Genomic DNA, 144,179 nt, shown 5'->3' on the forward strand with positions numbered 1-144,179 from the left:
GATCTATCTAACAAGGCTAAGGTGCCGTATTCCACTCCTAAATTTCTGTTTGCACAGGTCGGTAATGGGCTTCCTCCTGCCCTGAGCATTTTATTTTATTTATTTTAGTTTTACATACTGCAACCTCGGCGAAGCAAGCGTGGGGTGCAGTACAAAACAAGGAGACACAGAAAGTAAATATATAACGTTATAAACAGGCGTCCAAGGATTCCTCTAATGAGAGTGACTGAATGCTGCCTGGTAACAAATTCCAAGCTTCAATGGTATGAGGAGAAAAAAAAACTACTTAAAAATGTTAGCGCATGCGACAAACGGAGAAATGTTCGGACGTCGTGGATCCTTGTAGTTGAAGGTTTGCAAAATGCGAGATTATTAGGTAGAGAAGAAAAGTGAGAAGAAGTGACTAAAATGTACATGAATTTCAGGCAATCAATATGAAGACCTGCAGCAACTGTATTGATTGTAGAAGAAAAGCAGACGGTGAAAAATCCATGTCGAATCTCTTGCAAACAAAACGCACAGCTTTCTTCTGTGCAGATTCTACTTTGTTGATGTATGTCACATTGTCAAAAGGATTCCAAAAACACAAGCGAATTCGAGAATGGGGCGAATTAGAGTTTTATATGTCAGGAGCTTATTTTCTTGAGCAGCAGAGCGCAAGATGCGATGTGAGTATCCTAGGCTTTTAAGGGCCTTATTACAGATGACATCAATGCGTTTTGACCAAGGCATGGCGTGTGTTAGCAGCGGACCGAAATACCTGTATTCGTACACTCGGCGTAAGTCGACCGTATTATAGGAATACGTAAAGAATGAAGGGCACGGACGTCGTACAAATGACACGCAGACATCGGATCCATTGCACACTGATGGAAGTTTGTGAGGATGACAACATGCAAGAGGCACAGCGCGAGGAACTGGCAGTTAATCAAGCTGCAGTGATAGCGTAGATTTGCTGGCCACTCTGATTGCAGTGACCATATCTGATTACAAACAAATTAATAGTTTTCAGCATAACGGTAACTTTGTAAACGCGTCAAGACCTACTTCTGCTTTATTCTAAGCGATCTCAGCCATGGATGCGTCGGGGTCCCCTTTTAGAACAGTGGAAGTGGCGGGAGACCCCTTGAAACCGGGATGGGAGTCATGGAATTGGGATAAAGTCATGACTAACCTGGCCTCTAAAAAACACGCGCTTGATAAGCCAGCGTGCCACGGCTGCAGAGGGCGTGGGGAAGAGCAAGACACCGGCGGCGGTGTGCATGCTGCTAGGAAGGGTTTGACGATTCCCAACGCCGCGACGCTCGCTCATCGGATACATAAGAGGCTTTGCATAGCAGCCAGAGCTTGAGTTTTACCGATGCCGGCACCAACGAACGCCGCAGACGCTCTCTCTCTCTTTCCCTCTGACTCTCACACGCTCTCCGTTTCCGAACTCCTATCTCGTTTCTGTCGCTTTAAGAAACTGAAGTCGGCATTCAACATATGTGCTTAAATTTTAAACCTGAAAAACTGTCTCTAGTCAGACCAAAGCTGTCGCGCTGTTTTTTTTTTTTTTATTTTAGGGAGGGCATGAGGGGGGGGGGGGGGGGGGGGCGTGGGTTTCGCGGACATAGAAAATCGTTTTTTTTTTTTTTTGTAGTACTTGTCGTTATTCCCCTAACAAAAAAAGACGAGAGAATAACATCAGACACATAGCACCTTCGTAGCAGGTGCCAATATGCGTTTTTAGGTTCGTCCCTCGCGCAAGTGAGAAAAATCTTACTCCTGGAAAGAACTAAAGCAAAGCAAAGCTACTGACATAACGCACACACACACGCACACACACGCACACACACGCACGCACATACACATACATACATACACGCGCGCGTGCGCGCTCACAAAATGGTAATGGGACCTAGGGCTGTTGGCCCAGCAAAAAAATCAAAGCAAAGCTGAATAGTCTTTTTTTTTTTTTTTTGAGAATCCGACATGCTTCAAGAGTTCGAATGCAGTGAGCTTGCAGGTTAAGCAAGCGTAATGTACATTTGTCACTAGAACTTAACGCTGATAAAAATTTCAGCGATGTTCAGGTCCCTCCGCAGAACTCAGCGCTGTGCTGGATAGCGATATAACGAGAGCAAGGAGATTTGCTGCCCACAATATAAGTCCGGACTTAAGCTTTTAATAAGTAAATTTGACTTTCGCTAATTCGAAACTAGAATTTATTCGGAACTGCTTTTGGGGTCAGTCCAAAACCCGCGTAAGTCATATTCAAGTTGATTCATACACTACTTTCACATCGCCTGATTCGTAGAGGATCCCAAAGAGGGATGTCCGCCACAATAAGCGATCACCATTGATATCGTATACACGCAACGGCTTTGGGGATTTCAATGACGCCGTGCCGCCAGGCGTCGCGCGGGCTAGCGCGCCATTTTCGCAGTCGTTGATCGCAGGCCCGAAGCACCCGCTTGCAGTCTTAAGCTCGCCATATGGGGTACAAACACCGTTAATAGTTACCGCGACCACTTTCGTTCGGAGGTTTCTGTGCTGAGCAAGTAGGCAGGGTTTTGTGCCGCGTCGCCCAGTGCGGCTTTTGATTGTCAGCAACGGTGAACTGTGCTGTTTTCGGGTGTAGCAGTCACTAAAAAAAAAAAGAAAGAAAGAAAGAAAGAAAGGAAAAAGAAAAAAAGGGGAGGGGGGTTAGGAGACGAGCACGCTGCTCAAGTCGGCTTTTTTTGTTTTGTTTTGTTTTCATTCCCAAAGTTGTTAACAACCAGTGCAAGAAATTTGAGGAGCGACTCTGATAATCCAGTGTTGTGGCCGCTAGTCCGATGGCGGCCACGTAGCTTTTCACAACGTTCAGCCAGCGCATCTTCGGCCGGCCGATTGGGCGTTTGCCGCCTATCTTAAAGTTGAAGGCAGTTGCTGCCTTCGACTTCGCGCATACGCACTGCGTCGCATATTTACGCCAAAGAGCAAAACAGTTGCGTTAGCGCGCGCGCTAGGCGTAAAACCAGTGCTCGTTGCCGATGACGTAAAGTGAAATCCCCCTATACACCGAGAAATGACCTGAATGTTATTTTTGTTCCGGAGCTTCTTCGACATCCAGCCCGCCGAGCCTTGCTGCATAATTATGTTCAGAGTACTGACTGACTTGTCGCTAGCCTTTTTCTTTTTCAGAAATGTCTTTCAATTGACTGGACAGCCAAATCCATTTAGTTCACTTCCATCCGCACAATCCTTCTTCCTCTGCACCAAAACTTCGCATACTTATCTCCCAGTTTTTATTATTATTATTATTATTATTTTTTGCAAGACCTCGTTTGCAAAGCATGCGAAGGGGGATATCGATACTGCATTGCACAGTGAAAGAGGCTGCGGAGATCATTACCATATGATGCAGCAGTTAAGTTGTCTGTACTCCTGATAGTATGCACGCATAAACCATTTCTCAGAAGTGCAAAGTCCATAGGTGCTGCACACTTGTCTTAACCCAGGTGGGAGGTCGGGCTGTAAACAAACAAAATTGTTGCGACTGGATAGATTTCTTGGCTTGTTTTGGGACTTACTCGATGACCCCATTTCTGTGCTGACTTCGCCTATAGGCTTCGTCTTTCATTTCGTACTGGCATGCTCTTCCCGTTACACTCATGACTGTCTTTCGGCACTCGTATGCCGAATAAAAGACGCAGAAGATTTAAGTGGAACTCAGTTTAAATTCATAACGTAGTTAAACCACTTAAAATGCTATAGATATATATACCCCCAAATCAAAGCAGGTAAGAGCTGTCATGTTCTTTTTTTTTTCTTTTTTTTTTTACATGAAGGAATATGCCACGTTTCTTTTTGTCCAGATTACTACCCGCGACGTAGCTTCTCCTCCATAATGTTTTAGGGAGGAATTGGCGCTCAGAAAGTTAGTGGTTAAGCCTAAAAGTTTTTTGGGTACTCTTCCTGCAAGTGGGAGCCGCTGCAGTCTGTCATAATGTGTACACTCTGGCCTAGGCCATCGCCATACTAGACCGCTAGCAGGATTGCTGCAACTTCTGCCTCCGTGATCGTCGTGTGTTTCAAGGATGCGCTTACAACCTCGTTGTGGGATGAGTTCACAGCAACTGCAGTCACCCTCGTGATCTCGCTATATGTTGCTGCGTCGACATTTTCTGTGTGGGGCTGCGTGCGGCAGTTTGCTTGATGTATTTTATTCTGGCTGATCGTCTGCCGGACTCGGCTCCGCTCGACATGTTTTTAGGAATCGGGCCGACGTGGACCTTCGAGCGATATGTTGTTGGGAGTTTTGTCGTGCTCTGGATGATTTGGACGTCTGCCGGGTAACCTACCCGCTTCGGAATCTGCCTCCGCTGTCTGTGCTAATTAGGCGTGCGCGTTGCGAGAGGAACACGACCTCCTGAATCTCCTCAAATGAGTTGTGCACTTAAGAGCCTCTAGTTTGGCGTTTGTATAGGTAGGAAGGCCAAGTGCATGTCTGTATGCAGTACAAAGGATGAAATTTACTTTGTTGAGTTCTTGTCGAATTAATGTTAGGTATGGTAGGCCATATGAAATGCGGCTTACCGCGAGTGCTTGGATGAGGCGTAGTGTGTCCTCCTCCCGCATGCCTGTCCGGTTGCGTGCCTCTTCTGATCATTTTCGCGACTTGCTGCGTTGCGGTGAATAGCAACTTGATGGAATAGGTAGCTTTTCTGTTGCTCTGGAGCCATAAGCCGAGGATGCGGATTTGTCGGACTTATCGGACGGGGACGCCGTGTAGGAGAACCTGAATATCTCCTGGTGAACTGTAGCCACGTGGACAGTCAAGTCCACACTGAGCGGCCACCTTCTCGATGCAGGTGGCAGCTTGCTGCAGAGTTTCTTCCTTGGCCGCCAGAGAGTCTTTGGTAGTCCATATAGTTATATCATCGGCATATACAGTGTGAATCCAATGTTTGAAACTGTTTGAAGGCTTCGGGCCACACCAATCATGGCTATATTGAAAAGGAGGGGGGAGATTATCGAGCCCTAGCTGAGGCGTACCTTTGTGCGGCAGGTCCTGGGTGTCCGAGCGCGTGTGTCGCCCATGCCGATTGTAGCCGTTCGTTTCGACAGGAGTTGAAAATGCGTTCCCCGCAATTAAGATTGCTCAGTTCTCTTAGGGTGGCATTGTGATACACGTTGTCAAATGCGCCTTTGAGACCAAGTGCCATCACAATGTGCTCCCCTCCGCTGGGAATGTGCGCCAGGACTTCCTAGGAAGGCGTCTTGGGTTGATAGCCCGGATCGGAAGCCGATCATGGAAGAAGGGAAGAGGTTTTTGTCTTGAGTATAGTTTTGAAGACGAATTTGAATCACCCGCTCGTATATATAGCTTGCCCAGACAGGACGTGAGCGAGATCGGGCGGAGCGCCTCGACTGTGGGCAGCTACCCTGGCTTCGAAATGACGATATTTTCGAAGTGTTTCCACTCTTCAGGGATGACGTTTTTTTCCCTGAGCTCATTGTTATAATGTACAGCCTTTGTCAAAAGTATAGAGCCCAGGGGGTCTGCTTCTGAACCGTGCAGTGGCGCTGATTTAGCATTAGTGGAGCTGCTTCCAACTGAAGAGGGTAGGGCAAAAAATCTTTTTACCATTAAGAGATTCAGAACACTGTTAATGTATTACAAGCTGCACGATGTAGCTTAGAAGCAGAATCCCTGGGCTCTACACTTTTGACGAAGGCTGTACTTAGGTCCTTAATTTGGTCCTTGCTGAGGTTGCGTATTCTGGCTTTCGTGATTTTGTCCGCGCCAGCCGCCGTATTACGAACGCATGATAGCGCCGCAGCGTATACTTCTTCCATCGTTATTGGGCGTCCTAAAGCTCGATTCGGGGTGCCCTGATAGTTAATCTGGCTGGGTGTTGTAGTCGCAGCTCCTATATATCTGTCGCAAAGCGCTGTGAGAAGATCTGCATCGTTGCCCGGGAACAGGTGGAAAATTCGCTTGAGAGAGCGGGTCGCCTCTGACTTAGACTTGGTCGGATGTATTAGGATTTCGGAAAATTGCCCAGGTTCGAGACGTGACCAGAGTGCCTCGCAGGGACTCACAGAACTGTTGCCAGTTCTGGTGCGAGAGTTGCACGGCGTATGTTTGTGCCTCTTCAGTTGTCGGTTCAACTTTTGGTTTTTCCAACGGTGAACGAACTTCGCGCGCTGATCCCATAATCTCGTTTGTGCGCTGTACCAATTCGGTTGCAGGGCTGTGTGCCTGGTGAAGGGTCGCACTCTAGTGCTGGATAGATTCTATGGGTCCCGAGGGGAATTCTGAGTTGCGAAATTTTGGCCAGTCTGTTATTCTGGCTGGTCATATGCTTCTCCGGATTTTGGACGAAGTGATAGAGGTGCTTAGTAGGATGCAGTGGTCGCTCCCCAGTGTTTCAGATAGGTTGATCCACTTTGAGTGGCCTACATTCTTTACCAGGGGGCGGTCAGGACAGCAGTCTCTGGTCACACTATTCCCCTCTCGTGTCGGAAAGGCAGAGTTGGTTAGGAGCTCCAGTCCGAGCGTGTGTATTGCTTTCACTATAGACTGGCCTCTTGCAGTGTTATCGCGATACCCCCCTCTCTGTGGAGCGCGTTAAAATCTCTCACGATCACGAGCTGATTACGCTCCGTTTTGTGAGAAGCAGCCAATACTAGACCCGTGAAGTCACCTTTCCTAGGCTTGGTTGGCTTGTCGACAAAGGTGCTTGCTCGGCCGCGCTTGTTGGGCATAACCTCGACCGTCAGGTGTTCGGCGTCTGTTACTGGCAGAGTGTGTTCAACGACAGTAATCTCTTTTGCCACTAATATTGCGACCGATGGCATCAGGGGTCGACTAATCGTGTAGTATCCTGCAAGCGTCGGGGCTTTGTCGGCTCCCACTTCCTGCAGACATATAAGGTCTGGACGGATTGGAGTGGTGGCAATTAACAGTTTGAGGAGACCGTCTTTGCGCTTCTAACCTCTACAATTCCATTGCCAGATTTCTGACTGAGCTACTGCGACTACGTGTTTGTGAGGGTCCCTGCCCATGTTCTGCCGGCGAGGCTCGTTTACGGCATTGAGTTTGAAGTGCCTGAATGGTGGTTGTATGTTGGTTTAGTGAAGTCTCGTGTCGCGCGAGTGTGAATGAATTCTAGTTTTGTTCGTTAGTGTTTGGAGAATTGTGGACATCGAGACTTGCAGCCAATGCGTAATCTGTTTTTCGGTGTCGCGGAGCATCTGAACGGTTACACGTTCTGTTTGTTCTGGGGGGATGGCTCTTTATCTTTAGGTGGGGGCGGAGGCGCCTGGTTCTGTTGAAGGACTTGTTCCAGTTTGGCCATTATAACTGTAATTTTAGTGTTTTGTTCGGCTATTTTGGCGCTTTGGGACGCAATTGTAGCCTGCATCTGTTGGAAACGGAGGTCATGTGAAGGAGCGTGAGGACCCTGTGCTCTCTCAGCTCAGCTCACCTGCTTTTGGCCTTGTGGAGCTTGTTTTCCCCCATGCTTGGCTGGAGGGGCTGGCAGCGAGACTGGTGTCTTCGCTCGGGATATGGAGCTGCATGGATCGGCTCCGCGAGCGGTTGTTCCTCCGACCCGGATCCTCGTCGTCCGATGAGAACCATCTGTTGTTGTAGATCTTGGGACCATGTCCTTCTACGACTGATGAGATGTCTTGTCGCCGTGGTCTGTGGCGGGTTTTGGTGTTTTAGCAGGCTTGAGACGTTTCGGGCCCTCTCGGGATTCCGTCTCGTGCTGGCCGCCAAATAGTGGGCTGGCATTGATGTGTGAGGTGGATCCTGGACCCGGCACACTCGAACGTTTGGTGTCGGACAGACGTTCTGGCGATGGCCGGGTTGCATGCATATCTGGCAGGACTTCCTGGCTGGTCTGTACGTGAAACACGGGTATTCGCAACCCGTGTATTCGCAACCGTACACGGATCGGGGGAGTTGGGTACTTCGAGTGTCAGAAGTGCTGTCGTCGAAGAGCCGAGAATTCTGTCGTCTAAGAGCTTGATGCGATTGTCTCTGACGCGCACCCCTGCCATGAGGGTGTCGTGTGTCTCGTAAGGGTCCAGTCCGTGAATGATCCCTCTCTGAGTGTGGTTGTGGGAAAGGGGACGTGCACGCGCACGGGGTGAGGTCTCTCGTCCATAGGGAGGTGGGTAAATCGACAGAGCTCTGCCGCTGTGTCTTCGTGCGGAGTGCTAATCACAGGGATGTGAGACCCGGCATGAGGTCGGAGGATGTACTTGTCTTTCACCTTGGTCGGGTCGCGGCAGGAACGAACGAGCGCTGCCGAATTGATCCCAGCTGGGTAGTTCTTGAGGGCAAGTCCACGTGTTGGTCGGATGACGACTTTGATATTTTTCGGAAGGGGTTGAAGTTTGGCACGGCGGGTGCCCGCTTGACTGGTTTCTTTCGGTGGCTGTCCTGACGTGCTCGGTGGGTTGCCGCCCACGGAGGCAGAGAAATCGGAGGTACATGAATTTTGGTCTTGCCTGGATCGTCTGCGGAGCTTCTGTGCCCGTCGCTTGTTGATTGCGTGCTCCCAGCCTGGACCATCGTTAGGAAGTGAGCTCGCATTCTCCATGAATAATGAAGACAGAAGTTCCTGGCTCTGTGGGAAATTATCACTAGAATCCATTTCGGAGTCGTCGCGTAACGGTTTGGACGAGTGTGCATCCGGAGGGGAGTCAGAAAGCGGTGTAGCACCGCCCGATGCTGACTGAGTGGCCATTTGATGGTTCTGTGGCCTCACAGGAAATTGTACCGACGGAGATCAAACCAACACGAAGCTCAGAAACGATGGATAGAAGGCGAGCGAAAGACACTCATGCGCTGCGCCGTCCATCCTGTATGCAGGTGCCACGCCGAACCGGTCGGGTCGGTAGGGAGGCAGTCGGGGCAGCCGGCTCAATGGCAGGCGATGATGGGGAGAACGACTCGCAGCTTTCGGTGTTGAGCGGGAGCCCATCCGCATACGTCTGCTCCGGTCGGCGGTCGCGGAGCGAGCCCCGTGCGCGCCGGTCGCAACTCTCTCGGGGCTTTTCGGCGGTTGATCGCGTGCACGCGCGCGGTTGTATTTTTCGCCGGGGAGGCCACCGCCGTCACCCAGAATCGTCCGGTCATTGCACGGACTGACCGCTGCGGGCCGTGAGCGCGAAGCCATGCCAGGTGACCAGAACACTGCTCACCTGGCATGGCTATGTATACTGTGAAAGTGATTACTCTGATGCCATCAGCTGCATGCAAAACAAGACAATTAAAGCTAAGGATTCGTTCGCTGCGAACTCTAACCCTCATAAAACAAGTCTGGCTGTTTCCATAACCCGATGAAAAAATTCTCCCATTAAAATCCTTGTTCCTTCACACATCACACTGCAATACATGCACTCGCCACCCTATTAAATACGCATCATCAGTGAAGCACCCGGGATTACTTTTTGACAGAGACCTGTGGGACCCGCATTTGTCATACTTACGTAAAAACATGTGCACGGTTTCATGTTTATTAAGGTGAAAGCCTTTATACATGTTAGCAGGATCCGTCCGTTCGCGAGGTGTGCCCGCGAGATTCCGCTGGATTCCACAGGATATCGGCGAGACTCTGATTTAAACTTTAATAAAAAAAATCCTCCCCTGCCCGGAATCCTCTGCGATTTAACCAACTACGCAACGGAAAAAATCTCACTTCTCCTTGTCTAGCGTTCCTGCCGTCTCCAAGGCAACGTAGGGGCGCAACGACGACATCTTCAAACCGGTCTCCAGGAGGGCGCGTGGCGCACGCCATCTGCCGCCAGCTATGGAGACCAAGCGCCGCATCGAGCGCGCGCCATCACCGCTGAGTGAAGCTGCTCACCTCGAATCCGGCACGGAAGAAGCACTCTGTGATCAGCGGGGTTCTGGCAAATAAACAATACAGCAGAATCAGCCCGAATGGCTTTCGCCTTATCGCTCGTAAAGAGTACAAGTGCCTCATTGTGTATAATGTGCGATATTTCATGCCAATCTCCATGCGAAAAATTATCTTCCATGCTTTAGCTTACCGTGTGCTCCGCTATTGGTTGACGGCTTATAGACTGTATTTCAGGTGGACTTCTAGAATTAATTAAATTTTGAATTTCTTATTGTCAACTACGGCATATGAATTGTGTGTAAACGAAGCTACAGAAGTATTTAAGCTGATGAATTTACCTAACTTAATCTCCCTGATGGTCGAAACTACAGTAATCAAGCACTTTTGGAATGACGGTGTGCCCCATCCTACTGCTTAAGGCCCAAATGACCCTTTATAATCGCTAAAAGGGCCACCAATTATAAAAGAACGCGTAATTTCCTGCTGTATCGGCGTCCATCTTAGATTCCAACACAAAATATGCGATTATGCAAGCAATCGGAAATTCGAAAGTTCAAAATAATTTTTGTTTTACTGTTTCTGTTAATAGCTGTGTGAAGTTTCCTGTAACCTGACTGCCAGGCACTGTCAGTCAAGCCCTCTGAGGCTTTGGCAGGCCTATCTGTATTTTGTATTCTTTATTGCGCAATAAATATTGTATTGTATGTATTGTCAAGGTCACTTGAAGACTTCAAATTCTCAACCATTCCGTTTGTCTGCGGATGATATAGGAAGACATTGTACGGTGAACATGGCACTCCTGAAGAAGGGCGCCCACGGAATCAGACAAAAAAGTTATTGAGGACACTTAAGGACTTAAGTTCCCCCTTTAAGGGTATGACGCGATAGCATAGGCTACCATCCCACATATAAAGCCCCGTTTTAACTAAGCCGCATGACCGCGCATGCGCAATGGTGCAATGGTCTGCAATGGTCCTGGCAGACTGATTTTAATATCATCCTCCCATATGAAAGGAGAGGCCCGAGTTGGCCGCTCCTGCCAAATGTATCGTCAGGCAACCCTACGTCCAGTCAGTGCGCGGCCATGTAAGCTGCTAGCTACCGCCTGTCAGAGCTAAGCTCGTCATTTTTCGCTCACAACGCCAAAGCCGACGGACGGCAGCCGACGCTGGCCGCCGGCTGCCGACGCCGGATTTAACACTACCTCGTTAAAACACGCCACCTCGACCGTTGTTCTCAAACATAAAACCATGTAACGTCACGGGCAGTGGCAGCTGGTAAAGCAGCAGTTTCGTATATCGGATAAAATGGTCGATTGCAACAATGATCCACCTAATGACGGCGGAAAAGCAGAGAAGAAGCCCATAAAAGTCGATTCCAAACGTTCGAATGGCCGAGCTGGACACGTTAGAGGGTGCAGAGGAGATGGAGGGTGCGGTGGTGGGCTCTTGCGGCGCTGAAATCGCGCTGAAATCATGTGCAAGTTTTTTCAGCTGTATGTGGTTGGCTTGTGGTTGGAATAAGTATTAACCAGCTACTTACTACCTACCACGGCTGCCAGGAGGCTTGTTCTCTGTTAGGTTGCATGTTTGAGCGTTTATTGGTCGGCAAGTTGGGTCGTCAGAAGACCACGCAACGTGGCCGAGAGCGCTGGCTGTAGGTTGGATCAACAACCTCTTAAAGTGGCAAAAAAAAAAAAAAACTCTAAAGCTGTAACGAATACGTTGAACTGCAATGACACACACGCACGCACGCACGTACGCACGCACGCACAATCAAATATTTGGAACTGACTAGCCTAGCAACTCACCTCATGCAGGTAAGTGATGGACAATAAGTCCCAGGTCGCCGAAGCCGATAGGGACTTGCACGAAAGCGTCGCGCGTCTATCAAACGCAGCCACAAGGGGCAGCAATGCGCACCTGCCCCAATCCTCGACGTCATCTGTAAAATTTCATAAGGATGTGAGACGCCCGACACGTCAATAAGACTCTCGAATGGAGCCTCCACCGAATCTCCACGTGGTTACCGCAATGCTGTACATGATTTATTAAAATACCTCTACGAATTGCGGACCTTGTGTTGCGTGTAAACCACTCCTCTGTATCTCACTTTGAAGACCCGCTATTCGCTTTAGAATTTCTGGAAGTGTCGTATAGACAGTCGGCAAATTTTCAGTGCATAGTGTTCTCAAGGAACTTATTTTCTCTCTTTGTTTGTAAACATGCCAAGCAGCGCACTCATTCCCACAACTTCACTGCAAGCGTCCGAAACTGTAACACTCACTTTTGTTTTGTGAGTTTAGCATTTCGAAAATTTCGGGTACCAAATTCTAGCCGACGCGTACGTTCACATGTCTCATAGCCTACTCAGCTCAATCGAATGCACGAGGAAATTGAATTCTGTCGTCAATTTTGGACTTCCGGGGATTGGTTGCGTCCGCGTTGCACAGTGTGCACGCAGGCCATGCCAATCGATCTCACTACTCATTCTTCTGTCAAGTGTGGCGTCAACGCCTTCCTTTCTCGAGCTCTTCGTTGGAGTAGCGAGAGGGAGCCCACAGTACGCTGTCTGCACAGATGGAGCAGGGGTGAAGCAGCGGCAATATACTTTATTTTGTACCTCTGAAACTGCACAGTAGCGCTTCTCGGATCAGCTCGCGGACCTGCGAAGCATCTCTCTCTGCGTAGAAAAAGGGGGCATCTTAAATTAACGGGGGGCTCAGGAGGCGTTGGCGTGGACGCGCATGTGCCGGTTCAGGTTGCCCGACTGCGAGAAGCGGAGCAGGCAGAGCCGGCACTGGTACGGCTTCTCGCCCGAGTGGGTTCGCAGGTGCTTGGTCAGCGTCGAGCTGTCCGAGAAGGCCTTCTTGCAGAGGCAGCAGCGGTACGGTCGCTCGCCTGAGTGCGTCCGCATGTGCGTCGTCACCGAAGAGCTCTGAGAGAAGCGGCGCTCGCACACGGGGCACCGGAATGGCTTTTCTCCGGAATGCGTACGCAAGTGCGCCGTCAGATTGGCTGCTTGCGAGAAGCACTTGCTGCACTGCAGGCAGCGGTAGGGCCGCTCGCCCGAGTGGGTGCGCAGGTGCGTCTTGAGCGTGCTGGGCCGTGCGTACGCCTTGCCGCAGATGCCGCACAGGTTGACGCGTCCATCGGCGGCGCTTCCTCGCGCGCCTTGGCCTCCGGCGACCTGGGACCCAGGGGCCGCTTGGTGGGGGGGCGGCGGCGGTGGAGGTGGCGGCGGCGGCGCTGCCATGTCCGCCGGATAGCCAGGGCTCGCGTACAGCTCCTCTTGCGGATGGTGGTGGTAGGGAGGCGGCCCCCACTGTGCGTAGCTGGGTTCCCAGCCAGCCACGCCCATGGTCATGTTCATGGACAGGTTCACGCTCATCGAGGTGGGGAACACGTGCGGCGGCGGCGGCGGGGCCTCGGCCGGCCCGGCCCCGTAGGGCCCGGTGCCCGCCGCCGGTGAGCTGGGGTGTACCACCGCGTGCTTGAGGGACAGCAGCACGTCCGCGATGGTGTCCCCCCTGTGAGAGAGAAGAATTGTCAGCGCAGCCACCGCGAGCGATTACACGCCTTGATATGATGGAAACTTGCCGTGCCACCAGCTTTGGTGCACCCTGGAAGTTTGCTATTTCATCAAGGGTTTGAGCCACCAGCAAGATGCCGACCATTTCCTATAATGCATATCATGTCATGTGTCATTGTTCAGCTGTCTCAACCTCCATGCAGTGAGCAACCAACAGAGGCCGACATAAGCCATTCTGATTTTTTTTTTCTTTTCCACCAGCTACAAAAAATAAAGGGGTGCACATAAGTCTGCTTCCGTGCAGAAATGCGAAAGCATTGCGAGTTCCGTGCCTAGTTCCGTTATGAATTTTACTTTTCGTTGCTCAGTTGCTTAGTTGCTGTTTTTATTGGTCAAATTATGACAAGGTCAAAATTCTGGGGTTCAGCAGGTAGAGGGAGCAAATTTTCGAAGTGGCCCACCTAAACTTACAAGTCACCATTGAGGTGGCCTTTCTTGAATTAGGTTAGAGACCGATTTCGGTGAAATTCGCATGAAGTCAAATTTCGGGAATTAGGGAGGCCAAAATTCGTGGGTGGCCCACCTAAGTTTGAACGTCACCACTGAATTGGCCTTACTCGAATTATGTTAGACATCATTTTTGTTCCGATTTTGACGAGTATGAAATTTAGGGGTGGCCCATCCAAATTAGATGTCACCATCGAGTTGGCGGGGCTCTGATTTAGTTGGATAACAGATTTGGTGCTGTTATTAATTACTCAAGTAATCGTTTATTGACAGTTTGTGCGGACACGCATTGATGAAAGGTCTGTCCACGCCACTCATGCGCCAACAAATGCTTTCGCATTAAAAGTGCACTCACCGCGTTCTGGGGACGGCGCCAGGATATTCGTAGTGGGTTGGCGCGGAGAAAGAACTGAAATGGGCAGGAAGGAGTGAAATTTCGGGAAGGCATGAGGTTTTCGAGCCATTGCTCCTTCAAAAAAATAAAATAAAATAACGTAATAGCAACGAAATAAAATTCAACGACCACAGTCACATATTCGCTTCCCACTGTGAAGTTTCAGAACAAAGCAAGTATTTGAGCTAACGAAGCCACGCTATAAAACAATTGATGCAAGACCAGCAGGAAGACGCAAGGTTGTAATAAAAGATAATTCCACACATTAAGAGGGAAACATGGTCTAACACTTAGCCTTCAACGGGCGGCTTTATTATTGAGCGCCAAAACCGAGTACATTTTGGTCGCTTAGTTGCATGCACAATTTTCGCGTAGAAACATAGCCACATAATAGTCCACAGAAGCAACAAGAATCCAGAACAGAAACGCCGTTCGCGCAGAGCTATTAAGGCTGCCAACGCCCTTGGAAGCCATGGTTCACACGCACTCACAACTTCCACAAGCAACGAGACGGCAGGCAACTTTTCATCACAAGTAACCCGTATTTTCTTCCTGCATTTGAAGCGTGTATATGGCGCGCTTCTTCATATAATAGGCCCAGGAACGTTTCGTCCTGCTTCAGTCCAAGGTCAGTGGATGGATGCTTTCTGTCTCAAGGTTCGCACATGGTACGCATGCAGCTGATAACTTGCGCGAACCCTCCTTTCCAGAAGTTGGTCGCAACACTAAGAAAGGTAAGTGTGTGGGTGCGGCGCGTTCCTATACTCTTTCGAAAAGCATCTCATCGAGTTTATCGAATTTTTATTCGACTCGCCTCCACAGCTGCACGACGCACAGTTCCTCACTTTTGTATTAATAAATGCGACGGTGTTGTTGCGGACATACCTCTAAGCGTTTATCGTGGCACATTCGTTCGCCAGCATCTCGAGGAAATATTCTTGCACCGTGATTGGTCGGTAACCCAGAAACCAGAGATACACAGTAAAACGAAGGAAAAAAAAAAAAAGGCAGACGAAGCTAAATATTATATATATTAAAAAATGATCTACCCTTTCAAAGGGCGTGCTCGTTATGACGTCAAAGTCAGCGCCTAAAATACCAGGCATTCGATCCGGCAGCGGCTGTATTGTGTGACGCCTGGTTCAGAACTCTCGATCCGACATCAACGCGCTAGCAAGTGTCCTGCGACAGTGCTCTTGACCAGGGGTCCTCAAATTGTTTGTCTTCAGGAACCCCAACAACCCAAAAGCCATCTCACGAGCAAGCAAGACTAAACAACCATCAGCCTTACTAGGCGACTTCTATAATATTAAACTGGCTTCCTAGAGCATACTTATGGTGACTTCAAAACTGCGCACAGAGATTATCGTTTTCCACACTACTGCAGCGGCACATTAATGTAGAGCACGCGAGCCTTTATGAATGGAATGTGCGCTTCAGTGTTGATAGTTATTTTTCGTTTCTCCATTCCACGTGCTGAACACTTGACGTTCGCCGTCCTGGTTCTGGCAGCTCGCTTTCCTGCTAAACTTCTTTAAGGGCTCCCGGTATGCAGAGCTATGCCTGAAGTGAGCAAGACGGATGTAAATAACGTTACTGGCAACGTTGCATGTAAAGTGGTGGCGAAGGCTGCAGCCCAAAAGAGGCTTAACGCGACTGCAGCATAGCCACGAACTGGAAGGCAAAACATTCAAATAAAGAAACTATAAGACTACAAGTTAGAATGCTACGCACGAATAGAAAAAGAAAAAAAAAAGTATTTTAATACCTTGTTTTCTGGAAGAGGCAAGTTAATTTATTAAAACACCGTTGTAATTTTAAACTTTACAAACATTTCATTCCACCTCCTATTTATGACAGTCTGTATCATTGGCAGTGAGAGTTTGCAGGCCTCGTCGCCTCGTTGTGGGGCTTGCGAAGCAGGTAGCGATGCCGTGTCCACCGTATCGCTGCCTTCTCGCTGTCTGTTCCGGTGGTCCCGGGAAGTGTACGAACTTAGCTCACTTGTGTCAAAATGTGCCGGTTGCGAAGGTTTCGTCTTGCACGCAAGTTGCTTCTCAGTCATTGCCATTTGGTAAGATGTTTTCGTCTTTAATAATTAAAAACTGAAGAAAGCAGCAAAAAATGACACTGATGATTACGATACTCTGTAATGCAAAATTTGAGTGCAGTTGTTTAAGTGATAGAAAACCTGGCGTCTTCGTCGTGAGCGGTGTGAGAGAGAAAGTAATGTACACCTTTACTGGGAAAAGAAAACGATAGATCGAACTGATTTCACAATTAAGGAATTTTTAAATGATCGATAGGTTAATTAATGTATCGGTTTGAAGTTTCCTCCGTACCACCTGTAGCTCTCCGGATAGTGCGCTGTGCGGGGGCAGGTATATGTTATTCCGAGTCTGTAACGTGGGGTGTAATCGGGATATGACATGAGAGGCTCCTATGAATACTTTAATTAACTCCCGATACTCAGTCCCCACCGGCTACGGAGCAACTGACCCCGGCGGCGGCCAGATGCATGTAACGCAGCGGTAGGTCGTAATAATGGACAGGCTCCATTGGAAACGAACCCTGACAACCCTGACAAACGAACCCAGGCTGTTGGTTAGAACCCCAGCTAGTGAGGATAATCCAGCCGTGCTCTTTGAGGAACTAGTGCATGAAATGGGATATCATAGGGCTTAGAGAGGTTACGAGGCCAAATAAGGCATATACTGTACTGAATGGCGGCCATTTATTTATTTATTTATTTATTTATTTATTTATTTATTTATTTATTTATTTATTTATTTATTTATTTATTTATTTATTTATTTATTTCGCAAAGGTCTTCTGTGAGACATTGCATGAGGGAATGAGCGTTATATGGGCGAACAAGTATAACGAAAATCACCATGAAATGTGGGGTCGATGGTCGATGATTGTGGCGACTTCGGTGGGCAGGCCATTCCAGACTTGTGCTATGCGCAGGAAGTAACTGCTGAAAAGTAGTAGTATGCGCCAGTGGGATGTACACTGCATTAATGTGGCTGGAGTGGGCCATTCGGTCGACTTCTTTTATTGTGTATATATGTATTGTGTTATCGAAGTTCACTGGGGAGACGAGAAATAGAAGTAGGGTTCCTTGTCAATAAGCATCTAGCTGGAAACATAGATGAATTCTATGGTATTAATGAGGAGGTGGCAGGTATCGTAATCGTGCTGAGCGTAACTGGCCACCCTGTATACCCAACACCTGGAGACATCAGCGGTGCTTGAAAAAGTGTAGACCAATCAGTTTAGAATCCGTTACCTCCAAGGTATTTACTAAGGCAATCGCCAATAGAATCAAGGCAACATTTGACTTCAATCAACAAAATTAAGGATCAAGCAGGTTTTTGGAAAGGGTACTCTACCATCAAGCATATCTATACTATCAACCAGGTAATAAAAAAACGCTCGGAATATAACAAGCCGCTATACAGTGATAGCATTCATCGATTACGAAAAATCATTTGACTCAGTCGAAACCATGGCAGCATTGCAGACATTGAGGAATCAGGGTATAATTGAGCCGTATGTGAAAGTACTGGAAGATAGCTATAGGTGTTGCACCCTGCCAGGGTGGCGCAGTGGTTAGGGCGCTCGACTAATGTTCCCAAGGCTGAGGGATCGAATCCCGCCCTCAGCGGCCGCTTTTCGCTGGAGGCGAAAAGCGTCTATGTGAAGGAGTCCTCCACTACGGTGTGCCTCATAGCCAGAGTCGCTTTGGGACGTTAAACCTGTGGGATTCGGGCTTGCTGCGGCTGCCCTTTGCGCGGCCGCCGCCCGCTTCCCAGTTGTTCTCCCCGTTCCCTTTCTCCCGCCTGAGGCGGCGGAGAGGGGCTCGAACGACTTGTCACTGTCGTTCGGGCCACAGCTCCGCCCTGGCGTCCCAGTGGCTGTTCTCATTGGCGCCTTTTGGCGGGAACACGGCACCGCTTCGACAGCCGCGCTCGCGCGACTGTCCGAGCGGAGCCCAGCGGGAGACCCCTCCGAGACATCACAAGGTGCGTACGCAACTGTTCTTGTCTGCCGGCCTTTGTCCGCGCAGACCAGTGTGTACTCGAGTTCGTCCGCTCCGGGTCTGACCTGAGAGCGCAACTCGAGCCTGTCGATCGTGATCCAACGATCCGAGACAGGCGTACCTTGCGGTGGTTGCCCACACTCTCTCAAAGGAACCCTTTGGTCACTGCGAGAGAGATCACAGCACGCCCTTGCGTGCTTGTGGCGCGCACTCCGTGTCACTTGTGCGCGCAGGGGAGCCTAGCTCCTCGCGCGCTCCCTTGACACGGTGACTGCGTATGTGTGTGTATGTGCGTTTGTAAATATGCGTATGTGCGTTTGTAAATATGTGTGTGTGTGTGTGTGTGTGTGTGTGTGTGTGTGTGTGTGTGTGTGTGTGTGTGTGTGTGTGTGTGTGTGTGTGTGTGTGTGTGTGTGTGTGTGTGTGTGTGTGTGTGTGTGTGTGTGTGTGTGTGTGTGTGTGTGTGTGTGTGTGTGTGTGTGTGTGTGTGTGTGTGTGTGTGTGTGTGTGTGTGTGTGTGTGTGTGTGTGTGTGTGTGTGTGTGTGTGTGTGTGTGTGTGTGTGTGTGTGTGTGTGTGTGTGTGTGTGTGTGTGTGTGTGTGCGTGTGTGTGCGTGTGTGTGTGTGTGTGTGTGTGTGTGTGTGTGTGTGTGTGTGTGTGTGTGTGTGTGTGTGTGTGTGTGTGTGTGTGTGTGTGTGTGTGTGTGTGTGTGTGTGTGCCGCTGGAGGATGGCGTTTCAATAAACGTCTCCTTTGTGAACTTGGAGGTTGGTGTCCTTGCAGCGAAGTGCTCTCCTCCCGGTGAAGGTTGAGTGCGCGCTGCAGTGTTTCAGTGCGCGCGCGGTGACGGCTGATCGGGGCTTCGGCTCGCGCGACGCTCGAACCCGCGGTGGTTGGTGGCCTATGTCCACGTAGAAACCACAAACCCCACAAACCAACCAAGCTATAGTTGCTGCACACAAAGTTCTGCGTAAAGAAAGTAACAAAATTCCCATAATGAAAGGGGTTAGGCAAGGATACACGATCTCTCCAGTACTGTTCACAGCTTGCTTAGAAGAATTATTCAAAGACTTGGAATGGGAGCAGTTACAGATAAGACTGTCCTCTTTTTTGTTCAGGAGTCTCAACAGCTGCATAACTTTTAAATATCTGCACTCTTACTGTGTATACTTTCCCGGCCGCCTTAGAACACTATGCCTGTTGTTTGTACTCTTTTTTTTTCACCCCTGTCAGAGCCTGAGAAAGGCTCACAGTATTGTGAAATAAAATAAATAAATAAAATAAAAATAAATAAGAGATACCTCCGTAATCTGCGATTCGCTGATGACATTGCCTTGCTAAGTAACTCGGGGGATGAAATGCAAAGAATGATTGATGACCTAGACAGAAACAGCAGAAAGGTATACGCCTAAAAATTATTATTCGGAAGACTAATGTAATGTTCAACAGCCTCACGAAGGAACAGCAGTTTACAAAAGAAGCGAAGCACTAGAAGTGGTAGGCGAATATGTCTACTTAGGACGGGTATAGTAACCGTAGATCCGGACCATGAAAGGGAAATAACAGGGAGAATAAGGTTGGGATGGAGCGAATTTGGCAAGTACTCGCAGATTATGACGAGCAGCAGCTTACCGGTATCGCTGAAGAGGAAAGTAGACAGCTGTTGCGTCTTACCTATATTCGCCTATGGGGCTGAAACGGGGAGGCTAACGAATAGGGTTCTACTTAAGTTGAGGACAACGCAGAGAGCTATCGAACGGAAAATGGTGGGTCTGACGTTAAGAGATAGGAAGCGTGCAGAGTGGGACAAAGAAATAACTAGAGTTAATGACATTCTAGTGGAAGAGAGAGAGAGAGAGAGAGAGAACAACTTTTATTTAAAATGCCTGCAGAATCGGTTAGGCTCCCTCCAAGCAGGGAGGACAAGCTTTTACCGCGACGCGGCCACTACGTCAGTCTCGTGCGTTGTGCTCCTTGAGGTCTTGTTACGTCCCTCGCTACTTCCGCGGGTTCGAGAGGGCCGCCGCCCCCTTCTTGGGGGTGCTGCCCCCCCTCTCCTCGGTTTCGCTCGGTCGCTGCCTCTCTAGAGCCGCCGAGACCTGCTGGATGGCCTTGAGTTGTGTCTCTTGATCACAGCTCCTCGTTGCAGCCTCTAGCTGCGGCGGGATCATCGTCTTCTCGCTGGCTTCACGCGGATTTACGCTACAGTCACAAAGGATGTGAGCCGCGGTGGCTCTCTCCTTCGCGCACAGTCTACACATGTCGCTCGCGTGCACACTCGGACACATGTGCTTAGCTAGCACCGGGGTGAGCAGGGACCCCGTCTGTAACTGTCTGTATAACACTGCCTCCTTCCGGGTAAGCCCCGGGTGAGGTGGCGGCATAGTCTGTCTGTTCAGTCTGTACCATTTCACTATTTCGTTGAAGGTGGTCATCTTGTCCTTGGCACTGCGCCGCGACCAAGACTCCGAGTCGGCCGTGCTTGCAGCCGCGCGGTTGGTTAGTCCTCGCGCGGCCGAGTTGGCCGTCTCGTTGTGGTTCACGTTTCCGCGTTCCGACACGTCACTGCCCATGTGGGCCGGAAACCACTTGATCACCACAGGACTTTTGCGTCCGATGTCTTCGGCCTTGCGCAGTATGCGCGCGGCCTCACTACATACCCTACCCTTGGCGTAGTTCTTCACTGCCGTTCTAGAGTCACACAACACTGTAGTGCATCCGGGGTCGGAAACGGCCAAGGCGATGGCCACCTCCTCCGCCCGGTGCGCTTCTCGAGTCCGGACGCTCACCGCGGTCTTCGTTACACCCGTCGATGCCCCGACAACCACCGCCGCGTATGCGTCGGTGTTCCCTCGATACTCCGCCGCGTCCACGTAGGCGGCGCCTTCTTCTCTGGCGTGGAAGTCTACGAGAGCCCTGGCCCTCGCCAACCTCCGCTCCCTGTTGTGCTCGGGGTTCACGTTCTTCGAGATCGGGAAGACCCTGAGCTTTCTGTTGATGCTATCTGGTATAGGTACGTCTTTCTGCTGCTTGCCTTCCCTCGGTTCGAGGCCAAGGTCCCGCAGTATCTGTCTTCCGGTTCTCGTTTCAGAGAGACGCTCGAGTTGCGCCGTTCTCTGTGCTTCGGCTATTTCGTCCAGCGTGTTGTGGACTCCCAGCGCCATGAATTTTTCGGTGCTCGAGCCCCCGAGGAGACCGAGTGCCGCCTTATACGCCTTGCGTATGGTGGCGTCTATCTTGTTACGTTCACTCGGCCTCCAGTTGTGGAAGGCGGCCACGTACATAATGTGGCTAACTGCGAAGGATTGAACGAGCCTAGTCAGGCTCTCCTCCTTCATCCCCGCTTTTCTGTTGGACACCCTCTTGATGAGTCTCATTGCCGCAGCCGCTTTGCCCGCGAGCTTGTTGACCGTTTCACCGTTGGCTCGGTTTCGCTGGATCAGCCCGAGTACTCGAATCTTCTCGACCTCTGGTATTACTTGTCCTCCCGCCGTCTTGACCGTGATCTTGGGACGCTCGTACTTGACTTCCATATTCTTTCTTTTCCTGCCCGATCCTTTCGGGGGAATCACCAGCAGTTCTGACTTGGCCGGAGAGCAAACGAGTCCAGACCCGTCCAGCTGCTCTGCAAGTCCAGCCCGAGTACGGCTCTGTTGTCCTTGGTGCCCGTCGTATCGTCGATGATCTCGTTCTTCAGTAAGATCATGGCGTCTTGCGTCCCGAGTTTGTTCCGAAACCCGATGATGGAATTTGGGTAAAACTCCGATTCTTCCAGGTAACGCTGCCACCTGTTCATGAGAACGTGCTCGAGGACCTTTCCCACGCACGAAGTGAGCGAGATCGGCCTGAGGTTCTCTATGTTGGGCGGCCTGCCAGGCTTGGGGATGAGGATCGTCTTGGCTGCTTTCCATTGCTTGGGTAGCCTTCCTTCTTGCCAGCACTTGTTGTAGAAGTTCGTGAGCGTTTCGATGGCCGCTTCGTTGAGGTTCTTGAGCGCTCTGTTGGTCACTCGATCGGGACCCGCGGCAGACCTTCCATTGAGATCCTGCAGGGCAACTCTGACTTCCCAGGTCTGGATGTCGCGATCTAGCGTCTCGTTCTCTTTGCCTTGGTAATCCGGGTGTCTTTCCGTGGGGGTGGTCGGCAGGTACTTGGCGTCCAAGCGCCGCTTGACCTCGTCTTCCCCGTGTTCGCAGATTGCCTTGTGTAGGATCCTGGCCAGGTTGTTGTGTTGGTGGCCCTTGGTCTTGGTTTCGTTGAGAAGATTCCGCAGCATGTTCCACGTCTTGCCCTTGTGCATCTGTCCGTCGGCTTCGTTGCAGGCCTTGTTCCACTGTTGGGTGCATAGCACCCTGCAGTGGACCTCGATCTGCCTGTTGAGCTCGGCGATCTTCTTCCTTAGACTTCGGTTGGTTCGTCGCTTCTGCCACCTCGCCTTTATGGACTGCTTGGCTTCTATCAGGTGGGCCAGCCGACTGTCCATCTTGTTTATCCGTTCGTCCGTCTCTAGCTCTTTGGTGGCTCCTTCCGTCGTCTCAACGACGTTGGCCGCCCATTGCTCGATGTCCGTAATGTCCACTTGCACCGCGGATAGCGCCTTTCGAAAGGCGTCCCAGTCCGTAATGCGATGCTTCCTTATGCCGGTGTTGCCTTGGCCTTCGAGAGGTACGACGACCTCCACGATGTAGTGATCGCTGCCCAGCTCTTGGCCCGTGTTTCCCCATTTCGTTTCTCTTGATCCTCTGTCAGTTTTGACGAAGGTAAAGTCCGGAGTTGTGTCTCTCGTAACAGATGTGCCGATCCTGGTGGGAAAGGCCGGATCCGTGATTAGGTTCAGTCCGACGTCGGTGGCGTCTTGCATCAGCTCTCTCCCCTTGACCGTCGTTCTGTGGTAGCCCCAGTCTTGGCTCGGAGCGTTAAAGTCTCCGCACACTACGAGCGTATTGCTCCCCGCGACTGAAGTTGCCTTGTGGAGCAGTGCCTTGAATTTCTGTTGTCCGTGGGACGGATTGCTGTAGACGTTCACCAGGAAAGTGCTCTCCTTCCTCTTCTTGCCCGTGATTACTTCCACCGTGCAGTGTTCGATGGCGCTTCTGCCGATCATTTCGTGTTCCACGAAGGTGATCCCTTTCCTAACAAAGGTGCAGACCCCTCTGCCCTTGCCCTTGGACGTGTCCCTTTTGCTCGGCGGGTTGTCGTGCGACCGGTAGCCCGGCAGTCTCGGCGTCTCTTCGCTGTGTGTTTCTTGAATCATTATGACGTCTGGTTTCCTCGTTAGTTGCTGCAAGTGTTGCTGCAGCACCGCCCTCTTGCCGGTAAAGCCGTTGCAGTTCCAGTGCCAGACCAAGAGGTCTCTCACTGGTGGTGTGGATGTGGCTGTACGTGCTGTCCCGTCCATGATTGCTGCAGTTTGGCGATGATCTGTGCTTCCATACCTTGTATTTGTGCATGTATCTGCGTCTGCAGCTGTGCTTGCGTTTGCGCCATCATGTTCTGGATCGTGCTCTGTATGTTCGTTGTCATCTGCTGAACCGTTTGCGTGAGCGCAGTAAGGCTTTCGGTGGTTACCTTGCTGATCGCCTCGAGACGGTCGAGTCTGTCATCCTGTTTTTCGATTCTCTCTATTGTCTTTCGTTCCTTGGCGCCCTCTATGGCTCTCCTCTTGGGAGCCGGTCCCGCCGCTTTCGTGGCTCTCGGGTCCACCTCGACCTCTGGTTCGTCCTCGGTTATCTCTTCTTGTTTCCTCTCTTGTGCGGGCTTCGGCAGCAGCTGCTGCTTTTGCTGCATCGCAATTAATGTCGTTAGCTTCGCGTTGATTCCCTTGATGGTTGCGTCCTGTTCGGCGATTCTCTGCTTTAGCTTCTCGTTCTCGTCTCTTAGGGCTTTTATTACCACCCCGTTCTCTTCTTGGAACTTCTTCGTGGCGTTTTGCGCCGGTGGTTGTCTCTTCTCTGCCATGTTTGCCTTGACTGTTTCGGCCCAGGCGACTCTTTCCCCCGATTGCGACGGTCTGTGGCGGCTGGCGCTCCTGCCTCCCTTGCTGTTGTCCCTCTTGCGGCTGCTGTCGCGCTGCCTCGAATCTCCGCGGGGTCTCTCGGCAGACGGCTCTCGCAGCGGCGGAAATCTTTTCGGATCCAGTTGTTGCTGCTTGGCTTCCATCTTGCGTTCCCATTGCCGTTTTTTGAGCACATACGGCATCTTGTACTTGTTCTTGCATTCCCTCTCGCCCGTTGGATGCTGTCCCCCGCAGAGCCTGCACTTGGGCTTGCATTCGCGTTTGTGATCCTCGCTGGGGTTCGCGATTCCGCAGCCGAAGCATACTTTGGTGTTGGGATTCGGGCATACGTCTCTTCTATGGCCGATCTTGCCGCATTGCCTGCACACGTCAAAGTGCTTGCGGTAAAGCCCGCACCTGACTAATATCGAGCCATACTTGACGTAGTTCGGTACTTTCTCTCCTGCGAAGAGTACTATCACCGTGGTTGTATTGCCGATTCTGTGCGCCTCCACCGCTAGGGGGTTGCACGGGTTCACGATGTTTTCGGCTATCTCCTCCGGGGTGTCGTCTACGGCTATGCCTCGGATGACTCCCTTGACCGTGCCGTCCGGCGCCGTTCGGTAGGCGCTGACTTCGTATGTCCTGTCTCCTACGTTAAGGGTTTTGACCTTAGAGTACAGCGTGGCACGCCTCTCGTCCGGGGTGCTGACCACGATGATGTTTTGCTGCGCGTTCGTGCAGATGGTGTCTGCTTTGGCTTCTTCCTTCGTTACTCGAGCAGCCGTCATGACGGCCGACATAATTATTGAAACCTCAGTTCTCGCTACGTTGAGACCTCCCCGTGGTCTCATGACTATCTTAGTGTCTTCCTTCGGCATGTCCATCGGCATCCTCGCCGCTTTCGTTACCGAGGCTGCAACTCTCTTAGCAAAGCTGGCCCTAGTCTTGGGTCTAGACTGGCGAGTAATGGCGGCGGACTCACCGTTTTCCTTGCCGGCCATGATCTGCTTGACGCGCTTGCCGGAGGCCGACCAGCCTTCGACTTGCTGACCACGATGATGTTTTGCTGCGCGTTCGTGCAGATGGTGTCTGCTTTGGCTTCTTCCTTCGTTACTCGAGCAGCCGTCATGACGGCCGACATAATTATTGAAACCTCAGTTCTCGCTACGTTGAGACCTCCCCGTGGTCTCATGACTATCTTAGTGTCTTCCTTCGGCATGTCCATCGGCATCCTCGCCGCTTTCGTTACCGAGGCTGCAACTCTCTTAGCAAAGCTGGCCCTAGTCTTGGGTCTAGACTGGCGAGTAATGGCGGCGGACTCACCGTTTTCCTTGCCGGCCATGATCTGCTTGACGCGCTTGCCGGAGGCCGACCAGCCTTCGACTTCTTCCGGTGTAATGTCCTCTCCTTGAACTTCAATGCACGTACGCCCGCCGAGACTGCCGATGCTCGGTGCTGACGTCATGTTGTCTTCCATCGACGTGGCCACTTCCATTTCGGACGCCATCTTGGTCGTACTCGTCGCCGGGTTAGGCCTAGCGGCTGGGCCCGTCGCCACCGGTGGCCGTACTCGTGGTAGGCCGACGTTAGGCTTAGAGAAAAGTCCGCACCGCACCAGAGAAACGTCCTCGTAAATCGGGAGAATCACGTACCGCTTGGTCAAAACTGGTACCGGTCGATGCCCCGCACCTTCGCGCACACTTTGGTACCAAATATATTGCGGTAACTGTAAATTAACACTGCGTTAATTGGCATAATAGCAGGGGCCGATGAGAAGCACGTCCCCTCCCGTCGGCGACTGCAGCGCCATCCCCTCTAATGGAAAACAAGAAAAAAAATGAGCATGGGCTGGGCATCCAGTGCAAAGAGAGGATAACCGAGCTGGGCGGATGAGGTTAAAGAAGTTCGCAAGGGTCAAGTGGATGCAGCTAGTACAGGACAAGGTTAAGTGGAGGAATACGGAAGAGGCCTTCGCTCTGCAGTGGGTTTAGTCCGGCTGATGATGATGATATGAGAGGCTCTCCGTAGGGCTCGAGTTCTAACGCGAACGAGATGCATGTTTCCGTTCTTTAACGGTGCACTCCCACAGTACGCAGTGCTTCAGGTTGAGTATAGCGTCACTTTAGCGGTCAATAGAAGAAATTTTATGAATAAACCACGATCCCCAAAGCTTCCGTTTGAGCAGCGGCAGCTAGTGGCAAATGGGAGAAGTTTTATGAAAACGAATGACCACACAGTTAAACGAGCTGTTTCTCGATGGTTGATCCAATGTGTTGTGTTTTTGAACTAGAATAGCGATAGTTCGAATCCAATCGTTCCGTCATCCACACACCCTGAATTGGAATAACGTCAATCTTGACCAGACCTACGCCAGATCACTGCGACTGAGCCGCCTTAGCCGAGAATGCTCTTATGTGAAGGAAATCCTGAAACGTCAATTGTTTTTCGCATTACTTTTGTCAGTGACCACTGTACGCATATTTCAGTCTCTGTGGAGCTCTGCCCTTGTCTGCCATAAAGTGCGCGAAGGTGGGTGTGATAGAGCGGAAATTTAAATATCTGGAAAATGCTTATACGTACTGCGCTTCTACTTTGCTATATATATTTAGGATTCACATCCCTTGCTGCGCACTATGTGGCGGTCCCAACTTTCCTCTATCTCGTTTATATATATATATATATATATATATATATATATATATATATATATATATATATATATATATATTTAGTGGAAATAGGTGATGGCACCTGATTATTAAAGATTAAAGGTAGAAATGAATCACCAGAAATTTCGAAACATACCGGTGGATTTAAGATCGGTACCCGATCGAAAATGTTTCGATCTGGGACCGATCTTCTTTCTTCTTCAAGAACGAATTCCGTACAGAAGGTTACACACGCCTTCCACTTTTTCATCCTCAGAGTTGCCTTAAAAAAGACACACACACACACACACACACACACACACACACACACACACACACACACACACACACACACACACACACACACACACACACACACACACACACACACACACACACACACACACACACACACACACACACACACACACACACACACACACACACACACGCACGCACGCACGCACGCACACGCGCACACACAGACACACAGACATCCAAACACACACACACACACACACACACATATATATATATATATATATATATATATATATATATATATATATATATATATATATATATATATATATATGTATATATATGTGTGTATATATAGGCAAGAGTGGGAGCGCACCATCAAGCGCGGCGACAGAGTGCCCGATGAAGGTAGTGTCGTTTGTGAGCGACACTTCGAACCCAGCTGTTTTATTGAGAAGACTGGGATTCAGGGAAAGGTTAATTGAGATTCCACGGGATGTTACCTCACGAAGGATGCCGTCCAGACAGTGTTTCCTGACGTTCCAAAATACTTGCCGCAACCCCTGCCTCAAAAGAGAAATGAGCGCAACTTATTGTGCGAGCAAAAACAGTCAGCAGGGAGACCTGCAGAGAAAAAGAAGCGCATTGATCCCAAAGCACCAGTGAGATTGAAGAATACAGTGAGGGTGGATCGTACGTCTGATGCGAGTCTGCTCTAGGAATGCAGAAAGCTGCAGCCACCACCACCGCGTGGACAAATGTCGATCTTTCTGATGATGAGCAAGTAACATTCGCACATGCCACTCAAGCGAGGACGGATCTCCGGAAGCAATATACGTAAGTCGGCGAGTTCTGCTCCATCGTAGTTATACAGATGAAGCTGCCATGAATGCTGCAGTGTACATTCGAGCAAAGAATGTGAAGGAGATAGCAGCTGTCAAGTAAACAGAAGAGATAATCTTCTTCAGGACAATGCGAAGTCAGTTTGTGTCCTGGCTGCGGATTGAAGCCCATGCATGACAAAGACCTTTCCCTCCTCCCATGGGCGTTACTTTGCGACGAACTGTACCATTATTTCTGAGGCAGCACGCATGCATAGCCTGCAAATACTTGTGAAAGTTAACTCAGAACACCCTGTCAAGGAGAGAAGGATCAAGTCTGGCGGGTGTAAAGAATAAAAAGACTTCCAAATCTCGAGCAGGTTGTCGTATGAAAGACGTACAATTGGTGACAAAGTTGGTAAAAGGTCTATGAAATGAAAATGAACACCTTTCAAGGACAGAATTTGAAAGAGGGGTTAGTGGCCTTCCTCTCAAGCAGCAGCTGGCTGTTAAAACATGTTTTGAGGCTGCAAAACGCAATTCAAGGAAAGGGGTGGCATATTCGAGTGGCTACTCGGCTTCCTAAGCACCAAAGAATGCACATCAGCAGTTTGCCTGAAGCGCGATGCGATTTGCAGGGCAAGGGATTCCATCTTGCGTGCTTTAATTGTGCATGCATCTGAAAAGTTCCAGTTCTACTTACGTGTTATAACTTAAGAAGTTAAGATGAAATTATACCGTGAACGAAAACGCCGGCGACAGCGCTCTGTTTCTCGCACATATGGTCCTCTGAGCCTAGAATGTGCGCCTAATATAGTCCTTCATGCAAGCGCAATTTTTTAAACAAAATCTCCAGAAGACGTTATTACAATACGGCACCGCGGTAGTATTCAGTGAGGATAATAGGGTATAAAAAGCGGCTTCGTTTCTCCATCGGCTCCGGGACATGCGCGCAAACCTTCGGTTACGACAAAAAAAAAAAAAAAATCGTTTCCGTGGTTATTCCAATAACTGGGGCGCGAATCAATGCTACGACTAAACTGAAATAAAAAAAAACTAAAAAAAACTAATTGATATATAGGAAGGGAAAAGCGCGGTAACTGTCTCACTTGTTTGCTGTGGACACCTCAACCGCGCCGTAAGGGAAGGGAGGAAGGTGGGAGTGAAAGTGGAAATAGAGAAAGAGGAGCCGCAGTGGAGGGCTACGGAGTAATTTCGACCACCTGGGGATCGTTAACGTGCGCTGACATTGCACAGCACGCGGACGCCTCTTAAAAAATAAAACTAAAAAATAAAATTAAAAAAAAAAAACTGAAGAGCGGCATCGCACTTACAAGGCGCCAGGCAATGCTCAGCGAATGCATTTCGAAGTGCACGAGCGCGCGCGTCGTCTGCTCCGCCAGCAGTGGCGCGCTCCGGCACGGCCGGTCTCGAGGGCGCACTCTCCCTCGAGACCGGCCGTGGCTCCGGTTCACCGCAGCGCCACCGCGGCGATCATTCAGCGGCAGCCCCCGCCGCGGCCGGCGGTCGAGACTAACGTTAGTCGAGACTAGCAATATTTATATGGGCCCTAATGTGGGTGCTCACCAGCACCAAGCACATATGTCGGGTCGAATCCCTATTGCAAATCTGAGATCCTACGAAACGCTAAGCGAGCTAAACTGCTTTACAAAATGCTTGAAGTTACATTATAAAACTCTCTTACAAGACAAGTCAAGCAGGCATTTATGCAGTGCTTTCACAATCGCTCGCAATTGCAAATAATCGAAGATACCCTAATTTTATCTTATATTGGACTGTGCATACTGCTGTTATTTTGGTTAGATAAACCAATATATAGCTAGTCAATAAATATATACTACAATAATATAATTTGTTCAGAGGAAGGTGTCCACAGAAGGGAGGAAGGTTCAGGTGTCCACAGCAACACTTGTTGCTGTGGACACCTGAACCGCGCCTTAGGGAAGGGAGGAAGGTGGGAGGGAAAGTGGAAAGAGAAAGACGAGCCGTAGCGGAGGGCTACGGAGTAATTTCGATCACCTGGGGATCTTTAACGTGCGCTGACATCGCACAGCACACGGACGCCTCTTCGTTTCGCCGCCATCGAAACGCACCGCTGAGGTCGGGATCGAACATACTACAATCCCCAAAGAGAAAAATTCGCAACTCTAATGAACGACAGGGGACGCGGGACGCTGCGAAGTCTGGCCACACTGCGCAAAATGGCGGCAGTATAAAGTTCTGCGCGCAACTCGTCCCTTTAAAATGTATTGCTGTTCCTTGCTTGTGACGAAATTTGTGGTGTTTTGTGAAGAGTGGTCGCATTTGTGACGGTTTACGCTTCATTCTCACATGCCCAAAGTGCCCCAGGTACTATCAGACCGAAGTTCAGGCGCCGGCGTCGCTGGAGATCCTCAAGAAATAGTGATCAGCTGACGAACGTGGTTATGAAATCTACCGTGGAGGAAAGCGACGTGTTACTGCGTCGTCGATGCTTCTACGGAAGCACGTTGGCACTGCACTGTGTTTACATATTACTACAGGTAAGGACCTCAACGATTTCGCAATTATTCAGCGTGAATGGAAAGGCGCCACGCCATGCTCATCTTACGAGCCTCCGGTCGTCGAGCTTGTTGCCGCTGTTTGATAGCGATTAGCAGTAGAACCTTTTTTTTTTTTCTTTCCAGTCTGCGATATGTTTCGGTTTCCAAGAATAATATGAAGCTATTAGTGACGAGAAGGGTCATCATGATTATTTTAAACGAATGTGGTTTTTGATTAGATTTGGCTTGTGTACGATAGTGCAGTTTAAATTAACAGCGCATTTCACTGAATTAGTACAACAATTCTTTCGTGGTTGATGGTGCCGCGTGCATTGCCAGGTGTCAATTTGAGCACGCTGGTGTTTTGCGTTTGCGTATTATGTCGCTACGCCGACTGTCTGTGTGACGTGCATGTGTGCATTTGCTTTCCTCGAGAGCGCGAGCGTGATAAGTGATGCCTTCGAAAAGCTTGCGTGCTGCGTCGCCTCTTTCGCGTGTGTATTTACATCTAGGCTACCGGATATTATAAACTCGTTCTCTAGCGAGGCCGTCGGGAATTTTCGCTCCCTCAGGCAGTCTGTGATCGAGAAGCTTGTTAGTACAAGTTCCGTATTGTGTCGTATTCACACGCTGCTCGGCCCGCCTGGCTTGCGTCTACCTGTCGACGATGTACTTCCAACCCAGTTGCAGGGTTTAAAAAAAAAAGTTGCTAAGAAAGTTGTTAAAAGGGCAGGCAGGAAAGTAAACCATAAAACTGTGCTTTCTGTTGGCCTACATGGTTCGTCACCCTCAATTTCGTCTTGCTCCTTTGATGCTTGAACCAGTAAAGTGATTCAACAACTGAAGTGAAAGTGAAATTATTATGGCACCTTTGGCTCCCCTACTGTGCCCTCTACACAGTAGTTACCAGTTGTTGCAAGGCACACGCCCTGGATGTGTGTGCCTTTCTCATTCGGATGCCTAAATCGGTGAGCCTAAATCATTCGGACCATAACATGTGTTACATGGTATGTCACCCATTACTTTGCCACTGGCCTGGTTTCAAGTTAAGGGAGCATGGCACCGCTGGTGTAAGATGGGTGGCAAGAGTTTTTTTTTTTTCTTTCTTTCTTTATGGCACCAGCTTCTGAGTTAGGAACTTTTCTGGTTACATGATATATAACCTGTTCTCTATAGGCTGCAAGTACTACTAGGAAGATATTTGAGGAGAGAAAAAAGTTCTGCTTGAGGAAGAATATGCTTCTAAGCATTTTCAGTGCTAATAACTCGAGCATAGTATAAGAAGAGCGACTTGTCCTTCCTTTAATGTGGTAGACCTTTTTACTAGACTGTGGAACAGCATATGCTTGTTATTTTAATCCGTTGTTTTAAACATGTTTCTTAAGATGTTACATATCTTTGGCAAAAGAATTGAGCAATTTTTTTTCTCAAATTTTAGTTGCCGACTCCTTTGTGAAGTTCATACTCAGTTTTATTTGTACTCAGTTTGCAGAGGCTTTCATCACCATATTTTTATGTTTATACAATTTCTATGAACCATAGTGCTCGTTTCATTTACTGCTAGTATTTTTCATTGTTCTAATTGTGTTTTTTAACAATGCAGCTGAAAAGGCCTCCCGTCCACATCAACCTATTGCGCTGAAAAGGACCGGCGGATGTCTGTGTGGAACATGCGGCGCAGAGGGCGACAGGAAAACAATCGAGTCAATGATACTGAACATTCTCTTGAGTGACTCAGATATCAAAAGGATTGCATCACTGCAATTATCACATATACCATCTTTAACAGGCAACATAGCTTGCTTCTTAGCCACTTAGTGTATGCCAAATAATACCCCCAAAGACTAGAACACCTTATGATTTGTGGAAAAGGGTGTTCTTTACCTTGTAGAAGTTTAGAGCTTAGAGATAGCATGGTGCTGTATGGCATGACTAAGAAATAAAACTTCATGCTTTGTCAATTTTTACAAACTATGCCTCTACAGTCTGTGCAAACAAATTTCATGCAAAATTCTTATCAGACATTTATCCATTGCTTACTCGAATCTTAAAAGTGAACCTCTCTGTACTCTAGCCACGATTGCTTGAATGCCGAAAGAAAATTTTGTAATACGCACTGAGTTGTCTGAGTCGTAATACACAAGATAGGCATCACGTCACTCCAGTTTCCTATTACTAGGTGCTTTGTGCCCATGAAGCTGGTAAATTAAATTCAATTATGGAGCACTTGAATAGTAGGTGGGTGACACAACTCGCCTGAACGCCATCTAAAATATTCGGCTTTGTCTTTTCCAGTGATGATTATTGTATATTGTGAATTTATGCTATGATGATGCCGCATTCTAGGCACCTAAAGACTTGTTTGTAAAAGTGTACTGAGCAAAAAACATCACAGTTCCTTCACAAAGGCTGTCGGGCATTCCTAGTCGACGCTGGGAGGAGGTGAAAATATTTATTTGAGCACCGGATCTGCAGCAAAGTAGTTCACAACTGTTAGACTGCCAAACTAGTCTCCCTGGAGCTCAGTATTGTGCTTACCTATGATTGTAAATACTTCACAACTTTGTACATTAAAGCCCCACTCCACATAAAGTTTAAATCTGTAGGACATACAGTGACAATTTTTCAGTTAATCATTTTCTGGTACCTCACGTACCCCACACATTGTAGCTTATGGTCTTAAGCTTGGTTTCTTAACTTAAATATGATTTATGAAAACGAGCAGGCTTCATGCGTCTTTATACAAGTCCATCAGTTTATTGCCAACCTCTTCTGCACTTCATATATCGTTCAGATAATTGGCTCAATTCCTTCAAACCTTCTGTTGTTGGCTTTGATAAGCCCAGCAAAGGTTCGCTTGATTGAAGTTCTTACACTGTAATTCGTCCTCTTGCCATTTCTTTGTGCTTGGATTTTCACGAGTGTTGCATGGCTACTGTTGATGGAGATTGGTGTTCATTTATAAAACAATACTGTGGTGAGTGCAATAATATTTTTCCAGTTAATATGTTATTGTTGTGCAGTAGTGATTCTGCAGGTCTGCACTCACATACAGATGCATGTCTCCAGTACCCGCCTACGCAACTTCCTCTGCTATGGGCAACCCCCCCCCCCCCCCTCCCAATTTCGGGAAGGCGTTCAGCCACCCATGTCGCTGCATGGACTAACATGGTTGCCATTCAAGGATACGTAACAGCATTTTGTAACAAGGGTGTCTTTGTAACAATACAACAGAGTGCCATGGGAAATGCGCATTCTCCTTACCTTCTCTGATGAGGCGACGGAGTGCCTGAGGAAGCAGTTGATACATCACTCTGGCATAGCACAAAGCATGGGAACTAGAATCTCCCATCCTCTCCTGCTCCGAGACCTCAACCGCCTTGGGCATAGAGGCTTTGCAGCCCTTTCTATGTTGTTCTTGGCAGAATACAATTATAAATGACACATGGAAGCGCATCAGTGGAAAGAATCAGTGGGCCTGGGATTCGCATGTTCAGGAGTTAATAAACTCTCATCAGTGACAAGTGCAATTTCTTGTTGCCTGTACTTTTCTTTCTTCTAAAATAAAACTTCCGATATATAATCCATTATTCGTCTCGCGTATGAATTATTGTTCTTTAGTTTGGCTCATAACTACTAAAACAAACATAGAGAAAATTTATCTCCTTCAAAAGAAAACTATTCGTCATAAAGCAAATCTTGGTTACTTTGCCCATACTCGACAAGCTCTCCAGACATATAATGTAGTAAGGATTCAAAATATGTATAAATTTCGAGTTCTGTTGCTATATTATTTTCCTTCCAGCTTCAGAACTATGATTAAAGACGCCACCCTGCTGAAAGAAGATAGACATCTAGTGAACACATGTAACGCAGACAAGTGGCTGGTACCATTTTTTTGCACGGACGATAGGCTGCAGACATTAGAATATACTCTTCCCTCAGTTTTAAATAAATTAAAAGACATAAATCAGTCCATTAAGTTACACTGCGTCAGTGTTTTGTAATTATGTAACCCGATGGTATCTTCCACAGTTATAAAGTTCTCTCTTATTTTCATTCATGGCCTCTGTTATAATTTCGCACTTAAAGCGTTGTTGAAGTATGCACTATCTGCGGTCTTTTTTTCTGTTTCTTTTAGTGATTCTGTGAATACATATATCCTGCTAGTTTGTTTTGCTTGCAGAAATGTTATTTAGATGCTGTTTGGATATACCTATGTTTCCATTGCATTACTTAAATTAGTGATCCGGTTGCTGCATTTAAGACATGAAAAAAAAATGTATTTGCTTCTTGTTATCTATGTATATTATTTTATTGTATACTGGCCTGCCTTATAACGGTTGCGTGGGTCTCGTCAAGCTGTTTACTCGCAGATTTTCGCCCAGGCAGCCGACCAGAACATTCTGGGAAATAAAATTGGAATTGAATTTGACTAGCAACACGTGTGTCGGACAGGGTGCAGGAGGCAAGTGGGAAGACAGCCTCCCGATGGGAAAGGGTTCTATACCTGTCCGGAGAAAGTGCTGATGTTTTTGTTTTTGATGTAGTTCATATAGTGGGGCCCTGGGTAGGGCCAGACTAGCAATACGAATTGATTTGTTGGCCCGGCCACTGGAAATTACTACCCTTATTTCTTTGTTAACCAAGTGATTGAAGAAAGGGTACTTCACTCCATTCTGAGCTTGGACTCCATGCTTAGTCATGTAACATGGTTAGGTTGTAACCATTTAGGTGCTTAGGCCCTAACCAGTTAAGTAGCAGAAATTAGTTGTTCTTGCTCATTCATTTTTGGTCTTTCCAGTTTTACTCTGAATATATATTATGCTCTAAATATATGCTCTGCTACCATCATCTTCAAGCATGCCTCCTGGTCTTCCATGTCGAACTACACGACTGATATGTATTCTGGTGTTTATTGAAGATAGCAACTTTGACACTGAATGGCACTGTGCTCCTTGCTGAAAGTGAGAACAGGGCCACTTTATGTGTTTGTCATAGCTGTTCAAAGATCAGAACGCAGAAGAACAGTGCGACTGTCATGGAGAAAACTAGTTTATCATTCCCTGGCTTGTAATAAAAAGATTTCATGTATAATGTCTCAGTGTGCGTTCTCATGAGAAAACAACACAGTTCCTGCTCACTGCAAGCTGATCGCAGCAATGACAGAGTTGTAGCAGGAAAACACTGCTCTTAAAATTAAACATTGATAGATAATGCTCATGTGTCAACCCCAAGTGAAAGCAAGAAGTGTGGCTTCAGTGATAGTGGAAACACTAAGTTCCAGCCAAAGGCTGTGCTGATTATGTTGTCTATATGTGGTAAAGAGTTTTGCCTTTCATATAAGCTGCATGGTAGAGCAAGTAATAATGTGTACTTATGCTTTATGGTACATAGCTGCCATATCTCATGTTCTTTCTTTGCCTGATACTCATTTACAGTTTTACTCAACTCGAACAATGCCACGCTTGCTGCTGTTGCCTAACTAGCTTCAAAAGATTTAAACCGGAAAAGTGAGAATAGTGCAGAAAGCAATATGTTTCATGTGAACCATATGTCGGAAGCAGGCACAGTCATGTACAGTATGTCGCTACTATTTAGACATTGATGCAATAGTGCTTTGTTAACACAAGTGTGCATGTTTACTGAAAGCAGTTTGTGACGTTTCAGAGCTAACTTGTTGTCGAGACTGTGTGGCTTATTTAGCACTTAGCAGGATATACCAGCGGAATGTGCGGCTGGGTGTAAATGTTGAAAATGCTTTGCTGTAAAGAGAACAAGCAATCTGATATCAGGTGCAGGAGGCACACGGCAATTACTGCTTGTGCCAGATGATGTGGCTTTAACCTTGGATTTAGCAGTGCGAAAATAGAGCATTAGAAAAGTGACAGATGGAAGCGTTGGACATCTAGTATCAAAGAAAAACAAGGTTTGAGGGGAAGCCTCAGTTCGCAAGCAAATATTTCAACAAGAGGACTTATCTTCGTCCAGGTGAAGACCGATCCTGCTTGCTTGTAAACTGAGGCTCATGCTCAACCCTTGTTTGGTGTTCTTTGAGACTGTGTATACATCTTCCCCCCACTCTGGTGAGTGCTTATGCACACTTGTAATACTCTTGTGCACTGCATATGCAGAAAAACGTTCAATAAGTTGTGGAATTAAGTAAATACTAGCTGCTGTTGAGAAAGCCATCTCCTTTAGTAGTGTGTCATCAAACATGAAAAACTAATGAGTGCATTGGCTTGCTCGTACAGCCTATGAAGCTCCTCTTGACAGCTGTTTTATGAGACATCCTTTAGAGCAGCCGCAAATCGTTTCTTGCAATTAATTGCTAGGTGTCCAAGAAAGCACACGCTACGTATATGCAAGGAAGGTTGTGTAGATCAGTTTTGTATGGCCAATCTGCATTCACTTTCACTTATTCACGGGGGTTATTTATGCTGCAGTTGACGAGGTGATGTGTGGATATATCTGCAAAATCATTCATTTATTTTATTGATATCCTTTTCTTAATTTGCAATGTTTACTTCACTTTTACTTCAGCATAATGTCACATGTATGGAAATCCTAGAACTAAACTTGATTGTGGCAAGATGTATGAAGGGCCATCAGGAACTTGAGTTCAAAAGAAGAGCTCATCTAAGTTGCATTTTGAGCACAGATAAGCTGTTGATTTGAATATCATTTTGAGTTAATTCAACAACCCCTTGATTGTTTGATTAATATAGTAATTAAGCTAATTCTGGATCCATGTGTGTATGTACATGCATGTATAACTACATTCACTGCTCCTTTGTTAATTGGCGATGTGTGATATGCATGCGGGCACTTGACCAAATTAGCGCCCTGAAGCGGGCTTTGTCCCTGGCGAATTACCGTTTATTTGAGAATACATTAAAAAAAAAGAGCTGGCGCGGCTTGATCGGTTCGCCGCACGTTGTCGTCACAGACCTGTCGCCGACAAAATTATACCGATTCGGGAATCTTAACCAAGTGTGATATAAGCTGCGAAGCGGAAAGTGAGCGGCCGCATATAGGCAAACGATCACGAAACGGGCCCAGTTCTCGTAACGTGCGCCGTCCAAGATCGAGCACAGTGTCACGCGCTGCATGGCCTGCAGATCTCGAGACGCCTGCTTGACTCTGCGAAGCATTCAGCCGATCTTCGTAGACAGGGCTGGGCAAGATACTTCGAAAAAGTATCTTCGATACTGATACTCGATACCCTGATAAATTGTATTTTCGATACCGATACAAGATACAGGATCGAAATCGAGTTTCGATACAGATACTCGGCACTGTACCGTCGATACTTTGATACATGACTGAAGTTCTAACATAATAAAGGTGGTAATACGATTAGTGGCATTGGGAAATTTTACCGTGCTTTCTGGAATCTTGAGAGCATTCCTATGTTTTTCTGAAAGGGCTTAGCAATTAAATACACCAGCACGGAGTTATTGTTTGGGCAGCTGCCTTTGTCCGATTTTCACATTGAATTTAACCCATGGTTACAGTTAAGCAATTGCTTCCACAAGCAGTCTAGCAAAATATTTCTAATGCTCTTCATGTGGACTGAACTGTGAGCACTTGGCTATCCATTCAAATACAAAGGTGCAACCTGCGTGCATTTGTAGAACTGAGCAGTTATATTGCCATTAGTGCGATAATGAACTTTTCAAGATCTGCATATGGTTAAAAGCTAAAAGGAAAACAAGGAAAATAAAATGGCTGAGCCTTTTTTAGTCCGGAAAGAGTGCACTATGGGCGTGCTAAAAGCGACGAAAATGACAAAAGCATCTTTATATACGCACACGAGCATAACGCAGTGTTGTATTAGATGAAGATGCCTTTTAAAAGCGTGTAAGAGTGAACCATAGCCGCGTTGACTCAAGTATCCTGAAGGTAGCTAGGAAACTCGAGGTTCACTAGCGTCACTGGAAAGCTATGGTTGGTTGTAGATAAAAGATAGAAGTATCTTTTTTTAACAGAAAGTGACTAATATGGTGTTAGTCAATTCACATATTTCAAAAATAAAGTTTTTGTTTTTTAAAATAGGGATATCTTTACAAGTATTATTCAAAGTTTGCTCAAATGTTTTCGAAAAAAAAAAATTGGTTGACTTGAACAGTGCTGAAAAATTGCATTCATAGTTTTAATGTCGTGAAGTTCGATAAAATTTTGCACGGAATATTTTTTCCAGAAAAAAAGATCTAATGGAAGCCTGTTTCCTGGGCAGTTACAAAGGATGGATTTGTTTTCCGTAAAACGCCGTAACTACAAGAACGTGGAAACTTGTGGACTTGTACTCTTGCCGCCAATTGCAGAGCTGGCACATGGAGCCCAGGGGTTTCGGTTCGTGCATAAGTCACTTCCTCGTAACTGGTCATTCAGTCTTGTTTCGAACCGCCACTCGGAACGGTCCTTCCGTGGGGCGCGGAAGGTAAGCGCTCGCGCCGCTTCATTTTTAATGAAAAGGAATCCGGAAATGTGGTTGACGCTGAGGTACCGGGGCATTTGTAGTGAACTCAGGCGGTACTATAAGCCGAGCTGTCTCCGGACCTTTACTACCGTCTGAGCGAGCGCCGTCAACCCAAAATCTCACAGCGGTTTCAATATTTGAAGTTTTCTTTAGTATCGAGTATCTTCAAAATACAAGATACTTTAAAAATGTATTTTCGATACCGATACATTCGTTTTCAGCACACGATACCTAATACCGATACACATAATGTATCTAAAGATAGTATCGAAGATACAGGTATCTTCGATACTGCCCATGGCTGGTCGTAGACATTTGGGGATGACTTTCTTAGCAGAACGAGGTTAAAAAGCGCCATGATGCTGTCACAATTAAGAGTTGTTCATACGTGCGCTGATATCTACTTATGTATGCGACGCGAGAAGTCGAACGTCGAACTGCGTAGTACGGTTTGGTTACTGATACCTATCCGTAGGTGTTCAGTGCCTGTAGAAGGCAGTTGATACCAGAAAAGAAATCGTACAACAAAAACTGATGAGGCTATATATAAATTGTCGACGGCACTTTCAGTGCGTTCCGCGGATATTGGAAATGCATCGATTCTCTGGCGCCGATCGCTAGAGCACGAAGGAAATACATGAAACTATGTGCCATTGTGCTGACACGCACTGCGGAACGCTGCTGAATGATTTTCCGTTGATTTTTTTTTTTTTTTCGCGGTGCTACGAGCGCTGTGCTAGCGGGTTTCCATAGCGCGAGCGAAGGGAGTCTGCTACTGGACCTCTTTGGCGCGTTGCATGGTTTTGCCGCCAGGTGCCGCATGGCTTGCTGGAATCGCGAATAGACGAGGTTTACTTCCACTTAAATAGAAAACACTGGCATTCTTTTGAATGGCGGTTTAGCATTGCGAAACTGGCACAGCGATGTGAATGTACGTAAAAGTTAATGGATGTGGAAGTTATTCCTTAGCCTTCCACTGCGATACCTATTTCTTTCTTTCACTCCCACCTTCTTCCTTTCCCATATGGCGCGGCTAAGGTGTCCAGCGAGAAGTGTGACAGTATATTGCGCCTCTCCTTTCCTATAATTTACGCAGAGTTTGCATGGCGATGTACGAGACGTCGTTGTTTAGCCTGCTCGAATTTTCTGCAGACTTGAAGCACCGAGTCGACGGTAGAGCAATCCGCGCAGAAGAGGATGTTGAACGCGTCACCGCGATACCCTTGAGGATATGCCATACCTTTTCACTTTAAGGCATGAAGTTTTTCGCCTTGCGACACAACGCGAGCACGTCTTGAAAGTTCGGTTTTGGCTGCGAGAGCGCGCGCAATGGGCTTGCCGAGCAAGTCCTGAAGCTTTTGCTTTCAAATTTCCCAGTCATCAGCTCTTGTTCGTGATTTTGGAACCATATGCGAACTGTTCCCGCCAAATAGAAAATGAGGTTAGCCAGCATGATGGTCGCGTCCCAGTGGTTGTTCCTGCTAGCGCTCGTACTCATCCAACCAATCGTCAACGTCTGGCTTGTCTTCGCTATTCGCCATGCGAGGTTGGCGGATTTTCGTGAGTATGACTGGCTGAGCAGATGTTGCCGCGGTAGTAGGGGCTGCCTCGGAGGTCATAGTGGCCGTTGTTGACGTTGTGGACCCAGGTATAGGTGGCGGCCACTGCGCAAATCCGCCTTTTGGAAGTATAAATGGGCTTATCTGTGTTCACGGGGATCTTTAGTCATCTCCAGCAAGATGATACGTTGCAGGGTTAGTCCAAGAAACACAACAGATGATGACTTGCGTGAATGTACCTTGGCACCTCAGCACCAACCGTTGCTACCAGTTCGTATTCTGTCTCTGTTGCTTATCGTCGTCTTCTGCCTTCTGCAATGCCATGCATAAATGAAACTATATATATATATATATATATATATATATATATATATATAGGGGGAAATGAGGGTGCTCGTTATAATATATGAAGGAAAGAAGCCAACAGTCGCTGAGGCTAAGGAAAGCGTTGGGGATGGTACTTTGTCCTTTTTTTAATTTTCACTTGGATTATTTCAGAAATTACTAATGTAATCGGTTTAGGGGAAAGATAAACACAAAGTAGAAGAAAAAACAATGTGCCGATGGTGGGAACCGAACCCGCGACCTCCGAATATCGCGTCCGGTGCTCTACCAACTGAGCTACAGTTGAGGGTGGCGCTGGTGAACACTCTCAAGGTTCGTATACAGACAACATAAATACCCAAGAAAGTAGCAGGCGGGACAGCGGCCGATGTAGCTCAGTTGGTAGAGCACCGGACGCGATATTCGGAGGTCGTGGGTTCGGTTCCCACCATCGGCACGGTGTTTTTTCTTCTACTTTGTGTTTAATTATCTTTCCCCTAAACCGATTACATTAGTAATTTCTGTAATAATCCAAGTTAAAATAAAAAAAGAGGAAGTACCATCCCCAACGCTTTCCTTAGCCTCAGCGACTGTTGGCTTCTTTCCTTCATATATATATATATATATATATATATATATATATATATATATATATATATATATATATATATATATATATATATATATATATATATATATATATATATATATATATATATATATATATATATATATATATATGTATATATATATATATATATATGTATATTGTGGAAGAAGGCCAGGTGGAGACGGCAAGGCAAGAGATGCCGTGTCTGGCGTTTATTCCGATGGACAGAACCCAAGCGCGTGCCGGAGCCGGCGCCGCGGGACGATGATAATGGTATGTTCAAGAGGAAGAAGAAGATCATGGTATGTACAAATGAAATAAGATCCGTGGAGGGCTCACAATATATAGTTTGCTTGTGACTAATGGGCGAGGGAAATTCAAACAGGATGTCACACAACTTTCCCGATTATCTTATTTTAACAACAGTGTATATATATATATATATATATAAGTTCCGTTCTAGAAACCTTCTACGCTGGTCTTTTATTGTGGCGCTACCCTGCGATTCCCGATAGTGGTGACTGGGACTTGATTCTGAAAAGCTTAATTAAAGAGAAATCATTATTTCCAAGATTTGCGGTCGTGGTGGCCGATCCGCGTGCGTGTCCTCTCCACCGATAAGAAAGCAGCGCATCGAGACGTCATTACGGGCACAGACCAACATGCGAGCGCGAAGCTATTGCAATAACGCGAAGACAGGCTGCGTACGCGCGGCTGACGCTGCGCGCCTTCATCATCCGTTAGGATCGTAAAATGGATAGCCTATTATAAGCCTAAGAATGCAGGTCGATAACCCAAAAATCTTTCGGACCAGAGAAAAACATGGCGAGAGCTACACGCGCTCGGGCCCTATAGTGATCAGGACGGTTCATATGACAGTACCCCCCTGAAGGGGTATGAGAAGCTCTCACGCTGCCTGTTTTCATTGTAGTATTTTACTGAAAAGCGATAAAAGTGCAACACAAGAGCCAGCAGCGTTGCACATAATCAAACACCATGCCCGAGTTTCTGGCACGCAAGGGCATCGCATAAAGACATTTGGGGCGAGTGCCTTTTTCTACCCCTGCAACGCACTTTGAAAATTTACCATCTCCAGCTTCTAATGCTAGTATACTTGGTTATGCCGATTCTCAAATAAAGCTCCCTTATAAGCTCAAAAAAAAAAAAAGAGAAAACAAGGGTACCACTGGCCAGCTGTTGGCAAGAATGTCCGGGAAAGAGCGCTAGGTATTCTGTATTAGTTATGCGCACGTGCCCTCAATATTTAATAATTAATTTGTTTGCAGCGTATGGGTGGCTTCACGAACGAGGAAGATGACAGAAACTTTTGCGCTCTATATTGAAGCGATAGCTTTACTACGCGAGGTAAAGCCAAGGTCACCGTGTGCTTCCGATGACCTTCAAACAACTTCAAGGTGAAATAATTGGTTCACAGGAAAGGAAAGGCGCAGTCACAGTTGTGCTGTGGACACCGCGCTTTAAAGGAAGGGAGGAGAGTGAGAGAAACGTCAATTGACGTGGGAAGTAGTTAACGCGTGAGCAGCTGCTTGGCGATACGCATGTTCGCTGACGTCAATCTCGAGTATATATAGAGGCGCCTCTGCCGTAGACGCGCCATGTACTCGGAGTGCGCCATGTTCGAAACCAAGACGAACTTCTTTACGGATCAGAAGAGTCTCTTCATATCCATAACCAAAGAGAAACTTACCATGATTACCATGTGTAACCATGCTTTATCTGTCGCTTCACACTAGATTAACTGAAGCCAAACCACAACCATTTCTTCTTTTTTTTTTTGTGCTGATTCAAAATACTAATGTTTATTCATTCTATGATAAGAATTGTACTCATAATATCGCTTCTGTTCTATTTGGTTACAAATTTGGAGGTCAGGTCAGACTCCTGCCAACTGCGAACCTAACTTCGACCGCTCCTGTGATGTGCTGTGACATCGCACTGCACACGCACCACTTTTCTTTTCTTTTTTTTGCATTTCGCCTCTGTCGAAATGCGTCCGCTGCTACAGGAATTTGATTCAGCGACCTTGGGCCTGCGGCAGTACGCCTCAGTCGCAGGGAGGAAGGTTTTTGTTGCGAAAGCAACACTCCGACAGTCAAAACGAGACCTCGGGTGGCCGCAGCTACAGTGCGAAGAGGCGTATAGCTATGGTCTCTTCATAAAAAAAATCAGCCTGCCATGACATTTGAATTCGTTACCCCTATGCCACGGCAGGAGCTGCCAACTCGGGTCGCTCCTTTCACATGGAAGTGGGATATCAGAATCAGCCTGCCAGAACCGTTTGCATTCTCGTTACCCCTACGACACGCAGGCACGTCCATACGGCTTGGTTGAAGCGTGACTTTATATGTGGGCTGGTAGCTTACGCTCTCGCGTCTTAAAGGATGAGCTAAAGTCCCCAATAATATAGCACCTTACACTGAGAAGGCGTGATAGGGGAATAATGTAGCAGGCAAAAGAAGCTTCCGCCGTTGCTTTCGCCAGAGCTGAACCACAACAAATGTTTTATGCGTGCGGTGATGAGCGGCTTGGTCGCGTATCTTTTTGGCCGAGGTATGATTCCGTAGCTGTATTTGCGTGCATATAAGACGAGAACTTTGGCTGAAGAAGTTGTAAGCTAAAGAAAATGACCTGCGCTTTCTTCTCCCACAACAAAATAAAGCACAATATTAATTTCACTACCCAAAGCAGCTTTAAGACGTATCGGACATTACAAGAATTCGATACATAATTAGGCACATAACAGTCTACAAACATCAGAATCCAATTTACTTGGAGCTTTTAGTGTGCGCAAACAATATTTGTGACACAATAAATCATCAGAGGTCAATGACAGCAGAAAAGAGAAGAGGTTGTTTTTCGGCGTACAAACAACGGAAACAACGGAACGGAAGACCGGAGCCTTACGCACCGGAGCTAAGCTCATTTTGCAGTCTTAGTGCACTGCGCATATTTTAGAGCCAGGCTCACTCTTCGAAGACAAGGCGAATGCAGTCGTGTCTCGTTAATCTTGAAACTTTGTTTCCCCCACAAAACTATCCATAAAACTAGTCGTCCGAATTGTGTCCTTTTTTTTTTTTTTTTTTTCTCGAAGGTAAAAAAACCGCTAAGGATAATGTCTGCTTTAGAGCATAATGGAGGTCAGCGAAGTTGGCATTAGGAGCTACAAGCACATTATCCACCATTATGCTTTAAATGCGATGTAACTGAAAATAATGTGATGCAGTTGCATATAGTTGTTGATGGTGTTTCACGAATAAATTACTTGACTTTTAAAACTTTTCATCATCCACGAACCCCTGCTACACATCAGCATCCAGTCGGCTGGAAGTTGCTGAATGCGGCTTTCCACAAGGTGCTAGCTTCAGGCAGCTTTCTTCGCGTGATTTCATGCAGGAAAAAAATTGTAATACGGTGTAACGCACTTTGCAGTGTAAGATATGAAACGACAAGCTGAAGGGGCAATCACTCAGTCATTGGCGCTACGTTCATGTAGTGCTGTACACAAAATCCAGAAGAGGAAACCTATTTGAAGCAGTATAACGGTTTTGTTTTCGTGGCTGGTCTTAATGGGCGCTAATGATATATCTGCATAGTCTCCTTGTCCATTGTCCCGACAGTGGGTTACCATGTTAATCAAATCAAATCAAAACGTGATTTCCATCAGGTGCTACAGATGGAGGGCTACGGGAAAAAAGCTGCCACTTGGTGGCTTGACAAGTCTGCAGCCCCACATATAACGCAGCGTCTAGACAGCACCCAGAATAAACAAGCGGTAAACAGATCAAATCACTTGATCAATTTAGAATAAAAGATAAAGTCCCAAGCCAGATAAAACAAACACCGTCAGCACCAAAGAATGAGCAAGCGATAAGCATATCAAGACACTTATCTATCCGGAGGAAAAGAAAAAGTCCTGTGCTAGGTAAAACAAAATAGATGAAATCAGGTCGGTCAATCATGAAACAGGTCTGTTTAACAGTGGAACAACTATATAAATCAAAATTCAGTGACTGATAATAGTTTAAAAGAGATGACTAAGAATAGCACAAACGCTCCATACCAGAATTCAAGCGTGGTACAGCAACCTTCCAGTTTTCTCCACGTCTATAGTATTAGAACATTTCTCAGTTCTTTCTAAATGTGCCAAGGCATCCAGGTTATGAATATTATTTTTTACTTCATATTTAAACCGAGCACTCAAACGGTAGCGGTATAGCTTGTGAATTGCAATAACATAGACATTGTGAAAAAATTCTGCAGGGGTTGCATTATAACCGGCATTGTACACGTGGCGTAGATACCGTTTTTGCATATGGAATATTTTTTGTGCGTTAGAAAATGTAGTTGTGCCCCAGACAAGTTGGCAGTAGTTGACGTGTGAATGGAAAAGAGAATTATAGACCAATATTTTTTGTTTTAGCAGAAAGCATGTATCGGAGACGACCGACTACACTGGTTATTCGAGCAAGTTTGGCTAATACAAAATTCACATGAAATTCCCAGGATAGATTGGCAGTGAATATCACACCTAGACATTTGAAATGGTAAACAATGTCAACAGGATGAGAGTTTAAAATAATATCGGCATGAGGAGAAACAGGTTCATTTTTCGGCCGGAAGAGAACTGCTTTTGTTTTATTTTCGTTATCTTCACGTAATTGGATGAGGACCATTGCTGCAGTTGAACTACGGTGTCATTACAATCAACGATGATTTTATCGATGTTATTGCCAGAAAACAATATGCTAGTATCATCTGCGTATATAATAAATTTGGCATTCTGATTAATGTTAACAACGTCATTAATATACAGGTTAAATAGCAAGGGGCCCAATATGCTGCCTTGTGGAACACCACAAAGCAATGGCAGGACTCGTGATCGCGAGTTGTTTATTTGGGCTATTTTACATCGATGGGATAAATATGATTGTAATAACTGCAATACACACCCTCGTATACCGTAAAAGTCCAACTGCTTCAGCAGAACATCATGATTCACCAGGTCGAATTCCTTGGAAAAATCGACAAACAGGCAGACTACTATTGCCTTGCTTTCAAACTCCGTTAAAATATACTATTTCTGGTGAAGCAGAGCTAACTCTGTAGACATATTCTTCCTAAACCCATACTGGTGTTTCGTAATTAATTCGCAGTGATCAGCAAAATTTACAGGCCTGCAGTGTATTATTTTTTCAAGAGGCTTAGAAAATATAGGTAAGATAAACACCGGACGGTAATTGCCCAATTCATTTTGGTTTCCCTTTTTAAAAAGTACTGCTACTTTTATTAAATTAATAAAAATATTTATTAAAACAAGACGTAATTACATAGAAAAGGTTTGGACCCCAGAAAAACTGTCTATAATTCGAGGCGTCCGCATTAATAGGGGTCGTATTAATGAGATACGACTGTATTCCACTCTAATACTGACGACATGTAGACGTGCACGCTATTCGACCGCGTGACCGACATTAGGCTAACTGATCTCGAAACGTAACGCCATTGGGTCGGACATTAGGTTATGTCATGTTGTTCTGAGTGCTGCTTAGCGCTATATGTTCAGTTCTACTTAAGTTGAGGACAACCCAGAGGGCTATGGAACGAAAAATGGTAGGGGTAACATTAAGAGATAGGAAGCGTGCAGAGTGGGTCAGAGAAATAACTCGTTACCGACGTTCTGGTGGAAATTAAGAAGAAGAAATGGGCATGGGCAGGACATGTAGTGCGAAGAGAGGATAACCGATGGTCACTGAGGGTAACAAACTGGATTCCAAAGGAAGGAAAGCGTAGCAGGGGGCGGCAGAAAGTTAGGTGGGCGGATGAGGTTAAGAAGTTCGCAGGGGTCAAGTGGAGGCAGCTAGCACAGAACCGGGTTAATTGGAGAAATATAGGAGAGGCCTTCATCCTGCAGTAGGTATAGTCAGGCTAATGACGATGATGATGATAATTATTTCTTCGGAAGTGTGTGATGCAGTTCCTTACGAAAATGCCATATCTGAGCCAGATATAAGTATGCCAGGTAGCAAATAAAGCCTTACCTAGGCAGATCTGTCCCAGATGCGGATCAGACATGGCCATATATGCCGAGGGAGGGGCCCTTACTTGACTCAGGCCTCCTTTTATGAGGGTAACGCAGTTTAACTGTTAACGAAACTAAAAGTAATACCTATCATGTTCTCGTATATTACAGCCATGGATAAGAAGTTAAACATACTGCAATGTATAAATTAATGATGAGTTCAGTTCAGTTCAGGCATTCAGTCGTGTCCGACTCTTCGTGACCCTATGGACCATGTCACGCCACGCTTTCCGGTCTCTTACTATCTTCTTAACATCACATAACTTCATCTGCAGTGCCTCGAGGATGCCATCTAACCATCGCGTTCGCTGCCTACCCCTTCTCCGGCGACCCTCAACCTTTCCCAACATCAAATCTTTCTCCAGCGACTCCTCTCTTCTCATCAGATGACCAAAGTAGCTGAGCTTTAACTTTAGAATTTGACCCTCCAATGAGCAGTCAGGGTTTATGGTCGACAATATCGACTGATTTGATCTTCTGGCAGTCCAAGGAACTCTCAAGAGTCTTCGCCAGCACCACAATTCAAACGCGTCAATTCTTCGGCGGTCAGCCTTTTTCACAGTGAAAATGATGAAAATGATGATGATGACTGTGAAAATGATGAGGACTACCATAATTTTAGTTGGAGTACGTCGCAAATCAGCAACGCGTCTTCCTACGTACGGACCGATGACCCGAAAAGCGCACAATAGAAAGAATCGGGAAAAAATGAGAATTGAGCCCCTCTACGAGGGAAGGAACTGACATGGGTGTTCTATCTGCGCAATGTAATTCTTTGATTTTCTACGTAGAAAGAATGGGTGCTAATGCGGTTGTTTTATAGATTTTCATTCGCCCCACTTAAGGGGTAGAGACACCATATTACAAGGTTGTGCAAAGCTTGTCACGCGCTTCATTTGTGTTTGAAGACCATCACAGTCAGTGTTAGACTCAATGGAAGCGTAGAAAATATTTTAATTCCTTTTTAAAGTTTGTGGAAATACTCGCTCTTGCATTCCGGACCTATCGCTAGTGCATTGACAGCGACGTAGATTCATTGAAAAAACCATAATCAAGTATTTGTGACGTCATTGCACAGTTTTCTGACGTAAGAGACGATGCTGCTGATCAGCTCGTTTCGGCTGTTCTTTTGCACCCGTAACAGTTTTAACGCACGGACAGCACGGCAGCTCACTGTAGCCAGAATTATGCTCGATGGCAGTATGCATTCACTAAAATTTTCGAAGGCTGCAGCCGACGGCGCGGCAATGATCGGCGGACGGCGTTGTCGTCAGTCGCTGTAGCCGAGAGCGGAGTGGCTGGTGGCGCAGCAGTGAGACAGTGTAGCACTCTTTGGCTTTGTACCAGAAAAGACAAATGTTATCAGGACTACTTGCTATACTCGTGCAACAGTAGCATGCCTGCTCAAGTGCGGAGCCTTCAGCAACAGCAACGGCGCCTCCCGCGTGCGCGCCGGGCGACGAACTGCGCTGCTCTCTGCCTGCCCTACTCGTCGCCAGCGACTCAACGCAACTAATAAAGGTTCGTCTTCCGTCACCGCTTTACTATAAGAAGCTTATCTCATAATAAAATAAGCTCGATAAAACGTGTGTATGGCGACTATCCTCAATCGGCCTAATTTTATCCCCACAAGTAGCGCTGACGACTGTTCCGGGCCGCTTGCAGCATTGCTCGGCACACCGGGGTCACACCGGCGCTTCGTGGTGATTTTACGCGCGTCCTGCGATGTAAGCAATTGTAGACTTCAGTTCACTGTTGACAAAACTATACTCGATGACTATCTTCAATTGATAAAATTTGTGAATTTTTTTTTCTAAACGATCACCAGATTCGCACACATGAAGCGGCGCTCAAAACGGCGCACGAAAGGGGTGCCTCGACCAGTGCGATTCAAACTATATACTCGCGAGCATTTATGCGCGCTGCTTCATAGTCAAAGCCTCTCCTGCTTTTTATTTTTCCCATCCGCTCGCATAGTATAGGAATTTGGACAATTTTGTAGTAAAGTGAGCGGCCGACATCGACACTGCTACGAGCAACAAGTTGTCGGAGAACGAGTTGGCGAGAGCTGTTCGCTGGCGACAACGCGGCATGTTTCTGAATATTTCGCGTTGTTGGTGGTGGTGGTGAAAACGTTTATTGATTCTTGAGCCTTATTGTCTGTATTGATGGGTCGGCTCGATATCGCGTAGGGTGGTCGGGAGCTTGTGGCTCTCAGCGACTCTTAGAGTTCAGCCCACCAGCTCCTTTTGTGCGTCCGCGCTGGACACCGCGATCTCCCATCACTCTATGTCTGTTAGTTTGCCAACTGCGGGGTGGCTGGAACTCAGAGCAAATGTAGAGGATGTGATGAAAGCCTAAATTGGGTGCCCTGCAGAGGGTGCATACAGGGGAGAAAAGGCCGGAGTGGATATGGGCAAGACGTGCTGGAGATAGGAATTGGTACGGGCCTGGGGCTGGCGGTAGGTCACCTGCTCGAGCTTAGATAGTGATTGATGGGGAGGGGGGGAGGGGGGTACTGGAGTCGTTGCTCCCTGTAGTGGACAGTAATTTCGTTATATGTAACCAGGCGTTCGCGTGCACTGCCTGGGTCTTTAGCTGGCCCTGCTCGGTTGACGTGTGCTCGAGCTGTGTTGTGGGCAGCTTCATTCCCAGGGTTTCCCGCATCAGCAGGTACCCATAGGAATTCAGCTGATCTGGTCAGGGGTTGAATAGAATTGAAAATTTTGAAAGCAGGTCTGTGAATCCTGCCTTGTGCGAAATTGCGGATTGCTGTTTTTGAATCACTAAAGATTAGTGTGGCAGTAGTTGAGGAGATTGCCAGGGCAATTGCGGCTTCTTCTGCCTCTAACGAGATCGTCAAAGCAACGCTAACATGTTTACGGATGCAGCTGACTATAGTGAACTAGGTACAGTTGACCAACTTGTGACTGCGCCATGAGAGCATATGGCGGAGTCACACTGCAAACAGAGCAGACGACGCACCTGCTCTTTGACGTCACGCGTTTTTGGCCCACGTGACATTTCAATGTCATGTCTTTTGTTTCTTGATGTCAAATAAAAACCTGGCAACTACGAACCGAAACAGAAACTGCCCCATACTAATAACACGATAATAAAATATTTAACGCGATTTCGGGCTTCTAACACCGTGATCTATGCTTACAGAATCGCTACGCACTATTTACAATGCAAAAGTACAGCACAAAAATTTGGTGTCCCTACCCCTTTAAACCACCAGTAATTCAGGATTTTCAAAGGACCACATACCATAAAATAAGCAAAAAGAAATCAATAGAAACGGCCCCGTGATGTTGCTTAAGGGATACTATATATGACCAAACGTCATAAAATGAAGATATGCAATTTCCTTTTTTGACCTCACGACATATATTTGACGCAGCTGAAATCTCAAACCTTCAGTTGACACATGCAGTAGTCGTTATTCTTAAAGACTGCAGGAGGTGATTATCTGCTCTACTACGCAGTGATGTGGACAGGCGGCTATTCGCAAGTGCTAATGGAACTGTCAGAGCCACGATAGTCACTCAGCGAAACGCATGTCGTGGCAGAAGCATCCATTTGAGATGCAAGACTATATTCAACAGATTGAAAGCTCTTTTTCCGGCTACGAATGTGATCGCTGGCCCGATACATGACTTAAGGTGCGAAGGAGTACGATGAATAGGAAAACGTGGCGCCGATTACTCTCATCGCTTTGCTGTCTCTGTTCTCTACCTTGTCTCTTTCATGTGTGTTTCAACGAGAGTTTCGCAGACTTCACCTGCATTCTCCTTTGTGCACCAGTCATGTTGAGTTCAGTTCAGGCGTTCAGTCGTGTCCGACTCTTCGTGACCCTATGGACCATGTCACGCCACGGTTTCCGGTCTCTCACTATCTTCTTAACATCACATAGCTTCATCTGCAATGCCTCGAGAATGGCATCTAACCATCGCGTTCGCTGCCTACCCCTTCTCCGGCGACCCTCAACCTTTCCCAACATCAAATCTTTCTCCAGAGACTCCTCTCTTCTCATCAGATGACCAAAGTAGCTGAGCTTTAACTTTAGAATTTGACCCTCCAATGAGCAGTCAGGGTTTATGGTCGACAATATCGACTGATTTGATCTTCTGGCAGTCCAAGGAACTCTTAAGAGTCTTCGCCAGCACCACAATTCAAACGCGTCAATTCTTCGGCGGTCAGCCTTTTTCACAGTCCAACTCTCGCATCCATACATCACAACTGGAAAGACCATAGCACGGGTTATACGGATCTTGGTTGGCAGACTAATGTCTCTGCTCTTTACTAGGCGGTCAAGGCTAACCATTGCTCTCTTTCCCAGAAGCAGGCGTCTCCTAATTTCATGGCTGCAGTCTCCTTCCGAGGTAATCTTGGCGCCCAAGAACAGAAAATCTGTCACAGCTTCCACTTCTCCACCACCACCTCCAGCTTCCACCAGTCATGTTACTTGTTGCAATTGGTTCATCACGGTAACAAGTAATGCATGTTTCAGAGGCCTCGGTTTCTCTGCACAATTTGGAAATAACGTTTTTCCAGCCTGACATGTGCACGAACTTGATTTGTTTCCCACTGCTCATGGCGTCGATTATTTGCTTTTATTGTTGCAAGTTTGCGCCCGTCCCGTCACCCCGATCTTCTTTGTGTGTCTACGTTTACTCAATTTGATTTTAAGTGCAAAAGCGTACTGCTTGGATGCTTTTTCTCGGTGATTTAGCAATGAGAGACTGGATGTCAGTGCATGAAAGTGGAAATTATTCTGTAGCCCTCCGCCACAGTACTTCTTTCTCTTTTTCACTCCTTCCTTCTTCCCGCACGATGTGGCTGAGGTGTCCAGCGATAAGTGTGAAATATACGGCGCCTTTCATTTCCTATGCACCAATTTGCAACTTACGCAGAGGATGAAAGATGCCCATATGCTGTGCGATGTCAGCAGCGCACGTTAAACAACTCCAGATGGTCGAAATTTCCGGAGCACTCCATTACGACGCCTCTCAGCCTGAGTAACTTTTGGATGTTTTTGGGCAAAGAAAAGCGCAATATCTGCCTCACTACTTGGTGGACACTTGCACGAAGCGGAGAAGAAAGCGTTGAATGATTTTGCCAGGCTGTAAACCTACGGGTTAATGATTATGCCTTAAAAAAAAGAGCAAAAAAAGAAAAGGAAATTCACTCCTGGTGACTACATACACACACCACCTACCAAGATTACGGACCCGGAATACTACTTGTAAAGAGTGCCAGTTTTGCGCTGAGGAGGCGGGCTTATACCGTATGATGTGGACTTGCCATCATAAATAAAAGAAGCAAACGAACTGATAGCTCAGCCAACGACTGAGGGGTGAATGGCGGCTCTATTTAGCTCAAACTTATAGCATCAGTTGCAACTGCATGAGAGAGCCCACGCAGAAGTGACAGCCAATGGAGTCCCGGACTAGGGACCTCAACCAGGTCGACTTCTCTTTCAAAGTACATTTTCACCACGGCCATCACCTTCATCAGACACCCTTCGTGACCAGTGCTGTCGTGAGCGAACTCGCGCGCCGTCAAGCAAGAGCTCAATGATCCCATATTCGCGAACCAGAACACAACGCCGGTTTGACGTGGAAGCAGAGAAGCGCTCGACTTATCGACAGCGGTTACTCCCTGCAGCTGCACGGGAACGCGTGAAGGAAGCCAAACTCTTCGCTAACGCCAAAAATGCATATGAGCTCAGGGCTAAATCCGCACTTAACATGGCCAAAGCAGATTCAGAGTTCGGCTACCAGCCATATATGCCTCTTCGTAAATGTACTACGCTGTTCTAGCAAAGCCATTACGTGCGTGCGTGCGTGCGTGCGTGCGTGCGTGCGTGCGTGCGTGCGTGCGTGCGTGCGTGCGTGCGTGCCATGCATACAACCAGTGATGTGCTGAGTGCTCTGCTCTTGGCTTTCGCGCGGAGAACTGCGGGCGTTTTGCAGTTTACTGAAAGTAAAGAGACATTTCCGCGCCCGAGGGGTGACACCTCTTGACGATGCCGGCTGGCCCGGCTAAATTTAGCCTTGTTGGGGTTGGGTTCCGTGCCGCCCCCGCTCAATGTGCGCTGCTCAAAGGGCAGATCCGTGGACCCTGTTTTGCTCCACAGTGTGCGACTGCACCCGCAAAACCATCTCACTGTGCTACGCCCGCTAGCGTGCCCGGCGCAAAGCTAACCATTTCTTGGTGCCACACATAAGGACCCATGAGTGAGGTTGCGCATTCTGTCCGCACGCTGTTTGCCGGCTTACGTGTCCACTTCATTCGACTTCTACAGTCCGAGTGCCAATAAGTGTTGCCTTACACATGCAGCGTGAGGTGCATCTCTTAAACGGGCTCTCCTGGGGAAACCAGTGACGCTTACATGACATTCTATGAAGCGCGATCTTGTGGCCTGCGCATGCGCGATGTTATAGTGCGTGCGCAGAACGAAAGATCGCGCATCGGTGAATTCCTGGTATGGAGCCCCGAGGTACTGAACCCACACTGTCGTCGTCAGAGTGTGAGGGCACGCACCATGTGATAGATGCATAATATATTAAACAAAGAAATGGCATGCCACCGCGAACGTGATTCGAACCCACGGCGAAGCGTGCATGCATGTCGGCCTGCTTGGCCTCGGCCTTAAACAAGTAAGCTATCGTCGCAGCTTTCTTTTCATGTTTATTGCATGTGAAAGCTTCCGAAAATGTGAAACCCTAACAGGTCATGCCTCAAATTACCGAGCTGCATATTGCAAAACCCGCCGTAGCCGGACATCGCAAGCGTTTAACAGCCATTTTCTCGCGCTGTGCATCGCCGTCTTCCTCAGTTTCCATTCATGCACAGGTCAGTCACAATCAAGGCCACACAGGCACTTACATGGGCAAGCAAAAATTTGAATGCCTGCCTATTTCACACACAAAAAAAAAAAGTGTACAGCGCCCCTTGTCAAATGTTAGAGGAATTCCCCAAGGTGAAGCAGATTTGGTTCCAACGGTCGCTCGCGCGCAGTTTTTTTTTTTTTATATATATATATAGGGCTTGGACACTTGTGCGGGAGTGACGCGAACTCATTTACCTTTTGTATTTTGTAAATAATGTACAAAGCCCCCTATCCCGGCTACAGCGTACATCACAGCAGTGAGGTTTCGAAGAAGCATTTTATTAAACATGCAAACTGGACATCTTTTAAGGTAGGATGATTGCCTACATCGCACATAATCTTTGAGCAGGAAGTTATGCCGTTCATGGTCTTTTGAGATCTCTCTAACAAGGCTAAGGTGCCGTATTCCACTCCTAAATTTCTGTTTGCACAGGTCGGTAATGGGCTTCCTCCTACCCTGATCATTTTATTTTATTTATTTTATTTTTACATACTGCAACCTCGGCGAAGCAGGCGTGGGGTGTAGTACAAAACAAGGAGACACAGAAAGTAAATATATAACATTATAAACAGGCGTCTAAAGATTCCTCTAATGGGAGTGAACGAATGCTGCCTGGTAACAAATTCCAAGCTTCAATGGCTTGAGGGAAAAAAAAACTACTTAAAAATGTTAGTGCATGCGACAAACGGAGAAATGCTCGGACGTCGTGGATCCTTGTAGTTGAAGGTTTGGAAAATGCGAGATTATTAGGTAGAGAAGAAAAGTGAGGTGAACTGACTAAAATGTACATGAATTTCAGGCAATCAATATGAAGACCTGCAGCAGCTGTACTGATTGTAGAAGAAAAGCAGACGGTGAAAAATCCATGTCGAATCTCTTGCAAACAAAACGCACAGCTTTCTTGTGTGCAGATTCTACTTTGTTGATGTCACATTGTTTATAAGGATTCCAAAAACAGAAGCGAATTCGAGAATGGGGCGAATTAGTGTTTTATATGTCAGGAGCTCAGTTTCTTGAGCAGCAGCGCGCAAGATGCGATATCCTAGTCTTTTAGTGGTCTTATTTCAGATGACATCAATGCGTTTTGACGAAGACATCACGTGTGTTAGAAGAGGACCGAAATACCTGTATTCGTATACAATCGACGTAAGTCAAAGTCAAAGTTTATTTCCCATCTAACACTACAAATGGATAAATCGTAGAAAAAAGTTGCCTTTGGGCAGCTTGACGAGTCTACAATCCTAATTATTAGCAGGGAGGCAACACAAGAGTTTATACAATTTTAAAAAGTAGACCGTATAATAGGAATATGTAAAGAGTGAAGGGCACGGACGTCGTGCAAATGACACGCAGAGATTGGATCCATTGCACACTGATGGAAATTGGTGAAGATGACAACATGCAAAAGCACAGCGCGAGAAACTGGCAGTTAAACAAGCTGCAGTGATAGCGTATAGATTTGCTGGCCACTCTGATTACAGTGACCATATCTGATTACAAACAAACTAATAGTCTTCAGCATAATGGGAACTCTCTAAACGCGTCAAGACCTACTTCTGCTTTATTCTAAGCCAGTGGATCTCAGCCATGGATGTGTCGGGGTCCCCTTTTAGAACAGTGGAAGTGGCGGGAGACCCCTTGAAACCAGGATGGGAGTCATGGAATTGGGATAAAGTCAAGGCTAACCTGGCCTCTAAAAAACACGCGCTTGATAAGCCAGCGCGCCACGGCTGCAGAGGGGAAGAGCGAGACACCGGCGGCGGTGTGCATGCCGCTAGGAAGGGTTTGACTATTCCAAACACCGCGCCGCTCGCTCATCGGATACATAAGAGGCATAGCAGCCAGAGCTTGAGTTTTACCGATGCCGGCACCAACGAACGCCGCAGACGCTCTCTCTCTCTCTTTCCCTCTGACTCTCACACGCTCTCCGTTTCCGAACTCCTATCTCGTTTCTATCGCTTTAAGAAACTGAAGTCGGCATTCAACATATGTGCTTAAATTTTAAACCTGAAAAACTGTCCCTAGTCAAACCAGAGCTGTCGCGCTGGCTTTTTCTTTTTTCCTTTTTAGGGAGGGCATGAGGGGGGAGGGAGCGTGGGTTTCGCGGACACAGAAAATCGTTTTTTTTTTGTAGTTCTTGTCGTTATTCCCCTAACAAAAAAAGACGAGAGAATAACATCAGACACATCGCACTTTCGTAGCAGGTGCCAATATGCGTTTTTAGGTTCGTCCCTCGCGCAAGTGAGAAAAATCTTACTCCTGCAAAGAACTAAAGCAAAGCAAAGCTACTGACATCCCTTATAAAAATGGGAACATCCTTTGAGTTCAATGTGAACTCAAAAAAGTCAGAAGGAAGCAACTTCCTCTGAACTGAGAATTGGCTACTGATTTTGAATTCACAGTGAATTAACTTTCTCTGACCATCCTGTGAATTTCCTGTGAATTTCCTTTGAGCTCCCAGGGAACAGACCGTTGTCAGTTTGAGTTGAGTTCACAGGCAGTGGCCAATTATTGGTTCAAAGGAAGTTCGAAGGAATGATGACTATGGGATATTTGGTGGATGTTCGAAGGAAGTAGGTTCAGACTGAAACATTTGTTTGTATGAGCTTATATTTATTTGAATAGATGTACTTCCTCTGTTTAGGCCTTGCAATTAGGCCTGCTTTCGAAGACCCTGCGACAAAAAATTGGATCACTGTCCACAATCCCAGTGCAAACTTGCGCAACTGCCGGTGACCACCTTGGCTAGTACTCCATTCAGCAAGCAGGTGTAGGCTGCAAAAAGAAAAAAAAAAACATTAGAAGCATGACTGCAATGAACAAGCTAGAGTCCATCCAGCCTTCCTTAGCTTTTGTAAATTAAATATACAGAGCACGGACAGTGTGAGCGCCATGCAGGCACCACAGCATTATGCATTAAGGCAAGCATTATGGCCCTGACCATCACTGAAAAGTCAGCTGTTTGGACAATATTTCAGAATGCTCTTGCATCACATGCACAGGCTATGAGCTCGAGGACTTACAGATAACAGCATCCAATTTTGGGCAGCCCAGTGCCTTTTTTGGAGCTTGTTCGTTGCGTTGCGGGCATTGCAGACACGGCCATAGAGTGAGCTTTCTTCCAGTTCTTCGGGTGAGAACACAACCCGCACCAAGTTACACGCAAACTTTGTTGCTTGATTGCCCGCACTGAGTTTCATGCGGTCAATCAACTGCTGATTTACCATAATATTGCTGCCAATGTGCATCTGCAAGAACAAAAAGCAAATATTAGTACTATGACCAGTATTGTAACATACAACAATATTCCTTGATATGCAATAAGAAAATGAAGGGGCTTTACAAACAACAAAAAACTTAGACCAGCTTAAGAACATTCAAAGAAACCCTAAAATGCATAATTAAGGTCATTTCTTTGCAAGTAAAAATACACATTCAAGAAGCCGTACTTTAACATGTACAACAATGAAGGCATACGAAAACTATTGGATGTTTTTGACACCTTCCCGAGCAGTGTTTTGATCTAATTTAGAATCACGCCAAACATCTTTTAACATTTTTATTAGTGTAACCTGACAATTGTGTAATATGTATTTAAAGTAACTAGCCAAAAAGAGGGCACATAATGCCCCGGAAAGGATTGAGCGCTAATAGTGCATTGCTATAGCAGAAGAAAAAACAAGAAATAAGAGATTTTTTAACGACCTAATTTATGCTTGCATTTCAACAATAAAAAAAAAAAAAAAACAGATTTTAAGTCAGAAAATAAAGGGATTTACTCATCATTAACATTGCAAAGGCCATTAAAAGCCAGTTAAGACAGAGCACAGTGCCCACATTGTCACCTCCTGTTTAAAAATACTAACATCCTTTTCGTACATCAGAAGCTCAACCAATTAAAAAAACTGCCAATGAAGGTTTAGCAAAAGCATGCACTCCCTGCTCTGTATGTGCTACTTTGAGGCAACATTTAGTTTCCAGCTTGCACAGGTAGCTTTCATAATTTAATATTGCGAGTTCTGTGTCAGTGGATGAAAATTGACAACATTCCGATGAAACCCCCTGGGCTTCCATTCTTGGTCGTCCCTTGTAAAACATTTCCAGTTACCTCGCTATATGTTACTCGACTAGATTGCTGCTTATTGGGGGGCAGCTGATTTTTCACGTAATGAGTAATAAACTTCACTGCACTCATTTGACTTAGTTTCTGGTTCAAATATTTTTGTCTCGGATACCTCCTTTTTTATTACACTACCAATAGAAACCAGCAGTAAAAATAAAAACCAAAGGGACACTTAAGCTCCGCCTTTAAGGGTATGATGCGACCAGTTTAGGCTACCACCCAACATATAAAGCCCTGCTTTAACCAAGCTGTATCAACATGTCTACGTAGCCTAGGTGTAGCAAGCCTGACTCAGCATTGAAGAGCACTGGAATGTTGATTCGTATTTCACCTTCCCAACTCAAATGAACGACCGGAGTTAGCAGCTCCTCCTAACTTTTGGATATCATGTGGTCTCGTTAAGCCACACAAATCATCGAAGAATGTGTGTTCGGCCATGCCACTTGCCAGCGCCATGCTCTTGATGTTTCACTCACAACACAGACAACAAATTTTCATGTAATGGGGCCTTTAACGATATCGTAATTTTAAGCAATTTTAGCTAGAAATCTCGAAATAATAGTGCTCAAGGGGTTAAAGTGAAATTGAACTATTGTTGGATCAGCTTAAGAAGCCACAACTCCTTCTCAAAGGAGACCCTCCTGGCAATACCATGGTGGTTAATTGCCTCTGACTTGCCAGAGTGACATTGCAGGTGGCTGTCAGGTGCAAGTGGATTATATGCACATTAGCTTGAATACCATGATGACTGGCCCAAGTCGCTAAAATGACCGATTAGAGGAGCACCAGCTGCGTCATTCGAGTTGTAGTGCAAAAAGATGGCCTTCCGAGATCGATAACCTAAGAAATTGCTGAATATTAAACAAGCTAATGGAAATCTCTTTTCTGATGAAAAGGGCTTTGCTATAGCCCAAGCGAAGTATGCTCAACAGGAAGCGTAAACAAAAGTAACCTTGCACTTCCGATCACTACAGCTTTCACAAAAACTCTTCCAAATCAATATACACACGAATGAAGTAACAGTCACTAAAATGAAAGGAAGCAGTTGGGATTTTTTTTCATGGTTGTTTTGACGAATTTAAGAAAATAGTACTGTCTGTCTTTTGTCGTTTCTATCAAATTGACATTCATTTAAAAATATCATTATGCTACTAATTATGCAGTCTGTGAGCCCAGCCTCATAAACAGCATCCCAGCCAGGGCAGCCGCTTTTCAGTGGAGCCGAAACGCAAGGTGCCCGTGTGCTCTGTGTTGTCGGTGCACGTTAAAGCACCCCAGGTGGTCGAAATTTCCAGAGCCTTGCACTACAGTATCTCTCATAGCCTGAGTCGCTTTGGACATTAAACCCTAAGAGCCAACCAATCATAAAGAGCATTGCTTCTTGCCTATCTCTGAATTCAGTGACTGCGACTTCATTCACATGGATAATGAGCTCCTCGTTTCCCTATCCCTGCACACTTCTCAATGGAAGTGAATGACTTGTGGCAGTGCTATCATAAAGCTAGAACCAAGTTCTTGTGTGACCCTTAAAAAAGTTTCATCGAGAAAGGCAGTAATGAGCACAACCATGCAGACACTAGACTAAAGCAACTAACCTGAGCCTCGGTTGGCAGCACAACTGCTTGTGTTGTACACGCAGCATTATTAACGGATTCCGTCAGCTGATTGACCGGCTCAGCAACATCTGAAAAAAAAAAAAAAAAAAGGAAAGCTGGAACAAAACATACTATTTCATCACTAGCAGCAGCAGCCCATGTAACATTCACCACAGGAGAAAAGCCTTTTCTTTGCCCTTGACTGCATGACCAACCCTTTTCTGTCACCAAATGCGCCATTCAAAATTTAGCTGCTAGACACTGGCATCACTCACGCACTCAAGGCACCCTATCAGCGGTACATAATCTAGGGGATGCTGATAGCAATTGATGAAGCCAATGCTGACATCCCACTTCTGATCTCTTTGTTCGCTGTGGAAATGCCTGGATTGAATTAAGTGTGCTGCTATTGCTTAGAATGAATTCATGGGTGCGAATGATGATGCCGAGATAGCTGTGATAGCTTTAACAGAAGTTAGTCAGATCACATCCCTGAAACAGTTTGTCGGTAGCAAGGGCCTTGAAGAGGTCAGCATGCAATATACATGTGTGGCGGCAGCAATACGCCATACATTTGGACAAAGGCTGACACTCGAGTGTGTAGCTGATACTCGATAGCCCATGCTTCACCTATCTCGTGTCTGCCTTTCGTGTCGACATTTGCTAACATGGTGTAATGACCGAGTTAAGTTAGGCAGATTGCTGAGCCAGGTGCCGAGCTTGGACAAGCATAAATTTCCTGTTGTGAAAAAAAAAAAACACCACCTAAGTGACCAAAATGGCACAGGAAAATGAAGCGCATGCCATAAGGATTCCAAGGTCCAAGACAGGACGAGGCCACATATGATAATTTCATACAAATTTAGATTTTTTGCTGTCCCTCCTGCGCTCATTCTAGATGCACCTCATCATTTGCAGGAGACTCTGAGGTTAAAATCTGAGGGAATCAAGAGTTCCATTCAGATACGCCGTCCACAGTAATGCAAGAGCACCACAGACCTGCCGCAGCCATCTGGCTACAACTTATACCCCGTGAATGTGTTTGAACCTAATGCAGCTCTCCGGGTTCACTGGAGCGTTGCTGTCACCGACCACTCCAGAACAGAAAGGAACCCAATCCCGCGCCCGTTTTTCGGCCTCGGCTTGACCAGCACAAATCAGCACAGGTGCTCACCTTGAGTGGCATTTGTTTACCATGCATTTTCATGCAGCTATCACATACGACAACAGGCTCAATCTCAGATGCATGCCGATCCCAAGCAATGACATGTGACACGCAAGTCACTGTAACACAAACAAAGCATGCTTGCAGAGCAGGAGTGGCAGCAGTTCATCTGCTACATGCACTGCAAGAATGGTGGTTGGTGGCGTCATGCAGCAACGCCACGGTGTAGCTGAGCACTACTGTACACCACCTATAATGTGTCGCAAAGACAACTACAGGAGGAACACCAATCCTAATCCTCACTGTAGGGGGAACCTTATTGCAGCAACATAATCTTACTGGTGCTTTTACTAGGACGTGCTACAGACCAAGAGGTCTTATTCATTTAAGAGTTAGCACTTGAATTTGTTATGCTTTACGTAGCATCTGGTGACACAGCAAATAATTTCAGTCTCATGGCAATGGAGATCAGCATTCCAATGGCTTCAGAAAAAAGCGATCACATACCAAGCATCTGACGTGCTTCATCTCTTGCGGCCTTATATTTCTTCATCCTTTTTTTTTGCAGACCCCACTTCATCCTCAAGCTCCAGGACTCTCTTTTTTGCATCTGTTGGCTTAGACATTTTGTCACAGCTGCAGCTTTCCTGCAAAACGACATGTGGCAAGGTCTATTGTATTTGCACTCAAATGCATCATACAAAAATTATTCCGTATAACGCATTGTGCAGATATCTGGTTCCACACATGAGATTAGCAAAATAGTGACCAAATGAAGACCACTGACAAGAGAAACGTAGCATGGACACTGTTTAGGGTTCAAAGCAACACTTCTTAAGGAGGAACATTAGCCCTTGAGCAAACCTTGGCACATAAAAGGACATGGTAATGTTTAACTGCGAGCTGACACCATCCAGCATCACTACTGCTCAAGTGGGCAGAATGCCCACTTGAGCAGTAGTGGACAAAACAAAGGATGCATTTCCAGAAAAACAGTTTGAGCTCCCACGCATACCGTAAAACATAGCCACTCTGCTGTATGGTAGGTTCATGGTGTTTTATGTCCCAAAGCGACTTAAGCTATAGCGATGAGGGATGCCGTAGTGGTGGGCTCACCTGGGGTTTTTTAATGTGCAAATGACATCATACAGTACACAGTCAACTTGCATTTCACCTCCACTGAAATGCGGCCATGAATGCTGGGATTGTACCCATGTACAGTCGTGAGCTTTATGAAAGGGAGCATGCGATCCCGTGGCAGATAGCCTCATCCAGAAGTAGTGGCAAGGTGCAACGGCAGCATTGAAAATGAAGTGGAGAGAGCGGTGCCCTTCTACCTGTTGGCCGTACCCCATGCACTGGGAGCAACTTTTACATCGGCAGCTAAAAATCATTGCAGCATTATGCTGTTGGTAACTGATATCACTGCTTGCTTTGCTATGCTCTGACCTAGCAACCCAGCGTAGGCTGGTAACTCAGGCAAAAGCGGCAGCCCAGGCCACTGGAGTCTTAGAATGGAGACTCCACACACTGCCTCCCCACCACACACACTTTTTTTTTCCCTTTTTTTTAATAAAGTTTTCTCTCTCTGCGCGAAATCTGAGGAATGGCTGGTAGCGAAGAAAGGAAGCATGTTTGACGCTTCAATAAAAAGAAACAAACAAATGAATATGAAAGTAAATGAATGCGACAACACGTTAGGCGCTTTTATGTGCTTAAACTTCAGTCGCCTGCAGCTGTGAAAGCGTCCGTTTCGCTGCTACACTACCAATTGTCTCGGAACGAGCATCCTGGTAATCTTTAAAACTTGTTCTAAATCAGCTTCAATAATCAAGGAGCTGCCATTCTCCATGCCGCACCGTTCCGAGACGACGATGCGGGCAAGGTGTTTGTTTTTTTTTTTTTTTTTTTTTTTTTTTTTAGAGCCCAAATTCGGAAGCCTACTCCTGTTATCACGAAACACCGAGAATTGCCATTTGCTGTGTAAACAGGGAGAATCAGGTCCACGTAACGACAGCAGCCGCGTTTATTCTACTTCTTATTTCCGCAAATTCAGTTCATTATGCATTTTTGTTTTAATTTCACGCAATTCCCGGAATCAACTGTCTACCTCTTTCACCATGTGCACTACTGTCACCTGCCGGTTAACACAATGCGGTCGTAATGCGGGCATGTAAACGACTTCGCGACACGACTCACCGCGAGTAGCAAAGGAAGGTGTTTCACAGGTAAACATTATCAAGACATGAATACGAAAAGAGACAAGAGACGTTTGACTACTTACCCACTCCGAGAATGAACGTAGGAGAGTACGACCCCTCCTTCCACTGGGCATGTAATACTCCTTGGTTTGGAATAATCTTCCAGTATTTTGGATTATCCATCAGTTTCGCCTGCAGTTCTTTTGATTGTAGGTTTCTTACAGGGTAGCGGTCGCCCATTTAACCAAGACATGATCGGCCATTTGCACTACTCACGCTAAGAAAGCACGACGAATACAACGAACGCGAACAATCAACTTCCTACGGTCATGAAACACATAGTGAAGCATGCCGCCGGCTGTTTTCACGAAAACGATAGCGCTAGAGTCTCAAGCGCCATTGCAAACTTTTAAATGCATTTTTGCAAACTTCACAAACTTTCAAAATAAAACTTATAATTTATAAACAACCTTAAACGTTTGTTTTTTTAGTAGTAATATGTGATGCGTAACAAAACACAAAATAATTTAAGCAAATTATTGCCACAAACATTGGCAGCGCCCTTTTTTTTGCTGCGGAATTCTTATGGTGCATGTCAATCTTCATTGGTTTTACTCGCCGTGAGAACGTTGGTTTTACTGGCAGTATTCGTAACCTCGGCTGCGGGGGCTTCTGTGCGTGGTGGTACCGACGTACCGACGTAGCTGACGTATTACTGGTCTTTAAACTGTGATAGGAGGTAAACGAGCTTGACTTTCGTGAACAATGTGACATCCGGTACTAGGCACATCGTGAAGTGCATTTAACTGCAGGCTTTTGAAGCCGTTATCGATGGTGCTGCGGTAACCGCCTACCCGTCGAACGCACTGGAAATGCCACCACGGTAAAAGCGTACTTGCGCGACGTCAACGTCGTGCCGTACCGAAGTGCACTAAATCACGACGGAAGCAGGCCGCGCTTGCTAACAGCGTCGCCCTTGGCGTCGCTGCGAGCCAAGAGTTGCCAGGCTGAAATGCCGACGCAAATACTGACGAACCCTGCCAGCCCTGCGCCGAGCTTTGTTGCGTACCGTGTCAGAGTGCTGAAGCAGCGGTCACGGATGTATGTACATGCCGTCTCGCGCATGCATCGCCATTGAACCAGCGGGCTGCGAAAGCGATGAATTAGAACCACCTGGCATTCTTTAACATGTATGAAAATTCTTGAATGTATTATATTTTATCTTAAAAAATTCAGAGGGGCAGGAAATAGACCAAGTAATGCCACACACACAAAAATAAGCACAAGAAATGAATGAAAAGAAAGTTATCTTTACACTTAAGGACAAAGGAAGGAAGGTGGTGAATATTATTGGTCCTTGTGTGGTGACTAAGAAGAAACTTGCGCTAAAAATAAGATCTAGCGCGTGAAAAAAAAAAAAAGCCTGGATTTAATAAAAAATGAAAAAAAAAATTTAAATGATGTTTACTTGCACAACAAAGAAACGAATGCGATTTTGTATATTTTGATAAATGTATAGTTGGTTTATTCAAAAAAGTTCAGAAGTTAAAAAAGTGCAAGGGATACTAATGAAAGAAAAAAAAAAAGAAGTATAGCTGAAAAGAAAAATGAGCTTCGTATGTTTTCGCTTAAGAACAAAAAAAAGAAGGTATGATGCAGAAAGAGTAAAGAGAACTTACTTTCTCTTTACTTGAGGACAAACAAAGGAAGGTCATTATTGATATTGCCAAAGAGAGCCAGTTTAAAAATGAGCTTCCTTCTGTCAAAAGAAAAGAAAGTCTCAACAAGGTGAGCTCAAAGGAAACTTCCTTTAGTCAAAAGAAAGGAAAAGTCTATAGGAAGGCTGTTCAGGAAGCAAAAAGGAAAAACAAAGGAAGTAAAAAGGAAAATTCGATTTTCATAAGGGATAACACACACACACACACACACACACACACACACACACACACACACACACACACACACACACACACACACACACACACACACACACACACACACACACACACACACACACACACACACACACACACACACACACACACACACACACACACACACACACACACACACACACACGCGCGCTCACAAAATGGTAATGGGACCTAGGGCTGTTGGCCCAGCAAAGGAATCGAAGCAAAGCTGAATAGTCTATTTTTTTTTTGAGAATCCGACATGCTTCAAGAGTTCGAATGCATAGAGCTGGCAGGTTAAGCAAGCGTAATGTAATTTGTCACTAGAACTTAACGCTGATAAAAATTTCAGCGATGTTCAGGTCCCTCCGCAGAACTCAGCGCTGTGCTGGGTAGCGATATAACGAGAGCAAGGAGATTTGCTGCCCACAATATAAGTCCGGACTTAAGCTTTTAATAAGTAAATTTGACTTTCGCTAATTCGGAAACTAGAATTTATTCGGAACTGCTTTTGGGGTCAGTCCAAAACCCGCGTAAGTCACATTCAAGTTGATTCATACACTACTTTCACATCGCCTGATTCGTAGAGGATCCCAAAGAGCGCCAATTGGAGGGATGTCCGGGACAATGTCCAATGGAGGGATGTCCGGCAAGGAGACGAGAACGCTGCTCAAGTCGGCTTTTTTTTTTTGTTTGTTTTGTTTTCATTCCCAAAGTTGTTAACAACCAGTGCAAGAAATTTGAGGTGCTCAACACAAGACGAAAAGCGGAATGGTTTCGGCGTGTCAATCGCAAAGGCTTGGACCGCTTGGAATCCGTAATCGTACTGGTCGATGTCGCCACACAGCCTAACCTCTTCAAGATATCGGCCTTTCTCTTCTCTAAGCAGATCTCGCGCATACCCATCATCATCAGCAACGCCTTATCCCGGTTCGGGGTCGGCGGCCTTGTTCAGCTTTCTCCATCCTTGGCGATTCTGATAATCCAGTGTTGTGGCCGCTAGTCCGATGGCGGCCAGGTCGCTTTTCACAACGTTCAGCCAGCGCATCTTCGGGCGGCCGATTGGGCGTTTGCGGCCTATCTTAAAGTTGAAGGCAGTTGCTGCCTTCGACTTCGCGCATAACCACTGCGTCGCATATTTACGCCAAAGAGCAAAACAGTTGCGTTAGCGCGTGCGCTAGGCGTAAGACCAGTGCTCATTGCCGATGACGTAAAGTGAAATCCCCCTATACACCGAGAAATGACCTGAATGTTATTTTTGTTCCGGAGCTTCTTCGCCATCCAGCCCGCCGAGCCTTGCTGCATAATTATGTTTAGACTGACTTGTCGCTAGCCTTTTTCTTTTTCAGAAATGTCTTTCAATTGACTCGACAGCCAAATCCATTCAGTTCGCTTCCATCCGCACGATTCTTCCTCTGCACCAAAACTTCGCATACTTATCTTCCAGTTTTTATTATTATTATTTTTTTTTTTTTTGCAAGACCTCGTTTGCAAAGCATGCGAAGGGACGATATCGATACTGCATCGCACAATGAAAGAGGCTGAGGAAATCATTACCATATGATGCAGCAGTTAAGTTGTCTGTACTCCTGATAGTATGCACGCATAAACCATTTCTCAGAAGTGCAAAGTCCATAGGTGCTGCGCACTTGTCTAAAACCCAGGTGGGAGATCGGGCTGCAAACAAACAAAACTGTTGCGACTGGACAGATTTCTTGGCTTGTTTTGGGACTTACTCGATGACTCCATTTTTGTGCTGACTTCGCCTATAGGCTTCGTCGTTCATTTCGTACTGGCATGCTCTTTCCGTTACCCTCATGACCGTCTTTCGGCACTCGTGTGCCGAATAAAAGACGCAGAAGATTTAAGTGGAACTGAGTTTAAATTCATAACGTAGCTAAACTACTTAAAATAATGCTATAGATATATGTTCCCCCAGATCAAAGCAGGTAAAAGCTGTCATATTCTTTTTTTTTTTTTTACAACAAAGAATATGCCACGTTTCTTTTTGTCCAGATTACTACCCGCGACGTAGCTTCTCTTCACTGCTGGTTTCGAGATAAGCAACCGGGAGAACTTAGAGCCTCTGAAGCAGCACCGACACGCAGCTATGTTATGAGCAGCAGTCGCGAAGCTGGTAGCTCTGTCCCATGTTGGGGATGAAAGCCCGGTAATCGTGGCGCAATCGTGCACGTTTGCCACATGTGAAACTTATTGAGAAGATGAATAACCTAAGTATGAATTCTCAACTATAATGGGTACAAACTGATTTGTAAAACAGGTGTTAGTTTGTCGAAGTATTTGGTGGCCACAAAGCTGCTTCGCCATGTAGTCTGTAGTTATGCAAGGGTCAGTGTTGGGACCTGTTTCATTTTTATTGTTTGCGTAAAAGGACTCGTTCAACAGGAAACCCGGTATAAACGTTGTCCGCCTTGTTTTTGCGTGGCGGAAATCTGGATTGGTCTTGAGGGTCGACATCACACAGAATTGAAAGTGATTAAACCATGTAATGAATTGTGACTACAAGGTTACAACACGACTCAAACGTCGCTATGGCATGTAAGGATCGATATAGTATAAAGTAAATTAGCAGAGCTAATAAGAAAATTTGCGTCTCAACACTGGCCAGTCCGCCTTCCGACTACGCGGATCGCCCGGCTCCTGCATCGACGCTTCGTTCGCGCCCAGAGGCATCGAGGCGTTGTGCACCATCTCTCCGGGCCTTGGACCACTTCTCTATAACCATAGAGCCCACTGCTTAAAGAGGCGTGACCCAAACGTAGGTGCGTAATCGTAGACTGAGGCCGTTTTCGCTACGAGGTATATGCCGCCGCTACGTCCGGTGCTGATTAATTTACCAGACTCGTCCGGAACGCCCTCGCAGCCACGCGTCGCGCAGAGATGCGGGCAGGTCAGCCAACACCCGACAAGGAGCTGCTCGATCGGCTCGACAAAAGGGACAAGACAGAGTGCAGGGCGTGACGGACGGACAGGAGACTGAACAATCAGCTGGACGAGGTGGTAAAGCTAGAGTGTACTAGAAGCCAACAAGCTCTACCACCGGCAGTGGGCTTCTCCTTGCAGCACAGTGGAGAAGGATCGCAGCTCGCGGCGGATCTTCACCATCGTTCACATCCATCGGAAAAAAAGAAGAAAAAAACATATTTTTCTCGTTTTTTTTTTTTTCTTTCCCAAGGCATGGAAAGTAGGAAGAAAAACCATAAGTATCTTACCCTTATAAAAGCTTGAAAATTTGTACTCATCCTTATAATTGATAGAAGGCTGCCTCTAAACAGGAAGGAACACTATTGTTTAGTTTTTGTTGCACAATTTGGGAATGATTGAGAATCTTTGTCATAAATGTTTAATTGATCTACTGAAACACTTCAGTATGCCTAAATGCTAAATTTTTGTTTTTCTCTCTATACAGTTATTTCCGTGTGACGCGCGAAGTATGAAGAGATCTGGACTAATTTTTTTTCGCTGTTTCGTTTTGCATATGAAAATGTGATCACGTAACAGCATTTTGAGAGCAATCTCCTGTACACCTGATCAGTCTCGTCTAGCACAATACAACTCACACAAGAGAACAAACATTAAATTTTACAGACAAATGACAGCTCATATTCAAGTTTAGCATTTTAACAACCATAAATGTATTGTTCTTGTTTATAGAAAGAATTAAATGTCGGCCGAACACGGCGCTACTACAGGCAAACAAACTGTAGTTGGCAGCACCAATTACAAACGTGCCCATTTCACAGAACACTTATTTCGCTGCTGGACAATAATTACCGTCACATCCTTCCCGGTAGTAAGTTTAAAAAGAAGTATACGTTAGACAAATATTCAAAGCACCTCTTCATATTTAAATCTGTGAATGCCACTAGGTTAAATATGGCTTCACTGATTAAATTTCAGTGCATACAAAATGTACTGGAAGTAAACACGACTGAAACTCATCATGAACAGATTAGAACAATCTATAGGAGAAAGCAAGCACAATAACATCACCTACTCCTTGCCATGTCATTGATTCAATGAAAAATTGCGATTTACTTTAAGCTGTCGAAGAAAATGCACACAAAAGTGAACACAACTGACCTATCACATGTATTGACTAGAAGAAACTGAGAAGAACACAGCAAAAATAACTAGCAAATGTTTTTGTCACATTGTTTATTAGAGAAAAAAGTGATACATTTCAAAATACCATGGTTTCACAAAGGAAAAAAAGGAGCCGTTCACATCGAAGGACTAAAATATAGTTTGAAAATGCAGACATAAGTCCAAAAATTATTTTCGCAAGGTTGATTTGTAGGGCAACTTGGTTAACTTTGAATTGCTCATTAAAATTCATATAAAAAAAAACGCCACAAAGAAGAGTAAGCATAGTTGAATAAACGAAAGGAACATACAGAAATATGGCCTGTACATTTGGTCACATATTTGATGCAAGGAAAAATGCGGTGGAACCTCAAACAGTAAGAGAACTAACTGGAATATGTAAATATAAAACGACTAGAACATTCACCACTTGCTGTGGGACTGCCCAGCACTCAAACCAACACGAATCCGGCACCTGAGGATAGCTGGCCTTTCAGCAACCAATCCTGCCTCATATGTCACTTGGACGCAGGGGCCTCATCATCGCTCACTCCTGGACTTCATGAAATCAGCCAACCTTTTTCCATTCATTTAATCATTTATTCATCCTTCATCTCATATCCTACTGATGCCCTGAGGCAATAAATATCGATTAAAAAAAAAAACGTATACACAGACCTTATTGCCACATTACCGACCACAAAAAATAAATAAAATAAAAAAGAAAGGTATAAAATGAACTCCACAAAACATTCACTAGAAAAAATAACCACAAATAAAAACACATCATGCAAAAAAAAAAAGAACAAGAAAAATAGATACAGAAAAAAGGCCGGAACTTTGTTCGCTTGCACCACTCCGAATTCCCCCTTCTGTCAATTCTTCGCTGCTCATCAAACTAGAGACTTCAAGCTAGTTAGAGCTAATAACGCCAACTTCTTTACTCTATGCCCCTTGACCCTATACCTGCTCTTGGTGTGCGCACAGCCAAAGTTCACGAGTTTCTCTCATATGCGCCAGTAGAGGCCGCCGCACATATGTCGGCAGCATTCTATAACCATGAAAAGTGTCATTCCTGTCTTTTATAATCAAGTAAAAGTGGAGCAACATAAGTACGAGCAGCTAAAAGCAAAAAAAAAAAAATGTTTGCTGCATCAATGTAGTTATAAATCTTGATTAATATGCATATAATTGATATTTTTCAAACTTTTCCAATATTTCCGGGAAAACTTTTTTTTTTCCAGCCTTCAAAATTTAAGAAAATTTTACATCCCTACGCCTCAGGTGAACCCTCAGGTCCTGGTCACTCTCGCCTTCTCGAGCGGCCAAACGAACGAAAAGCTAGCTGAGCGTTTCGCCGACCCATTTGCGCCGCAGCTCCCTGCGAGCATCGTTGTCTTTACAGCGATGGTATGGAGCCCAAGTCCTGATGCAGAGTTCCTCCCTCCACCCCATGATGACCGCCCCCACAACGCGCTTTTCAAAGCGGCGGAACTGTACACACCGCGCAGTGCCCGCGAGCTAGATGGGGCGACCTACTGGACGCAGCATAACCTGGAAGCGGAGCAACGCCTGGTCCTCCTGTGGCTGCTCAGCCTAGTTTGGGAACGCAGGAGTAGCGGAGTAGCGCACGGCGGTCGTCTGCCCCAAGGAGGTAGCGGGTCGGTAACTGCCGGTAGCGGACAAACCAAGGAGGTTATAATAGAACTGCAGTTCTATTATATAACTTCCTTGGTTTGCCCGTGTTGTGCCCGGCCAAAGCCGCCCAGAAATTCAGCCGGACGCCAAACTTCTCCGTCGAACGCCTCCTTCATAAAATCTGGATACTTTTTTGCAAAGCACCGGTGCACTGGAGGCGAGCCGTGCCAAGCGGAGAGAAGCAACGTGTTTAAACATGAGCTGAGCATCCAGACAGATCGGCGCCGTGGCCCTGGCGGTGGACCCCTTCTCGCCCCGCGGCATATTTGAAGCAAGAGCGCAGCAAGCTCTCCCATTGGCCCTGCGAAAGTGCTGCCGTCGGATTGGACCATTTGAGCGTCAACGGATTCTCGGTTACGGAGACACAAGTGCTTCTGCTCGAGAGGGAGTTCGTCACTAGCGTCCATCGGGAGCAGTTCGCCCCGAGAGAGCGGACGCGGCGGAATCTTCCCGGCCGTCGCTGTGCGAGAACCGTCGAGTATGGCTATGTTAGCTTTCGGCCCCAGAGCCGATCTCGTTGTGTAAATTCCTGTACATAGTGTATACAGCTGTTCTTCATCTCACCAGCGCCGACTCGGATTCATCGCTACCACCCAGGGAGCTGACAGCCCTCGTTCACGAAACGGGTGACGAGCGCTACGCAACCAACTCCTTGGTACAACCCTGTTGACGGTGGGCTACTGTGTGATAACCCCAACGGCACACAACACCCGCTACCGAAGCCAGGTCGCTCGCCATGCCGCTCGCCCCCGGAGGAGGAGGAGAAAGAGATTTAATAACTCAAAATGAGTATTACATGGAGGTGCGATTGGATCAACCCTTAAGGGGTTGGTCCTCGCAAGCACTAGGTGGAGCCCCTAGTCCGGGACCCCATGGGCGTCGGCCGCTGCCCGGCCGCGCTCCGCTGAGGCCTTTTGGGCCTGTAGGTTCAGCAGCCAAGCAGGGTCGCCTCCCAGTCCTCCTGGGTGGGGTTGGGGTTGGCGGAGATAGCAGGGTTGGATGGGCAGGCCCACACCATGTGGTAGATGTCTGAAGACTTCTCCGCACAGTGCGGACAGCTGCCCGAGAAAGCAGGGTCAAAGTGTCTTAGAGCTGCCGGGCACAGCAAAAGTATTATTATAAAGACGGAGCAGAAGCCGCTCCTCTGCCTTTGAGAGGCCTTTACATGGGCGGGGATAAAGACTATGGCCAGATTGATAGTGCAGAACGATATCTTTGAAAGAGTAGGCAGGAGTGAATTGTAATTCCTGATTGTCGGAGTCGGAGGGGAATGCCCGGTGAGAGCGCGCGGGCGGCGGCGTCAGCAGCCTCATTTCCCTAAGTCCCATGTGGGCAGGAGCCCGAACAATATTCCGGCTAGCAGGGTCCTCGGTATATATGCAGTTTTGAGAAGGTGGTAGGCTAAGTACGGTACCCAGCCAACCTTGCTCGACGTTCCGACAGGCCCCTCGCGAATCGGAAATTATTGTTTTGGAACTATTTTACGTGGACGCCTCCCCCCCCCCCCCCCATGAGGGATGGTATGCAGCCGCAGTCGTTCACCAGCCTAAGGCAGTAAACGGGCTTACGTTTCGAGCCCGGAACATAACACACGCGGAGGGGGTCGCCATTGCGTTTACTGCATCTCATCCCACTTCCAAAACAATAATTTCTGATTCGCCCCTGGAGCTCAGCGGATGCCGGCCGATCGCATTGACGGCGCCAAACCTGGTGGAGCATATAGCGCTCCATCGCTTGCATGCGTGGACCGCGCAAGCGAACTTGTCCGATGAGCTTCAGACAGGCTTTCGCAGGAGACAGATTAAACTGCGGACGTTGTATCCGCACTCGAGCACGCTGTAGTGGGTGCGGCAGGTAGCACTGTTTTTGCTGCTCGACGTCCCGAGTGTGTTTGACAAAACCAACCGCGAGGTATGGAAGAGGCAGGCGTGACCGGGCGCACTTCGCCACGGACCTGGCTCGAGCTAACTGCGCGCTAAGCCATGACGAGGACGAAGCGGCCGCGTGAGGTGTGCTCGAGCTGGCTCTGGTCTGGGCGATTAAACATCCGCCGTTCTACGGTCCCCCTCTACGCATACGACTGCGCTCCGTCTGGTCTGTGTCAAGGCTACCTCAACGCGCGCACTATATTCGCGTGCGCGTGGGAGGGGCTCTTTTTCGGACCCGTCCAGTGGAACTAGGCGTACTGCAGGGGTCGGCGTTGTCCTCGTTCCTATTCAATGTTGCGATGTCGGCAGCGCCGGGATGTCTTCTCACAAGCAGCCGGCACCACGTGTACATCTCCATAGAGGCGGACGGCATCGCACTGTGGTTCCTGGGCCGCCAGCTGTGAGGCTTCTCAACGAGAGAGTGCCTCAAGGGCCTTATGCGCAATAAACGCTCGGTTGCGGTGCCTCGGTCTGGTGCTCTGCGCTGGCAAGTCCGCGGCCATGGCCTGCGGCGCCTGCAGGTGCGCCCGCCTGGCGCCGCTAACGCTGGATGGGGCGCCACTACCGTGGAAAAGCTCCGTGCTGTACCTGGACCTGACACGGACCAGCGCCTGTCCTCCAACCCAGCGGTGACCAGGGCATGCAAGCAGATTAAGGGGACCAGCGCCGTAGCGCTCAAGCTCATCCCCCAGGGCAAGGGGCTTTCCCAGCAGGCTGCGCTGCGCCTGTACAACGCATCAACCGTGTGGGCCATTCTCTATGCGCTGCCACTCATCACGGTGCGCAAATCATCGTGGAAGGCACTGGAGGTGCCGCATCGCAAAGTGCTGCGAACCTGCTTCCGTTTGCCCGGAAACTCGCAATGCGAAGCGACATTCGCCGAGGCGGGCGCGTGCTCACTGCAGCTACAGGCCACGCAACGCGCGTTGCCCACATCGACCGCCTCCACCGCGCACCAGCAATTCCCAAGCTCAAGGATGGGCATGGCACTGCAAGAATATGACCAGCTCGTCGGCATCGGGGGAAAACGCAGCACACCACTCTGTGCTATACAGCACCTAGCCGGAGCCATCATATGAGCAACTACGCGACCAACATGCTTGTTTACACCAACGGCTCCGTGGCGAGAGAAAGCTGCTCGCTTGCCGCCGCTGCCACTATATCGCCCTGCAACTGCACCGCCAGAAACTGTGGAATATCTGTGCTCTTCAAGCACGGCGGAACTATTGGGCCTTCGCCTGGGCCTGAGCCTGGTATAAATACATCTGCCATCGCCCAGGTTAAAAAATGCGTCTTGCAATGCCAAACTCAAAGTGCATAAAACAATTATTATTCCAACGTTGGAATAGACAAGCACTGTTTGGAAACCTCACAGTCAAACCCAGGTTAATAAATTGGGAAGGGTCCAGAAGCCTCAGCCAGGATTATTTTTCACTCGATAACGTATACAGCTCGTTCGGTCGAAAAGACGTAGCCGTCGCCCTACATTGTATCGAATCCCGGCCGTGGCGGCCGCTTTTCGATGGAGGCGAAAAACAAGGCGCCCTTGTGCTGTGCGATGTCAGCGAACGTTAAGGAACGGCAGGTGGCCAAATTTCCGGAGTCCTCCACTACGGCGTCTCTCATAGCCTGAGTCGCTTTGGGACGTTAAACACCGCAAACAAAACCAATCAGGAAAATGATCGGTAAAATACGCACGTAATTTATCGTATCAAAATTGGGACGCAGTCGTTCTTTGTGCAGCGTTCGATTCCAATTTAGCCTCCAGCTGCTGGTCAAGTTGGAGACCAGTTTGCAACAGGGATTCCAAACGACAATTGTAGGTGTCCACCAAAAAGTGCGACAGATACTGTAACTTCCTTTCTCTAAAAACCAAACTGTCTAAATATGTTTAACACTTTGCGAAACTCCGTGTCCGTCTCTCAACGCTAAATATTCGCGAAATGAAAAGGTGATGTTAAAAGCAGGCAAAACCTAAGCGTGCTCCTCATGTTTCTTGCCACATGAAAGGTAGAAATAGGTAACTGAACTGCTTGAGAGAGCTACAACCTTTATCTTTACAAACAAAAATAGCACGCTAAAACTTCTTTATGATGTCCCTAATGCAAACTTGAAATTAGATCTGAAACTGTATTGACAGCATCCCGAAAGATTATCGACTAGTAAAAGTCATCCTCATGCCATTCAACTTTAAACACCAAGAATTCTCACATTCGAATTTTCATGTCTCATTTGAACTAGCCTTCGTGCCCATGTATGCGCTGGATGCCAGTTAGCTGAACATTTTCACCTGAGGCTGGGAACGGTTTTTCATACAACTGCTCGTTTCGCGCTCTGTAACAAACCGCAAGGGCTAAATAGAATTGCAAATCATTAAATCTCTTAGAGGCAAAGTTCATTTATTGCTGATCTTGCGCAATCGCACACATGATCAGTGCTCTTCACAATAGCCACCAACGCCTTTGCACAACTCCGTAATTCAGATTTTCTGCATAGCAAAGTCCCATGCACCCTGGTGGCGATTCCCGTTGTAGAAGTTGGGTGCAGCGCCAAAGGCTACATGGTACAAATGCGTCTTCCCTCTGACGAGGATGGTGTATTTCTAAGGAATCGCTGAATCTCCCTATTGCGCCACAGCAACGCACAAGAGGGGTGTGCAGCAAAGGCGGGCGGCGTTATTCTGCACCCGATATCTTACCCCCAAACATGTTTGGCCGCTATGGTTTTCGCAATACAGAGGAACTGACCTTTAGAGCATTGCGTATGGTGAGTTGTAAGGCATACATACTAAAAGAGTCTGGAAACATTTGATAGCATACTTCACAGTTGTCATCTAGGAACAGGCCAAAAGCTAGCAGATATTCCTTGTCTTCCAACCTTCCATTTCCTTCTTCAATGCGCCGCTCAGGCGACGTCTTTCTACTACAATGCATTCCGTATCATTGTAATATGTCTCATTACCAAGAGACCAGGACGAATACGAACAGGTTCGTGCTTTCTTAAGATAAGTTTTAAGGCATGGCATCATATTGTTACCTCTTTCAGTAAAAAGTGGTAGCCTAGTGGTTTCCTTCCCCGAAGCCAGAACAGCTTGATGCAGCTCCCTGCTCTTTCCTCCGGTGCCGTCTCCATACACTCTCGCCTTCTTATTTTTCCCACGCTTTTGCCTGCCGGCTAGCAGGGACAGGTTCGTAAGGACAGCACTGGAAGCACCAGAATGTGAACTGGTGGTGGTGGTATGCTGTCGCCACTATGGTTGGTAGGGTTGGAGGTACGGGCCCTTTTGGCGTCCGAGGAGGAGGCACATGGGTGGATTTGCAGCCGCATAAATTCCCTCTGCCTCTTTACCACCACTCACCGCCTCACCCTCTTATTTTTCCCACGCGAGTTCCGCACCTATGAAGAATAATACGGCAGTCAGTTCGGCAAAGTCCGGTGCTCGTTGCATGAACTCAGTTTACTTGCTGGACGACAAAGCGGACAAAAAGCAGGGAAGGTTAGGGCCCTTGACAACAGCTGCTTCTCCCACGCAGCTAACTTCGTCTCAAAGGCGTTATAAGAATAAAGGAGGAATAAAAGAAGCGCCAACACTTCGAAAGGAAGTCGGGGGCCCTGGTAGACGGCCCTGGTCGAGAGGATAGGGGTAGACCATAATAGGGAGGCGATAACTACACCACGAATTCTGTGCGTGCCTACTTGCACCCCGCTATTTCCCTATTCCCCTAACTCTACTCCCCAAGGGATTTTTAGAGACAGGCAATTAGTGACGCTCAGTGCGCATGCGCAAAATGCTCCGTTGAAAGGGCAAAGTATAGTGTTCTAGGGCGAAGGGTGTAGTGTGACTTAGAAATATAGGGGAAGCCTATATAGTAACTCTAGTGAGGCTAGGTGTGGTATAATATATATATATATATATATATATATATAAGTTAAGACTGATTAGCTAACTTTTTGGTTAAAGAACACACTGAAAGGAGAAGAGGACGCGACCACATAGCTGCAGCGGGTCTGCTGTGCTCTTGCATTACTGCACGACATATCTGCGCAGAATCGTTGATTCTCAGCTCTACTACCTATGTGACCTATACATGGTGTTTCGGATTTCAACCTCGGGGATACCTGCAAACGTTTTGGACAAGGAGCATCCATGCAGAATAAGCGCCGGAGGTGTCCCAAATAAACTTTCCTAAAAGTTGTATGAAACAGTGTGGGACCTCTTTCTGTTTTTGACCTTGAAATGAGTCATTGGGGCATGCGCTTTGTTTATCGGTGTACCGTGGCCATCCTGGCGATTTTTGTCGTTGTTTTTTTTTTTTTTTTTTTTAATATCTATGCTTGCGTCACTTCACTTCACTTCACTTTAATACCTTAAAGACCCTCATTAGAGGGTATTACATAAGGGGTGGGGCGCACAGAAATGAAAAACAGAATAGGTAACATAAGCCCTGTATACATGGACTCGACAGAGTCGGGTCGAGTAAGCCTGTCGAGTAAAAAACCAGTTGTCGGGTTCATGTATACCCAGTCGGGTTGAGTAAAATAGCCGCGGAGCGGGTCGCGTTAACTCGCTTGAGGGGGGTAGGTTAACTCGCTTGACCCGCTTGTCTAAAAGCATGTAGACGCTGTCGAGTCAGCGAGTCGAGTTATGACGAACTCTGGGATTAAAAAGCAACCGGAGCGGCGAGGAGCGTCAGCGAAGTTGAATGTTTTTTAGCCCTCATCAACGATAAAAAAGAATAATCGAAGCTCTCAACAGTAAAAGGCAACGGAATCAAATACGAGTAAGAAACTTGCACAATAACTACAAATCTCGACGCTACGCGCCGCTGAGATGCTTACTCGCTAGAAAGCGAGTTCATGTAGACACCAATCGGGTCGAATAATGGTGACCTCACTTACTCGACGCTTACTCGACCCGGTGCTGTCGAGTCCTTGTATACAAGGCTATATATGTGTAAGTAAGTTATACAAATACAAGATTTTCACTGCGCAAGTACACGTGTGATTCGTTCAAAAAATAAAGATGGACATGTGATAGCAGCAAGTTCTCGGGGAAGGCCGTTCCAGTCGTTGGCAGTCCGGGGGAAGAATGATGAAGAAAATGTAGTGGTGCGGGCGCGAGGTCGGGACACTTGCTGCTGATGACCGGTGCGGAGGGAGATACGTGGTGGGGGTGCGCAGATGTAAGGTTCCTGTCGTAGCTCGGAGTAAAAAAACTTGTGAAACAAACATAAACTAGCAATGTAGCGGCGATGAGCAAGAGTAGGTAGGTTGGACTGATTTTAAGGATGATATGCTGATATCAAAAGAATACGATGAATGAATGAATCTAGTTGCTCGGTTTTGAACTGCTTCGATTGAATTACGCAGATATGCTTGTTTCGGAGACCAGATGGGAGATGCATATTCTAATTTTGATCTAACTAGTGATTTGTATGCGAGGAGCTTGACATGCTGAGGTGCAGAGCGTAGGTGACGCTTTAAAAATCCTAGTGTTCTGTTAGCGGATGATATGATGTTTGAGATATGCGTATTCCACGTAAGATCCTGACAAAGATGAACACCAAGGTATTTGTATGATTGGACAATGTCGAGAGTGATAATGAGTCGGAGTGATAATGAAGGCTCGCTGCCTGGCTCGGCAAACTGCCAGTTTGCAAACTGCCGGACACTAAACCGTGCACTGTATTTACAAGTGCCAGCACGAAAAACGGACAAGACAGGGATGAAGCGCGGACTACCGAGTACCGGCTACATACTTTCGGATCCATTCTTCCCAACACGCACGGCGCTCAGTATTAAAATGAACTACCACCACTAGCCCAGTTTGGTGCCTTAATAAGCGACCACGTAAAAGAAAATATTCCTCTAGAGTGGTAGGCTTCCCAATTCAGGCTCTCCGATTTCACGGAAGCGCTGCTGCTGTCATTGACCTTTACCAGCGGTTCTCGTCAGCCCACTGCGTCGTTAACCCCATTTCGCGACCTCCGCTTGAGCAGTGCTAAGCTGCGCAGCTGTGCATCCGAAGTGGCGCGACTGCCGTCGCGCGTGGCGACGGCCGGCCGACCCTTAACTGCTCACGCATTCCAAGCGGCAATCTGAATGTGCCGCGCGAGGAAAGCATGTTAGCGGGGAAGGCGTTCGTCTGCTACGTGCACCGTAAGCATGACGGCCGGCGGCGCCAGTGCATATCCCATAAAAAGAAGCTGCGTCTCAGAAGCTGTTTGCAGGCGGGGATGACAGCAGGAGCACAATTATCTATTATAGTGCGCAGGGGAGAGAGGCGCCACGATTGGACCATGTCGCCCCTGCCTTTCGCTGCAAACAGCTGCTGACCTTACCCCGAGCTGTATGTCTCCTTTCACCTTACCCTTTCATGCGTTGGTCCTGTCGTTTGTGTGCCTCCTCTGTTCGCCTCCGTCGAGCCGTATTCCATTGTGAATCGTGTACTAACTAGCCCAACTAGTTCTTTCCTCACGCGGCCTTGCTGAAAATGAACAAAGCCGTGCGTGTCTCGCCGATGCCGGAAAGATTACCGCGAACTTCTTCAGCTGCAGTCTGCGTTGCAGAGCCTTCGGTGGAGCCGAGTTCCCTCGTTCGGTTTTTCATTATTTCTTTTTATTAGAAGAGTCGGCACGCGCCATTTTCGCGCTCATGCGAAGACCTTCTGGCCTTGTTACGCACTGGTTTCACGCATATATCATCGCTCTTCATTTTTAGTTAGATGTATTTATCCATTTCCCTGCTTCTTTAGCAAATTCTTATCGAAACTACTGGCTAACATGTATTTATGTAAATAAAGCAGCCCCGGCTGAACCTGGAAAAGAAGGGCTGGTTGTTTATTACGACAAGAAACAAGTAATAAAGGAGCGCGAACAAATGAGGGGTGCTGCTTTTTTATTTTTAATTTTGTGCACACTTCCATGTTCACACCACTTGCGTTTTCACAGCATCGCTACGGCGCTCGCCCTACCCATCAAAGTTGTGAAGCGTGCAACCAAGAGCTTGAGTGCTTCAGTGCTTGCACGAACATTTTCAAGCTGCTTTTCAAGCGTGCTGCTTTTCAAGTTACGTTCACTCCGCGTCGCGTAAATTGATTAAAAAAAAAACACAATGAAAAGCGGACGTAAGTTAAAAGCTCAAAAATGCAAAAATGAACCGCTCCTGTTGGGTGGTTGACCAAGTCTTGTTCGATACAAAAGCAGCGAAAGGTTGCCGTAGCGACACGAATAGAAAAACAGTTTTGCTTCTGAGGCGTTCGACTGTAGAGAGTTTGAACAACTTGTTGAAACAACTTTCAGCAACACTTCTTGTTCGAAGTTGTTTGACGACGTGAAGCGGGAGTTGCCTAATGGCTTTACGCCAAATTCATTTCTCTTTTTAGCCGGCGTCACGTAGGACGTTCCACGTCCACCGCTATGGCTGAGGGTGGCGCTGGTGAACACTCTCAAGGTTCGTATTCAGACAACATTAATACCCAAGAAAGTAGCAGGTGGGACAGCGGCTGATGTACCTCAGTTGGAAGAGCACCGGACGCGATATTCGGAGGTCGTAGGTTCGATTCCCACCATCGGCACGTTGTTTTTCCTTCTACTTTGTGTTTAATTATCTTTCTCCTAAACAGATTACATAACTAATTTATGTAATTACCGAAGTAAAAATTAAAAAAAGACAAAGTACAACCCCAATGCTTTCCTTGGCCTCGACGACTGTTGGCTTCTTTCCTTCGTGTATTATAACGAGCCCCCTCATTTCCCCTTCATTTATCTGCCACTGGCTGCCACTGTTACAGAGCAAATAGTATTTTTTTTTTTCGCTTGCGCTACACTTTAAACGTTTCAGTTTCGAGGCTCTTCATGGGCACCAAAATGTGGCGCTTTGGTTGGGTGCTTACGCAAGACAGGACTTATCGATGGGTTCTCCCACACTTCCCATTGCGCGACACTCTTACAGCATGATGTGACGACGAACGCCCTGTCACATAAAATGGCGGTGCATTAACTCCGGAGCGACATGCGCGCCACAAGCGGCGGCGCGCACGCCCAGAGTGAGAAGGTTGAGCGAACTCTCTGCAGCGGCTGACTAGTCTGCTGCAGTACGATGGAGAGGTCATTTAGGGCCCAAATGAGCCCTGCACAGAGCACAGGAACGTCTTGTGTTGTTTGCTGCACCAGCACTTGAAGGAATTATCCTGGGACCAAGTTTAAGGATTTCCCAACCCACAATGGAAGCAGGAACGACGCCTGCGTTGCAACTAGCCTCGCCGCCGCTGTCGTAGTTAAATTTACTGAGATATAAATCCTCGCTTTCCCTAGCTTTTCTGTTTAAGGTTGCGAAACAATTGGCTATTTACGCCAATCTCTAAAGAACTTTCTCCGCGAGGCCTTTTTCCAAGTAAAAGGTCCCTATCTGATATAATGGACACTCTCAGGTGAATTTTGAAAACGAAATGCAGAATCACTGAAATGCAGAATCTGCGTAAATAACTGCAGTGGTCTCGCACGCAGTCGTTTTTTGGACAGTTCTTGGGTACCTCTGCATGAGCGACGCGAACTCGCTTACCTTTTGTATTTTGTAAATACACTGTAGAAAATTTTCGTTGCAAAATACAAAAATATCCTTGCAGCGGCCCTGCCGGAAATGTTTTGTTCTACTATGTTTTCTGCTTTTAATTTTTTTTTTGTGATTTCAACTTTTTTTATTTGTTTACAAATAATGAAATATTTCTGTAACTTGACAGAAATTATCTGTTATAATACGTTTTCTGTTTTTATCTGTCCCTTCACAGGTCTTTCTGTTGCAGCTAACAGGAAAATTTGTTATATATATTCCTATTTTTTCATTCTTGCTTCGCATGTTTTTATGCCTGCAAAAAAAAAAAAAAAAAAAAAGAAAAAAGAAATTGCAGAAAGCTATATTTTCTATGGCGAAAGCTTCAATAACCCCATTACGCGGACATCTCTCTCTCGGCGTTGACAAATTCGATGCTACCCATAAATATGGCCTTGTAACAGTCGTCTGCATGGAAAGGCGGAGTTGACGATATGTATAACATATACTACTGCAGCAAGGAGTCGCCTTTTTTGCTTTTGGCCCACTATATGCTAATAGACACTATTAACAGACCATAATCTGGCGCGCCATTGCATATTCTTTTTCATATCAAATTTGTTACGCGAGCGTTTTTCGGGCAGCGCTTTCGTGGCTGTCGTTTCCGATTTAGCATGCATCTAATTATTCAAGTAAGAATCAGTTCGCGATAGGAAATTGAACACATGACTTAAGTACCTCCAATTATTTTCCTTCAAACCAAGGTTTTGGCTAGAAAACAGGAAATTTGTTGTTTTATTTATTTATTTTTCGTGAGCGTATTTCGGTAAATGCCATCAGATATTATATGTGAGGGAACAGAAGTTTTCTTTAAACATGCTTGAATTTTCATCTACTTTTCTTACAGTGTAATGTACAAAGCTCCACATGTCCTTTCTTGCCATCGCTCTCCTCTGTATTTCTCCCTCCCTATCCTCTCCCTGTCCCTTTCCTTGCCGCCGGTCGCAGCTCGGGTGCTTAAAATATTAGATAGCAATTGCCGCGACTGGAAACATTGTTTTCCTCCGTTTTGTTTATTTTCTTTTTAATAAACCACCACCACCCATCCAGCAACAGAAACCAAGGCGCTTGTCAAACCACCCCTGGAACCATTTATGTCCCTGTCTAGGTTTGTTGTTGTTGGGTCCGGTACAGATAACATTAATACCCAAGAAAGTAGCAGACGTGGGACAGCGGCCGATGTAGCTCAATTGGAAGAGCACCGGACGCGATATTCGGAGGTCGTGGGTTCGGTTCCCACCATCGGCACGTTGTTTTTTCTTCTACTTTGTGTTTAATTATCTTTCCCCTAAACAGATTAATTTATGTGATTACCGAAGTACAAATTAAAAAAAAAAAGACAAAGTACAATCCCCAATGCTTTCCTTGGCCTCGCCGACTTCTTTCCTTCATGTATTATAGCGAGCACCCTCATTTCCCATTCATATATATATATATATATATATATATATATATATATATATATATATATATATATATATATATATATATATATTGCTGTGCGGTCGGGCAACGCAGGTGAATAAAAAGTTCTGAAACACCAGGGGGTCATGAGCACTTCATTCAGAGGAAAGATATTAGTAGACTAACAAGCGAAGCATCGCAGATTTAGGGAGGATCCTCTATCGCACGCACTTTTGTCCACGACTGTACTTTTTCACAGCTTTTCTTTTCTGAAGTAAAACTTTCTGATGAGCTAGTTGGTACACGATACCGAAAAAGTAGTGTGCGCTTAAAAGACGAACGCGGAAAAGTATGCGTAATAAAATTGGAAGTTGCGCTTCTGTCCTTTACCCTATACTTTCTTGTGTTCGTCTTGAGTCGTCCGGCGCCGTTCTGAGCTTGTATTTCCGAAAAAAAAATTTTTTTTTTTTTCAGTGTCCAGTCGGAAGTGGGCATGGGGGACAGCAGCGATGACGCTGCTCAAGACATTCTGCTTTTTCACGCATATTAGTCACTCTATATTATTCACTGCATTCTAAGTACACTAGTGATCTCTGTTTAGTGCTCGCATGCCCACACACTTTGGGGTGCATTGTTGCTGATTGTATTGATGTTGTGAAGTTGCTTTTTTTATCCGGCGATGTAGAGACTAACCCTGGCCGTAAAGATAAGACCTGTCTAATGTCGATATATTAGCTGCAATAAATTAACTTAAGGTGACTATGGAATCGCGCCTGACTGACATGATGGAATGTTTACACGAGGTAACGGTCAGTCAAAAAGAGCTTAAACCGTCAAAAAGCAGCAAATGAGACGGGGGAAAATAAGCTAGAGGTGATGCCGGTAAAATGTAGCTTAAAGATACAGTATCTGATGCATTAGATCGACTGGCATCTCATAGAAGCAAAGGCAACGGGTCTGCAGCTTTTCAGGATAGTACTATATCTAATGCTGTTCGCGATGAAAGTTCTCGCCTGGACGAATTTGAAGATAGGTCTCGAAGAGATACTTTACAATATCAATGATGCAGCGACTGAAACGCGGGCGGAGTCTGAGCAGAAGATACGCACCAGCTACTGACCTCTTTTTTGGCTGGAACTTGCCGATGATAGCATTTCAAGGAGCTTTCGTTTCAAATAAATACCGGCCTATCGCTGTGAAGTTCGCATCATTCAAGGTTAAAGAAAGCATTTGTGCTCAGAGATCAAAACTGAAAAATACTGGCGTAGGAATATTTTTGTACAGCAACTAGGCTCTCGCGCAAGAAGCTAACTGATTACGGGAAAACAAGTGGTCACAAACATAATTTGCGTTACAACAGGTTGTACGTGAACAAAGAATGTTGCGTATATTGTGTAGAAACTGACGCGGTGTGCGAAGCGGAATCACCAAACGCTCGTGCCTCCGACAGTGTTCAACCGCCCTCGCCTGCATCAACTCCACCATCTGGTCCGGCACAGCAAAATGTGGTCGTTCAGGCATTACCTAGTTCAGATTACTAGTTTCTTTTTGCCAACATGAAGAGCATTTTGAATAAACGTGATTTATTGTCCTCTTTAGCCGACACGTGTCTTGCTGATGTGATTGTCCTGGCCAAACGTGGTTGCCCGAGAGCTTTGATTCTCTGGAATTGTTCTCTTGTGAAAAAAAAAAAAAAAATTACAGCGTTTACAGATCTGATCGGTGCGGGCGCATAGGCGGTGGTATTTCGTCTGCCTTATCAGATGAAATTCTTTCCTATAACGTTTCCATGGATTCTTCACTGGAATTTATTTGCACTTGCATTCGTTTCAACCACAAGGACGTTGTCTTTTGCATATGCTATCGACCACCTAATTCTCAGCCTTATGACGTCATTCATTTGGTCCTTTCTATGTTTCCGAGGGCTCCTCTTTTTGTTTTTGGTGATTTTAATCTTCCTGCAATTTCATAGAATAGCCCCACTTTTTATGTCTCACCTGCTCATCAGAATGTTCCACATTTATTGACCTGTGCTCAATGTTTAGCCTTATTCAGTTCATAAAACAAGCCACCCGTGTTACCCAGACACCCGCCAACATACTCGATCTTGTGCTCCTCCTCTGCCGAAACCATTTCTTCAGTTAGCATTGAACCAGGATTAAGTGACCACAAAGGGATTAATCTATCTATGCAGTCACGCTCTCCACGGTGTTTAAAGCGGTATAAACTACTAAGAAACTAAACAAGGCTGATTTTCGAGCCATTAATGTAGAACTAAAGCGATTTGTCAATACTTTCTTCCCACATTTCCGGGGGAATTCAATTCACGAAAATTGGCGTATTTTTAGAGCGAAAGTGGGCGAACTCAGTGACAAATCCATCCCTGTTCATCGCGTTTTGTGTTCTAAACGAGTACCGTGGTTTAACATATCACTAAAATTTCTGATAAATAAGAAAAAAAGAAACGTATTTACCGGCGCCTAAAGCGTACAACCATTGCTGATTTTTGGTGCTCCTTTCTGTTGCGTCACAGTACAAGCAGGTCTGCAGCTAGTGCGCTAAGCACACTTTTTATCACAACACACTGCCCCACTTGCTTGCTTCCAAACCTCAAAAATTCTGGAATGTCATTAATATGCGAAAAAATATCCGACTTCATTCCCAAAATAACGTCCCAGTTCCATCATAAGATGTCGTGACGTTTTAAATGGTGCCTTTTTTGTCATCATACCAATGTTGTGCTGTCTACTTTGCTGGATATTATGGTTTCAGAAATGGTTCCGGTGGAGCCATTTACTATAACTGATGAAGGGAGCGTAAAGCTAATTCAGAAAGAGAAACTTTCGTTAGCTGCAGGTATCGATGGCATTAATTATAAATTCCTCGAGTACGTGTTTATATATTCATCTCTGATGTCCGAAATTTTTACACATTCCCTCCTCAGCGCATCGATACCTGACGACTGGAGCATCGGCACAGTGGTTCCCGTGCACAAGTCATTCATAATCCAAATAACTGCAGACCTATTGCTTTAACGTCAATTCCGTGTAAGCTCCTTGAACATATTATTTATTTACATCTTGTTGATTGCCTAGAATCCAATCCTTTTTTTTTTTTTTTCAGAACATGCTTTTCGTAAGTATCACTCCTGCGAAACTCAATTGCATTCGCGAATGATTTTATTTCTGTACTCTATCGTTCATCTCTTGTATATTTATCGGCTTTTGATATTGTGTCTCACCCACTGTTACTTTGCAAGCTATGTACACTAAATATTGATAGTGTTATACTAAAATAGATTGAGTGCTTCTTAAGCAATCGGTGCCAGTATGTAGGCTAACTGCTAACGAATATGACTCTTCCATTTCCCCTGTAACGTCTGCAGTTCCACAAAGATCAGTAGTAAGACCTCTTCTATTCATAATCTAATTAATGACTTTCCATTCTTAGTTACTTCCAAAATAAGACTTTTCGCTGATGATTTTACAAAAATTGCTAGCCTAAATGATGCATGTGCTCTTCAAAATGACTTGAAAAATATTGAAACTTGGTGTAACACCTGGCTTATGAAACTAAACGTTAACAAGTGTAAAGTGATGAGAATCACACGCATGACTAGACAAACAGCGTCGTATTCATACCAATTCTTAATAACACCTTACTCACCCAACTTAGCAAGTGTATCTTGGTGTTCAAATAACAGCTGATCTGTCTTGGAAAGCGCACATTGAAAGTATATCGCTAATAATGCTAACCACACGCTTCGTTTCATCCGTCGTAACTTTTCCGTGGCTCCTATCCCCTTAAAACTATTGGTGTATAAAACTCTAGTGCACTCGAAGATTGAGTGCTCTGCCCCGGTTTAGGATCTATACACTAACTCTCCCATTGCTTTACTTGACTCAATACGAAATCGCTCTGCAAGATTTATAATGTCCAATTACTCGCGTCAGTCCAGTGTTTCACAAATTAAAATAACACTTAATCTTCCAGATCTTTCCTTACGGCGTCGAATTTTTCGCCTGTGCACTGTTCATCAAAAACATATTACACTAACAATAGCGTAACGCAATTCCTCTTCACTCCTACAATGTATATATCGTCCCGTAGAGATCACCACCTAATCCTATAGGTTCATGTTCCACAGTGCCGGACTGACCAGTTCATAAATTCCTTCGTCCCCAAAACTGTCTCGCAATGGAACCACCTGCCGTCCTTCGTCGTCACCATTATGGATCATATCAAAATCGGAGATGCTGTTTCTAGGTACGTGCTGTAACCACTTGTTTTCCTTTTATGTTTTCTGTTTTTTTTTTTTTTTTTTTTTTTATCTGCTGTTTTTTTTTCCCACTCCTCTCTGTATCGCCTGACCGTCCCTGAGAGTAATAAAATGAAATGAAAGATGTTTTGGTTTCTAACCAATTTACCGAGGACGCTTGTAAGCTTGGTACCCTTAGCTAGGTTCCAACCTAAAATATCAGCCAAAAAGCGAACTATAGAATCCAGCAGCAGCGCGCATAATTCTGTTGAAAACTTTTCCTGGTGAATGCACCTGTCGGGCGCACGGTGCCACTCGAGGCTGTTCGCATGCAAGCTAGGGGTTCGCGATTGGACTGCCTCGGCACTCACGATGGCCCTGCATACCGATAGCTAGAGTTACTATAACTCTGCCGGTAGCCAAGGAGCCAGTCAATCATGAACCTTCAAGACATTTGTACAGCTCTGAGACTTTGGCTCCTGACTGGCAGACTCCAGCTTCTACATACGGAGCTAGACCTATCGCTTTCAACGCTTTTTCTTTCTTCTTTATATCCTTTGTACCGTGGGACATGTTTTGCTTGTACAATTTGCTTATAAAAGCAAATGTAGTAAGTAAATACAGTAATCAGTAAGCGCCAGCCGAACACGAAATCCGGCCTAACAGATCATGTTTGTTCATCTTGTTGCGCTTACTGTCGCGGCCTGTGCGAGATGAAATGTTTTCAGTTGGTATTATTTGACTGCTTAAATTTCTCATCATGATTCGGGTGGCGGCCGAGGTATTTCCGTTTTCCTTGCTTTGAGCCGTCTGCCTGATAATCTATTTAACGAGATCAAGGTATTGGTTACATTTTCTTCTGAGAACTGAAACGCTGGAGCAACTTGGCCGTCACGAATAATTTAGCATATAAAAAGCCGCTCAAGCAAAAAGTGCAAGCTAGTGGAGTGCATGAAAGCCGCCGAATTTAGGCATGCGTTTAAGAACACAGCAGCTGCAGGATAAATAAACAAACAAATAAATAAATAAGTAATATTCAGCTTTTGTGACTCAGACACATTCAGTTATCCGCGGTGCGGATTCTTGCGTAAAAGACTATTTTCGCAAGAAAACCAGTGCCTGGGAGCACGTATCCTAATTCGTCGTCGGCGACATGCCGTCGAGATTGAAGCGTCACTTCGTTGCTCGTAACAAGAGCGACAAGCTCGGCTCCGACTCGAGTAGGTGTACGCGCCCCGAGGCCGGCCGCTGGCGGAAGCCGCGACCGCCCCCTCCGGCGCCGAAGCCCCGCCCCGAAGTCACGTTCCCGAACCGCGGCAACGGCCTGGCTGATCGAAGCGGCTTGAATGGGGACCGTCGCCCTTCTCTCCCCTGCCTCGAAAAGGATTCCGCCTCTGTCGAGCCCGCCCGAAATAATGTCTTGAATGGATCAGCGAGGACAGAAAGAAAGGAGACAGGAAGAAAGGCTGCTGTAAACAAAAGATCAAAAAAGCGGTCAGTGGAAACCGGGGATGATTCACGTACACCGTGATCTGGAACCAGCGCTGTGTGGCCGACGCTCGCAAAAAAGAAGCGGCAAGAAAGTAAAAGCTAAAAGACAGCGCCCAATAACCTTCTAAGATCATGCTATGAGGCCATGAGACGCTATTGGGGGCAGCGAGTGGAAACTGTCAGCAGAGTGCAGCATGACGCAACACTCATACACTGGAACGCGCATGCTGAGAAGCCGCTGAAAACGTAGTTACTTCTGAACATTTCGCAGGTTTTCTGGACTCCGAGAGATCGTATACGTGGCGGAACTTACTAGTCCACAGAATAAGTGTGCTTCCTTTTTTTCTTTTTTTTTCTCCCGCCACTTTTCGATAATTAATGGATAATATGATAGCGGCTTCTGTGAAAGCGTTGTTCGGATTTCGTTCAGCGGGAATAACCGCACGCTTTCGGCGCATGCGCAGTGACATAGCTGCAGCCGGCCTCCTAAGCGAACTCTAGTACGTCCCTGCTATGCCATTTCCTACCGATCAAAGGCGCGACGAACTGTCTTGACTGAATTTTTTTCTTCCGTTGCCGCGAGCCACGGAAGCCAGCTAGTTGTCTATCGTGGTCTACGGCGACTTGAGCGAACTATATACAATATTCACAAGACAGCAAAGTAGAGAGCACTCGAGCGAGAACAGATCACGAAACTTCGCGCCTGGATAAAAAGATGAAATAGCAAATAACAGCTCCAATCTCAGCCAGGGTGAAAATGAAATTTGTATTTAGCGCTCCGACAACCCGGTATAAATGTCAGTGGAGCTCACATACAGCTCTCAAGCCGCACGACATGATGCTATATTTTTGAGGCCGCTCAGTCCAGTGCATTTGCTTCGCTGGCATATATGGACACTGGCTGCTTCTGAGTTGTTTAACTACACAGCGTTGATTGCGATGAGCCAATGAGAATGGATTCAAATGTCCGGCTTCGCACGGAAGCCACAATTCCAAGATTCTCCTGCTGCAAAGCGGTCTGGAAATTTTTTTTCAGTCCTGTCAAGGTCGAACCAAGCATTTTTTTAAAGGGGCAGCAACGAAGGCCGCGTCCTCCCGAAAATACAGCGTTGTTGGCGTTGCGAGCGAATAATCGCAAGCATGATGCTGACAGGTGGTGGTTGGCAGAAAACATGACCGGGCAATGATTAGTGAGCGGGTTGCGTGACGTCGTAGAGACCACGTGGCATCGAATTGGCAGGCGCTGCAAACTCTGGTGGCTCAATTGAGATTGGAGGATGAGATGAAAAATAAACTCACTGGTACCCTCGGATCCCTATAGTCAAATACGCTATCCCTATAGGCCACGCAGGTACCTTCGGAGGACATGTGCAAATAACGGAGGCACAAATTAAGTTATTGGTGAAGTTAAGCGGGACGACGATTCACAAGGGGAGACGCACAGGCGCCACTAAGAGCTTATATGTCGCTCATATATTCTTTTTATTGCGACAGCAATACTGACAGCCAAGACGAGACCTCGGGTGGCCACACCGTGAAGAGGCGTAGCTACGGTCTCCTCATAAAAAAAAAAACAGCCTGCCATGACATTTGAATTCACGTTACCCCTATGCCACGAGCAGGAGCTGCCAACTCGGGTCGCTCCTTTCATATGGGAGGGTGATATCAGAATCAGCCTGCCAGAACCGTCCGCATTCTCGTTACCCCTACGACACGCAGGCACGTCCATACGGCTTGGTTGAAGCGTGACTTTATATGTGGGCTGGTAGCTTACGCTCTCGCGTCATGCCCTTAAAGGATGAGCTTAAGTGTCCCCAATAATGTAGCAGCTTACACCGATAGGGCGTGATAGGGGAATAACGTAGCAGGCAAAAGAAGCTTCTGCCGTTGCTTTTTCAATTCAACTGGGATTAACCAGAGCTACACCACGACAATTTTTTTTTTTTTTAAACAGAGAAGCAAGCATGTTAATTATGGCCTGCCAGAAAGATAGGGAGAGCTGGTTTAGCAAAAACCCAAGCTGAAAAGAATGGTTATTTAAAACGCGCCTTGTAAACCATGTGCTCAAGAACCAGAATATTTCGACATTCAAGGAACCAGGCGCGGAACTGAGGTAACATTGAATTATGGGAACTGTACAAATGGATACGACTCCTACACTACCTCAGATATAGTATGCAATGTCGTTATCGAATCAAGCACTGTCGATAAGCTATTGCACACACTTTCGAGATAAGGACACACTTTGAGATTGTTGCGAATAACTTTGAATAAATGCGGCCAAGGAACACTGCGGCACTGCAGTCAGCGTACCAACAAGTGTCAAAGAAATAGAATATAAAAATGCATCTTTCATGCGTTCACATGGTCACTGCGCGGACACAAGAGTAATACAAGGTCATCATGGAGGGACATCATAAGGCGCCACAATTATTTGCTCCGTTGAGCCAACACATCGAGTATATAATCCTCGAATATTCACTAAGGTTGCAAGAAAGAGGAAGGCCAGTGAGCCATTGCTTTAGGTTGTGTGCATTTGGATTAGCACATGATACAATGATTTCTCAAAATCCTGAATTCAATGCAAAAACCCCATTGTTATAAACATTTAATTTTGTGAATGACGGATACCGTATAGGGGACAACAATGACCATGCCCTAGACGCAAGCAACAACGGGGAACGAATCATCTGAGCTTCTGTTCCACATGTTTGATTGCACCTTCCTCGCTCTCTTTTTTTCCTTGACCATTTAGTTGATGACAGATAATTTATGCAGGTGACTTCTGTTTTATTGTTAATACATTTAGCAATTGCATCAGGGCTTTAGCGCAATGAGTATATTTTTATTTTTATTTGTAATATAATTTTCGCCTGTGCTGGAGGAGCAGACGTCAAAGTCACCCGCGCTTGCATCAACAGGGAAATTAATCGACCTACTATGCAGACGTCAAAGTCGGAAACAAAGCATACCCCATCTTAGAGAAAGCCGAAGAGCGCGCGACAAAGCTCACGACTGTAGCCCTTACTTTTACTCCTGCCTTCACGGATAACACAAACAATGCGGATTTTTTTACACGGCTCCTTTTTGAGTTATCGTATAGTGTCTAATAAGCGTTAGTAAGTCGTCACAGAAGTATAACACACAAGGCAGTAAACAGGCAAGCTACACAGTTGTTTTTGAGCGTTGTCCTTTTGGCCGTGTGCTATTTCAAGTGAATGCGTATGAAGATCATAATCCACTTAGCCACTTTGTGGAAACCTCAGCGTAGCCGCATTTTTCTGCGGAGTGGCGCGCGCGTGAAATCTGCCAGGCACTCCGTTCGTCTTCGAACCAACCAATGCCAGGATGATTTTGCGAGTGCGTTTCCTGCAGCAGAAAGTTCGCTTCTCCGCTGCTCTTTCGCTGCTAGTAAAACAGCCCTCATGCAGGAGCAGGGAAGTAGTACAGAACAGCGCTTTATTGTCTGCTCGCTTCGACCGGCACAGACACCCGAGGGAAAGTATTGGCTCTCTAAGCTTGGCTATTTCACGGGAAGCTCCGAGCGCGTAGCACGATTAACATGGCTCACTGCTGTAAGGGCGACGCTGTCACACGGCACCGCAAGTACAGGGACAGCCGCGAGAGCACGTGCGCGAGGACCTTCGTGCCTTGGCGCATGTGCGGCCATGTTGGGGCGCACGCGCGAAGGCGCGGGTCGCACGCGGGCTGCTGTTCTGCAGAGCGCTCCAAGGAATAGATGTCCTAGCTCACCTGGGCGAGTGGCAGAGCAAGCCGGCCAGGGGGTCCGGCTCGGCGTTGACGAGGTCGGCCAAGTCCGACTGGGAGCACTTCCACGCCTCGTCGTCGTCCCAGAACTCCATAGGGAGGGCTTCCAGAATCCTCTAAGGATTCTGGAACCAGAACCTCGAGGTTCCGAATCCTTAGGGCGCAGGCACGTGCAGCGCTCGTGGCCGCGGGCGCGCGATTGCGCCGAGAAGCCCCGGCCGGGCGCAGGAGGCAGTGCTGGGGCTTCCTCCGGTCGCGGCGGGGCTTCGGCGCTCGCTGGGGTTTCCTTTTGGAGGGCCACGGCTGGGAGCACAAAGGGCGCTTGGGACACCGCCCGCAACCCGAGCCCCCGCCCCCGGCCCGACGCCGCCCGCGAGCGGACACCTCGGGCAGAGCGCCGGGGGCCGGTTTCTGCCGCTAACTGCCGATAGAGGCTGACCCGAGCAACACTGGCCGGGCTTCCTTTTACGGTGCCGAAGACCAACACGGCTGAGTTATTCTATGCAACAGGTGCCCACGACATCGTCTTCCCATGCCTCGCGACGGTCTTGGCTTCAAGCATCGCATCGAAGACCTCTCGTCGGGCCACATGCGGAGACGATGCTGGGCCCGATGTGCCAAGTCTCTAAGCTCGCGCAATCCACTGCCTACCGGCCTGCTTCGCGAGCTCTGCATACGCTTACCTTTGTTTCAGCCGGGGCCGTGATGCAGCCGCTGGCCGGACCGGCGCGGGTCTGGGCTCCGGGAGCCGCTACCTGGGCGTCAGCGAAATCCGATCCGCGGCCGGGCGCACGTGCGCCGCCGGCCGCCTGGCTCCAGTCCGCACCCCCGATCCCTCGATGGGCTTCGCGTGGGGGGCGCGCACCGCTCTGCAGCTGGCCACCGCCGGCAGCGACGCCAGGGACCAATGTCCCGCGGTGTCGCCGGAACCATTACCCGGACGAGGAAACGCGCCACGGGCTAATCGGGATTGCGTGAGTCCCCAAATGCAGCGTGACGTCGCCGCCGCCACCGCGGGAGCGACGCAGGAATGCCCGCACGCTTCCTGCAGCGCGCGGCGTAGGCGAGGGTGTCGGCTCATCTCTGCCACAGTAATGCCTGTGTGCGGACGGTGCTTCGACAACACTGAAATTCTAGGATTCACCGTGCTTTATTATTTGAAGCGAAATCTGCATGCCTGAATACATATTTATCCAGTGTTCCTTAACCAGAGCACACCTATATGCGAGAGGACCGCCAACCCCGAGATTACAGAACTTGTTGGTAACAACTCATACTACTCACACAAGTGAAATCGTCGAAATGCTCAACTACAGCCAGACAAAAACCGACTGAAACCTCAATCCGACAAACCGATTAGTTTACCTGGAGCTGCAGAGTGGATGTGAATGGGAACGCTTGTCAGTTACGAAGAGTCCGTGCGTGCAACATTGCTCACTGCTGTCTGTCTTTGCTCGGGAGCAAATATATCATGTTTTCACCCACGGACCATACGGGCAAGTGCAATATTCCCGTCATGTATTTGTGATATGCTAATGGCAATTCTCCCTGGCTTGTACAGCTCATGCTGCGCTTATGTCGTATACTTTGCAAAAGCACTTGTCCATGATTTCAGTAGGGAAATTTCCAGGATAATATTTGGTGCAGAAGCAAAGCAGGAAAGAAGGCAAAGCATAAGCCAACGATTGGTGGGCAATACAGGACCATAGCCATTTTTCTTTCAGTTCTGTTGTATCTTTATCGCCCGCTGTTTCCACTGTCTGGTTCCGGCGAAACGAGCGCATTGGCAGATGACGAAAAGTAGAATAAAATAAGAACCGTAATGACATTTTTGTAGTGTCACATCCAAGTACCACAAAGTTCACAGTATGCACTGATCGGTCCACTGGTCCAGATCCCTCATTTGTCACGACCGTCAACACGGAAATCGTTTCGACGTATTATTGCGAGTGTGTCGCTCCTTCAATAACGTAGTGGGATGGCACGCCTAAATGAATTCGTTCATGGTTTAAGCACAAGATTGAGGACAGTTTCTTATCCCTTACTATCTCCCGGAAACATCTAATCCTTACAAAAGCAGCAGCTGGCATCAGCTGATTAGGAGCCGTACTCTCGAAGCAGTTGGCGTGCATGTGTGGCTGACTATTTGCCCTGTACGTGTGAACTGGTAAACAGGACGACAGGGAATGTGCATTCACAGCGAACGGAATATATTCGAATATATCTTTTATTTCGAAACCTGCATGACGGTCAGTCAGAAGGTGTAGTTACAGCTGGATTTATAGCTTTCTACGGTGCTACATGGGTGTTTTGAATGCCTTCCAACCGAATGCCATTCCATTCGTCTGTCGAACATGCGCTGCTACGTGCTGTTTTTTGAAGGCATGCGGTTGGGATGGCATTCCAGTCGATGAAGACCCGTGAGCGGTTCAACACCGTACGTTGGAGCAAGAGTACTGGAGAGTACAGACATTTTTCGAACATTTAAATTTTAAAAGCTATTACATTTATTTATCGCACTCTTAATTGAAAGCTGCGTTCCGAATAAATACACCTCATACTTTTCAACGCGTAGTACAAATGATTGAAATCAAGGCGACCATGCATCCAAAGTCCTTTTTTTTTTAATGAAAAAAAAAATGCATTTTATATTGAAAACAGCAATTTTACCGAGAAATATATCTGTAGAATAGGATGTTCCTGGTATACTTAGGAAGACACTTGACGGCAAGAGCAACACTGTCAATGACACAATGCTGAAGCTTCCGAATGCCTTCGTAGCACCGCAGGAGCCTGTTGGGTCCGAATGTCATTCGAAACGCCCTCGTAGCAGGGGCAAAAAGTTCAGATTAAGAAATCAATGCACGTTCCCGAATTACTGCTGGATGCGAACGAGACACTTGACTGCGTTTATCACTCGTTCCATCGGTTGTTTACCAAACAGGCGCAGCCTCGCCGACGCGGCGGAGCCGCCAGCAGGATGCACCAGCTGCCGTTCGTCGAAAAGGCCGCTCATCTCGCTCCCGTGTGGAGGGCCACCGGCGGTGCGCTGCTGCTGACGGCGGCGAGCGACAAGGTGAGCGCGACGCTCCTGTTCCGCGCACGTCGTGTGGGCCGCCTATTAGCGCCCCACGCCGATTATGCTCTCTCTGAAGGCCAAGGGCGGCTCCGCGAATTCTCGGGTGAGGGGGGCGGAAAGCACGGCGCCGCCGCCGGAACCACGCGCCTGGATGCGGCGTGAGTGCCTGCGTGCACCACTCGTAGCCGCATTGTTGTTGACCTCAGCGGTGTGACGACGGGCCCGCGTGTTCGCGCACTTCTGCTGGACGCTCCCGTACACGGAGACCAAGAAAGAGGAGAGAACATACTGCCGACAAAGATCGTTTGCTTCGGGTGCACTATGCGTATAAACTCAGTCTCGCATGACTGCACGACGCATGTGCAGCCTAATTCCACGTGCTTTGTTCGAGGCGCTGATTCGTGTTGTTTCGAGGAGGTGTTTCGGCATTTGCACAGACGTAAGGCTCAAACGTAAAATACTTTTAGACGGAAAAGAAGCAAATATTTTATTCATATTGTTTACACTTGGCGGTAGATTTTCGGAAACTTAGGGGAACAACATGCTGATGAACTCTGCAACGAGCTTAACAATTGCGGGGTACTAAATAGGCACCGCCATTTCCTGCCAACAGATGTCAAACGCTTAGTTTTTAACAGACTATTTATGTCGCCCCTTAGGTATAATGCTATTTAATATAATCAACTGCACAAAAAGAAAACATAGTATAAGTTAATATCTGTAGGAAGCGTGCCTTGCGGGCCATTGGTAATATCTTTTCATGCACATACTTAGATTACTTCTTTCGCCGCACTCTTCTTTCCATGGAATCCACTTGCTCTTTTCGTCTTACGCTCGTCTAGTTTACCATGTAATCATAGTTTACTATATAATCACAGGACCACCTACGTGTTAGACTGCGAAAGCATTATACTCTTAGTGGCCGCAATATATCGGCAAATGAAATTTTATACGTATTAATTTGTTCGCCGGCATTTTTCGTCCTCATATCGTTTTTACCTCCCGTTGCCGGTATTATTATTGCGAAAGCAATACTACGACAACCTAAGCGAGACCTCGGGTGGCCGCAGCTACGCCGTGAAGAGGCGCCTCAGCCTGCCGTGACATTTGAATTCACGTTACCCCTATGCCACGGCAGGAGCTGCCAACTCGGGTCGCTCCTTTCATATGGGAGGGTGATATCAGAATCAGCCTGCCAGAACCGTTTGCATTCTCGTTACCCCTACGACACGCAGGTGCGTCCATACGGCTTGGTTGAAGCGTGACTTATATGTGGGCTGGTAGGCTACGCTCTCGCGAGCTTAAGAGTCCTTAATAATGTAGCACCTTAGACTGATAGGGCGTGACAGGGGAATACTGTAGCAGGCAAAAGAAGCTTCCGCCGTTGCTATCGCGATTCAACTAGGGTTAACCAGAGCTAAACGACAAGTAATGTTTCGTCCTGGGCTCGCTTTTGCCGCATTGCCTCGGCTGCCTGTTGAGCCCGTCGAGTACGCCGTTCGGTCGAAGACAGCGATTTAGTTAACAGTGAGCTCTGCACTCTTCCCACGTATGGCTGCATTATTGCGGTATTGTGCTCCTGTGCGCTGTCGTTGTGCCTCTGTGGAGTCGAAGCATTTGCCAGGCCTGCTCCGTGGAGCCTTGATCGTTGATGGTTTACTGTCCATCGGGCAGAGACGACTGACATGACAGAAGGTCTGTGCGAACTCACCGACAACTGTTCTGCACTAGCAACGCCATGCGGTGCGTCGCATCCGCGGAACCATTGTGACCCCCCGTCCGTCCCGCTTCGGCGATCAGAGACCTAGGTGCTGCGCTTCCTTCCCCTCCTGCTGTACCGGACGTCGTAGTTTTGGGGTACCAACGTGTTCACGCCGATAGCTGGGTTTCCGCGTAAGGTGGCTAGTAAATCTTTTGCTTTAAACTTAAAAATCGCGGAATGAAAAGGCGTTAACGCTCTACTCCGAAGGTCACGCTTGTGTTCCTTATTTGAAACCGTGAATTGTTAAACCATGTAAAGTCATTCTCAACAATTGTGTGCTCGCATAGTATTAAGTTCAACCCCATTTTTCGTTCACGTGCGCACATACTTACACTCACTGCCCCCCCCCCCCCTTTTTTTTTTAATTTCTGCTAATATTAGCACTTATCATGATTTCTCGGCACGAGGCAGGAAGAAACCCCTTTTTTAGTCTCTGAAGCGAAGAATAGTGCATCCGTGCGCGTACAATATGCCAGTGTTAGGAAAAACAGAAATTAAAGAAGAAAGGACCAGGAAGTAGTTTCATCGTGTGCAGTACTTTATTTATTTATTTATTTCACCTTCTTCGCTGCTCAATGATCTTCCATTCAGAAGTAACGAATCGTCGCTCTCGACTGGTAACCTGCGACGCTGCGCACTATTCCGTTCCAAGACCGCTGCTATCGCTATCCCGGCAGTCGCGGCATAGACGCAGCCACCTGTGGCAGACCCGAGCTGCGGGTGAAAATACTGACGCGACTTCAGCTCCAGGTTAGTAACAATGGCCGTCCCTGCCGCCAGCGCCGAAAGCCGTGACAGCGACGATGGGCGGCACGTGCTTTCGGCGCGCACAAAATCAGCCGCTTCGATGCGCATCGCTGTCAACGCGGGCAGGACGAGTGCGCGATACCAGCTAATGGAGATGTCTATCGCAGCCCCTCCCACCCTGTTCTCCGGCACTGCCTCCTGAATGCGGGCGCGCGAGTCGGCGTCGACTGCGGGAGACCGACACCTGCACCCAACGTTGTCGATAACTTCCCTTTGCAACAGGGTGCCGCTTGCTGTTCTAGATTAGGCTGCACGGTGCGCAGTTAGTCACGGTGTTGTGGAGAACAAAAGGGCGAAATGTGAGCAGGCGCAGCTCTTGCGTCGGGTAAATGAAAGCAAGGGTGTGCGTCGCATCTCGTGAAGCTTTTAGCCCGGTCAGGATGCGTCCCCTTCGGTGCTTCTTCTTTTGTTCCTGTGAGAAAGATGTAAGTGCATATGGCCGCTGCCCTCGCTAGACGATGCATGAAGCCTTGTCGCAATACGGTGCAATTCAGTCCGCGAGGCTGTTTCCGCCCAGAAACGCGCCTTGGCCCATTGCAATATGTGTCCCTTCTTTACTTACTTATTTATTCATTCGAGAACAACCACAAAAAAGGCTTAAGCGAAGATCATGGTAGATAGGCGGACTATGCTTCGGAACCTTTTCTGGCAATGTATTATCCTGTGGCCCCTCCTTGCGACGATATTGTCCATATTTCGTCCTCTGGAAGGGTGGCACGATGTGTTTATTTTGCTTTTAACTTTCCCAGCTGTGTTGTGAACATGAGAAGGGCGCACCACAGCTTGGAAATGTCTGTCTTCACGCTTTCATCTGACAGACGTTGGATTCAGCCACGTTCATTGATTCTTAGCCTCGATGCGGTGGCGCAGAGGTTAGGGCGCTCTACTGCTGTGCGAAAGGACTCGGGGATCGAATCCTGCAGCCTCGGCGGCCGCTTTTCAATGGAAGCTAAACGCACTGCGCCCGTGTGCTGTGCGATGTCAGTACACGTTAAAGAACACCATGTGGTCGAAATTTAAGGAGTCGTCCACTCCCGCATCCCTTATAGCCTGAGTCGCTTTGGGACGTTAAACCCCACAACCCAACCAAACCCTTAATTTTTAAGCAATGAATATTTTTACACGAGGCAGAAACAAAATTGCGCATATTCCACATGACGGCATGCCCGCCCGAGCCCATCAGATTACTATCAAGCACCACAATACAAATGCCATTGCCACCTATGGCAGTGACAGTGGCCTGCTTTGAGTAGTGTGAGAGAGGTCGACTTACAGCGCGCAGATCTGCAGCATGGCAAGCAACGATAAACAGCTTGGAGAACCGTGAAGAAGCGAGAAGCTACACTCCCATGTCTCTCCTTCCCTAAGTGCCCAAAGAGCCATCCTTCTATCAAAGCAGGCTTTATTCATTCATTCATCGTGCTCATCAGCTCACCCATTTACTGTCTCTTTAATGTTCCCCTGCAGGCGCGTCTCGCTTTGGGCGCTTTCTTGGGTCATCTTTAAAGAGGTCAGGTTAATTTGTAAATCAGGAAAGGGGGCGGGCGTCACTGGTCATCGCTCTCTTCCCCTTTCCCACTTCACAAAGTAGTGTGAGTTTGAGGTGAGCCCAGTCACAGTTTTTTTTTTTTTTTTTTTTTTTTTTACATGAAGTCAAAATCGAACCTCAACCTCATGCGTGAGGTCATCTTTTGACGTCGAGGCTTTTCGCAGTTGACACATCTAACTCAGAGGAGCACTCTTTCGCAATCGGACTTCAAACGCACCGTCGTAGTCGTGGGGACCAACCTGCTTTTCGGGGCTCTGCTGCCCGGGTCCCTTTAGGAAGACCGGGTGCTGCGGCCCGCTTCAACTTTTGGCGCTTCCACCTTGTCCTCTCAGCATGAGCTTGCAGGGCCGTTTTCTTGGAATGAGTGCTGTTACCACTTTAGCATTTTGTTGGTTAGTGATTATTAATGTGAAGGCATTACTTCGCTATGTTCGCAGATTTCTGTCCGCAGACCGCGTCAGCAAAATCGTGTCCGCAGCAGTTGTGAGTAATTGAGAAGTGGTAGAGGTTAATGAGTGGTGTCAATCGATAGAGGGTGACGTAATGTTGTGTTCGAAGTAATAATTAGGCCAACAAGATAATTAGGTAATTAATTAGATGCAAAAAATGTAAACTTAAAGGGAAAATGGTCTCATTAGCCAGTGGCTTGGCGCTACATTTGAATGTATCAAATACTAAAATAAACTAAATACTAAAATATCAAATATCAAACAAGTCAATTCAGGTGACGTCAAGGATATGACGTCACAAAACCTGAAATCGAGCCAAAAAAGGGCATAGGAAGGGATTGGCGCGCAATTTGAAAGTACCAAAGACTAAAATGGGTAAACAAGAAGTGAATTAAGCAAGTAGAAGCAACCAACAGCGCAATCCGTGCTTTCGCATTACTCTAATGCAGATTCTGCATTGTTCTTTAATTTTTTCTGTTAGTCATATAATTAACTCGTGTGGTAGGAGTTAGGATAGCGAGATGGTATCTTCCATGAGGATAGACCGCATGCGCGGAGCACTAGCTAAATTTTGTTGTGGCTAAGTTCTCTCCTCACAAGTGGAGAGCGGGGCTTTCCCGCTCTCCGCTTTGCCATCAACCAACCATAGTAGGAGCAGGTGGCTTCCTCGTGCACCAACTGTGGAAGATGGCAAGTGCTCACACCAAATAGTTTTTATATTCCGGCAATATGTATATTGAAAGCACTAAGTCATATTTTTGGGAGCCCTTGCACCGCAAAAATACGCCAATGTCATCACCACCACCATCAACAATATCAAATGCGTATCAGCGCATGCTGACCAAAGTAAAGGCGGGGCACTCCAGACACCACGGGAGTTGCAAACTCGTCCACGTGCAAATCATCCCAAGCCTGCCAAAACCCGTAGTGCGCATATATGCATTGCATATTGTAACACAGAGTATTTCACGCAACTTGAATCAAGAATTAAAAAAGTAATAAACTATTGACTAATAAGAATTCCAAAAGCAATTGGTTAGGATCAATTATGCATATTTGTTTTAGAGCGCTGCACTCATGCTCCCGTTCCGTGCTTGAGCCACATCGACTTTGGTGCCATTGCCGGTGTAACCGAACGAAAGAGAGTCACGAGCCAAATGTAGTTTCTCAGAATAAGAGAAAGAGCCACGAGCTCTGCGCTGCTCACTCGTGCCTCTTCTTTCTATTCTTCCGAGAAATCCTCTTTGGCTTGTAAGAAAAAAAAAGTGTTTTGCAACTGCGCATTCACACATACATGCATATCTCTCAAATTATTTGCCTCAATATAACGCGTACGCTTAAATAGCTTCGCTCAAATTTCGCATTAGCGAGTATAGTAATCGTCCTTGCAATTATTTTCACATTAGGGTTATATGTGTTTCGCTAACTAGTAGAGAGATTAGACACATATCCCATATGTGGCTCCAGCAATTTAAGAAACCGGCGTTTAAGAAAAGAAAGCGCGCACGCACGCACGCACGCACGCACACACACACACACACACACACACACACACACACACACACACACACACACACACACACACACACACACACACACACACACACACACACACACACACACACACACACACACACACACACACACACACACACACACACACACACACACACACACACACACACGTGGTCGCCCTCTTGCGCTACCATATTGAAGCGCAGCGAGGAGGAGGAGGGAGGAGGAGGAGGAATAAACCTTTATTTTCCAACCGAAATGGTGCTACGTACGCGGCTCCTCCATCTCTCGGCTCTAGGCCTAAGGGGTTTTTAGAGTGACGCTGCGCCTCGGATGCTGACCGGGATGTATTGTTCATATATATGCGGCCTCCTCGGATAGTTGGATCTTGGATAGCGGGATCTCAAGGTCCGAGCTGCGCAGCAGGCTCACCCTGGTTCTTTCGTTGTCTACATTTACGGTCATCCCTGGACAGAAGGAGCATTATTCCCATATTATGTGGGGGAGGGGAAAGTGTTTTGAATCAACGATGGGTGCATGATCATGTGCTATTTTTTTTTTCGCATTTCGCGGGCTTTGTTTCAATGCCAGAAAAAAAGGGCCACGCTGTTGGTTCACTGAAAGAAAAAAAAATTATTGGTTGTTTCTTAACCATACACGGCTAGTTTAACAAAAGCATTGCGTCCTACACTCAATTTAAAAACAAAAAAAGAAAGGTGCGTCAATATTCATAGCTACGTATCAATAAGGCGGATTACAAGAAATACTCTGAGGAACGCAACATAAGGGTATAGCAATGGGCATTCAGCTTCAGCTAGCAACGGTGTCCTGCTAAGCTCTTTAAATCCTTGGTTTGATTTGTGAGGCTTAACGTCCCAAAGCGACTAAGTCTATGAAAAACGCCGTAGCGGACGGCTCCTGAAATTTCGACCATATAGGGTTCTTTAACGTGCACTGAGGTCGTGCAGCACACGGGCGCCTTGCTTTTCGCCTCCGCCGAAAAGCGTTTGCCGCAGCCGGGATCCTGCGTTTTTGAGCACAACGACGTTACTGCTCTGAGCGACGGCGAGAGAGCGGCGTGGCCGTCCGGGGTAAGGGAACAGTCGAGCGTCCAAACTACTGCCCCACCGCTGCGGGGCTTTTAGCTCATCGGAAACACCCTGGACAAAGGCGCCATTATTGTCGTACTAATTATAATGATACCATAATCAATTTGGCTATCTGAAAATTCTCGACAGATGGGTTCTAATTCAAATTTTAGTGCATAACTCGTTTACTGACTTTTCGACCTTTTTTGCCTCTTTTGAGGTCGAGCATCCGACCTCAACAATACACAATTGTATTTTGAAGTGAGATTGAGTGGCTTTCTGGAAAATTGACGTGAGGTCGCCTCAGGAGGCCTCAACCTCAACTAGTGAGGTTGAGATTGAGTGAGGTTATAAAATTTTGTTTGAGGTTGAGGTGAGATTTTTAAGGTGAAATGCCCGCCTCTGGATGGCGGCGTACTCGGAATTGGCGGCAGACTTTGAGGTCGAATCCACTAGACGGTAATCACTATGAGATTGGAAGGGAACTTAGGAGTGCTAGAGCACTGTACTGGCTCGGGCTGGCCCGAAAGCCCGGTCCCGGCCCAACCCGCTAGCTGGGCCGGTTTGGGACATGAGTTTTTTTTTTTTTTTTTTTTTTTTTTTTTTTTTTTTTTTTTTTTTTTTGCCGGGCACTGGCAGGGCTGGGCCCGTGCCTGAAGTTGTGCGCCCGGGTCGAATTCGAGCTTAAAGCTGCGGCCTCGGCTCAGGGTTGGGACTGTAAATAGAAGGCCGATATCTCACTTTTGATTTGCTACTGTAGAGTGTACTATATTTGGAGCGTTAAAACTACGACATGCAAGGAATACAGCCATGGGGCGCGTTGAGAAAAAAAGTTAAGGTATATTGATTCACTTACTTACTTTTACCGCGCCGTTCGCGGCGGCTCAGTTTAAGGCACTCGACTACAAAGCAGCTCTTCCTTTCTTTTTAAATTTATATACAAGAGTTATTGCGACATAAGCTCCTTTGTCGGTCAGTTCTTTATTTTACTATGAGGCTACTTGCTCACAGTGAGCAATTTGCCTCGTGCGTTATAGTCAGAACGGGCCGGGACCGGGCCTAGGTTGGGCTTCACTCCGAGCTTTACAGGCCTGACTGGGCTCACTACAGCAATATTATAGCGGGCGCGGAGCAGATCCGGGCATGAGGCCGCGGGCCTCGGCCGGGGTCGGGCCTGCGACTGAGGCCCGTGCAGTGTTCTACTTGGCACCTAAGAGTGCCGTGTCCCAGAGTAGCACATTACTCATCGACCCATCATCACCTATTGCACACTTCTGGCAAGCACCCCTTACCCTATGGCTAATAAGAACTGAAAAAACTTTTTTTTTTTTTTTTTTTAATGAGGTGAGGCCATAAACGTTGGTGAGGTCCTTACCAGGGCGCGGGACCGCTGCGCTGTGCCACTACACTGCAGACGTGGTACCGGTGCCCCTCCGAATGTCAACACGAACCCTTGCCGTTTGAACAACGTTTAAGAAAACACTGTCTTAGAGAGCTTTAACAACACAAACACTTCGCCGCGCAGCGCGGTGTAGGTTTCGCTCTTCAAAAACCCTCGCTGTTCCGCTGTGGTGCGAGAAGTCCCACTTATTATCTTGTGGTGCCATGCCTGCCTGATATGAGCCTTCGTGATCAGCTGGTGAAGTCCAAGTGAAGTCTTGTTGCGATGCTACTTTTCATTGAGCCATATTCCTTTTTTTTTTTTTTTTAAGGAATAACAGCGCAGATGTTGTATTCTTCCTTGTCCTTCGTCTCCGCGCTGTTATTCCTTAAAAATATGTACCAACTAGCTCAACTTTCCGTGTTATTGAACCATATTCCTTTCTTTGCCAAAAGAAGACTTGGCATGTGCCCTGCATTTGCGTAGCTAGTTTTTTTCTGTAAAGTGTACCTGGGTCACACAGGGCGCCAACAGTAAAGAATATGACAGAAAGGATGCCGCATGGTTCTCGCTAAAACTAGAATTTTATACTGCTGAAAGAAGGTTTTACTTTCAAATTGATTTTGACGTATATTACCAGAAAAAGGAGGGGAGGAGCCGGCAACCAGCCATTCGCAGCTAATGCTGTGCAACTGGGACGGTGGCATTACTGTGGGTGTGGTGTACTGCTCGTATCAGGTTGAGTGTACATATGTGATATTAGTCCGCGCGTGCCCCGAACGCTCCGTGTGTGCTACATTGGACGTATGCTGCCGGGCGCCCCACCCCGCAGCTTGTGCATTGTGTCGCGCACGCGATATGCCTGCGATAGGACGCTACGTCCGCGCGGCTATGTATATACACCCATGCAGCTATATAGTAAACAATTGTAGTGGCCGCTCGCGCACAGGCATTTGTGGACAGTGCTCGGACACTTGCGCGCGAGCGACGCGAACTCGTTTACATTTTGTATTTTGTAAATAATGTACGAAACTCCCCCTGTCCTTTCTATATCGCTCCCCTCTGTACTTCCCCTCACTATCCTCTCCCTATCCCCTTTTCTTTCCCGCCGGCCGCCGCTCAGGTGCTCCAGATTTTTTCGACAGCAGTTGCCGCGGCCGGCAACACTCTTTTCCTTGTTTTTGATTATTTAATAATAAACCACCACCACCACCAGTCCGCGCGTGCATCCACTTCCGTCTCTTTGTCCCATGTTCGTTAGGGAGCAGTGTTTTTCTGCAATTCATTATCGGCAAGCAGAACATGCGAGAAACCGGCGCACCGGTTCTCATTACTGCGTGCTCGTCACTCGTGAGCACAAACGCTTGCTCAGTGCAAGACATCCTATAACATCTTCGTGAGCACCACTTCGTGAGCTAAGAGCCAATAAAGTTGTGAAATTCTGTATTCTTCAGCACTTTTTATTTGCGTTGCAGCTGCGAGATATCATAGGATACTGTCATGCACACGTTGGCTGTGTGGCAAACATTTGCTTCTGAAACTTTACGTGCGCTCGCAGCGAGTATACTTTTAGTAGCCATAGAAAACAAATGAGCTGCGTTCTTCAAAATAATTGTGAGCCAGCTGTGGAACAGAGTAAAATACTTTTTTACAAACATAATAATAGGAATGGTATAAGTTTCCGATGCGTAGCGAAATTTTCCATCTGAAGTTTGTCCTGCGCTAATTAAAAACAATTCCGGCTGCCACTGAAAGCCGATGGGGAGCTTTTGTACATATTGCCTGAGAAGGAGTATACGGCTACGTCACAGTGCAGGCCTTATAGTACTGCATGGATATCGATCTGAGGCCCGAAGCCCAGCGCCCAAGTCCAGCCTATAAGATCGCGGCTTCAAGCCCGGGAATGCATGGCGTAAATAGATCATTGTGAGCACATAGACTCCTACTAAATATATAAAGAACGGGCCGACAAAGCGGCTCCTGAGTAGCGTTTGGCGATTTTTGTTTTTAATGCAAAGGGATCATGAAGCATGTTCGTCCGGTCGGCTTTCGGAAAAATGATCTAGGAGATGCGCAGAGATCACACAGAGGAACTCGGAAGTTCCAAGAGCCAAATCGAACCGGATGTATACACACGTAATAAACAAATTAGCTTTCCCTCAAGATTTTTTAACAGCCATATTTTACGGGCTGCAATGTGCAAACTAATGAAGCGTCCATGAAATCAGGCGAATATTGTTCTTAATGAGCACAATTTTACGGATTGAATTCATGGCTGAAATGGTCGGCTTTCAACTGAGGCGAAATGCAAAAGGGGCGTGCGCACGTCCCAAGGTAACTTCGCAAAATGCATCGGCTATGAGGAGCAACATAGTGGAGGGCTTAGGATCATCTCGAACACCTAGGTTTTGCGCAATACACAATTGTCATGCTAACCCAGGTCTCCCGGCTCAGTATTCGAGCGCCTTTAGCACTGAGTCACCGCAGCGGGGTAATATATAAATGAAGAAGTTAAAAACCTTACCTTTTTTTTTTTCTCAGCGCGCAACATATGACATCTGTGTCGATGCTGTAACACCCGAAGTGCACTTTACTCTAAAATAGGGACTAAGAACCCTAACATCGGTTCTCTATGTACGGGCCTAAGCCCGAACTGAGCCCGCAGATTTAAGCCTGAGTCAATACCGGGCCCGCAACTTCCAGCCTGAGTCTGGCCCAGGCCCGGCGAACCAGCCGGGCAAGGCCAGGCCGAAGGTTTCGGGCCGGCCCGAGCACGCGTGCAGTGTCTAACGCGGCATCCCCGCTGGTTCCCAAGTCATCGCCGCGCCCGGCTGAGGAGCCCCATCCATGTCTCGTGGCCTTGCGCCTTGCGTTGCCGTCGGCTTGCAGGGCGAACGCTTTCGAGGGAATACAGGGGATTTTACGCCAGGCTTATTTCCCCAATTGTCCCCAGGAATAGTCGCCACTGGCTGCGTCGGCGAATCAGGTGAAGTAATGCTCCTGCCACTCAACTCCCGCGCGTCCTGCGTGTGCATTCTCCCATCCATCGACAGTCAGAACTGTGACACGACTGATCGGGCAGGTGTCTGCTCTTGCGATCTCAAAATGCCACAGCGCTGTCTTCTTCAGGCGTAGTCTGCTGTTATTTTTCATCTTCGCTGTTCGTCTTTCACCCTTCAATTTCAGTTCCTTTGCTCTCAAGTAGATTGATTTACAGTTTTCGCGTGTTTTTGTTCTTTTGTTTTTCTTTTTTTTTTTTTTTTTTTTTTTACAATCCCATTTACCAATGCCGCTCTCAACCTCCGGTGGTGTTCGTCCGTCCTTGGTCAACCACGCAAGGTACGTTGTGTGCCTCCCGTTGCTTGGGAGGAAACTTCCATCGTCCGTGTTTTATGACTTTGCTTCGCAGGTTGGCTCTTGATAGAAAAAAGTTGCAGTTTTCTTTTTACACTGTCTGAAAAATGTCAGCGTTACGAGAGGTGCTGTCTCCTGCCGAGACTACTCATCCCGTGCTTTGAACTTTTCACCTCTACACCAGAGTAATGGTCCTCGGTGGCTGTAGTGTTGGTACGGCTCATTCCTCAAGACCGTCGAAAAATGGCGGCCGCGCCGCCCTGCCCTTCGCCGCCGTGCGCTAACAAGCATAGATTCGTGAAATACCACCCGTTTTCTGCTGTCACGAGAAAGACAGCTACAAATTTCAATAATATACAGGCGAGAGCTGCATATTCTTGAATCGTGCAAGAGGAGCGCGCGTTGTTACTGTGAAATATGGACACTGTTGCGTCTGTTAATGTGATCGGTTTATAACTTGACAATGACGTTTTCTTGAGCCTTGATTATATAGAAAAAACGCATTGCTTTTTGGGTACTTCGCCGGGTGTCGGGGCGGCTGGTGTTTGGTACTCTCTTCCGTACATATTCAGTTAAACTCAGAACAAACTCATCTGACGATGCATGCTGCCTCACCTGTATGTTAACTTAATTTGTTACTGTCATTAGTTTCCTCGCTCATGACAGCAGACAATGGCAGCAATTTCACGAGCAATTTCAGCAAGGCACTACAATTTCTCTGTTCAAATTTGACATTTGAGAAAATAAATTAGGGTGAAGATTATGCTTCGCCTTAAGAGTAAAGTCGATAGTACCAATTTAACAGCGCATTTTCATTGCGTGATTTTATTTTCATGTTTAAATTATTTAATTTCGTAAAATTATTCCTCTAACATCAGTACACATATCGAACAAAAAGGTTAGTCATACGCGCCAAAACGCGTTCACTAGGAGCCTTTCTAACGAGCTTTGAATCTGCCTGTCATGCAGCCGGCTTGTTTTGGAATCCCAATTGTGAGAAATTAATTTTATTAACCTCGTATTTTTTCCGATACTTAATTACGGCTCTCACTTTTGGGGTACGGTGACTGATCTTCGTTTTAGCAAGCCCAATGCGCAATCGCGTAATATTGCGGCGTTATACACTGGTAAAAGTTTACATGCAACACGCCTTTCGTGCGTATCGCAATGGTTGTGACTGCCACATCGTCCCCGGTGTACCGTACGCTTAGTTCAGAACGGCTGCCTTTGTTATTCGCATTGCAGGAAAGCGTTCATGCATCTACCCATCCGCAAGCAGATTGTCCTGAGTATGCGCCAGAGCCCTGAACTGGCCACAGAATTCGGCCTCGAACGTAAGTGTGATATGCAAGTCTCACGAAAATCTAATTTCAGTTAACGTGTGTTCCTTAATATTAGCACACAGTCACTGAGTGCAATATTTTTTTTTTTTTGTTCCTCGTTATTGAAATTCTGCTAATGCGAGATATTTCGATATTGGATTGGATACGCATATGATATGATATTGTGATCCATAACTAATACAAAATGAAAGGAATTAAACGGCAATGGTTTTAGTCGGAGGTCGCTTCTTGGTTTTGTTGGTCTCTAATAGGGCGGTATATAGTTCAGTTCAGTATCAGTCGTTCAGTCGTGTCCGACTCTTCGTGACCCTATGGACCATATCACGCCACGCTTTCCGGTCTCTCACTATCTTCCTAACATCACATAACTTCATCTGCAGGTATATAGTTAGCCATGTTTAAAAGAACAGTGGGGCGCTAACGTGGCCGTATTTGCCTACTAATCTGTTCTTGCTTACAAGTTGCGCAGAACTACAGGCTGATGTTAAACGCATACGCGTTGTGTGCGGTAAGCGCTTGGTTCGATTCCATGTGCCTCCGGGCAGCCGTCTAGAAGAAAAATGTCTTCGAGCGAATTGCTGTCAGTGCTTAAATCTGAAAAGACGGACATGATAGTTTTCAAGTTGGCATGTGTGAATGACAGGGGAGCACGTGTCGAAACTGCTGAAGTATTGCCGTGATTTAGTTGTCTACGTAGACTGTCTTGATCTGATTTTAGCCTAGTGCATCATTGTGTGCGTATACCTTCTAAGTAGAACAGTTTTTGGATCGAGTCATGCACCTGCTACTACTATTGAATGCATCAGAGGCTGAAGGTGTTTAATGCGTCATGAACGCCAAAATTGAAGACGCAACTGGATTCTTCGACATCGTTATTTAATCCCTCGCAAAGCAGTGTGCCAAAGATTGAATTCGGCGACATTTGACCGTCATCGTGCTTTTATCTGCACTAGGAATGCTTGGATTGGCTGAGTTATTTACGCTACGACCTTCACTTCGCAGCTGCCGCAGCGGTCGCCGTGAAGGAGGAGGCATGCGACCGCCGCTTCCGGTGCCGGTTGTGCTGCCGGCAGTTCAGCACAGATCGCAAGCACCGGGCGCACGAGCGACGGCACGTGAGCAAAGAGCAGGGCCGCTACCGCTGCACCAAATGCTCCAAATGTTTCGTGCAGAAGTCTTCACTGGACACTCACGTGCGCATCCACACCGGCGAGCGGCCCTACGCCTGCAAGAGTTGCGGGGTGGCGTTCGGCGACTTCTCTTCCTACCGCAAGCACTTACGCGTGCACAGCGGCGCCCGGCCCTTCTCGTGCAGCGTCTGCGGCCACTCTTTCACCCAGTCCGGCAACCTGTACAGGCACATGCGAACCCGCCACGCCGACAATAAACCAAGCTAGCACCGTCGAAGCTCTTGTCTTGTCTTTCCTCTTCGCACAGTGCAATTTGCGTGCTAGCGCTGACGGAGCAGCCACGAGTCGCGTATTGAGGGTTGCGGAAGAATCTCGGCCAGCTGCGTTTTTTTTCTTCACCCAAAATAATATCTCGGCTAATATAAGTGCCTATATAATGTATCAGACAGCGTTTTACTTGTAGCACGTTTTCGATAACATGAATGCCATTTATGCCTCCAACCCTGCTATGTGCTCGAAATCTTGTCTTTGCAATAGCCCCCCCCCCTTTTTTTTGTTGTTGTTACTATTACTATTATATTATATATTATACAACTATTATACACAGGACGCGAAGCTGCGTCCTGTGTAAAAACTACCGTTTAATGCGCAGAAACGACATACTGATTTTATTTTTTTTTTTATTTCTTTTAGTGGAAGTATATTCCGCGTTTTGCCGCTGGGTCGTTCGACTGCTGTGAACATTGGAAAGTGATCGGACCCTAGTTATGCAGAGCATGCTTATTCCTTGCAGGAGACAAGTATGGGCGGAAACGTCGGAAAAAATCGGAGACACGTACTAAAAAATTTGCCGACGATTACGTTACTTCCTATGCGAAATTTGAGCGCAGCTCATGAGCTGCTCACCTTTTCGATACATTGAGGCTTGAGACAATTACAGACAACGTTTTTTTTTTTTATTTTTCACACATATTCCTTCAAGAAACACTCCACTAACAGTTCTTGACTGTCATGAAGGAAGTTTTGTGGTCGGAGAATTGAAGACAGTAATTAAGGTATCGGGAGGTTGCGGCGGGAGGCAGCGCGTGGGCCCATGGGAACATTGCGCGGCGAAGAGATAGCAACAACTAACTGATGCCGCTGGCTGACGCCGCTAGCGAGTCAAGGATCAACCTATAGACTCTCCGTTTCGGTTTGTGATGCACGCACCGGGATCCGCTGATAGCGAGCCGGCGCTTCGGCAACCGGCGAACACCGTCGCCGCCACGCAGAAAGAGGGGGAGGGGGGGACACGCAGCGGCGAACGGTGGTGGCAGGAGCGCGCAGCAATCGGAGAACACGCGCGGTCACCGCCACGGAGGAGGAATGGGGGGGGGGGGGGGGGGGGGGGGGGAGCGCGCTGCCCCGGCTGCGGAGCTGGTTATGAGGGACAACGGCGACGACGACGCGAAACGCAGGAACGGGCGCCAAAGAGCTGGGCTCTAAAATACTCTCTCAGGTTAATCGCAGCGAGGGATGCTGTTCGCTTAGGGGGATGAGGTTCGCTTCTTGTGAACCTTTATTAAGCGTGCTCGGTTTATCAGGTGAAAGTACAGGTGTGCTACTGTGAGCGCAGTATTCAGTCATTAGCCACGTGCGGCAGAGAAGACGAGGAGGCAGTCCGTCCACTGTCTCGAGCTCAGTAAAACACACGAGAATATACAGTTGAGTGAACGGGGGCTGACTTGTGATGAGCCTACACTTTAAAGCATGCATGATCTTGCCATCATTTGTCGTCGCTTTGAATCCCTGTAGTAACTGGCCTCCAACCTGACTAGCAGATAAGCGAAATTATATAACACCACCCTGAATGCTGCGCAATGAAAGTACAAAGTGCGAATTTTTGGCCGTACGTTTTGAACGATGCCAGGTTTTTCCCGCGACAATTCTGGGGTACGGCGATGCCTTTTCGGCACAAGGAGAACAGTACGCTCTCGCGTGCTGTAAACAGATAGTGGCCGTCATTCTCCAGTTGCACTTCAAGACGGGTTTACCAGGTGTGAGCTCTGCCGTTGCCACCTTGCTAGGAAAACTTTTGCGGACTGGTGCAGATAACGTACCACCATTCCTCCTCCGCACGAGATGTCACTGACCACCATCGATGCATACCACTGGCAGGCACATCGAGACACTGCATGGTTCCCTCACAGAAGTGTCGATTAGCGCTGTTTGGGCCTTTATGAGTGTTGCTGTCTGGATGTCCAAAATGTCATAGACACCTACAGTGAGGGATTGGACAAGCATTGGAAGGCACATCATGTGCGAGTACAGAATAACAAACAGTTCCACTTCCTCTGCTTGCTGCCTCTCTATAAGAATAAGGCATCAACCTCGAACTTCCTAATGCAATACTTGTTTTTACATTACGTGAAATGAACCCTCATTTATTTATTTATTATTTTTTCAGCCAGTATAGCCCCAGCGTGGAAATAGTACATGCGCTCACAGCATTGCATATATTGTTCACAGAGAATCTTGAATGATTAGCTATTTTTGTATTTCAGGTTTTCTTCTCTTGTAAGGCAAAAACCTTTCTAGGCTCATGGCGACGTTCGTGTTCATTCGCTGGATGTATTCGCCGGGAGTGCTCGCCTCATGAAATTAAAGAAAAAACAATCTGTCTCCATCGGGAATCGAACCACAATCATCCGATTCCCAGCCAAGCGCGCTAATCCCTACTCCACGTCGAACTTTTTTTTCTCTTTATTGCTTGGCTTTGACACCCAAAATTTCACAAAAAGAAACCCCACTCGCAGCCTGAAGACCGCATGGCTATGAGAATATAAGGGCATCATGATCAGCCAGTGTTAGCTTGGCTTCGTAACGTTAAAACTCCCTCTACGACAATAAAGACTCTACTCTTGAAAGCCAGTCGGAAGGTTCTACAGCTGCGTTTGTATGGCGATAAACTAATGCATATTCTCTCGAAAATAAATTCGGGCAGGTCTTACGTCTTTGTCACAGTGATAACCTGTCGTTCAGGAGTGTCATTTAGAGTGAAGGTCCATAAGTATAATTCGAGTCTAGTTTACAATACTTTTTTTTATTGTCCATTGCAATGCATCCCAAAAATAAACACCTTGCCAACAATGCAGAAAACATGGTCTATTGTTTCCGGTTTCTTGTAGGTTAGACAATGCGTTCCCCATGATTAAAAAAAAAAAAATCCTCCCTCCAAAAACGCCGGGATCGTGAGAAACCGATCGTAATTCTCCTTGAGTAGCGCGAGGATGATTGAAGCGAGGACAATAAAGATGCATTTAGTGATAATGATAATAATGGTAGTAGCGATGACAATGACGGGTCATTTAGTTAATAATAATGATAGTAGCGCTGCTATTGATGATGATGATGATGATGATGATGATAGTAATGAAAAAGACGATACAGTTAGTGAAAACAGTCCTGTAAAGTGGCTTTCGTCATTTCCGCTTTTAAGCAGACTTAAGCGCAGTCTTGTCATTTTTCTTTATATTATACGCACTACGTTTTCCTGCTATCGATATATATGTACACATGGTTTCAATACCGGTGCGCTGGGCGTATGGTATGGCACCAGTGGCCCTCCGAGCATGGACATAGGCAGCAGCGGTAGCGCGCATCGCTCGCAGCAGGCAGGAGCAGCCCGATGCAGCGTGCGGTCGGCTTGCCCGCCTTCTACCATGTGGCCGGCTCTTCGACCCTCGCCTCGGTGGCCATGGGCAGCGCGCTGGGCTACTCAGCACCGGCGCTGGCAAGCATGGCCGCCAACGACAGCGGTGTGCACATGACGCGCTCCCAGGAGACGTGGTTCGGCTCGGTGCTAGCCGTGGGCGCTTTGGTCGGCAGCCTGGTTAGCGGTTTCCTCATCGAGCGCTTCGGACGCGTGCGGCCCATCCAGCTGTCGTCGCTGGGCTTCGTCGCCGGCTGCCTGTGCATCGCGCTGAGCGACGCCAGCCTGCCGTGGTTGTTCGTGGGACGCGTGCTCACCGGCTTCTGCTGCGGCCTTGTCTCGCTCTCGGTGCCCGTGTTCGTGTCCGAGATCAGCCCGGCCCACGTGCGCGGCCTCCTCGGCTCCGGTGTGCAGCTAGCCATCACGCTGGGCGTGCTCATCGTATACCTGGGCGGCAAGTGGCTCGGCTGGGTGTCGTTGGCCATGCTGTGCACCGTGTGCCCTATCGTCATGGCCGTCGCCATGTCGTTTGCCGTTGAGTCTCCCCGCTGGCTTATGTCCCGCGGTCGCCGCGACGAGGCCATCGATGCGTTGCGCTTTCTGTACGGACCCAAGTACTGCGCCGAAGCCGAGTGCCTGGCCATCGAGGCCAATCTTCTGCGGCAGTCGGCCGGCACAGAGGACCTAAGGCGGCGCAGTTTCTCGTTACCCCTTGCTTACACGCTCCTGCTGATGTTTTTCCAGCAGTTTTGCGGCATTAACGTCATCACCTTCTATTCGGTCAAGATACTCGAATCATCCGGCTCGGAAATATCAGCGGCGGATTGCGCCATCCTGCTGGGCGTGGTGCAAGTAGTCGCTTCGCTGGCAGCTTCGCTGCTCATCGACCGGGCTGGTCGCCGATGCCTCATGCTCGTCTCGTCGCTGGTCGTGTCGGTTAGCCTGGTCGTACTGGGACTGTTCTACTACTACAAGGACGACGGCACATTTCGGGAGCGCTACAGCTACGTGCCACTGGCGTCGCTCACAATCTACATCGCCGCTTTTTGCCTCGGAATCGGTCCCGTGCCGTGGGTCGTCATGGGGGAGATTTTGTCTCCTCGGGCTCGAGGTTTCTCCACGGGAGTCAGTACAGCCTTCTGCTTCTTCTGCGAGTTCCTCATCACCAAGGAGTTCCAGGACCTCGTGCGTCTTTTCGACTTCTACGGCCTCTTTTGGATGTTCGCGTCGCTCACTGTTGTGCAGATGATTTTTATCTACTGGTGCATTCCAGAGACTAAAGGGAAGTCGCTTGAGGACATCAGCCAAATATTCGAGAGCCTTCCCACGTTCCGGGCCAGTAAGACTCAGCTACACCCAGTACGAACTACCCCTTCTTTTGATGGCGTCACAGGATAGTGACCGAGTTTGATGATGTATATTCACAAGTTCCGACCAGAATGAACTGCTCAGTAGTCGTCGAGTACGGGCTCCAAGCTACCCTATGCGGCAGTACGCACAGCATCTCCTTGCGCACGCAGTGCTTGCTGCTAACAGAGCTCGGAGACTGAACAACAAGTTTGTGTTTCTGTTGTTGTTAACAAAGTACAATTGCGCCAGCAGCATGGAAGGTATACGCATCTCAAGTTGGTGGTTTATGCGTCATCGTGAGACTGCCAAGCGACACACTGTCATTAAACAAACTGTGTTTAATGCTGAGCATCACGGTCAATTTCAATGCTCCTCGGTTTAGCTGATGTGCCATTCTGTTAATTGCAGCTGTTTCAAGCGTCTCGTTTAATGCAAACCAGGTACAGACATCGAATGTTCCGTTCCTCTCTGTCACATAATATGGGGCAATATTACCTGGATTATTGCGATGTATCCGTCTAGTCGGTCATTTTAAACACAACCTCTGAATCGCCACCTTGTTTTCACAACACCGAATGATAACAAAACACTGTGGCCCCGGGTAGGCGCTTGGTAACACAAAATATTTTCATCAAAGCGACCAATTTAGCTACCTAGCCCAAAATTACTTTCCCGAGAGCCCATAAATGCGTCTTTAATATGTTTTGCAAGTCATGAATGTGGACCCAGTTCTCGCTTGATTTCATGGCCCTCATGCAACGCACATTCTCCCAACGTACGGAAATTTAAGCTATGGTATAAGTCAGGCATGTATTTAACGAGTCACTCATTTTCTCGTTGTCTCAAATATTAATTCGTGAGCATATTTGTTTTCAGACAAACTTCTCTGAAAAATACTGTTTTAAGCTACTCTTGTCTTGTCCAGAAAGGCGCTCTGATTAACATCATGCGGTCGTCTCTTCCCCCGGAGATGAGTGCATCCTTGCGTCAGAATCTTGAAGGGTTTCGTGCAGTATTAAGCGAGGGATCGAGGCAAGCGGGGATTGCAAGAATCGGTCCTCGAGAACACTTATCCGCTGCCTAAAAAATTGACGCACGTTTGTTTACAAGGCGCGCACGGGCTTTGAGCACACAAAAGTAATCTTCGCAAAATGATGCGCTTGTACGCCGAACTGAACAGCGCAAGTTTGCGACCACAGGGAAGCCGCCTTCGAGACAGTGGCGTGCTGCGACCTGTGATCCTGGAGCTCCGCCAACCGACAACAGAGGGTCATATATCCTTGAGAGAGGGTCCTGTACTTTTGACCTTGATGTCTCGCAAGTCTCACTTATAAAATTTTGTTCTCTCAACTTACGTTCTGCGTTTCATATTTTCTTCCGCCTGGAAAGCCTGGGCAAGTCCATTTATCTACGCTACTTTTTCGTACGTCGTAAAATTCTCCTGCATATCTTCCCTCGGGGAGCTCGTAGTTTTTTATTATTAACTTTTATTCTATATACCGTCGAAAACTTTCCCCATTGGTTTTTACCAGAGCTCTTTGATACTGCCAGTTACGAAACTTCCCACAGGGTCCATGTATCGAAAATCGGCGGTTTTGATCGAGGCAAGCGGGGATTGCAAGAATCGGTCCTCGAGAACACTTATCCGCTGCCTAAAAGATTGACGCACGTTTGTTTACAAGGCGCGCACGGGCTTTGAGCACACAAAAGTAATCTTCGCAAAATGATGCGCTTGTACGCCGAACTGAACAGCGCAAGTTTGCGACCACAGGGAAGCCGCCTTCGAGACAGTGGCGTGCTGCGACCTGTGATCCTGGAGCTCCGCCAACCGACAACAGAGGGTCATATATCCTTGAGAGAGGGTCCTGTACTTTTGACCTTGATGTCTCGCAAGTCTCACTTATAAAATTTTGTTCTCTCAACTTACGTTCTGCGTTTCATATTTTCTTCCGCCTGGAAAGCCTGGGCAAGTCCATTTATCTACGCTACTTTTTCGTACGTCGTAAAATTCTCCTGCATATCTTCCCTCGGGGAGCTCGTAGTTTTTTATTATTAACTTTTATTCTATATACCGTCGAAAACTTTCCCCATTGGTTTTTACCAGAGCTCTTTGATACTGCCAGTTACGAAACTTCCCACAGGGTCCATGTATCGAAAATCGGCGGTTTTGATTGTTCACAATTCGGCTGTCTACGAATAGTGGCGGCGCCCGCAGCCATTAAAGGAAACTGCGTTGCAACCTTTCAGATTGTTGATAAATGCGCAACCACCAGGAAAATAAAATTAGTTGAAGAATTGCAGTAGCGAAAATCCTTAGAGACAAGAGCCGTAGAGAAAAGAAAAAAGTAATTTCTAAAAGATAATGACAACAATTACAAAACGCTCCTGTTGACCGCTTCTAAAGGGTGCGACAATTCATAGGCACCCGAAAAATGTATACAAAAACTAGTCACTTTTTGAAGCGGAGTTTCCCAACTGATATAATCCAATAGCTCTGATTTTTACGGTTGCCTTGCCTACTGTGTGCGAGTGAAGGACTAGATTAAAAAAAAAAAAAAAAAAGGATTGTACTGCGCATCGCAAGACAGGATCATTCCCATCAATAAATCCGTAACAGAATCCTGCAATATTCTGCAGTTTGCTCACAATTAGAACTAATGCATGAGGGAGCTGGACTTGTACGCAAAAGAAAGCGCCGTAGTGCTCTCAACTGAAGGGTTTTGTGCTGTAAAAAAATACACCGGGATTAACTCCCCTGACATGCTTATTTCAAATATTGGTTGCTAACTTCAGGCTATCTGTGATAAAGCATGCTAATGTGCATTTACGTGCCGTTCCGTTTGGCTTACTGACACATGAAAGACTTCTCAATCGGCGACTAATTCTCTCTGTGCTTTTCTGTGCGGACTGAACACAGCTGTGAGAGAGGCTTACGGGGTTTTATTAAAAAAAAAAAAAAGTTACTGATATATTTCCCAGCTGTTCACTTTTCGTTGCAATATCTGTGCAGCTTATGCAGTAAGAAAATTACAAATATTCTGATCCAGATTTTACTTGCGTCCATGTACCGGCAGACTTACCTTGGCTTTATTTACACCAGCATATCAGAGCGAATTCAGTGGATGTGCATTCGATCAGTCGTAAAAACCATCGTTTTTAAACTTCACACGTCGACGTATACTTGGCGAGGCCACGCCAAGGGCACCTTGTGCTGTGTGAGCAGCTAGAGACTAATCACCAATGCTTCGTGCGGTGTCGGTTTCCTCCTTCTTTTGTGACATACTTCATCGGACATACTTCGTGCAGTAGGATTCCGTGTGATCTTTTTGTGCTCACGGGTCGTGAATAGCTGGATGATCTACCGACACAAAGAATTGCTGCGTTTGACATCTGATTTCAGAGACGAGTGCGCTTTGGTGCAGGAGACACATATGTTGCGCAAGATCTAGGTCTTTACTGGCTGTCCTTTATTGACGCAGCTGTGTGTGTCCCGAAATTTGATGCACAGAGAAAGTGGCGGCTTGATGTAGTGAAAAGGTATCCTAAGATCCGGCCTCACATGAAATAAGTCAGTACGGTTTGCATTTCTTAAAAAGCCCGTGAAAAGCTATTTACCAAAACTAGAAAACGCGCATGCGCAATAGTATCTGATCAGTCATTTCCGCAACGCAAAAGTTTTCAAGTTAGCTTCATCAGCACTAAAGTTTGGGCGACCGAAAATGACGCTCCTCCTCTGACGTCATAGGGGAGGTTTGCACGCGGTGCGCCCGAGGATGTGTCGCCCAAATCGGTCGCGAGCGGTCACCAGGAGCCCTTTGTTAGAAATTATTTATATAATATAGGCTCCACGCAAAGTTTTCAAATTTGACTCTAATGCCCATAAGGACCACCTCTATAGATTACTTGCGCTAGACTATTACCGCAAGAAGCATTTCGAGGGTACTTCAATTGCAATAAGGATTTAAAAAATACGTATGCCATTCGGTCATTGCACCCAAGGTCGCGGGGGCGAATCTCGGCCACGGCGCCTTAATTTAGGGTCGAATGCAAAATGACTGTGTGCTGGGCGATGCCATCGTAAGTTAAATTACCCCAGAAGGCTGAAAGTAATCCAGTACTCTCCACTATACAGCGTGCCCCTTAACACAACAGTTTCGAGGCATTGAACAGCATGCTGTCACAAAAAAAGAGAGGGAGAAAAAAAAAACCTTCACGAGGAGCCAACGCTAGCGCTATTGCAATTTTTGTGAGTGAAGTTGTCGGCTGTGGCCCATTCAGTGTATTATACGTTTATCGTTCTTGCGTTGTTTTTATTCTTTGACAGGCCCCGCCGGGGTGGCGCAGTGGTTACGGCGCTCGACTACTGTTCCCAAGGACGCGGGTCGCATCCCGGCCTCGGCGGCCGCTTTTCGATGGAGGCGAAAAGCAAGGCGCCCGTTTGCTGTGCGATGTCAGTGCACGTTAAAGAACCCCAGGTGGTCGAAATTTCTGGAGCCCTCCACTACGGCGTCTCTCATAGTCTGAGTCGCTTTGGGATGTTAAGCCCCACAAACTAATCAAACCATTATTCTTTGACAGAAAGTTACAGAAGGAGTCATCTTGACAACAGAATGCTCATCAGCTAGTATGTAGCCCGTATCAGCTACCTTCCAAGTAACAGGATGCGGCTAGAAAAGATAATCCCCCCCCCCCCCCTCTTCCCTCGCACCACTGATGTATAGCGGATAGCCACCGGAGTGGCAGGGAGGCCAAGAAGTGAGGCACAGCGGGAGGCAGGTTTGCAGCGGCGCGCATCGTCAGATGCGGCTGCATTGTATTGCAGAAGCGTGCGAGCGGGCGAAGCGGGCCCGCGGCTCAGTCGTAGGTGGTTCGGAGCCTCGGGGCGCAGCGCCCGAGCAGCTGAACGGGCATGGCGCGCGAATGGCTTCTGGCGGCGCTCATTCCTCGTCGTCCGTGCCGCCGCAGATGATCTTCACGTACGAGTTGATGTCGATGTTGCCGTCACGGTCGATGGGCGCCTCCTTCAGGACCTCGTCCACCTGTAGGGACAAAACAAAACGGGTGGCATGCATGAGCACGGCAACGCAACCGCTTTTTTTCTTTTTCACGCAGTTGAACCACTGTTTGGGAACTGCCTGCACAAAGCCACAGCGGCGGGGTGAAATCGAGTGGGCGCGTAAATCCAATACTGAGCGGTTATCGGCCAAATGGGCTACCGAAACATGTCCATCTGGGGATGCTTGCAGCAACGCGCTGACAGCCCTAATTAAACAGAACGTAGTGTCGCCAAAGCGCTGCGTTGGTTAATATACGTGCCACCGAATCTGGCGTCATCTGTTTCCGAGCTTCACAACTTGCTGTGAGTACATTTATTGACTTGCTAGCATCGCGTGAACAAGTGTGCAGGGCTAAAGAATGGCACCAGGGGCAGCGTGTGATGTTGATGAATGGCATGGACTGCTCGCCAATAAAGGAAAGAAAATTCCCTCGCACGAGTAGCGACAAACGATGACGGTAAAATTCCAAAAGTTTATCCCTCATGCTTGTTCTTCAGGTGCACGCAAGATTCTGAATTACGAATTTCAGTGGTGCTTCTGGTGATCTGGTAACAGATACCGGAGCCGGCAAACTCATTTTCACGTCCTTTTTGATCATTTTACGGTAAGATAACCACTAAAACAACAATAATTTCAGTGCTCACCTCAGACTCTTGGAACTTCTCTCCCCAAGTCATGAGCGCTTTCTTCAGTCTAGAAAACAGAAAAAAACTCTAATGAACAGCTGAACGTCACGCATAACAAACTGTCGCGAAAGGGACGCTATTGATCACAAAAGTTTATGATGTGCGGTCTTTCAGGCAGTATATACCTAGCTAAGCACGGATTATTTAGCACTCGTTAGGCTAAGCTTCACTTCGTTCAGTTTTCTTATCCTTGCGACATTTAGCAAAGTATTTAACGGTTGTTTCAGGCTTTTGTTCGGATGAAGGATATCGATAGAGGTCTTTGGTGCATCTTTGCTAGAGGAGGTTAAGGGAATGAAGACAAGAGATCCGAGGCACAGTGTGAAGGACTGCCATTTCAGAACGTCAAGTAATTGGCTAACCAGTATTTGTATTAAAGCAGACAATGAAGGAAAAAAAAAAAGGGGGGGGGGGGGGGGGGGGGGGCGGGGCAGCGAAGCTGATTTTTTGCCTCAGCCTGATTCGAAACCTACTGGCGGCAAGATTTCATTTCTTTTTTTTTTTTTTAGAGGTTAGGTGAAGCAGCCTGGTAGTAATGATTCTGCATTGAAAACAAAATGGTTATTGATGCGCTGCCTCGTGATCCAGCCACCTGCATGGTAATGTGATGGGACATGGCGTCCGCACCCACCTTGAGACATTTCAGGCGATTTGCTTGCCTGACTGCTTCGAAATAGATTTTGTCCCTCCCACACTCGTCCCGTAAACATTTTATGGCCCACTCATGGACAATGTGCTGCATTGATCTCATGCATACGTAGAAAAGGCCGCTCGGTTAACTCTGATCCGACGATTTAGCTGGTTCGTCGATCACTTGCAATAGCAAACGGACATCTCGGCACGCGGAAATTTGTGGGACTGGAAAGACATTTCCCATAATTCTTTCTGTATTCTTTTTTTTTCTATATTTTATACATGTTCTCTCTACAAGGGCTGCTGAATCGCAGCATAACATTTCGGTACCGAATAAAAAAGGTAAAAAAGCAGTTAGAAACAAGTATAGGCGCTTACTCTTTCTCGCTGATCTTTCCAGAGCCAGATTTGTCGAACGTTTTGAAGGCATTCCTAATGACGTCCTCCGGATCAGTCCCTGCGTGTAGGAAAAAAAAAAAACTTTTCAATATCAATCGAAGCGCTTCGGTCATTCCTATGCTAACAATAAGAACGATCGTTTTCCAGCCTAATTAATAGCTCGCGGCAATCACAAGCCTAAGTAATAAGCTTCAAGGATGTGGCCGAGTAGAACACGCACCTCGATACTTTTTTTTTTTTTTTGAAACAGTGTTATTAAAAGCTATTGCACAATCGAAGCTGCATCTTATTTCTTTTTTTTTTTTTCTGCCACACTACTGGTCACATGGGTTATACAGACTTAGAACACAGACGGACAGCCAAATCAGGTTGGGGACTGTGCCTAAGGTACGGGATCGAATCCCGGCCTCGGCGGCCGCTTTTCGATGGAGGCGAAAAGCTAGGCGCCCGTGTGCTGTGCGATGTCAGTGCACGTTAAAGACCCTAGCTGGTCGAAATTTCCGGAGCTTTCTACGACGGCGTCTCTCATAGTCCGAGTCGCTTTGGGATAACGCATAAAATCAGTCCTCTAAAATATGTAGGCTGTTTAACAACTGCCACCAAATAAATAACTGTCACGGTATACCGGGTGCTCGACGGACAAGGCGTCGGCCGTCCTCGCAGCATGTACGCATCAGGACAGGGTATGGAAGTCATTTTGTCATATTTTTCTATATTTTTCAAAGCAAGCATATTCGTGCAGAATGTCATCACATGTGTGCAGATTCTCGGTGCTGTGCATCTGATACTTGTAAATCACTGAAAGAATGTTCAAGCCATAAACTTTGGCCGCAGTGAGCAGGCTCTGAGGTTGCTCTGTATTTATTTGTGTCGTAAGAGCTTCGCCGTTGCAGCCATATGGTGACTCACACATTAATTCCGGCCACTTCTGCGACATTGAGCTGATTTTGAAGACAGTAAATATTAAAATCGCAGTTTTTGTTTTTTAAACTTTTTTTTTTTTTTTTTTTTTTTTTTTTTTTTTTTTTTTTTTTTTTTAGCCCTGGTGCGAGCGTGTATGGCGCGCTTAGCTCTTCCGCTGAAACGTACCCGAGACACGTTCGCCGAAGATGGTGAGGAACATGGTGAAGTTGATGGGGCCCGTGGCTTCCGCAATCATGCCATCCAGGTCCTTCTCGGGTATGATCCGGCCTGCGAACACGTACAGACACCGACCCATCAGACGGAAAGTATGCGCAATTCACATGGCGAGCAAAGTGAGGGAAGGATATGAAATTATATTCGGTGTTTGTTGTCGACATCAAAGGTTGAAGGCAGACTAATAGCGACCAGTCTAAGTGGGTGGTTTGGCATAAATTTTGTCTAATCTCTGCAACGTAGTTTGTTGCGGTGCTCCTGGAGAAAGCAGGGAGACGCGTCCTCACCGAGTGAGTCCCAGGTCGCTCGCAAGTCGTTCTTGCACACGAAGCCATCCTTGTTGGAGTCGATCATCTGGAATGCCTGCAGAGCACCAACAATAGAGGTCAGGCACGCCTCATTTTTTAGCAGGAAATTAGCTACTTTGCTATCATGGATATTTTTTGGGAAATAGATTTTGAACGTAATTTTTCGCATATTGCATAACTTTCCGATTACAGTCAATATGTCGGCAGATCTTCCCTCGGTAGGTTTCTAGTTTATTACTAATAATTTAAAAAACGCGTCTATGTGGTCGTTTGTGGTAGTCTTAGTTACTCTTTGTGAGCGTAGGACTACCTTCAGAAGCACAAATCTGTTACGCATAGGAAGCTAACACCATTCCGATCAGGGCAACTTTCCCATACTTTATGGAAATAGTAAAAATTAGTTAAATATTTTAATATACCTCTTATTAGGAGTAGAAAGGAGCTCCCATTGAAGCAGTTTTAGAAAAGCTGCTTTTATTCATTGCGGTTTGTTTACGCCCCAAACGGACCACGAAAAACCGCAGAGGCACTTCCCTCTGCACTTCCCCTCGCTATCCTCTCCCTATCCCTTTGCTTTCTCTCCGGTCGCAGCTCTGGTGCTTCAGATTTTAGATAGCAGTTGCCGCGGCCGGCAGCACTCTTTTCCTTCCTTTTGTTTGATTATTCAATAAATAACCACCGCCACCACGACCACCAAATCGCGGCAGCTCTGGTGCGCTGGTGGAGGATACGGTTGTGCCAGTTCTCAAACCGTACTTAGGTTATTCTGGCGAAATAGGTTGCGCGGGGTCCCGTATGAGGAGGCACTTTCCAACACCCTGCGGCGTATCTGTTAGTTCACGGTGCGCTGCCCCTTCCCTTCGTGCAGCATGTTTTGGGTCACAAGCAGCCTCCATTTTGAGCTTTCAATTTATAACCTCGAGCTGTGTGAAGGACAGCAGGGTCCAGGGCGCTCACGCAGGAGCCTATTACCGTTCGCCCAATCCGCTGAATCAAAGCCGCTGAATCGTGATTAACAATAAACAATTCGTTATCTACATAGACAATAAAAGGGGCTTTTCTTGCTCTAGTTGAGCGTATACAGAGCACTTCTCCAGTTATTTCTCACTCCAAAAGTCGGTCTGTACGATCGTAACCGGTCGTCTATCACGTAACGTCGAACGGGTATCAGTTATAATCATTTTATTTCGATGAAAGTTCCTATCTACGACTACGCTGTACTGTGAGAATGTGCTGCGCCAAAGCGCCATCGGAGCGAGCTTTATTTTGACGCAACTCCCGGATGCGGGCGATTCGTGGCCGAACAGTCGCCGGAGTGACCATGAGAATGCGGTGGTTCTCGACTCGCGGCATACGCGGCCGTCGGTAAGTGGCTGCACATAAAGGAGGCAGGAAGCCGTCGGCATCCGCCGACCCAAAGATGAAAGCTGTGCGGTGCGCTGAAACACAACGCCACGACCGCCACTGTTGTTTTCATATTTTTTCTCCCCTTCGGTGATTAAGGTGGGGGAGAGCGCGAAGGGAGCAGCAGCGCAGTTGGCCTGGTGGCCTTCGCACCCAATATTCCTCGGCACAGATGTCGGTTATCAGCAAATTAGCGCTAGTCCTTGCCAAAACGGCGGCGCCGGAGAGCGGCAAAGACAGCACAAATCGCCCAACTTTCCCTTCAGAACGCTTGGAACCATCGTGCCCTCGTCTTTTGAAAAGATGCAGTTTTTTTTTTTCTTTTGCCTTTTAATCCACTTATCCTTTTCTTTCCCGAAAATGCAGCGAGCAAATCCCTACTGTTCCACAGCTGGGGTTGATTCTTAAAGAACCTGAAAGGCAGCGGCAATGTCAAGCAAAGATCTCTGAAGCTGTAGTTACTCTGAGGGCCTGTGGTGTGCGATAGCGAAATTTTGTTGTTATTTGACCAAGAGTGGCTAGGCGTCTAAGCAAGCAGCCACTGCCAGCTTCGTGGTTGTTTAAAAAAAGAAAAGAAAAAAAGAAAAACGGAGACCAAAAGTGGACCAATAAGTTATGAGAGGAACCAGCGCACAATGTAGAAATTTCTATTCTTATTAAATAAAAAGTAATTTCAAACTATTTTTTTTTTTTCATGCCGCACGCGTTCTATCTGAATGCAATGGGCAAACCCCACGACAAGATAGATCCGAGCAGCATGCCGATCTGATTAACCACAGAAGCGGTGTATTTGAGCGCCGAAACAATCTGGAAAGGAAAATCTAAAAAGCCTAACACGTTACCCTATAATGTATAAATGAGTTCCTCGCACAGTTTAACTACATCAATGGGATCTCATCTCCGTCAAGTTCACACTTGATCAGTCAAGGATGAGAGCTGTGATCGCAGCTTGCTGGATCTTTGATTGTTCTGGGGAGAGCTTGCTGCTGAGCTTCTCAGCGAGCATCCTCAAGAGGCTGGCATCTTTCAGTTGTGACGGCGGCGCGGGATTGCGAAGCGGGCGCATCAAGTGCGCATTCATCTTGTACATTCCGTTTGCTTCTGTTGCCTCGCTCTCGAGTTTATTATCACTCTTATTTGCACCATGCGATGTCCCGGATGCAAGAGATGATGTCACCTCTTCAAAGTTGCCGCATGTGATTGGCTCGTTGCTATCCTGATGGCGCGTTTTTCGTGATGTGGCCCTTGCTCGAAAAAGCTCCCCCAGCGCAAACTGACCTCGAAACTGAAGACGATGCCAAAGTTGTAAGTAGAGAAAAAGAAGGCTCGGTCGCCTCCTCGGCGTGCGTCCAGAAATTGTGCATCGGCTCGGTTCCGACAAGAAAAGGAAGCGGCCCGTCCGGGCGACGAGAAGGGAAATGGAGTTTCGTAACGTCTGGCGGCGCGGCAACCACCGAGCGCGGCGGGGGAGGGAAGGATCTCAGCAGCAGCGTCGGCACGCGAGATGACAGCAGGCATCCGCGGCGTCTCACGCACTGCGGCACACCGGAGCTGACAGCGCACGAGCCGCGTCGCTTCTGCCACAGAGGAGCGCGGTGAAAGCCGAGCCCGAAATCGCGCGGGGCCCAAAAACCGCGTGGCCGGGCGGCAGGCAGTTGGCACACGAAAGATCGCCCTCCGCTGCGGGGCGAGGAGGGCCCTGGTGGGGCGCCAAATTTGGAGCTCAGGAAACTCGGCACCAACCTCTTTGAACTCGGCGATCTGGTTCTGTTCGAACATGGCGAACACGTTGGAGGTCGCCCGCTGGGCGCGCCTCTTGGTGGAGTCACTCTTGCCTCGCTTGGACTGCGTCAGAGGAGGAGAAGGGGAGGGGAGGAGAGAAGAAAGAAGTGAGTCAAGCGACGCTCCTTTCGGGCCAGTGTCAAGAGGCAGGGTGTCAAACAAGCCACCCCGACAGGGTAGACACTTGGGAGCCCATGCGGCGGCCCCGACCCGGCACTTGAGCCCGCTTATTTTGGTTGCGACGAAGCGTGCACTCGCGAGCGGAATAGTCTGTAGACTATTCTGACGACGCGGATCGTAAAAGTGAGCCTCCATGATACCAATGTAACCGAATAGGTCAGTGTCCGTTGTAAGAGGGGGAAAAATAGAACGAGTTAAAAAAATCAGTCTATGTGACCAGTTTCAGAAACGGTCCCCGTGCTCCACCCGTATTGTTTTTGATCCCGGAAAGAAGTCATATTATGCTAGGCTATCGAAGAGCCGGTCACATACATGGTCAGAGACGACAGATACGACGGTCAAGTTCAGAGGCACGCTCTATTCGTCCCTTCCGTTTTAGGAAAGCCGTAAGATTTTCCATGAAACAGAAGCACTATTTTTCTTGGACATCTACGCAGTTCGGCCGCAGTGACATTGCTGTTTTATTTATTTATTTATTGTACCCTCGAGGCCAAAGGCATTACAGAGGGGAGTGGGTTAGATGCAATACAAAGGTAAATACAATACAGTGAATGTTACAAGAATGCAAAGTCAGTTTTCTTCAGAATAAACAAAATTAGCTAGTGCATCGTGAAAACTTTTGTTATCTTCAATGGTTGCAATGTCGGAGGGAAGGCGGTTCCACTCGATTGATATCCGGGGAAGGCGTGACTGAAAAAAAGCTTTGGTACGGCATTTCACCAAATCAAGTGTGCAAAGCGCCTAACTCGCTCACTCTGGTTGTGTGACGTGGTTGCTCATAGCGGCCGAGCCTCATTGCGAGTCATCTTTTTCCAGCTGATGGCCAATCGCAGCCATAGAACAAGTCCTCTTGTGGGCATAAACGAAAAAATATAACTCGATGTTATATTGAATGCTTTATATTTAGAATGGTCTCTAAAACGGACTCCTACGTTCACGTATTTTGTCTTTTTCATTACGGTGCCGGTGGCCTGGCGGCGTGTCTGCGACGGACCGCCGTCGAGCGGGCTTGCTGTGCCATGCATTCACGAGGTGGTTTGCTGGCACCATGAGCGATTCATTTTCCTGCTCCATCTGCGCAAACGAGACTGCCTTGCCAAAAGGCAGCATCGGTTGCTATCGTCGAAATCGTGAGCACGTTGTTTAAATAGCATAATCGAAGAGAAGGCGACAAGTGGCAAAAGACACTCCCTGATTTCTTCGTTTAAGTGATATCTGCGGCAGGTTAAGGATGAACGCATACTTCTTTATCAAAATAATTTCATGAAACCATTCAAAATTTATTTTTGTGCGCTAAGTTTAAGAGTGTGCATAAATATTCCATCGGCACCAGGAATTGGACATTTACCTCAAGTCGTCCTCGTGCCACGTAACTCTTTGTGCTGATTGCCTATCTATTGATGAGAACGTTTGCGCAGCAAAGACAGGACGAGGCTCGTTGAATGTATTAGACGCGCAAAAAACAAAAGGCAGGCCATCATGTTTGGTAACTTCGCAACCAAAGCGGCAACAGCTACGAAGAACGCCGTAGCGGAGGATTCCGGTAATTTACACACCCTGGGGTTCTTTAACCTGCACTGACATAGGAAGGGAAGTTGCCACCCTAAAGTGTCATTTATGTCCCAATCGCCCCGCGCCTTCGGGTTCAGCAGACGAGCCACCGCGGCGGAGCTGTTTCGTTTTTAGTTACGTCTGCAAGTTAAGAAGTGGCAGTTCCGCTCTTTCCGCACGGGAACAAGCGACCGAGAAGCAAACCTGACAGTGTGCTTCTCACAGGCCTTGCAGTGTCCGCGCATATCCTCACCCTCTTATTTTTCCCACGCAACGTAGACAAGATTCCTTCTTCTTCCAGGATTAGAAGGGGACTGAGAGGTGTCGACTGGAGCCTGACTGTCTGTGAGCATAGGGAAACTGTCTTGGACAGAGACGGCGCCACGTGTTTTCACTCTTCCTTCAAAGTGGATTCGTCTCCCTTCACGGAAGGGTTTAGTGAGGCGGTCGCGTGTTAACGCCCAGTCGACAAGGTCACACTGAGGTCATAAAAAAGGAAACTGCCTATTTTTATGGCCGCTCGCACGCCGTCGTTTTTTGGGCAGTGCTTGACACTTGTGCTCGAGCGACGTGAACTTGTTCGCCTTTTGGGTTCGGTAAAAAAAAATGTGCAAATCTCCCCCTGTCCTTCCTCGCTATTGCTCCCCTCTCGCTGTCCTCTCCCCGTCCCCTTTCTTTTCACCGTCAGCAGCTTAAGATATCAGATAGCAATTGCCGTTACCTGCAGCATTGTTTTCTTTCCTTTTTTATTATTTTTAACGTATGAGTAGCGTTGCCTGTTTGTCGCAACCATTGCCACTAGATGCGAATGACCTTAACTGAAGTAATAAAAACTAACCATGACTTAATCCTATCCAACCTCTTCACTTAAAAAAAAAAGAAAAAAAATGCCTGACAGGACCAACACGAAAGGGTGCACGTGCGTTCTCGCGGCCTTCTTTCAACGTGTCATTGTGTGCCCCCATCGTTGCATGTTATCGACCTAGGTATTGATGTATTACACCTACTCTTGCAGACAATGCACCCTTCTGGAGCGTTTCCTCTCCTGTCATGAATGCGTTTCCATCTGAGTCAAGAATGTGGCAAGCATTCGTGACTCAGATTAACTGCCCGTGCGGGCGCAAGGCACAGAAAAGCACCCGTTTCCCTAATAACAATTCAGATTAACTAAAGAGAACGAAAAGAGCGCGGAGAACGACGGGGAGACTAGCCTGCTCTTTCTTTGTCCCATGCGTTTCTTGCTCTCTTTCAAATCATCGATGGACCAAAGCTCAAACATTGCCCTGTATCCCAAGAATACATGGGCCATTGGGTACGCCACAATGGAGGGCTAGGAATTAGTTACGGTGTGCGTAGACAATCGCGGACGGGCGTCGTGCTAATGCAAAGCCTTTATTATCACAAACATTTTATACTCCTGACCTGTCCATCCTCCGTGTCGCACCACACTTTTGTTTTCTCTACAATGTCTCTTTACTTCCGTCGCCTCAGCTCATGAGCCGACGTGTTCTACGACAGCTGCAGCGGCTGAACACGGCAGGCCTCGAGGTTCGCGCGCCGCTGCATTCACATGTCCAGCAGTGGGCTGACAAAAATCTGCAAACTCGTTGCCCTTTTGTATTTTGTAAATAATGTACAAAGCTCCCCCTGTCTTTTCTTCCTATCGCTCCCCTCTGTAATTCCCCTCGCTATCCTCTCCCTATCCCCTTTTTTTTCTCGTCGGCCGCTGCTCAGGTGCTTCAGATTTTTTAGATAGCAGTTGCAGTGGCCGGTAACACTCTTTTCCTTCTTTTTGATTATTTAATAATAGACCACTACCACCAAAGACAGGGGACATCTGGTCCAATCCTTGCGCCTCTCGCTACTGTGTAATATAGTAGACTGCTGTGCTCCCACTGTCGCCCTAACCAACTTGGGGGACGAAAGGCGCGTCGGAGCACAATATGCGCATGGTCCTGATCGGGCCAGGTTACCGCTGTCTTTCGCATTGCTGCTGTCTGAGCTAAGGCGAGCAAGAAACAGCTCCGAAAGCATTGGGGCTGTTTTCCTTTTTTTTTTTTTTCTTTTATACGCTCCACGCGCTACGGCGCCTAGTGCCGCCCTCCGGCGCCGTGTCGTGGCTTGCGACAAGAGCGCGGCGCGAAAGGCGCTTGTCAGATGGGGGGAGTTTGGCGCCGGTGGGCACTGCAACTCAAGGCCTCAAATAAACCATCATTAGTTACGGCCACCTTCAACTTGCACTGGCGTCGCACTGCACACGGTCGTGTTTGCATTCCGCAACCTTCGAAATTCTGGTCAGTGAACCGGCTAGCAGGTGAACAATGGGAGGCGCCGAGTACTGTGGGCCAAAATAAGAGAAAGGGGTGTCTGTCATTTTGATCTCCCGAGGGTCCATTGCAATCTTTTTCCGGCAGCCACAGCACGTTCGATGACATGCAGAAGCTGTGGGAAAAATAAGAGGGTGAGAGTGTTTGAGGACAGTGAACAACGCCCAGAGAGCTACAGCTCTGGTTGTGGTTGAGCGCTTTCTTTTTTGCAGGGAAACCAAGAACGCGTTTCAGGCAGAAATCTAGGGATACCACAGCGGTGAACTAATAACATGAAATCGAGTCTGCCCTGGAGAGGGTAACACTTTTTTTGCTTATGCGCCGTAACGCAATCTTAGCTGCATACGGGCGGTGAGGTTGATATTTCACTGTAATTCACTAACCCAATCAGATATAATAAGCCGTATTGGAACAGGGAAGACAAGAATTCGATTTTTAATTGAAGGCGGAGAGCTTGTTCGAGTTCAAGCCCCATCATTTGGTATCCAGAAATGTTGGACAATTTCTGGGAAAGAGTTTTTGAACTTAGTTTTCTCCCGTATTGTTCAAAATTGCGATCGCAGTCAAAGTATTCGCAGATCTTCCCTCGGCAAGGTTCTGGTTTTTCCTACTAATTTTGCCAAACGCATCCCATTGGTTTCCTACTTTGTCAGCGCAGGACAAACTTCTGAAGCAACGTTTCTCTACCTATGGGAATCTTAGATTATTTATATTAGTACGTTAATAAAAAATATGTTTGAAAATACTCACAATTATTTTCAAAAATCCAACGCGTTGGTTTTGTATAGCTGTTTTACCTATTTTTTCCCCGCGTAGGAAGCTTAGATCATATTTAACCTTACGATGCCCGAAGGTTGCACCCCAATTAACAGGTATCCCAGAATCCTGGCCTTGTCTTCATTCATCGGATTGTCACTTAATCCAGATTTTCGCGCGGTTTTTCTCGTGACAGTCTGGTTGAGTAGATAAGAAAATGGGCTTTGCGCGGTTGGCAGCAGAAGTTTTCAGAACTTGGAATCCGCGGAAAAGCATCGCTGTCTAAGATTCTATAACTACGAAGTGAATCGTATGCTCTGCCTTTCCCTGCGCGACCTGCATAACGCACTTTTTTTTCGTGCAGTCAGTGCCTCTATGAAAAAAAAAAAAAAAAAAAAAAAAAGGAGTTTCATTCTTTTCTTTTTTCTTTTTCGACATTCTGCGCCTCGTGTGCTGTAAGTTCTGTAACTAGACACAGCACCCCTAGTCCGGTAGATCAACCACGCTGCAGAGCAAGGAAATGAAACGCGTCTGGCAGCGTGAGGCCGGCTGAGTTTCGGTTTCGAATTTTGATGCTGGTAGCATGTAGCAGCTGAGAAGGCTACTTGTGTAATTCCTCTCCTCGTCCCCGTGAAAGATTACTCTATGCTACCCTTCTCTCCATCCTTGCCTGGTATATCTTTTCGCACATTTTTGCGGCTAGTTAGTGACGGGAGGACGCGTGCTACGAGTAAGCACGGAGGGGCGCCACTGAAAGCCGCCTAGCGGTCGTTTTCAAAAGTCTTTCCGGAATACGAGTTGTGACTGCATAGCTCAGGTATCCTTCTAGCCACCATAGCTCAGGCCATGCCTCAGGATACCTCAGGCGTCGCTGCGACGATTGGCGATGTTCGCGGGGGCCATCTTTTTTTTTTTGTTTTCATCTCTTGCCGTTTTTTTTTTCGTTTTTTTTTTGTTTTTTTTGTTTTTTGTTTTTTTTTTTACTCCTCTGTGAGTGATACTTTATTTCTCTTATGCTGCTGTTGTCAGGCCTGCTTCGAGCGTGTCTTTTACCAAGCCTTTTCGGGAGTGATATAACCTGGTGTAGTGACGGACGTCTTTTGCATCAGTCGATGTTCACTGGCAGTTTTTTGTTTTGTCTAAGTTATACCTTTTTTTTTTTGTCTTCTTCTCTCCCTTGTTTTGGGTTTATCAGCCCTTTCTCTCATTTTTTTTTTCTGTTTCTTTCTTCTGCTCTTTATTATATTGTTTTACCTTTTTTGGATTTTTGTAAACCTACCATTACAATGCCGTAGGAAACTGCCAAGCTCTATTTTCTACCCAATTTTATTTCTATTTAATTACTATTTGTTGTGGACTATCCTGCTTACTATTTTACTCCGGTCTCTCTCTCTTTTCCCTATGTTTTTGTGTTCTGTACGTCTGTCTCTGTCACCGCACTTTGTAATTTTTTGTATATCCGTCGAGGTTGAGGTTGTTGCTGACTACGTGTGGTTTTAGCCTTGCGTATTTTGCCGACAATTTGTATATCCGTTGTTTTGCTGCTGTTCTTTGCTTTTCCGGTTCTGTTTCCTGCTTTCTTCTTGTTTGCAGGTGTGGATGCTACCTTCTGGAGTTTCTTTTTTTCTCTCTCTCTCTCTTTAGGTCCGCGTAGACCATCGTGCGTTCGAACCTCGTTTTCTTTTTCTTTTTATAGTTATCATATTTTTATTTCAATGTTTAAGAACTTTTTTTTTAATCGTGAGCGTTTGCTCCTTTTATTTATTTTTAATTGGCTTCAAGACCGGTAAAGTGTTTTCTGGTACGGGCTCCCGCTCCTTTTTTTAATGTTTTTTTTTAGTTGTTCGAGGGGACGAATAAAAATGGGGAAAATGGGCTTAGCCATAACGATGGATTGGATCGCGGCGACGACATGTTTTACAGCGTGCGGAAATTGGTGAAACGCGATGAAGCGAGCGCTTACAATCTTCGCTTCGTACAGCTTGAGCGCTTAGGCAAAATGATAAAATATTTAGAGATGCTGCTCTTAACAAGCACCGTTACTAGGTCAATAAGTGCATGTACCATGTGCTTCTTGAAGCACTGTTTAATTAATAAATTCCGTACCTGACGCTCATCAAATCTGTCTTTACTTTGCACTCGGGACCTATTAATGACTTCATAATTTAAGTGCCATTAAAATATACAGCACTGCACTAAGTAAATTAACTACTAAAGGTTTACTCATTAACCAACATATATTTTTCCTGTACCTAAACGCGAACAATAGCGATCTTCAGAAATTTCACGATGATGTGCCGATATTTTTTGAAATGCTTTCATATCAAAATATGAGACAGGAATGACAAGCGACTTGTTAACGCGAAGTGAACTCGAACAGTGCGCTCTCGATCGTATTGCTTGCCGAGCTGGGACGAGTAAATACGATCTCCAGCGCATTTTTTATAGCTTTCGAACATTTACCCAAGGAAAAACTATCACTGGAGATGCCCCGTAGTTTGTGTCACAGTGCACTGGCAGCGGATGCTATTTATGGAACGATGCAAGCGATGGAAGCGCCGCGGGAAAACGAATTCATGACGCGAAGACTGCATAGAAACACACGGCTAGTAGACGACGCGGCCGGCTCGGCTCCCGGATTTACTTTCAACTCCGCCACAAGTGGAGTGGCCGTCGCTTGCACGGGGAGATATATTGTACACATTGCAGTGGCCGCTCGCACGCAGGCGTTTGTGGACAGTGCTAGGACACTTGCACGCGAGCGACGCGAACTCGTTGTCCTTTTTGTATTTTGTGAATAATGTACAAAGCTCCCCCTGTCCTTTCTTCCTATAGCTCCCCTCTGTACTCCCCCTCGCTCATCATCATCATCATCATCATCATCATCATCATCAGCCTGATTATACCCACTGCAGGGCGAAGGCCTCTCCCATATCTCTCCACTTAACCCGGTTCTGTGCTAGCTGCATCCACTTGACCCCTGCGAACTTCTTAATCTCATCCGCCCACCTAACTTTCTGCCGCCCCCTGCTACGCTCCCCCCTCGCTATCTTCTCCCTAATGCCTTTTCTTTCCCGCCGGCCGTCGCTCAGGTGCTTTAGGTTTTAGATAGGCATTTGCCGCGGTCACACACTTTTTTCCTTCTTTTTGATTATTTAGTAATAAGCCACTACCACCACCATCAACACGTGATTTTTTTTCTCTCGAAAGCACTGCACAATACATCCTAAAGGTTTGTAAACTTTCAGTAATTACTCTAAAGATGATAATTAAATTAGAATTAGCCAAACGTTAGAATTAGACAAACGTAGCTCAACATTTGTGCTGCAGGCCAAAACCTGACATTGTATTTGACTGGGCCGCGGTTCGCTGCTTACATTTCGAAAAAAGGAGTTTCATATGGGCTGTCACGACTTAGAAAATATGAGATCCGCAGCTACAGTCTCATGTTCCACACCTTCCTCTTCGAGGCGCTGCTCGAGCGCTGTCTATAGCACGGTACAACAATAGGAAAAAAAAAAAGCATTTCGTAACAATCAGTATGGTCTTCGAGATCTATTACTCCTCTGACCACTCCGAACACTAAACGAAATCAGCTTCGACAATATCAAACAGCCGAGATGCATTAAAATTCTTAAACCTGTGATTTTGTCGAATGGTTAGCTTCTTGCTCAGATAACGAGAAGAGCTTTAAAAGCGGACTGCTTTTTGTCACGGAGTAATTCAGGGTGGCGGTCACTGTAGACTTGAGCTGTCCATCAGCAGGTTTCAACTTTGGCTCTCTATGCGGGTGTAAAGTAACGATTACTTTTTTATTCTATTCCATTCTTTATTCTCACTCTTCATGAATGCCTCTAGCGACCTCACGCCCATCTTCCCCACTCCTCCTCCCGGCCCCACTACGATCTGCGTCATATTCTCAAGGCTAGCAATAGACGAGAAGGCGTAGTGTTGCTTGGGATGATGAGAATGAGGCCGGAAAAGAAAAACATTTAATACAATCTAAACCTTATTCTGATTTTAGTTTAAAATTGCCGGCAGGTAGCAACGCGACCACTGAGGATTAGGATACAGGCACACTATTTCAGGGTCAAAATAAATTAAACGCCGTCATCAACGCCAGGAATTTTAGTAACTCTGTGATGCAAGCAACTTGAGGTACTCTGCCTGTATATATATATATATATATATATATATATATATATATATATATATATATATATATATATATATATATATATATATATATATATATATATATATATATATATATATATAAAATGTGCCATGCCTGCTGCGTTTGTCGTCTAATGATATTGCCGTCATGAAAGTGCAAGGAAAAGAAACTTTGGCTGACGGAGCACCGCCGCTTTGTCAGCGCACGCTTGTCCCGGGAAGAGCAGCAACAAATATAAGCGCAACAAGAACAAGAAACGGGGATCGGGTTCCTCCGAGCCAGCACGGGAGTCCAAATTCTCCCGGAGAGAGCTTCGCGTGAAAGTATCAAAGTGTCTTGCTTCGGAGCCAGCATGACGCAACGTAGACAGCCTCTGTCGCGCTGCCAACTATTCCATTGCGCAGCGTGACACAGCGACCTTTACGACCCAGCGTGTGCAAAGCAGCGCGCCCATTTTCGACAGCGGTGCGAATATTTTTTGCCCAGAGGTAACGTACTACGGCTCCGGTCTCCGGGGGTGAGAAGTTGGATCATCATGTCGACAGCGGTGTCGCGACAAAATGTGAAAATGCTCGAGAACGTCACGAACGTCGACTTAATGGATGTCGTTGCTAACCACAGAATGCTGAGCTATTACCACACACTCTTAAATCTGTTCTCCGTCTTTCTTCACGGGGAGTTTCGACCACTGGACCCAGCCTTTGTTTTTATGACAGCTAGAGACGCCTAGTTTGGTACGTCGCCAAAAATGGAGACCTTATCCTCTTTTCATCCTCCTTTCCGCGCCACGCCGCTTTATTTCTGTCCTCGTTCACGATGTGATCCAAGCAAGCTGCGCTGAGAAAGGTCCAAAAAGGACACGCCAAACGGGATACTATATACTCTGGCTTTCCGATGTTCCACGGCGTATCGCGCTCCCGTACCATTAAGTTTTTGGCTCTCGTTCCGTCCAAATTTAGGTGAATATCACACGAAAATTGCACCACATTTACGAGAAAGCTTTCTAGCATTGCTGCAAGAAATGTCACGATGATAGAAAAAACAATAGGACAACGCTCAAGCTTCGCCTTAAGGGTAGACGAGAAACCGGGCACATTCATTGGCCCACTTCTAGTCCTCGTAGCTCGGCATCCCGATCTCGCTTCAACTGTTTTGCTGCCACATCCGAGCGTTTTTCTCTGTCAGAATTCTCGCCATTCGTCTTACGAAGTCTCACTGGCTGTCGAGCAGCCCCATCACGAGAAGAGACACCCTCAAACGAAGTCTCTATATTATTGTATTGCACGCGCATCTACAATGTCAGACGATGATGCCGCATTAGTACCCGCCACGGCTTCTATCACTTGTGTTCAAATTCAGCGACACACGCACCAGGTTATTCGCCTACACCACGCTGGCTCCATTCAATAATCAGCAGCCACTACTCATAATCATTCATTCAACCATTGCGTTTGACGCATGATAATCGCAGTCACTTATTGCCATAAAACTCCATATAAATATACTATTCACTCAACCGAGTTCGCTATCAACCATCGTCCGATCAATGCAACAACGCTATAAATATATCATATATGTACTCCACACAAGGCGTCCATTATTTTGCGGCACGTTTTTCAACACTAGACGCGCAGTTTTGCACTATACTCGGGGACACTTTTTCTTGGCAATGGAGCCAAAGCTACAGAGCCGAAACGCATCTTCTTCCTACGCAGCTGAATATAGTCCCTAGCTTCTTCTGTCTAGGGAAAGACGCATCAGGTCAGTTCCGGTGGCCGCCCCCATGGAGGAGTCGACGCCACCCTCTCCGGCAGGATTTTGACTCGTCCTTGAAAGCTCCGCTCAAACTCGGGAACGGCGACGGCTTTTTGGCACAACGAGAGCAGTGCGCTTCGCGTGAAAACTTACCACGCAATTGTCGGAGCGGTACTGTAGTCAAACCAACTTATAACAATACCGGCCGTAGCACCGTCAGTTTTACCACGTGTTCTATGATTAAATAACCCGCACATAACAAAGCATTGTCGGTTATAATAATTACATTTCGTCACCGACTGTCAAACCTAACAGAAAAACAAAAGACTCTCAAACGCTACGACCGTACCAGCCAAACCACGCGAGGAAGTCCTAAGTGTTATCAAGACACCGCGGGACTTCATTCGGGCTAAATTTATTTCACTCGGCTGCGTGCAACAGTTCGATTGGGCAGAGAGACGTCAACAAGATTCTCATGAAGCAGCCAAAGCTGACTGATTACGGATTTCTGCCTGCAAATAAGTAAAAACTGTAAGCTAATTTCCCCCCAATAAAATTTTTCATGTTTGTCATGATTTATATGTTGTTCAACTTAGCCTGGTTATAAAAATTATCAGTTAAACAATGATATTTTCGTGGCACTTCGATATTGTTATATGTGGGTTTGAACACTGGCTTGAATAGAGCAGCACCGTTTTCGAGTTAAGTGTGAGCCACTCGGACGGAAGCTTTTTTTTTTTTTTTCCTTAACACACCACTTATCTAAACCAAAATAATGTTCTATGTAGGTACCGGTGCGGACAAAAGTAAACGGAGCACGCAATTCTCACCTAAAATTTTTCCGGCGTTGAATAATTGAAACTGGCAGTCGTGGTATGTGCGAATCGGTAGTAGACCCAGTGCCCTTTCACTTGGACAAATAGTGTTTTCTTATCTCTATTGCAAAATGCGTGATTCTAATTTGAACGCAAAAGCATGCTCTGTTCACTTGTGTACGCACCTGTATAATAGCTATCTTTACACAGTATTCGCGATGAGCGGTATAAATGCGGACTCTCGCATTGTCTTCATTCGTTCGATGGAGACTTTTATACAGCAGCACATAAAGGCTGTTCGGCACATGAGGTATATAATTTGGCGCAATGCGTTGGCGAAAACGGGGAAGGAGGCTGACCGTAATAAAAACAGACGCGGCGTACCATTACGTTTTTTTTTTTTTTTGTAAATAGTGTACAAATCGCTCCCTGTTCTTGCTCGTAATTGCTCCCCTCTGTACTTATGAATATCCTCACCCTTTTATTTCCACCGGCCGCAGGTTGGGTGCTCGAGATAGTCATTGCCGCGGCCGGCAACATGTTATCCGTTGTTTTTGCATTTTTTAATCTACTGCACGGTTAATGCATTGGTACGTAATGCGCGAAATGGGGCGAAGGAAGCAGCGGAGACTCTTTAAGCCGAGAAGATGGCCAAGGAGACCACGTGCACTGCCTACAGCACAGAAGTGGATGAATACATTCTACTGCCATCCATGAGCAGCCCTAGGTGCGTTAAGCCTCGCCCTGCAGTGCATGTCGTGCTTACACCCACACTTGGCGACGAGGTATAGACCGCAAATTTTTCTTTCATTTCGTCGGCACCCCAGTGGAGGCTGCAGCTTGCGTCAGAGTGCCTTTGGCCCCTCTCTAGTAAGGATGGGTCGTAGTTGGCTGACGTCCATCCTTCTCGCAATCGTGATAGCATGGCATTGGACTGAGAAATTCTTGACATTCACACATAGTTTGGAAAAATCGGCCCCGTTGTTTTGTGCTGCAGTTGGACTTCCACTACGAGCGGCAAAAAAATTTTGAGGCAGACTGTTGTTTGAGCATTATGAGAGCTGAAACGTCAACATCTTCGGGGAATATCCGTTTGCAGCATAGACCCTTGCACCAACGACGAGTTGAAAAAGGGCAGTCCCAAACGCGGACAGGATGATGAATTTGCTGCCTGCTGACCTCTTAGCTCTGGAACGATGAGACTCTTTTTTTTTTTTTTTTTTTTTTTTTTTTTTTTAGACAACTATAGGCGTATCTACTTCACAAAATCAGATGCGTCTCAATTCGCCAAGCGATATACCCAGGGTGAGAAAAACCGTCTCTGGAACTTGCCAAGTCATCATTATCCCTTTCTCCATTCGATTGACACACATCTCAAGTCAGGGCTACCACTCGGGCTTCCGCTTCATCTAGAAACAATTTATCATCTTCTTCGTCTCAATTCTGCCTTTACGAACAGTCTACGACACCGATTCAAGCAAGCAGACTCTCCGTTTTGTGACACCGTACTCCACATTCTCCGCGAATGGCCAGCGTACGCCAACGAACATGCGCACTATGAACAACGCATGCAGTCTGCCACCCAAGTGCCGCTCACAGTGGACTCTCTATTAGGTCCTTTAGGATGCTACATACAGCAGCGCTGTGCAATGACATTCTTATGTGCCTATGTAGATGATATTGGTATGTTAAACAAACTCCAAATTACCCACCAACTTGATCATCTCGCTATACAAGCACACTACTGGATTTCGGTCTTATCCAAAAAGCCATCAAACCATCTGCAAAGACTACACTCTTTCTTAACCCTTCTTCCATCTTTATTTCATAATCCCCCTACTCCATGCAGAGTAGCATGTCAGCGAACATTAACGCCGGCTAAAAGCCTTCTCTCTCTCTCTCTTTCTCTCTATTTTTTTTTTTAACCCTTAGTTAGTGCTTCGCGCCAACAGGAGAGGAAACACGGGAGAGCGTGAAAAATATCCTCGAACTGGGCTACAGGCCGCCAGCGGCGACCGCTCTCGGAAACAAAGAGGATGTCAGCTGCTCGTACCCCTTGCTTTTCCACAATATGGGGAATATTTGCTTAGCAGCTGGCGGTGATAACGAGCAGGTATCTCAATGACCGGCAACGCGCTCCAGTCTAGTGATAAATGTCCGTGCTCTTTGTCGCTCCTGTCCGGTTTTTGGTACAGGTTTCTTTCCGCTTCAAAGCGGTGATACTGATGTGCAGCCGAATAAGGTAACACCGCTTTATCTGCAGTGGACTCAAAAGTAAACTGCGGTTGTCGGGGTACCGGCAGTGTAGGTAAAGGCACGCTCACACTAGTGGGAAAACGCGCAACGCTGGACGTTTTCCGCGCGCCGCTTCCCGCAGAAGCCGTTTATTATTTTTTTTTTCCGCAGGCTGACAATTAAGACGTCAAAGCTGACTGACGGCTACAAGCGTCTTTGTTCCGTCTAAACAAATAAAACAAAAAACGGAACAAAAAGAAAACAGACACAAAAATTTGCTGACAGCGGCAGGCGTAGAACCACCAATCAGACGGCACGAGTTTGGCAGGCCCCTCAGCCCAATATTGGCCGTACGTCATTAGGCGCCCAGCGAGAACCACCATCTTGGCACCTTCTCCTTGTTACCAATGGTGGCCGACTGATAATGGAGACGTGTCACATTTTCTGATTTGTCGACGTGCCGATAGAGATGGCGTGGTTTTTTGCCACTTTTGTTATTGTATGAACGCTGTTGGAGTAATTAACCCACATTGAAAAATCAGCATGCGATAACGCGTCATTAGTCCCAAAGGCTAAGACAGGCTATGCCAACGTTACGCGCGAACAAATGCAGCCGAAGCTCATGACGAATGACTTCGATTATGCCTGCATTGAGCTGCCGTATATAAGTTTGACTGGTCCTTTCGTAATCAAACGCTTCTGAATGAAATCCTTTCATGACTGAATTCTTCCCAACTTAACAAAGCTATCCGAAATGCCTCGTGGGACACCATAAAAAAATAAAGCTATCACGTTATCTAGTGAACGTCCGAGTGTTAGATTTCACCTTCCTACGAAGCCGTATGGACAAGAATTCGATAAATCTAATGATATCCCTCAACGCATATTGAATCTGGTCATCTAAGAGCGGCTAATCTCGACGTATCTATGTAAGGAAGGAATGTTCTTGAGGTGGTTATTCGCAGTAACCATTGAATAAGTCGTTATAAAGAAGAAGTAAGATGTTGGTAGAGAAGGGGAATAAGCACACACCGAGTTTTTTAACATGTTGCCTGACTTTGGTTTGGTTCATGGAGTATAAGGTCTCAAAACGACATCGGCTATGGGGGACCACGTAGTGCAGGGCTCCGGAGATTGCAACCACCTGTGGTTCCTCAACGGCCACTGACATCGCACACAACACACGGGTGAGCTGTTCTACGCCTCCATTGAAACGTGGCCGCCGAAACCCGGATTGAACCCGCGTCCTCAGGATCATATCGGTAGTCGAGCGCCCTAATCATTGAGTCAGCGTAGCGTTATTTTATAGTGTGGTTTGTGTCAATAATAAACAGTAACTAAAAATTTAAATCATCGATTTTTCGTTCGCAGGAAATGCACAACCAATAATTTGTCCACTATTGTTGATGCAACCACGTAGTAACATGACCTGACAGAATGTTATCCTCTTCTCTGCACATTTTAAATGGAGCTAAAAAGGACGCCACGAAGTTGCGTTGTTGTTTTTGTGTCCAACCTTATGTCAAGCAACACCGCCAACGATTCAGCCGTGTTCGAAGGTCCAGATACGGCGTTCCGTATCAGCATCGGCAGCCGCGGAACTTGAAAGAGCGCCACCCACAGCGCGCCGCTAATCTGGTCGATCTCAATCATCCGTCACCGGCGCCACGGAGCCGAGCTTGTCTCTATCTGTGCGAGGCTCCTCCGGATGGAAACAAACTCGGCCCGAAGTGCGGCGAGGGCTTAACAACCTTGCCGCCTGTTGATGCTTCGAAGTACCCGCGTGTCATCACTCGATGAGAGAGAGTGACAGCGAGAACAAGCTTGTCATGTATTCTGCCGACGAGAGGAGTTTTCAAAAACCTGTCTTCACAAAGAAGTGGGTTTAAAAAGTGCGAAAGGACAATAAATTAGTAATCTTCGAAGAAATGAACGGAAGAATCCCCGCAGAATGGCATATGTACCGACGACGAGAAGCCGTTAAAGGAAAGAGAATGTAACTAAGGGATACGGTGAAACACCAGGTGCCTGAATGAATTGAGACTCTCGGCACTGGGCGTCGAAGCCAGCTATATTAACGATGGTGCAAATGAATAGACTAGGACCCCAACGAAGCAATGGTCTCTGGCTGGAGAAAACGACTTAGGCGATAAAAGCTGAGCTACCATTGGCTAAAACGAAAGTATCCATCCCAAAACTTATGTTAACAAATCAAAGGAAGAACTTGGTCGACTCGAGTTGTGCCTGAGCAACATGACGCTGCTTAGCCCGCAGCCAAACGCGCATTGTGCTCCTAACTAGCCGAAGGAGAAGCTGCGATCACTCGACAAAAAACGCCAAGCAAAGAAACGAGCCTTTTGGCACCCGGGACGCGTGGAGTGCTCGGCCACTCACCATGCTGGCGGTGGCGGCTGAGAAGAGGCGTCAAGAGGCTGCTGCTGCGTCGGACGGCTGTGCGAGCAGGACTGGCTCTCCGAGGCCCCCAAGTGCCCGTCCGCCCCCGCCTGGGCGCTCCTTGTAGGGGCAAGCGGTCCGGGCTCCCGGAAGCTCGCCAACTCCACCCACGCAGCGGCCCCGGCTTCCGGCCTGGGAGCTCAAACCCTCGCCACCGCCGCAGCGCGCGTGGACACGCGGGCGGCTGCATTGCCGCAAGCTCGGGCCCGCTATCGGAGCCCTTAAAAAGCACTCGGCGCGCGCGCCCGCGTCGAGTCGCCGCCGGGAGGAGCGAAACCTCATACCGACTCCAGACGAGGGCTGCGCTACCTTCCTCTGCAGGGTCAAGGGTGAGCTGCGTCGCTTCCGAGTCTCGCGCCGTGGGTCAGGGACCGCGGTCACTCGCCGGACAAAAAAGAAGAAGGCCTTCTTTACGGCTGAGGGTGCCGAAACCGACGCCGTGCTCCGAGCCGTGTGCGTCGACGCGCAGACGACAGCGTCGCCTGCCTGTCGACGACGCGTGGACAGCTTTAATGTGAAGCCGCCCTGACGAGCCGCGCGCGCCTCAGCTCAGAGAAGAAATTTAGCGCGTCGATTTCTGCCTTCACTGTGTGTATACACACTCCGATTTTGTGACAGGCAGCCACGCGAAAGGTGTCCCTACCCATCTTGTCGTGTCCAAGTGACGCGCGCTACAGCCCGCGCGCTTTGTTCCCCTGATTGATGGGGCGCTTGGCTGCTGCTTGTCTCCCGGCCGGCTGCCAGCGAGGCGCGGAACTGTGGTCATTTGTCAGCGCCCCATTTAGGCGCATCTCACGGAGTAACTTACCTTCCTCATGGAGTTTTTCATTCTCGCTCTTATTTTACCTGGCGTTACAGCCGGTTTTGTGGCAGCAGCGCTCGCCCTGTGTGGTGTGTGTTCTTTTCGCGTATCTTTACCATGTCTGATGGATTGCACCAGCTATGCTGGCAACGCGCTTTATTCGAGGTAAAAAGCCTGCTAGGTTTGCAGAATAGAAGCGGCTCCTTAGTGCTGCGTGTTCTTCAGTTGAGGAAGAAAGATTACATGTGACGTTAAAAACTTTCGTAGGAAGAAGACCGAGCCAAGCTTGTTCTCTCTCAGCGATATGATTTCGCCGTAGCTTATTTCACACCTATGCTTGTGGACGTTGATCAGAAAGAGAGCGTTAACGTCCGCTGTGCAGAATTGGCA

The 144,179-nt window shown here is 47.1% G+C and overlaps 3 protein-coding genes, 1 non-coding gene and 1 pseudogene across 4 annotated transcripts; 2 read left to right on the forward strand and 3 right to left on the reverse strand.

The window, feature by feature from the left end:
- Positions 1-12,572: 12,572 nt before the first annotated feature.
- LOC146206553 (uncharacterized) lies at positions 12,573-92,928 on the reverse strand. Its single transcript, XM_084591277.1, has 2 exons — positions 92,819-92,928; positions 12,573-13,380 (listed from the first exon to the last, which is right to left on the reverse strand). The coding sequence occupies exons 1-2, from the start codon at positions 92,926-92,928 to the stop codon at positions 12,573-12,575; spliced, it is 918 nt and encodes a 305-aa protein (XP_084447403.1).
- TRNAS-CGA (transfer RNA serine (anticodon CGA)) lies at positions 41,348-41,420 on the forward strand. The gene has a single exon. It is a non-coding gene; the product is annotated as a tRNA-Ser (tRNA).
- On the reverse strand, positions 57,165-64,142 carry LOC146206555 (uncharacterized). Its single transcript, XM_084591276.1, has 5 exons — positions 63,740-64,142; positions 61,963-62,102; positions 60,291-60,379; positions 57,596-57,820; positions 57,165-57,347 (listed from the first exon to the last, which is right to left on the reverse strand). The coding sequence occupies exons 2-5, from the start codon at positions 62,063-62,065 to the stop codon at positions 57,330-57,332; spliced, it is 435 nt and encodes a 144-aa protein (XP_084447402.1). The 5' UTR covers positions 62,066-62,102; positions 63,740-64,142; the 3' UTR covers positions 57,165-57,329.
- Positions 92,929-114,026: 21,098 nt separating the features above from the next.
- Positions 114,027-115,379, forward strand: LOC146206556 (facilitated trehalose transporter Tret1 pseudogene; annotated as a pseudogene).
- A 4,723-nt stretch (positions 115,380-120,102) lies between these two features.
- LOC146206557 (myosin regulatory light polypeptide 9-like) lies at positions 120,103-143,075 on the reverse strand. Its single transcript, XM_084587041.1, has 7 exons — positions 142,928-143,075; positions 126,699-126,800; positions 123,531-123,606; positions 123,196-123,297; positions 122,086-122,164; positions 121,033-121,081; positions 120,103-120,370 (listed from the first exon to the last, which is right to left on the reverse strand). The coding sequence occupies exons 1-7, from the start codon at positions 142,928-142,930 to the stop codon at positions 120,269-120,271; spliced, it is 513 nt and encodes a 170-aa protein (XP_084443167.1). The 5' UTR covers positions 142,931-143,075; the 3' UTR covers positions 120,103-120,268.
- Between the last annotated feature and the right edge of the window lie 1,104 nt (positions 143,076-144,179).

This window comes from Amblyomma maculatum, chromosome 1 (assembly GCF_055883805.1).
Source record: "Amblyomma maculatum isolate TAMU_Amacu chromosome 1, ASM5588380v1, whole genome shotgun sequence".
Classification (NCBI taxonomy): Eukaryota; Metazoa; Arthropoda; class Arachnida; order Ixodida; family Ixodidae; genus Amblyomma; species Amblyomma maculatum.

Excerpts from the sequence above, each read along its gene's own strand:
- LOC146206555 (XM_084591276.1), bottom strand. The coding sequence starts at position 62,065 with ATGCAAAAAAGAGAGTCCTGGAGCTTGAGGATGAAGTGGGGTCTGCAA. Across the intron at positions 60,380-61,962 it reads TGAAGCACGTCAGATGCTTG|ATGTTGCTGAGCCGGTCAAT; the intron begins GTATGTGATCGC and ends TTTTTTTTTCAG. Across the intron at positions 57,821-60,290 it reads TGCTGCCAACCGAGGCTCAG|ATGCACATTGGCAGCAATAT; the intron begins GTTAGTTGCTTT and ends TTGTTCTTGCAG.
- LOC146206553 (XM_084591277.1), bottom strand. The coding sequence starts at position 92,928 with ATGGAGTTCTGGGACGACGACGAGGCGTGGAAGTGCTCCCAGTCGGAC. Across the intron at positions 13,381-92,818 it reads TTGCTCTGCCACTCGCCCAG|GGGGGACACCATCGCGGACG; the intron begins GTGAGCTAGGAC and ends TCTCTCTCACAG.
- LOC146206557 (XM_084587041.1), bottom strand. Across the intron at positions 123,298-123,530 it reads AGCGACCTGGGACTCACTCG|GCCGGATCATACCCGAGAAG; the intron begins GTGAGGACGCGT and ends ACGTGTTCGCAG. Across the intron at positions 122,165-123,195 it reads CTTCGGCGAACGTGTCTCGG|GGACTGATCCGGAGGACGTC; the intron begins GTACGTTTCAGC and ends TCCTACACGCAG.